Source organism: Rhipicephalus microplus, chromosome X, assembly GCF_043290135.1.
Source record: "Rhipicephalus microplus isolate Deutch F79 chromosome X, USDA_Rmic, whole genome shotgun sequence".
In the NCBI taxonomy this organism is placed as follows: domain Eukaryota; kingdom Metazoa; phylum Arthropoda; class Arachnida; order Ixodida; family Ixodidae; genus Rhipicephalus; species Rhipicephalus microplus.
In genome coordinates this window covers 324680198-324824376 of record NC_134710.1, presented here as the reverse complement: position 1 = coordinate 324824376, position 144179 = coordinate 324680198, and the positions used below count along the sequence as shown (strand labels likewise).

The window sequence follows — 144179 nt, the reverse complement described above, 5'->3', positions numbered from 1 at the left end:
TACGGGTATTGTAAGCTTGTCAACCCTTTTCTTGAAAAAAAAAGAATAATCTATGGTGTCAGGAATATATTAGATTGCTTACACTCTTCGTGTCTGTATCTACAACATTTCGTAAAGGGCCTTCATCACTTCCATAAATACGTCAAAACAAACAATGTAGCGAAAATTTTTCTTTAGAAAAACGTGGGTGATTATAACACAGTAATCGCTCGTTGCGTCCTTCCGCAATGGTCGTTAGCTGTTTATGATAGATTGAAGCATTCTGGATCATGTATACAGGCTCTGCTCGTTGCTCGAGACAAGAAATGACGCGAATATAATCCATCGCGTAATTATCGTTTATGCACAGCCACATAAAAAATAGATACTTTATTTTTGATACGGGGTATTGTTGGCCGTTATTTTTTCGGCATTCGTGAAAGATGTTCTGTGTGCCATGAAATCGCCTGCTTGTTACAGGACGTGAAGAATCTGTGAAATTTTATGCTCCTTATTATGGCGTATTCACACTAAACAGCGCATTCATGGGTTGAACAATACTTAAAACGTTTTGTAATAGCCGGAGAACGTGTTTTTTAAAGATAATTCAAATAAGCTTCCCACCGGTCACATCAGCAGTGGTTATTTATAACAGCTGGTCCGATAGATTCATACGACTATAATAATTCTCAATGGCAGCATAACAACAGTTCGCTGTTTCTTCGCGTAACTCTGTGAGCTCATCCTTGCTGAGAGAGAGATCGAGAGAAGAAATAAGCAGCGCTGCGCATGTGTGCTCCCTACCGGGCTGAAGAAGTTAGGCGCCTTTGTCTTCTAATCAGTAAGAGTCAGTTCAAGTTGAATGAAAACCAATTAGCCCGAATGATAACTCTTCGAAGTTTAATAAACCTCGGACCTTCCACATTTCCCCGGTCCGGTGGATCAAGTTGTACGGAAAGCTTATGGGCTGAGCTCCCGACCGTGCTCGAGTCCACTGCTTTATTCTTCGCCTTGTTGAAAGCTGCGGCCATCGCTTCAAGCTACCGCAAGCAAGGGGGATCAGGTTTACCGGAGACTAAAACAGAAACATTTCTTTAGCGCTTCCAGTATGAGAAGACTAAAACTCTAAAAAACTTCGTCACACTGATCGTCTCGCAGCATTTTCGACAGAGCAGTGGTGATGAGGGATGATATTCCTTTTCAAAGAAATAGAATGATTTTCCTGAATCAGAAAGTAGTTTGATCGGTTCATGAAGTGTTTGCTCGTTCACACCCGTACTTTTTATTGCGATGGCAATGATAAGGACTCTCTCGGTATATGTACACGTATATATATATATATATATATATATATATATATATATATATATATATATATATATATATATATATATATATATATATATATATATATATATATATATATATATATATATATATATATGAAAACGCAATAAAAATATTACAGAAAAAGACTCCGTCGTGCGGAATTCAACGTCCGACCTCTGAATTGTGAGTGCAAGGCGTTAGAGCCACGAAAGAGCACCGCTTATAACGTGCATACGGCAAGCTATTTATATCTACCGCTTACCGCTGGCGATGGCCATCTCGGGGAGGGGGGACTATTGTGTTTTTAGCATTACCAGCGAGATGGCGCAATGAGCGCGCGTCGCCAGATCGTCACAACGCGGCGGCTCGTGCTCTCATCTCTTGGTATCGCCGATGACTTCAGTTTCAAGCCAGGCAAAGCAGAATAAAAGCATCTCTGTGCGATTTATTGTTATAGGGCCCCTGCAGGGTGCTAGCCTGCTCTATAGTGCGACAACACAATGCGTGAAAGCGTCGCATAGATGGCCCGCACCGCAAACAGCCCACAAGGAAAATCTTCACAGCAGAATCGTAGAAAATATTTGATTATATAATTATTAATTATTGTGGTGAAAAAAAATTCACCTCATTTGTTGCTTTTCGTTTGTGCAGCGGACGTGACCACTTCCGCAAGAGGGGGAGGGGCTTAGGCCCCCTACGTTTTCTCATTGGGGAAGGAGGGGAGTTAAGGCCCCCTTGTCCCCCCCCCCCCAGCAGATACCCCTATAAAGGTATGTATACTTAAATACGTTTGTATGTGGATTTACAAGAATATGCCTCAATACTTTGGCGGTATAGCTCCTGTAGCTATACAATAGAAATTCGTGACCCGCAAAGTTAATTTGCAATCATATATTGCCAGACGGAGCACGCCATTTCAGTTGTTTTAGATGGCTTCATTTCATTAGTGTTATTATTTTTGTCGGCATTTACGGGCACCCATGTTTCGTAATATCAGCAAAATATAACTCTACTTTCGCTTAAATGTGTGTGGAGTATGTACAGTACGGTCCACTGTTAGAGAAAATACGTGAACTTATGGGTGGTGAGCCGTGCGGAATTTGTAAATGCGACTCATGTGCATAGCGTCGTAAGGGCGGCGCATTCGTCGACTTATTCTCAGCCTGGGTGCATGAAAGCGTCGGGAAGCAGTTCTGTATTTTGGCGGCGCAACTTATCTAGTTGTCACTCTGCCTGCCGCTTCGTCTAATTGCCAGCAAGCACAAAAAATTATGGTTTTACTTACTTCTGCAGTTTTTCTCAATGTGCTTTTTTTTTCATACTGCTGGTTGAAACTGACTGCTTTTGATAGCAGATAAGGCTATTGAATTTTGATACAGCGAACATTGCTAGCTCACTTTTGTGACCATGAAGCCTGGCCGCGGTGGTCTAGTGGCTAAGGTACTCGGCTGCTGACCCGCAGCTCGCAGGATCGAATCCCGGCTGTGGCGGCTACATTTCCGATGGAGGCGGAAATGTAGGCCCGTGTGCTCAGATTTGGGTGCATGTTAAAGAACCCCAGGTGCGTCGAAATTTCCGGAGCCCTCCACTACGGCGTCTCTCATAATCATATGGCGGTTTTAGGACGTTAAAACCCCTTTGAATATCGGCTTGTTAAATAAGCAAACGGCCGAGTTGATATAAGTTGACTTGCAGTGCGAAAACTGAAAAGGCGAAAGATCATGCGCTCGCAAGCGCACGTCGATTGCGTGGGCAGAGAAGTAGCAGACGACACGGGGCACGGAGTGACCTTGATAAAACAATGTGCACGCGCCGCATTTCCAGGTGTAGCCAGCAGTTAGCACTCAGAAGACCAGCGACCACGCGCTCGTGCGTTCTTTCTAATAGTGGATCGTACAGTACACGCTAGAGCAGTGGGTCGGGAACTTCTTGTAGACTGGTGAAACTGATGGTGGACTTACTGTCGTGACAAAACCACGGGGGGAGGGGGGGGGACGAGACGTGCTCGCTAAACAATATTAAAAGAAAGACTCAACAGGTGGTTGGAAATGCAGCGCCAATGCGGCTGGTGTAGCAGGCTTAGTTTTTAATTGAGGCATGTGAACAGCCGAGGCGATCTTGTTCAGAATGTTGCTGCTGTTCCTGGAGCATGATCTGGAACTGCGAACATATCGAGCTTTTCTGGACACATAACAGCAAGCGCCCCTAGTGGTACCGCCTCGTAGCCAGCGCGTTTTCAATGGAATCAGTGAGTTGTTCTCCACTAATTACTTGTACAGGGGGAGCGTTGAAAAACGCGGATAAAAGACCGCGTCTGGGAACCTAAACGAACGAGAAGGTCGCAATGATCATGTTGGCGTAAGCTTCCATTTTGTTCCGAGAGCAGTTAAAGATCATACAATAGGATTCTATGGAAACGCCAAAAAAAGTGGCCTGTTTTTCGAGACAAAAACGTTCACTACAGTAAAACTACTTGTTAAGAGGCGATATACGTAGTATATATTGCCGTTTACCATATACCGCAATATATACTACGTGTATCGCCTCCTTGGGGTAAACCAGAGTTTGTATTCAGGGGTAAGAAAGCTTGTCGAATAAGTTCGACGGGTCATGACATTATTAACTTGCAAATCCTGTTGCGTATTTACGTCGAGGAACCTTTTCCTCCACACATTTGTGGCACATACCCACAAGCCCCATGTGGCGGTATGCTAGTATACGACATAAGGGACTGACAGTTTGTTGACCCTGGAGTGGTGGGAACAGACATTTGTATTTTAAGCGCAATAGTGCCAAGAAAAACTGAAACGAGAGGACCTTACGAATGCAAAAGTTAAACATCGAGGTCCCAGCAGGAATTAAACCAAGCATTCTGCGTGGCAATCAAACACAGTACCACAGTGCCACTTTAGGTCTCGAAATGCCATAATGCTTTGATTGATTGATCGATATGTGGGACTTAGGTCCCAAAACCACCATATGATTATGGGAGACGCCGTAGTAGAGGGCCCCGGAAGTTTTGGCCACCTGGGGTTCTTCAACGTGCACCCAAATCTGAGCACACGGGCCTACAGCATTTTTGCCTCCATCGAAAATGCAGCCGCCGCAGCCGGGATTCGATCGCGCGACCTGCGGATCAGCAGTCGAGCTCCTTAGCCACTCGACCACGGCGGCGGGGCAACGCCATATTGCTGGCAAAATGGCAATTGTGGTTGCGTTGCTGGCCATTGAAAATTCTTTAGGCTAGCAGAAAATGCTTAACTCATTGAATTAGTTTAGAGGGGAGAAAACACGCGTCTGGCTCGAAACACCAGACTGAATTCAAAAAGTTGCAGTCTTTCGAATCAAAGCATTGACAGAATAGGCTGACTACAGGTAAAAATACGTATTTAATTGACCATACCGGAAACTAGGTTATTCGAAAAGAATGCTAGTAATTAAAAGAGCCAGCGTGTTCTTGTGTACATACTAATATTAGCAGTACATTAACCAAGCGTGAAATATTGTGCACTGTGCTAGGTTTATACCATTACCATCTCCTGGTATGAACTTAAACATGGCTCCACCCATTCATCGATGACTCTGAGGTATGTCTTCTCTCGCTTACTTCAACATGAGGTTGGGAAAATAAACGAGGGAGAGGCGTTCTCATCGCCGCTCTCCACGGCCTAAATTGCATTCCAATTTAACTTTTCTCAACCCTTGAAATCACTTTTGTCACCAGCAAAGAAGTCTATTCTACTATTATAATAGGTGCCTGCTATCGGCCGTCCGACTCAGTGTCATTCGTCGAATGTTTTTATGACGCTCTTCATCACGTAACGTGTGTTTACACTCATGCTAGCACTTTTAGGTCTGGTAATTTTTTAACTTTTGTGCAATTACTTGGTCAAATCTGTCGTTGACGACGATGAAACAGAACAATGAGAGTGATTTTTAAAGCACGTGAAAACATTTAGCTTATCTCAAAGTGCTACTTCCATCACTTGGCAGAGCACTCATTCATCGAACATTTGTGATCTCATACTTACGTCACATCCTGATAACATACCTCCTCTCATTTACCCTGATGGAAAAAGTGACGATGTAATCGTTTGCGGATCATTCCAGTGCAAACTTAAACGTCTCCCAAAAGTTAACAAAATGTTGAAACTTTATAAAAAAGGAAAATATAAAGTATGAGCAGAGAGCCTAATGAATTCTGGCATTCTTTATCAGTTGACTTCCCGTTATGTTCCATTGAAACCAGTATATCCCTTTCTAAAACAGCAATTCAGTGTCATATCAAAAAGCACATTCCCACAGTTTTCGTTAAAGAACGTAAAATGTCACCCTGGTTTAACCATGAGCAAAACAGGCTGAATAATAAAAAATAGGTATTTCAAGCAAGCAAAAACTTCTGACGACTCGCACGCATGGGCAAAATATCGCACTACAGCTAAATACAGGACGCTACTCTAGCCCAGAATAAACGCTATTTTTTTAAATTTCACACTGCCTAAATTTTTGCTTTATGCCCCAAAAGAGTTTTGTAAAATTATCAATTCGAAACAGTGTAATTTACCTGTATATTTCGAAGAAGACACTGGTAATGCCGTTCTCAATGTCGAAGGTCGCGAACACACTAAACTCAATATTTCGCACTGTTCTTACCAAAGAAGTTTATTATCGCCTTCCTCATTTTCCACTTTTAAATCACCGCATTATGCCTGATATCACATTTCCACCTGATGGTGTTTTCAAAATATTTGACTCACTAAAAGAAACTTCATCTCCTGGACCCGATGTTATCAACTGCAAAGTGTCATAACCATTGTTATTCTGCATCATATTTTCGACAGTCATTATCATGCAGCACCCGATCACATAATTGAAGGTTGGGTAAGATAGTTACAGTCCCTAAGAAATACCCCTCGAGCTACCAAGTGGTCTCTCTAACCAGCGTATGCTCAAAAATCACAAAAGATGTCATTTTTAACTATACTGTCAATTTTATAAATTCTGTGAACTTTTTCAATCCATGTGAACATAGTTTTCAAAACTTGTTTTCTGCGAAACCCAACCTGCACTATTTCTCCACGACATCCGTGTTACCCTTTATCAAAACATGCCCGTAAACGCCCCTTTTATTGATTTTGAAAAAGATTTCAACAACATGCCACAGAAACGCTTGCGAGGAAATCTTTTGCGCCTTGGCACATCCTCTTGCTTGCAGTTGGATGAAGGACTTCCTCACTAACCGAGAACAATTCGTTCATGCAAATAATTCATGAAGAACTGCCCTGTCTTATCCGGAGTGCCACAAGACACTGTATTGAGCCTTCTCCTTTTCCTCATCTACATCAACAACCTGCCCAGTAACCTTTCTTCAAACATACGCCTGTTCGCCGACGACTGCGTCATTTATCGCCCGATCATCAACGTCACCGATAACCTAGTGTTCCAGAACGACTTACTAAAATTAGTTAAATGGTGCACTGATTAGGGAATGCTCCTGAACACTAACAAAACATTCTTGGTTTCACCTAACAGACGCCATCACTACCCGGCATTGAAATATTCCCTTAATGGCAGCGTCATTTACGCAGAACCTATAGGGCCAAGTACCTAGGCATTACTCGCTGTGACGACCTCACTTGGGCTACTCACATAGTTATTATTACTAATGCGGCTATTTTAAGTGAAGTCTAACACACGCATCTCTCTCTGGTGAAATTATTGGCTTAAAAAACACTGATCCGACCCAAGTTCAACTATGCTTGTTCTCTCTGGGATCACTTAAACGTGTTCTAACCGTTCTAGTAGAATGAACACAAAACCGAGCTGTTAGATTTATTCTGTTTATTCTTACACCACTGACGTAACTAATAAAAAAAAAACAGGTCTGCTTAGTCTTCAGATGCGCCGAAAATTCCAAGGCTTTCACTCCTTCACAAGTTTTTTCATGTTTTGCGTAACTGTTCTCCCACCAATCCAGGTCATCGCATCTCAAAACGCATTAGACATGCTAAATTCGTATACTCTCCCCGTGCCCGCACCGCCTGACATCTGCAATCATTCGTTGTGAAGAATGTCATGGACTAAAGCAATCTTCCCTCAGGCATCGCCCTTCACGTCAACCATGCTCATTTCAAGAAATCCGTTGAGTAACCTTTTGGGAATAATATTCAAATTGTTTCTTTCTCCCACTCCTCATGTGAAGCCCTGTGTACAAGGTACTTGATGTATTTTATTTAAATAAATAAATAGCATAGAAAAAAGACAAAATGGAATAGAAAGAAAGGCAAAGAGAAACAGAAAGACAAACAGAGAGAGAGAGAGAGATAAATACACAAGAAGAAAGATAACCCACGTGAGAAATACCGAGTGAGAAAGAGAGAAAGAAAGGGAAAGATAAATAGGCAAAGACGCCCAGCTCCACCCTTCTTTCAGGCTTGGCACCATTAGTGCGTAAGTGCCTTAATTTTTTGCTTTTGAATGTTTGCGGAAATACGGGTAATACAATGCATACTGTCGCGAGAGGAAAAAAACGAACAGGGACTCGAAGCGACCGACTGTTTACTCGGCCACACAGCAGCCACTCACTTCCTCGCTCTTTTCTTCTGTCATTAACACATCGTAACATAGCCCTCCTCCACCCAAAAAAAAGAAAAAAAGAAAAAGAAGCATAACATGAATGCCGCGGCTCCAACAAACAATGAAAGGTAGCCAAAAGTGTTTGTGTCTTTTGAGAAGCACGAAGGTGAGGTGAAAAAAAAAACGACAAAAATGTACAATTGACTTGGAGGCAAGTGTCACATGACAAAGTTCGTGGCTTGCAGTCAACGCAAATAGTGAGGCTTCGTCCTGGAGACGTGAATCACACCCGAGGAGTGTGGTCTACGAGAACGGTGCGACGTGTCTGCTGGGGCAACTTCGTAGTCCACTTCCCCGAGGTGATGAAGAACTCGATAGGGTTCGAGGTACCGACATAAAAATTTCTCAGAGCGCCCACGTTGACGTATGGGAGTCCAAACCCAGACTAGGTCACCCGGTTTGTATGTTACTGCTCTGTGATGGGTGTTAAACCGCGAGCATCTTGATTTTGCCGAGATCAAATGCGAAAGCGCGAAAGCGACCGGGCGTCTTCGGCACGCTCAACAAATAAATCTGCATCCAGGGTAATCATGTCCGGCAGAGTTGGTTGCAGCATTGTGCAAGCATCATGATGACGTCGCGGCCTTAAACCAGACGAAAAGGAGCAAAGCCGGCTGTTTCCTGCAAAGCCATGTTGTTGGCAAATGTTATATACGGGAGCATTTCGTCCCAATTCTTGTGATCCTCGGCGACATACATAAAAGCGTATCTGCAGTCGTTGTGTTTAAGCGTTCTGTTAAGCCGTTAGCCTGCGGATAGAACGCAGTTGCTCTTCGGTGCGTCGTACCGCTGAGGCACTGGATCTCTCGGAGCAACTGTGCCGTAAGTGCAGTACCATGATCTGGGATGACGATAGCGGGAGAACCGTGGCGGACAACAATATTCTTGATAAAGAAGTTAGCCACATCGGAAGCAGTTGCTTGCTGGGTGGCTTGTGTTTCGCAGTATATAGTCATGTAGTCAGTGGCAACAACGATCCAGCGGTTTACAGCAATAGACTTCAGAAAAGGGCCGAGTAAATATATCCCGACTGTTTCGAAAGGTGCGTGAGGGGGTAGTACAGGCTAAAGCAGACCTGCTGGTTTCATCGGTCGATTTCCGCGGCGCTGGCAAGCTGTGCAAGTGCAAGTCTTGACGTACGGACAGTTTTTGTAAGTTTCCATTAGTAGTATTTGTTCTTGATCCTCGCCAGAGTACGCGCGAAGCTCTGACGATGCCCTGACGATGTCCTGGCTCGTCCTGGCAAGCACGTAAAATGCCATCGCGGAGAGCAGCAGGAAAGACAAGAAGGTAAACAGTTTTCGTTGATGAAAGCTGTGCTTGTAGAGGATACTTGGCCTTGACAGAAAGATGACAAGTCACTCGCAAACTGACGTGGGGGTTCAGGTGACGTCTCTCAAAGTATTCGATCAGTGGTTGTAGTTCTAAGTCTTCGCGTTGCTACTCAGCCACGTTTAATGATGCGAGAATAGCAAGGCAGCTTAAGTCTTCATCCTTGTCTTCTCAGCGATCTCGACGAGTGCGCGGGAAAGACAGTCATTGTCGGTGTGTTTCTGGCGGGACTTGTAAAATATCGTTATATCGAATTCCCGTCACCGAAAGCTTCATCTTGCGAGACGGCCGGAAGGATCTTTCAGATTCGTCAGCCAGCAGAGAAAGTGGTGGTCACTGACGACTCGGAAGGGGCGCCCCTACAAGTAGGACTTGAATTTCGTAATGACCCATGCAACCACCAGACATCCTTTTTCAGTCGTCGAGTAGTTCTCCGCAGATGACAACGTGCGGCTAGCGAAGGCGATGACGCGTTTCACGCCATCTTGATATTGCACGAGAAAAGCTCCGAGGCCAAGGTTACTCGCACCAGTGCGGACTTCTGTGTCTGCTTCAGTGTCGAAGTGGCCAAGGATCGGTGTCATTTCTAAGCGTTGTTGAAGGTCGCGGAAAGCGTCGGATTGTTTGAAACTCCAGACGAAGGCGACGTCCTCATTGGCGAGTTGTTGTAGAGGGTCGGTGATTTTCAAAAAATTCGGCACGAAGCGGCGGTAGTGAGCACAAAGGCCCAACAAGCGGCGTACATCATGCTCTGTCTTCGGTATTAAGAAAAAAGCAGCTGTTCGCCCCGACCGGAATCGAATCCCGGTCGCGTTGAACATTGCTGCTGCTGACAATATGGCCAATGAATTTGAGTTCCTCGCATCCAAAATAACACTTTTCTGGTTTCAGAGACAGGCCAGCGGTACAAATAGACAGATGAACCACCTCAAGCCGCTAAATATGCTGTTAAAAAGTCGTAGAAAAAACGACTACGTCGCCTAAATACACTAAATACGAGTGCCACCTTAGGTCACACAAAACTGAGTCCATCATTCGTTGGAATTTGGCTGGAGCGGAGCACATGCCAAAAGGGAGAAGTTCAAATTCATAGAGACCATCAGGTGTAATAAACGCTGTTTTTTCTCGGTTCTGTTCATCTACTCCAATCTGCCAATATCCGCTACGGAGATTCATGGAAGAGAAGCAAGGGACGTGTCGCGTAGTAGTGTACGTCGAATCGTAGTGAACCATCTTTCCTTTTAACCAGAAAAACTGGTGACGCCTAACGACTAGTCGATGGTTGAATTACGTCGTCGTCAAGCATTTCTTTCACTTGATTACGGATGGCATCCTGCTCCTTCTGCGACACGTGGTAAGCGTGTTGGCGCACGGAAACGACGTTGGGATCAGTGATAATCATATGCTTAATTAGAGGGGTCTTCCGGACTTTCCACGTTGTGGCTAAACAGTCACTAAAGTATGAGAAGAGACTGATGAGCCTTGCCCGCATGGGCCGTTATAGCTGGCGATGGACGTTGAGGCAACTAGTCACGTCGGTATCGCAACTGTTTTCAGTCGAGATCGTCGTAAGCAAAGGGAAGGCGTCCAAATTATTCAATACTTCAAGTGAGCTACCGTGGTTTGTTTTCACAAAATGCCTGTATTCGCCACTAAAGTTCGTAACTAAAAGCATAGTGTGGCCATTTCGGAGTTGAACGAGACTTCGAGCAATGGCGACTTACCGATCAAGCAATAACGTGAGGTTACCTTCAGCCCGCAATTGACTGTCCCTGCGGACATTCAACAGAATCCCCGCCATGGTGGTCTAGTGGCTAAGGTACTCGGCTGCTGACCCACAGAACGCGGGATCGAATCCCGGCTGCGGCGGCTGCATTTTCGATGCAGGCGAAAATGCTGTATACGCCCGTGTGCTCAGATAAGGGTGCATGTTGAAGAACCCCAGGTGGTCAAAATTTCCGGAGCCCTCCACTACGGCGTCTCTCATAATAACATGTGGTGGCTTCGGGACTTTGAACCCCACATATCATTATCATCACTCAACAAGGACGAAAATACTACTGCGAGGCGGCAACGTGACGTAATCATCGACTACGCGTAAGGCCATGCCGCGTTGTTCGTTCTCAATGTCTGAATCTGGAGAAACGCAGTTGGTGAAACTGATGAACAAATCACGCAGAATAATTATCGCTTTATGCTCCAGAAGAAAATCTATGCCCAAAATGACAGGCCTAGAACAGTTGGGCAGTACCTGGAATGATGCCACAAAAGCCGACGCACAAATCTCAAGCCTGGTGGTGCACCTTCCTATAAATGATACGACGTGTCCTCCAGTGGTGATTAGTTGAGGGCCATCCCACGTTGTCAGCATATTGTGGTCAATGAAGCACTCATCCCCGAGTAATCAGCTGCCGTGTCGACAATTTGCAGTAATCGAGTAACAGTCAACGGAAATGGCAATGGCAGTGGATGTTGTGTTGGTGGTTTCAGCAGAAGCCTTTAACGGTATCTCGTGAGGCAGAGGTGGAGGGTATTTGTCGGTTCGCATGACAGCGGCCTCACCTCCGAAGGTCACCGTTTTCAGTTTCCCCGGCATGGGCTTGTGCCACTGACAACAGGAGACCCAAAGGCTGGTCGGGTGTGGTGCGTTGATGCGGACGGACGGGGTGATGGCGACCATGACTGTCGTCGCGGCGGGGCCGTACCTTGATGACTATCTTCCAAGTAATCTGCAATTTCTGGCGGGCGCTCACCATCTATATAGCGTCGACAACGGGCATCTAGGTGATATCCGCTTAGGCTTATTCGTCGGTAGTAACAGTCGCGGTACATGTGTCCAACTTCGCCACATTGGTAGCACAAAGGGCGATTGTCGGATTCAGGCTAGATGGTGGACTTTTGCGGGCTAGGACCAAAATCGGCCTGCAAAGCCCGGTGATGGGCTGGAATTTGAAAATGTCTAGAGGCCCCAGCAAGTGGATGAACAAAATGTGCTGTCGATGGCGTAGAGATGCCAGAGCATCCGTGTAGAAAAGCGTGGGAGGTTTGGATTGTGATGGTGGTGAAGAATGAACGAACTGCCTGATTTCGTTCCAAACGACGTCCGTAAGAGCAGCGATACTCGGAGGGGACGCGAGGCTGTCGTGAGATTTTTTAAGTTCTTCGCGTACAACTTGCCGTATGAGTTTTGTGAGGACCTCCCTGCCATCACTTTTCGGTAAAAGAGAGCACGCAGCGGACATGAATATCTGACGCGCATACTGCGAGAACCGCTGCCGAAGCATGCGCTCCATAATTGTGGTCTCACGTATGAACTCCGACACCATCGTAGGAGGGTTCAATTCAATTCAATTCAATTCTTTCAATTTTTAACTACAAACTGTGAAACATACATAAATATCACGACTGGTTGGACCCATAGCCGAACGCTAGTTGGGGGTCCAAAAAAATAAATAGCTAAGGCTTCCATCTACAAAAAAGATATATCACACGCATACAGATAGTTATCGTGCATCCTTAATTTGCACGAGCGAAACAAAGGGAGAGCGAAAGTGTCGGTAAATGCACGATTGTTTTTAACAGTTCTAACTTACGAAAACACAAGTAAACAAAGCATATTGCTGCATTATTATGAAGGTCAAAATATACATGGCTAATACCGAAAACAAAAACCAAATCATTGGGTGACAATGGTATTTTTAAACGATTTCAGAAGTTTCTGGCAGACACATATGCATACACACACACACACACACACACACAAATGACATCATAATTGTTTTCATTGATAAACATTGTTCATTGTAAGTAAGTATTTCTTGAACACTAATGAAAACTTATTCGACTGTTTTATTTCTGCTGGTAGTTTATTCCAAATTTTGGCCCTGAAAACTGCAGCAACGTTGTCCGTAAGTATTCTTAGAGGAAGATTGAAATTTCCATATATTTGATTTCTGGTTACACGAGGGGATGTGCTAAATAAAGAAACATGAAAAGTCAGGTTGTTTTTGACAACATTGAAAACACACGTGGCAATTTTTAATTTGTGTACCTTATCATAAGGCAAAATATTCATTTTCATAAACAAAGGCATACTCGGCTCATTGTAGCAAGATTGGGTGATTATTCTCAGGACTCGTTTTTGTGAAGTTTGCGAACAGGTTCAAGAAACGTTTTATATGTCGTACCCTATGATTCATTGCAATATGAGATGTGGCTGTGAATGAGTGAAAATTATAAAGTACGCAGAGTATTGGTATCAAGATGATGACGTGCTTGTGAAAGTGCGTAGCATCCCGAGGAGAGCTTTGTACAAACTGCGTTTATTTGCTCTTGCCAGTGCAGATTTTTATCAAATATCACGCCAAGATATTTAAATGAGCTGGCTTCGTCAAGTTGAAATTCGTTTATTCGCAAATCTAGTGACATAGGAGGCGTGATATTGTTGCGTGGCCGAAACACTACATATTTAGTTTTTTTTGACGTTTATAGTAAGTTTGTTCTTCACGAACCATTCACTTGCTTTTTTTAACTCTTTGTTTACTTAGTTTGCAGATCTTGAATGTTGTCCGCTGTTATAACAATACAAGTGTCATCGGCGTACATAATAATTTCACTGGTGTCTAAAATTTGTGGAAGGTTATTAATATATAATAACAATAACAGTGGCCCTAGGACGGATCCGTGAGGGACTCCAGTGCGCATATATTTTGGTCATGATGTAATATCTTTTGTTCTAGCTACCTGCACTCGCTCATGAAGGTAGCTAGTGAGAAGATCTAATGGGCTACTGCGATAACTATAATGCTTTAGCTTATGTAAAAGTATGTTGTGATCAACCGTATCGAAGGCTTTTTTCAGGTCTAAAATAATGACACACACAAGTATGATACTTCGCAAAGATACATTAATTTTTTGAGTTAGCGTTAGCACTGCTGATGAAGTAGAGTGATTTGGGCGGAAACCATGTTGCTGCGGGCACATAGCCTGATATTTTTGAATGAATTTGTGGAACCGACTGATCAGAGTTTTTTCAAATATAAAAATAATGGTACTGAGCAAGATATTGGCCTGTAATTAGAAGTGTTACTGCGGTCTCCGTTTTTGTAGATGGGGACAACCTTAGCAATCTTCAGCTGAGATGGATATCTGGAGCAGCTGACGGAGTGATTGAATAAGTGGCATAATACTGCTCCTAATACATCTATATTTTCTTTGATCATACAAATAGGAATGGCGTCTTCTCCAGAAGCTTTAAAGGTAGTCATTTTATTATTTGCTGATATCCCATCTTCAGGCTCAATGTTATACATAACGAAAGAAAGTGTTGGGCAGAGGGCTCTGCGATATAGAAATTTTGCCCAAGTCATTAAATTTTTTGGCCAGTGATGGACCAATACCTGCGAAATATGCGTTGAAATTTTCTACAACGTCTTCATCAATGGTTTCGGGAAGCACAGTTTGCTTACGTTGTTTACCTATGATTTCGTTTATAATTTCCCACAGTTTTTTCGTGTTGCCAGCGGTCTGTCTAATTAGTTGCGTATAATAATGCCTTTTGCGCGATCGAATCATAGCGACAGACTTATTCCGCTGAGCTTTAAATTGCTGTAAGTATAAGGGATTGTCTTTGTTATGACGCCATTTGTCGTGCCACTATTTTTTGGCCTTGAGTGTTTGAAGTATCTTTTCAGTCATCTAAGGGCACATAGGTTTTTCATGGCGGCTTTTCTTTACCTTGCGATTACTCCTTTCTATAGCGTTTTGTAGGTATTTGATTAGGTTATCAGTTTCGATGTCTATGTCCTCATTGTCTATTTCGTTGTATTTAATGCCACGAATCTTTTGGCGTAATATCTTGTAATCTATTTCGGTTACGATGTTACTTTTTGTTTTCATGGTGCTCGTAAGGGAATCTAAAACAGCAAATATAGGTAGGTGACCAGAGATTGGCTGTAAGTAAACGCCTCCGGTGACCACCATGTCCAGATTTATCAGTGCGTGGTCGATTAAAGACGTCGATACCTCAGTTATACGCGTTGGTGTCGTAATTGAGTTATGGTAGTTGTAAGACTGCAACAAATAGCCACAATCACTTTCTGTCACGTTGTATGTGTTTATGTTCATGTCACCTACTATAATAACTGTTGTATTTTGGTGCCCCGACAAAACGCAGAAAATTGCTTCCAATTTATCAAGAAAGCCTGTGATACTACTGCTCGGAGAGCGATAAATTACACGAATAATGACGTCATACTCAAGGCGAATAAAAAGGGATTCAATGTCATTGCAACTATATGTGGCCGTTTCAATTGTGCGATAGGCTATGTTATCTTTAACGAACAAAGCAACGCCTCCCCCACGTGAACGTGAAACCCGCGCATTTGATTCTGTTCTGTAACCTGGAAAACAGAAAGTTTCACCATTTCGCAACCACGTCTCAGTTGTTGCAATGAAATTGAACGAATGCTCATGCTGCGACAGGAATGCAGAAAGTAAACCCCCGTTTTTATTAATACTCCGGATGTTGCAATGAAAAACTGTTGCTGTCTTTGCTCTACAGTGATTATCACCCTCTTTCATTGTATAAGCCATTATGAAGGAATGTGGTATAGGTTATCGAAAAAAATACTCATACTATTAGCGATAAATCTTCTTCGCCTGTTAGATGCACTACTCTCGAATTCTCGGATTTCCGTAGAAGTATTTTTCCGTCAGAGATCCATGCAAATTTTCATCCTTTTTCCCACTTCTGTTGGATTGCTTTTCCAAGGAGAATTTTTCTTTCAGGGCACAAGTGTTCATATATGTAGACTGGGTCGCTATTCTGGAAACCTAGCATGACAGTGTTCAGTTGTTTTTTTTAGCTTCCTTCAGCATTTTGTCCCGAACTGATCTAGATGTGAAGTTCACTACTACGTTTGGGGGCGTATTGCCCTTTGACGGGACGCGGTGAGCCACGTCGATGTCACCGTCAGAAAGTTGAACGCACAAGCAAGATGCGACTTTTTCAACTGTTTTGAGGACATCCTCATTTTCGGTCTTAGCTATACCTCTTAATTCGAAGTTGTTACGCCTGCTGTACTGATTCAGTTCTTCATTTTATTGATTTGTGGGGTTTAACGTCCCAAAACCACGCTATGATTATGAGAGACGCCGTAGTGGAAGACTCCGGAAATTTGGACCTCCTGGGGTTCTTTAACGTGCACCCAAATCTGAGCACACGGGCCTACAACATTTCCGCCTCCATCGGAAATGCAGCCGCCGCAGCCGAGATTCGATCCCGTGACCTGCAGGTCAGCAGCCGAGTACCTTAGCCACTAGACCATCACGGCGGGGCACTGATTCAGTTCAATAAGTTGCTTTTTTGTTTCCTGCAGCTCTTTGTTTAGTTTTAGATTCTCTTTCTTGCATTCAAGGCCCTGGATTTTTACTTCACCGAGCTCAAGTCGAAAGCTTTTTATTTCAGTTCGGTATTCTTCAAAGCTTTGGTTCATGTACCCGACAGATTGCCTGATGGAAGTGAGCTCAGCTTTCATTGAGTTATTCGTTGCATCCATCTTGTTCATCCCCGTTTTCAGTTCATTGATAGTTTCAAAGAAGTTAGAGGTTATCTCAATAAGTACCTTTGATATCTCTTTAATTGTAGTTGGTGCCTTTTCAGCTATGGCTTTAGAAATATCCAAAAGAGCGTCAGGTTTGCCAGAAGCCATTTCTGTGGTTATCTAGACACACTTGCGAAACTTCACAACAGAAATGAGCATATGCTACAGAACACACTATGGCACACTGTGGGTTGCGTACAAGGCCCGCGAAAAGCTGCTCCTTTACGACTCGCATTAACAAGCGCTCCTTCTTGTCTTCTTGCACGTAGGGGTCAGCCCGTCTAAACAATCGTGACATCTCTTCGACAAACATGGTGACGCTCTCGTTCGGCATTTGAAACGGCGAAGAAACTGCCTGTTTCACTCTCTCTTTACCATTTGGGGTTACTGGAGGCCTCGCTGAGCTGCCGATGGAATTCTCGCCAACTCGTCAATGAAGCTTCGTGGTTCTCGTACCACACTCTAGCCGCGTCTAAAAAAGGAGATATAGACGTTCTTCAACTTACGATGATTGCCCCAGTCATTGATGGCAGCGAACCAGTAGAAATGGTCAAGCTAGTTTTCCACATCCTCACCGGCATCGCCGTGGAATGAATTGGGTGTTCGAGGCGTGTTAATGACACAGGGTATTGCTAACGAATGGGTTATGCTCGGTTTGGGTTGCGGATGTGGCAAACATTGTCCTCACGGAACTTGCCAAAGGGCCGTACTGTGGTGGTAGTCCTTGAAGGTGGCGGCTGCTTCGATGGATATCAGCATACCTTGCTGCACTGGCGTTGGCTGCTTCTGGTTCAGGACTAGCAGGCATATGAGACGTCACGTTACCCAGCAGTTCCACCAGTCTGTCGCGAGAAGAAACGGCGAATAGGGACTGGAAGCGAACGACTGTTTAGGAATAAAGGAAGAAAGAGCCTGAAATCTGTGACACACACCCATGCTAGAGGATTGGCCGAAATCCGGGTAGTTCTGACGAAGTACTGTTAATTTATTAGCTCACGTCTATTAAACTAATGAGAGGAGTCAACGAAAAAATTAAATATGAAAAATTCACAATTACAGATAACGGATAGAGAAAACGAAACAGATAATTGCGGCAACAACAATAAACATGTTCTACATTCTGAATCTCATTGAAGCTTTAATAATATCTTGCAAGGCATCAGCAACCTTCCTGTCGCAGAATCCTAGAGAGAAAGCCCCCAAATAAAGTACATTTGGAGTGTTTAACTCCAATCTTACAAGGCGGAAGATGGCATCTCATGTAATTTTGCGCGATGTGGCGTATCTTTTACAATATATCAGATAATGGTCTGTTGTCTCAGGGATTCCACAAAACTACAATTAGGGGAAGCAGCCAGACCAGCTCGGTGTAAAAAAAATTAAGATAGGGAGTTTGAAATCTCAGCCAAGTGATGGCGACTTCAACTGCACGCATGTAACATATTTTACTATTGAAACGATGAATTAAATGTTGAAATTTTATTGTGTTTAATATAAACGGCAAAGTACACTCTAAGGCAAAAGAGTGTCGAAAGGGTGTGGGGTTTGTCCTTTTGGGGACTAATGGGACTGCCACAACCATTAATTCGTTTTAGGACTAACGGCACTGGGTCTAACAGTTAGTCCCCATAGGCTAGTTCAAGAGACTAATATTTAGTCCTGAGATTTACATCTTAGCGGGTGACTGTTAGTCCCCACAAATCACCTCAAAGGACTAACACTTAGTTCTCACATTTACACCTTTTTGAGCAACAATTAGTCCTCACATTTACACCTTACCGGCAACCATTAGTCCTCACATTAGAACCTTGCCGGACAAACGGTTGGTCCAGTCAAATACTCTATTTAGATGAAATTTTATCTCCAGTTAAAATATTGTTCTTTTTATTTACTCTCTGCGAGGCCTAATACTTTCTTTGCCTGTTTTTCTGCGCACTGAGCAACAAATTGTGCGGTAAAGAACACGCGAAGAATTATTTAGCTATTTGTGTGTCAGTGCTTTCGCAGTCACTGCAACAAATAAAGACAAAAGTGAGACATCGAAATCTTTTCTTTTTCTACATACACACAAAGTTTCTCCATTGTTTAAGTGAATGCATGGTGAAATGTACAAGTTCAGCCTCGTTGTTAGATCTTGTAAAGTCCTTGTGAAGCTCCTCCGACGAAAGCGATAGATGACAGGCATAGCAGACACCAGTGCACACAGCCTCCTGCATGTTGTGTGCTCACGTCTGTACAATAAGATTGTAAAAATAGTTAGTCCCACGTGACAGAAGATCAAGATGCACGCATATGACAGGTACGTGCAAGTTGATATGAAAACATACGTATAAAATAAGGCACGTAAATAACTTTACCTTCACATCTCGTACAGTCCTTCTGAAGCTGCTCTGACAAAAGCGATAGATGACAGGCATAGCATGCAGACGCCAGCCCATACAGCCACAGCCTTCTGCACGGTGTTCCCACGGCTGCACGTTGAGATTGTAAAAATAGTTAGTCACAAGTGACAGAGGATGAATATGTATACATATGATAATGCGTGCAAGGTGAAAAAAACATACGTGTAAAATATGACATGCAAATAATTTCACCATCAACAACATTGAACACATCGTCAAAGACGCACTTCGATACACATAGCGCAAGAGCTTAAGTGCGACGGCAGCAGCCATAACTTGGAGGCGCCGCGAACCACCGTGCCGCAAACAAGTCGGCGGGTTTAAAGCGAGCGACGTCGTACAGCTTGAGCAAGTGAACGCGACACCAAACACGGCATGGCAGGCGGAGGATCTGACTCTGCCGCCAGCGAACCTCGAGCTAGTTAGCAGTGACCGCCGAAGAAACCGATGGTAACGCGGCTCTTTTCCGCAAACTCGAGTGGGTGCGAGTGCAGCGAGCAAACGCGAGTCCACCGCCGTGGCCGCCGCCAACGTCCGGCGCCGAGCTGCTTGCGACCGATTGACGGGGTAGCCAACTGTGATGGAGACCAGTTTTCACAAAGTTTGACGTGCCGGCGCACTTACAGCGCGCAACATACTACAAACAGGCTCATTACGAGCAACCGCAACGTGTTTTGGGCGATTCTCAATACAGCGACGAGGTCTCCGCTCAATATTGTGAGCCCGGAGCTCATCACGGCGGTGAATACAGGTGAGCACTTGGTGAGCGAGCCTCCGGGCGGTCAATGGCAATGGGTGTGTTCCAGTTATAGTGAACTAGAATATGATAGTGGCGCGACCGCCTGGACTGCGGCGTCAGCTTACACGCGGATGCCGCCAGGTGGCGCCGCTGCTACTTTTCATGCCAGCTTCGGCTGCGTTGTCGCGCCGTCGCGGGCTCCTGCAAAGCTACACCTGAGGTTACTTGGAACTAAGGACAGAGACAGAACTTTATTAAGGTCCTGAGGAACACTACCTCAAGGGGGTAAAGCAGCGGGCCGCTCCCACGTCGAAACGGGTAAGCTGAGCCTCTCTGCCGCGTCGTGGGCCTTCTAGACAGCACAGAGTTGATGAGCAATTTCTGAGCTCCTAAGCGCAGAACTCCATTCCTCTTCAGTTATGTGGCGAGAATCGCGTGATGAGGGGCACTGCCAGAGTATGTGGTCTAACGTAGATATGGCGCCACAATCTGGGCATGTCGGATCAATGCTTTCAATAAACTGGCTGTGGGAACGAAGACTGGGGTACGACCTGGTTTGAAGCATGCAAAGGGTAGATGCCTGGGCCCTACAAAGTTGCATATGAGGAATGGGAAAAATCGTTCTGTCCAGCTGATAACGTTTGGTCACCTCACTGAAAGTGAGGAGAACATTCCTAAAGACCATTAGGTTGGAGTCTGAAGGTCCCGCAGGCTGCCCAGCATGGTGAGTAAGTTCGCGTGCTCGGGCGTGGGCAATCTCGTTTAGGTTTGCCATGGAGGCCAGATGTGATCCGAGGTGAGCCGGAAACCAAATTATGGCGTGTTCATAAATATCCCTATTACCTAAGATGTCAGCTACTTCAGCCGATAGAGATCCTGATGCAAATGCTCGCACTGCCGCTCGTGAGTCTGTATAGATGTGTTGCCGGGAGTCGTCAAGGAGAGCGAAAGCTATGGCTACCTGTTCAGCTTTAGAGATTGTGGTGTTCCTGATAGATGCGGAGTGAATAACACAAGCTGCGTGGTCAACTGCAACGACCGAGAAGTTGGCTGTTCGACTGTACTGCGCTGCGTCTACGAAGCATGCAGACTCCGGGTTTGCACGAACACTCTTGAGCAGTGCTTCACCCCTGGTTTTTCGCCTGTTCGCGTTGTGCTGCGGATGTACGTTGCGGGGGAACGGAGCGACCATAATGTTGGCCCCTTGCTTCTTAGCGAGAGACTGACTACGTTCCTTTTCTACCGCACTATACCCTAGGATTGTCAGGATGCTCCTTCCTGCAGCCGAGGACGAGAGCCTGGCCATCTGAGCCGTATGCTGTGCCTCGATGATCTCTTGTATCGTGTTGTGTATACCCAACTGCATGAGGCGTTCCGTACTGGTAGCTGTGAGCTTGTTTATGCTGTGTCCATTTGTGCCATTCGTCTTTATAGCCATTCCAAGTACTCTTATTACCTCTACCCTAGGGATGACATGACCAGAGCTGGTGCGAAGCGCTATATTGATATCTGGAAGGGAGACACAGCCTCGAGGCTTTACACCCTATCTTTTAAGTTTGTAAAGCAAAAGTTGCGACTCGTAGTCCAGTGCCACTAAGAAAAGCTTCGGTGTATTCTACAGCACGTTGGAGGGCCTCTTCTACTCTGCCCTCACTGCCACCCGTGCACAAGACAGTGATGTAATTGACGTAAAGGGTATGACATATGCTTTGTATTTGCCAGAGCCTCTTGGAAAGCTCACAGATAGCGATATTGAACAGAAGTGGTGAGACCACCGAACCCTGTGGCGTACCTATGGAGCCAAGAACGAAAGGTTCTAATTTCAGATCTCCTATCTGGCGTTTCTGCTTTTAAGGAAAGAGCTGATGAATGCGTGAAATCTATGCCCCAAGCGAAAACTAGAGATGGAGTTGAGAATATAAGTATTGAAGAGATTGTCAAAAGCTTTCTCTAAATCTAGTCCCAAGATTTCCCTGACATCTCTCGTTTGAACGTCGATAATCTGGTGTTTATTCAACTTCATGGCATCTTGGGTCGATAATGCCAGTCGGAAGCCAATCATGTTGTACGAAAACAAGCCATGGTCTTCAATGTGTTGAGTAACGCGGCTATTAATGACGTGTTCGGCCACCTTTCCTATGCAGGATGTAAGCGATATGGGTCTTAGATTACAAAGGTTCAGTGGACGTCCCGGTTTCGGAACAAAGATGACTGACCCCAGCTTCCACGATTCCGGGACAGTGCCCTGTTCCCATACCTTGTTAATCTCGTCCGTGAGTATTTTATGGAAGCATCGTCCAGATTACGCAGAATTGTATTTGAGATACCATCCGGGCCTATGGCGCTGATCGACTATTCAGTTTCATGAGAACCTCTCACACATCAGCCGTGCTGAAAGGTTCTTCCAAAGACTCCATGTGTGGGCCGTCGTAAGGGGGATAGTCGGCATCACACGAGAGATCAACTGGCAGACAACTTTTCGTGAGGCATTCGAAAGCATTTTGTTCTGAGTCTTGTTGTTTGGCCATACGGAGAATTTTGTCTATTGCACTCCTCTGGTTGGGTTTCGAGTTCGATTCTTTTAACAGGTGCTTCAGCAAGTTCCACCTGCCTCCTGTGCGCATCTGGTCATCGACCTAGTTGCAAACTTCATTCCATTGTTGTCTAGAGAGCGTCTGACAGTGTTCCTCGATCTGGTGATTCAGCTCAGCGATTTTTTTCCGCAGCCTGCGGTTCAGTTTCTGTCCCTTTCATCTGCGGAGAAGGGCGTTTTCAGCTTCGAGCAAATGCGCTAGACGGCTGTCCATTGTGTCAACCCTAAGATCAGTAACTATGGACTTGGTAGCCGCAGCTACACCCTCATTGAGCTGTGCCACCCAGTGATCAAAAGAATCTGGTGACTCCCGGTTTTTCCTTTTCTGCGCCCTGATTTAGCGGAAACGATCCCAATCCGTGAACTGAAATTCTCTTGGAGGTCTGCTTTGTATTTCCATCGAAGTGACGAGAATGTAATAATCACTGCCGAGACTTTCGTTGCGATTGTGCCAGGTTACCTGCCCCGAGTTTGCCACGAAGGCTGGGTCCGGGGTAGTGTCCCTGGAGCATGAATTTCCAATTCTGGTAGGGAATGAAGGATCCGTGAGTAGAGTTAGGTTGTAGTTTGAAGCAGCCTGCGAGAGATCTCTACCCTTAGCGTTAGTGTGGTGATATCCCCACTCCTGATGTGGGGCATTGAAATCGCCGGCAATAATGAGTGGGGCTTCAGCTGCCTTTCCTACTGCCCCGGATATTTGTGACGTGAAGTGCTGTCTCATGTCCCTAGGAGTACTGTAAATGTTCAGAATGAAGGGGCTGTTCCGAAGATTCCCGCTTGGTATCACCTCGACAAACAAGTGCCCAGTCTTACTATGGCTCATGGAAAGATCGTGAACTACGGTGGTAAACTTCATCAGAACAAGGGTGCAGATACCCCTTGTATCTTGCCCGAATAAGCAGTGGGACCTATAGCCCGATAGGGTAAATGAGTTCGTCAATGTTTCTTGAAGTAGGACAATCTACGGCTTGTTAGTATGAGACCGAATGAATTGCTGAAGGACCGGCTTCTTACGTAGGGATCCACAACAGTTCCACTGCCAAATTACGACGTTACTATTACTAGTCGGACCCGCCATGATTGCAACTTCAGTTGGATTTGCCTTGCGGCACATTACGTATAGGGGCCTGCTTTCCACCCTTTAGGGTGGCCCTAGCTTTAGAGATACCCGATGGAAATGAAGGACTTGCCGCTGTCGAACCTGATGACCCACTATTACTCTTGGATTCGAGTGTTGCAACCCTCATACTCAAAGTTGAGAACGCTTCGCTAAGGGAGTTGAGCGTGTTCCTCAATTTGGCCTGAAATTCTTTCATGTCGTTTTTAAACTCGTTGAAGTCAGATTTAAGATCTGCCAGCCCCTCATCTCGTAAAGGCTGGGACAGAGCTCTCTTCTTCGCGGGACGTTCGTCTGCAGGTGCCTCAGACGGCATCTCAATGGGCACGTCTGCTCTTCCCGATGGCGGAGGCGACTTCGAGGGCAACGACACGGTCGCCAATTTTAGATCAGCTACCTCTGCTTGAAGACGCTCAAAAGCGCTCCTTAGCAAAGCGTTTTCGAATTCAATTTGTGAAATCCTAGCCGCGCCATGCTCTGACAGTGGAGGTACTTCCCTCAATACCATGGATGGCGTTCCCTTGACACAGTCGGCCCAGCGATTTCCCCGGCGGGCAGCGTTTGTAGCTGAACAGCAAATGGGTCCTTGGATCGCGAGCATCCCCTGAATCTGGAGCGACCGCTCTTGGATGATGACCGTGGCGCTGGTTGTTCAGTGCGCCCTCTCGACGGCGATCTGCTGTGGCTCCGCACGTGCTTGGTGCCGGTCGGCGCCGGGGACGTGGCGCGTTTACGTTCACGTGTTTGTCGGCGAACTACATATGGTACTTGAAAGCGTTGTCGCTAGCCTGTCCACTGTAGGGTGAGGCCCTCCACGTAGGGCACACTCGGGGGTGCACACGTGATCCTTAGACGGCGACGCCTCACCGTAACTTCTGCAAATCACATCTTCTGGCGCCGGGCACATGTTGGCGCGTTGGCCTAGCCTTCCGCATGGATAGCACACATCGGTTGTCTTCGGTAAAGCGTGCACCGTAACATACTTTGCCCACACATGACGTAGTTAAGCACTTTCAAGCCGTCGAAGAGAACGATGACCATCGTGGTGTTTTTTATGCTCTTGACCTCTAGTGCTCTCGGAGTTTTTGGTTGAACAATCATGCTGCTCAGCTGCTCGTGATTGAAGTCTAGGTCAACGCCTCTGAGGACCTCCTTAGACGTGTTGTCTGGTGCGGCCAAGTCCGAGCTGACCTCATAGCTGGCCTCCCCGACTGTGATTGCTTGTGATTGCTCCCCGACGTGTCAGGTGACGGTGCTCAACGCGCCGAACTCACACACATACTCGCGCACACGCGCTGATTGACTCCCGCGCTGCACACGCTATCTAGAGAAGACGCCGCCGGCACGCACTCGCCTCGCGCACATGACATGAAGAGGCGCAGTGGCGCCACGAGAAATCCTAGCGGCTGTCCGTGTCTTTTTGGACCGCCGACACAGCAGCACGGCCTGCCGGTCACGCTACTAGATCGTATTCTAGTTCACTATAGTTCCAATACTCCCCGTAGACGGCTAAATAGACAGCTAAATGGATGGCAACCATCTTAAGTCCCATTCCAATTCTCACGTAGCCGGCAAAATAGACAGCTCCGAGAAGACTGCATCGTAGACAAATACTATGCAGGCTACTTTGCTGTCTAAACAAGATGCCGGCTCAGCGAATCGCTCATATAGATCGGATCTCGCCGGAATGGTCGTCTGCACATAAGCAGACGCTACTGCAGTAGCTCATTGTGAGGAACGTTATTTTTTTAGATTTCAATACGAAATAAGCCAGAAAATAGAACTGTTACGTTTGTTTATTTTGGCCTCTTTTTTTCGACGTGAGGTGGCGCCTCGTCGCGTAAAAGCTGCCAAGACGTGTTCCAATTCTCGGACAGCATGAGCTCAGTGCTGTCTTCTAAGCAGTCTGCGTAGACTCTCTACGTGATGTCTAGGAATCGGAACACAGCCAATGGCGGCCAATTTCCAGGCGGTCAAAAAGCACGGGCAAACTGCAGACACCCAATCCGTCCTTCGCATTGCATTTAGTGCGTGCGATACAAAACACGACCAAGCCCGTTGCCGGCAAGCGTGATCCGTATCGCACACGTGACAAGCACGGCAGAATAAAGAATGATCGCCTACTTGTGAAATAATGCAGCGCTGATTTCTGCCCTGAGTCAGACTGAAATATTGTATCCGACAGGCTTGCTGTTTTCTCGGCCGCAATGTTGGCCTTCATTCCCTACCGGTGGTGTCGTGAGTTGGTCGTGACCATCTTGACTACGCCAGAAATGTACAGCGTGGCGTGACGACGTGTCGAAACGTGCTCCAGATTTTATGGGTGCGGCGAAACGTAAAAGCAGCAGTGCAAGCTCATCGAAGCGTACACACATAGCATCGCGACGTGATTCCTAGATTGTCAAGCTCTCATAGCACGACGCAACTCGAACCGTTACCAGCAAAATAAGGGGGAATACTGAGCCAAGACAGAGGAGGTCAGGAGGATGGCTAGTGCCCTTGACAACGGTTTGCGCACGGCCCGCATCTCCCGCGCTGTTCATCCCTTTGGAGACTAAGTGGTTTGCACGTGGTACGCATCCCTCTGTGGTTACTCCTGAACGGTCTATCTGTTCATCGCGCGTGCCTATTGGGCTCCGTTACTCTTTTTTCGGGCTATAGAGTGAAATTCTTCTAACATCAATTTTCTACTAAATATAGCTCCTATAATGACTTTAGATGCTGGTTATATAGGAATAACCGGCCATTTGACGATGACTTAGCAAACGCATCCGCCATTTCATTGAGGAAGAGTTCCTTATGCCCTGGTACCCAAATTATTTTAATGAACTGTATATACGGTGGAACTAATGATTTGAAAGTACTCAGCACTTGGGAGTTCTCATTTGCAGTAAGAGAAGAACACACCGACAGCGAATCAGTTAAGATTATGGCCGAACTTGTTGATGCTGTTAATTTGCAGAGAGCTAAAATTTTCGCAAAACATTCTGCTGTAAAAGTTAGTACGAAATCTGAAATGCGTAGAGAAAATGACCAATCTAGGTTAGGAGCGAATATCCCAATTCCACATTTTCCTTCATTGTTCGAAGCATCCGTCACAATGATTGTCTTCATTGGGGAACGAACCAGATAATCACTCAGAACAGACATCTCCCTGTTTGTAAACAGTGGTAGTAGTTAGAAGATGAGAAAAGGCACCTAATTTCTGCAGCCCTGTCGGAAGCATGGCGCAGTGCCTATTTGTAAACAGTGTGACGCCAATGCAGGCATCCCGCCCACCATACCCTCTCTCGGAGCAAGTGCTGGTCGGCAAGAAAGTTTCCCAGGCGGCATCTCTTTGCATAGCAGAGCTGCGTGTCTGCATTTCTCGACAGAAATTTATGCATTGCTATGTTCTATAGTCATAGCGTTTTAAAGAAAGGGGTCACGGAAGAATTACTGCTCATAGTGTGGGAATGTGCTCGTCATAGTTGGATGGATAGAGAAACTTTATTTAGAGTAGTCAGAGACGCGACTAGCACGCAGTGGGCTTCACCCACGTTGATGGCAGGCATAAAAAAATCTGATCTTTTTCGAAAGTGAAAGTTTGAATGTACACGGTGACTGGCACTTTGAGATACATTTGCATGAGATGGATGGGAATTAACTTATTCAATTCCCATCGTGGGATGTGTCATGCAGTTTTAAACGAGGTACAGCATCGGCGGCAGCATCATGGTTTTGAGCTGCTGTGCGTGACGTGCGGATGATATTCTCACTCATTGCGCAAAAGTCAGATCGGAGATGACTAAAAAAATAAGCACTTCTTGCCATGCGTTAGGCTAAGGTTAACATATCCTCGTGAAAATTAAAGTGAAATTCTGCCGCTGCGTTTCTCAATAGCCCAGTAAAAATACATGTGATGCAAAACCCGACAACTTATTAATATGTAATATTATCTGGCACAGTTACCTTGCTGAATTTGACACCTATAACGAGTTCTCGTGCCTATGTTGCTCCTTTAGGCCTGATACACAAACTTCTGATGCGCATTGTCACTTCATAAAGATCAAGCCGCAAAAGTACAAACTAGATAAGAAATGGAAATCTCCGCTGTTTTCATTAACACGTATAAGGTATCCGATATTGCGAGTTATAGCCATGGTAAAGCGTATATACAGATTCGGCAAAGCTACAACACACTTATAGCTCATGCGTAGTCGTTTATATTACCCGTAGATCATGCACTTTTATTTTTCTGCATGCCGCGCATACGTTGAGATGTACCTACTCGCATATGATCACGTCAAATGCATTTTTACCTTGACTAAAATGTCAGATCGTAAAGTTTCATAGACAACCGGTTACTGCAACCGGCCCACAACGAATATCAGTGTTTTCGCAAACAGGACACAATGCATTATTCACACTCCACACACCACGCACAATATTCCTAGTATCACCGTCCGTAAAGGTGAACCAATATTATCAATTCTTTTAACGCACACTACGCGCCACAGTCAACAGTGCACATTTTCGAAGACGATGCTGCTGTTCCACGCACAGGCCGCCACCTGTGTTCACTACTCCGAGATAAACAGCCAGCCAGCGCGGCAAATATTTCATCACGCACTTTACGACACACCTAGATGTTGTCTGACACATACCACAGCTAATGTTGCCACTGTGAAATGAAGATTAAATTTTCAAAAAGAAAAAAAAAGTTGCCCCAAGCAACGAGCGACTGCACCCAACTCAGCCACCGGCAAGAGCGTTCTGCCATTCGTCGTTTTGCATGTGCACCGGTGACGTCATGCTGTGACGTACACTGGTAGAGGTCTATAGAATTTAAAATGCGGTCCGACAATAGTTTTGCTTGTTTTCGAAAGATTTCGTCAAACTGTATTTTGATAGAGCTGTTGCTATCACTGTTTGGAGATACGGCACTGATGTCGACAGCTAAGTTGTCAAGAAAGCTCTGTAAATGGAGAACTTGAGGCGTGTAAAGTGTCGGCAGGTGTGCTCCAAAAAACAACTCGGGCTGGAAGATAAAAACTTTATTACAACGCCTTACTGGAGATGCATAAAACTTTAAAAATGATTGTACCACCAACAATTTCAAACGCGAATCAAATGATTGGAATCTAGCTTCCAGATACAAGACTTTATTGGCTACAAAATTTAGGAAGACCTAAACACAGACGCAAGGCTTGCCTCTAAAGCATTGAGGGCCAGCGTATAATATGCATCCAAATTTAAGGACCGGCCGAACGTGCATGCAGTATATTGACAAAAGCGTTTGCCTTCGCATGCCAAATTGACAATGACTAATCTTGCGTAACAAACCAACCCCTCGAACACCCTTTGATGCTACGTATTCGATGTGTACCTTCCAAGACGTCGAGCGATCGTATAACACACCAATGTATTTTATTTGCTCTACAAGTGAGATATGCTATAGATGATAACTAAGCGAAGTATAAATGGGGTCTTTCGAAGGGAATGGCAGTGCGGAGAATTTTCAGAGATGCAGGTGTATTACGTGGAGCCACCCTTGCAGAGCTGATAGGCATGAATGTAGTACCTGGTATAGATTTTGAATATTGTCGGCCGCAGTGAAAAATGCTATGTCATCCGCATAAACATATGTGTGCACATCCTGATGTCGTGGTAAAGAACTCATTAGTATATTAAATAAAACGGTAGAAAGGACTGCCCCTTGCGGAACGCCTCTTGTTTGTGCGTACGTAGACGAAGAAATGCCACCGTGGGAACAAAAGAACGACATATTTCGCAAGAATTGCTCAATCCATGCCTTATTGTATTTTGGGAACTTCAAGTTGTGTAAGTGTATAATTAAAACTACATGCTTAACGCTGCCATACGTTTTCGCGATGTCCAACGTAACTAATGCGGCATATTTTCTTTCACACCGAGATAACTGAATGCGACTGTCAATATCTATATGTGCCTGCCATGTCGTGCACCCGGATATGAAGCCAATTTGAGACGGGTTTACAATATTTTTTTTCGTTTGTGAACTTTATTATACGAATGTTTAACATTCGTTGAATCAATTCCAAAAAACTTGAGGTTAGCGCAATGAGCCTAATGTTCTCCAGTTCATACCCTTTATCTGGATTTTTATTCAGTGGTATCACCTTAGCTATTTTGCAAGCCAAAGGGAGCCATGTCATTCTTATTGACTAGTTGAAAACATCTAATAAGATCTTTCGAGATTCTTGATTTAACAATTTCAACATGGCCGACGAGACTCCATCAGGGCCCGGAGCCACTGATGGAATGCTATCTAGTACCTCTGTTAATTCAGAACTGGAAATTTCAATGAAGTCTTTGTCACTTGGGGCATGCTTTGGCGGTGAGGATAACTGGGAAGAAAAGTGCTGCTCTAACCCTCTACCAATGATATATAAGGAATCTTTGCTTTCCTGTGGAGACAAAATAATAGACTGTTTACTCGGCCACAGCAGCCACGGACTTCCTCGCTTTCTTCTGCCACCAACACCGCGTGGCAATATGATGAATGCAGATATAAAAAGAGGTCTCCAAGTCGCGAGACTGTAAGTGAAACATCCTATAAGACCATACATAAGAGATGCAACTCTGTAGTAGACAGTGGTAGAGATAGAAAACGCAATACAAAATGTACAGATAAGTACGAAAACACAAAGGCCCCGCCGTGGTGGTCTAGTGGCTAAGGTACTCGAATGCTGACCCGCAGGTCGCGGGATCGAATCTGGGCTGTGGCGGCTGCATTTCCGATGGAGGCGGAAATGTTGTAAGCCCGTGTGCTCAGATTTGGGTGCACGTTAAAGAACCCCAGGTGGTCGAAATTTCCGGAGCCTTCCACTACGGCGTCTCTCATAATAATGTGGTGGTTTTGGAACGTTAAACCAAATAAATAAATAAATAAATAAATAAATAAATAAATAAATAAATAAATAAATAAATAAATAAAAATAAGTTATGTAAACTGTGCAGATTAGCACAAAAAAGCATACACTAAAGTACAGTAACGGATACTCCGAATAATATAAAGCATTAGAAAGTTAATAAGTGCGAGCGCAAGGTTTTTTGAACATTACGATGAATTATTTCTCAGTATCCAAAACCAAATAATTTCACAATGGTACGCACGAAAATTTTTGTGGTAAACTTGCCATAATTAGTCTTGCGTTTGGGTAACAAGAAGTTAGCTTTGCAAAATGAGTAATTGACACCTGAGGAAAATGACATGAATTTAATAAAGGAAGTTTAGAGTTTTTCAAGTTTTTAGGATGTTTCACATTGACACATTTCTAAATAAAAATACCGAGAAACTATTTGTTCAGCTTCTGTACAGATGGAATTTCATGTGAACAGAGTAAAGAAGATGCATTTGGCATGAAGCCACTGAACGTGATTATTCCCGATTCTTGGTTCTGAAGATGGTGGACGGCTGATAAATGAGTGGCATACACATTCCCTTATTCTTAAATGCAATAGGTTATGTTGCACTGAAAAAAAAAGCGTAGTAAAGTGACAACAATACTTTGAGACGAAAGAATAAAGGGCAAGCTTTTAGCAAGACTCGAATAGCATATACGGCTTTTTACGGCGTTCGCCTGATCGCTTTTTACGTTAACTAATGTTACTGGATGAAACATTTCACGTTGATCAAGCTCGACTCTGAAGAACGTCGTTCTAAAAGTAGCGTGAATTTGAGTGTCTTTTATGTAGACAGAACGATTCTTGGGTATGATGTGATTAGGTGACGAAAAAATGCAACGAGGTTTGACTTTTTAGCATTTACATCAAATTTATTCTTATGGAATCATTTAACAATATATATATTAAGTCTATATTTAGCTTAAAAAATAACATCGAGTCAGTCAACCTGCTTATATGTATAGTTAGTATAGTGGTATCGTCCTTATAGAATTTACAGGATGAATGTGCAATAATTTGAGGAACATTGTTATTCTAAATTAAGAATGAAAGCGGGCCAAATATAAGAAAGATGATCCCTGGGGAACACCGATGTTGATGGCCTTATGGTTGGAATAGGTACCGGACACACATACTAGATGTTCTCTATCAGGTAGATAACTGCGAACAAGTTCTTATGATACGCCATATACACCAGTTGACGCGAGTGAATGGAATACTTTTGAAAGGTCAAGAAAGACACCACTAACAAGAATGTGCCCCAAAATTACGACAATCACACACGAGCCAATACAAAGGGCAAGACCTCCGAATACTGCCAATTTTTGTGCAGCAACAGCCTATTGTTGACGATTATGACATAAGCACGTATTCTACTTTTGAAAAAAAAAATCACTTTTACTGAACTTCTTTCCCAGATTATTTCCCAGATTATTTGTAATGATCACCGAGGGTCCCGTTGCAGTTTTGTACTTTGGGACCCTCTTCTGTATTTTTCACTCCCTGTAACATCCTTTTATGACATGATAATAAACTGATTGATTGATTGATTTATTCTTTTTGTGGTTGCAATTCAAACTGCTCCACATCCCTTCCACGCCACTGCAAAGCTTGTAGTGTTTAACCCGGAATTTGACGTTCCTCTCTGTGAATTTATGCTTGGCAACCACTCCATCATGACTGATTACTCCCCCACCCTTCCCCCTGTTGACAGGCGGGCATCTAGCATATTCACATGGCCACTTCTACTTAAGAGCCAGGTCAGTCATCCTTTGTCTTTAGCGCTGTCTTATTAGCACATAAACAACGTTGGGCAATGTTTTCTGTTTTCGCGAAGATAAAGTAGCGGCGCGTATAGTGGGCGTAGGTTACTACTGATTTCATTTTTTAGTCGGCACAAGAATGTCACTAATGTCTACGCTGTTCTGTGATATTTATTGATATGGTGCTTCCCTGTTCAGGCTTTCTCAAAAAAAAAAAAAAAAAACGGCTGGCGCCACAGCCCAAAAATATTCGTGTGACTCCAGTCTTTAGAGCTTATACAGTAACGCATAGTGTTGAATAGCTTGCTCGGGCCTATTATGGTCCAGAATGTGATGTGGCCCAACCACGATTCAAGCCCAAAGCCCAGAGTATTTCTCTGCTTTTCGGGCCACTGCGGGCACAGTCACCTGTCTAGCTGTGCTTCCGAGCGTGCAGTGTTTCGACGAGCAAACGAGAGCTAACTATGTAACATGGGCTTGGTAGTTTAATATCTTTCACTTAGTAATTTTTACAAGAACATCGTGCCATATACGCTTTCCACGATCCGTGGCTTCAAAAGGTCCTTTCTTCTTTCATTGTATTCTTTTTTTGTATTCTGAAAGAAAAGAATGTCGCGCATTTACAAGATAAACGAAGCGGGTTACAGGAAGACATATATTATCAGTCTACAGTGCTTCGAACGCCGCCGTCATATGCGGCTGCATGCATTGTCACTGGGGTTAATTTGAGGCTTATAGCTGCGCCGTCGAGAGCGTTTCCATCGCCCTCATTGGACAGCTCGTGCCCATGGATCAACCAATCACGCAGTCCGATTCTGAATAATACCGCGAGGAATGAAACAGTACAGCTAAACCAGCGCGTACGGAGAAGCAGGTTGCGAGATGAGGAAGCAATGTTTTTCGAACAGAACGCTGCAATCCCTCTGGACACACACGCGCACACTCACGAGCACGCAGCCCCACGCGGCGACTCGCGTTTTGTTTATAGGCCGTGCGTTCCAAGCTTTCCCTCCACAAATAAGACGTCCGCGTGGCCGGCACCCAAGGCAACAACTCCACGGCGGCACGCGCTTGCGCACCACCGCGGTGATCAGCGAGCCAAGGCTGCATAGTCAAGCTACAGTGGGGAGAAAAAAAAAACGATAGAGGAAAAGAAAAAAAAAATAAGTGGAGTGCACGCGGCGCGCGCACAAAACACACGCCAACACCTTTTTGGCAGGCTCCCGACGTGGCCCGGGAAGGGGAGGCGGAAGATGGGTGGGAAAGCCTGCGCCCGGGCGTCATCCCTCTAAAAACGGACAGACGAACCCGAGGCCCCAAGTCGAAAAACTACGGCGCGCGCTGAGGCTAGCGCTCTCGAACCCTTTTTTTCCGAACAGCCGCCGACCGACGAAGCTAGACGCACTCACTCCGACGAAGGACGTTTCGGCACGAAACAGTGGTCACTCCTCTGACCACAAGATCTCTCTGCTTGCGGAAGCTTCGAACTTCTCAAAAAGAAGACGCGACTAGGCTCCCCCCTCGCGTCAGAGTTGGCCGCGTCAGCAGCGACGACGAGAAAAGAGCAGGCAGCAGCAGAACGACTGGCAACGCGTTCCTCTCTGAGCGAGACCATGGCGTTCCAGAGGCCATTCCTCATCATCCTGAAGCGTGAAGAGCCCGGCCAGCCCTGGGGATTCAGGGTCTCCGGTGGGGCAGACCTGGCTACGCCCCCCAGGGTGGACAAGGTAGGACGGCGGCATATATGGGCCGGCTCGCACGTTAGCCCTCGGCGCCGGTGGGTCCGCTGCTGGCCTGGCGCATATAGATATTAAAAAGGCCGACGCTTTCGTTGATAGAAAACTCTCGTTCTCCTTGTACCCGGCGCTTTGGGTATGACAGACACGTTGTACCGGAGAATCTGAACTGTATTTTTTTATTGGAAGCCTTTTGAAAACTGACATTTTTTCTTGTGTATTTGATTTAGGGTTCCCAGGGCAGATGCAAACTCATGGTCTGTAGAGTCCACGGCATGCCCGTGTTATGGACTCCATACGACGGGCAATGCTTTCGTGCTTGTCGAGCCGTGAATGTTACTTAAACATGCTTAGGGTGCTTGTGACAAATGGGAGCCGTGTATGTGAGGAACTTAACTTGCAAATGTGTAATGCTTTCCCGTTTGATTGATTGATAGATGTGTGGGGTTTTAACGTCTTAAAACCACCACATGATCATTAGAAACGCCGTAGTGGAGGGCTCCGGAAATTTCGACCACCTGGGGTTGTTTTAACGTGCACCCAAATGTGAGCACGCAGGCCCACAGCATTTAAGCCTCCATCGAAAATGCAGCCGCCGCAGCCGGGATTTATTCCTGCGATCTGCGGGTCAACAGCCGAGTACCTCAGCCACTAGACCACCGTGGCATGCTTTCTCGTTACTGGCTCAGAAAACGAGGTGTGTGCGTGTGTGTGTGTGTGCGTGGAGGGGGGGGTGCTTGTACAAGAAGGCACTTTTTGTGTCAAGGAAATGAAAATTTTTCCAAGTATTTCTTTTGCTTAGTCTTTTTGATTCTGAAAAGAAAACGTCCAACAGTGTGTGCGTAAAAATATTTCACTGAAAGGTAATCCGCGAGTATCAATCGTTTGCAGTTTGTTCTGCTATCTGTATAAAAATACGTCTTACGTTCCATACTTAGCACGGCTATCTAGACGCCTTTAACGTAGCGTTACGTAATTATTTTCACGGCAGTTAGTTGGTGCAAGTGTAAAAATAATATTTTAGGGTGTTATATCTGGGAGAAAACTTATGTAGACCGATTTCAAAACAAGTAAAAAAAAGAAACTGAAAAAGCCGGAAGCAGTTTGCTTTCACATTTTGTTCGGTGCCAGGGTTAATTTTACTTGCACTCTGCAACGGCACATATTGCATGGGTAGCCGAATCGTGGGTGAGACTCATGTTGCAAAAGCTCACACGGGCTTGTTTTGTCAGCCTCTATTTTGAGAGGAGTCACCTACGTGTTGACTTCGCCCCTTTAATTGGCAACATTGTGGCAAAGCCGCAAAGCTGAAAACGTCGATTAATCGAGTTTTACTTTGGGAAATACCAAGTAATTTAACGAAATTTTGTTCATCGACGTAAGGGCATGCGGAATAGTTGCGGGATGTACCAGGAAGGGTTTACTCGTGCAAACTCTTGCAATGATATATACAGCCGGCTTTTTTTTAGCCGTGTCGTTAACTTTTATTAAAGCCTTCAACACTTCATGTTTGCTTTCTCACTTTTTTTCTTGAAGAAAAAGCAATGCTCTGTTCACCAATGTAGTTAGATTTAGCGAAGAGCCGTACATTTTGTTGCGTGTACGCATTCTACCAGCTGGCAGCTGTGATAGCGAAGTAGCCGCACACCGCCCCTTATGAAATATTTAAGCGTAACTGTCGTCATTAAGGAGAAAAAAAAGATAATAAGCTACTGTCCTTCATGTCACATATTACCACGTCAAGGACACACTGATGCAGAGTCTACTACAGCGTTGGTGGAAGCTGACCATCGGCGTACTCGTCTATTAATAAATAAATTGTTTTTACTCGGTCCCTTTGACGAGGGTATATAGTTGGCAGTGTTGATAATTCATAACTAATAATATCGAAGTGCGTAACAACTGAAATACAGGACAAGGGAATGGGCAAAGAGGAGCGCCACTTTTTGCCCCTTTCCTTGTCTTGCATCTGAGTTTTCACGTGCTACGTTGTTAGTCGGTTCCTTTACTTTACTTTAAAATTTGTTTCTCGTGTATACTTAGGGGTGTTGTCTTGAAAGCTTGACAGTTCCTAAAGTCGATGAAAATGAAGATACGTAAACAATTAAACGCAAGGTTAATAAAAAAATCAAAGTAAAAACTGTAATTATGAAAGCAAACAATCCATATTTGTATTCGATAGCTGATAAACAGCGGTCGGCGTTGTAGAGCTCAAGCATGACAAGTGCTAATGTCTGAGGTAACAAGTTTTTGACAACGAACTTGGTAGAGTAAAGGATATAGTATTTTCTTTTTTTCTCAATGTCACGCTATTATTTGCAACAATGCGAAAAGAAAGATGGATCGATGGAAGGAGTGCAAGATGTGAAGAAACCAGCCATAAGTCTCAAAATCTTCAGAAGGTATGGACACACAAGGGAGGACAATTTCCTATAATGTATTGTTAGCACCACTCTCCGGCGTGGCGGTATAGTGGTTAAGGATGCTCGAGAGCAAGCATAAAGGTCGCAGCATCCAATGCCCGCCGGGGCGACCGCGTTCGCGATGAACGCAAAATCGCTAGAGGTACGTGCAGTTAGGTTTAAGTGTGAGTTTAGAAGCCCAAATCATAGAAATTACTGAAGCCTACTACTACAACGTCCCTCACAATACTTTTGTTGTTTTAACATAACACTTAAATAAATTTCATTTTTTCAGAACTACATGCTGGGCTAGTTGGTACATAACTCCTAGGAAAACTTTCAGATGCCTAAGCACCAGGGTAAGAAAGACGAAGCATTTTTCCTGTGCTTTGTCTTTCTTTTGATGGTGCTGAGACATCTAAAAATTTTCCTCAAGGACTATATTTTTTGCAGCAATGAATTCCATCGTTCATCGTGTGTCAGTTTCCAAGAAGCAGCCCTTCTACGTACGTCGTTGAGGCATTGCGGCCTCCGAAGGTGGGACTATAGTGTGACAGAACACCCGAAGGAATCACTCAACTTATGGAGTCTTACGCGTAAAAAACGAGGAAGTGATTACGCGACACGACATATAGTGGGGGACTTCGAATTAATTTTCACTACCTGAAGTTCCTTAGCTTGCACTTGAATTCGAGTTTGGAGATGCATTTATTTATTTATTTATTTATTTATTTATTTATTTATTTATTTATTCTCACAAGTAAACAGAACTGTAAGCTGAAGTAGTACTTGTGTCCTCGAGCTTCGCAGCATGACGCCTCAGCCGTTAAATAACCAGTGGGTATACTGCTGGCAAAAAGAGGACGGACTTCTTCGACGTGCATGCAGGGTTATGTATCGCACCTGTTGCATCCATCTCGCGAGAGGTACCTCGTGGCTAACTTCTTTTCCCAAATCAGCATCGAGCTCTCGAACGGAGTCTAAACTTAGTGGTCGGGTTCACAGCGCGTGTGCCGAGTGTCCAAAGGCGTCTGTAGATCGGGCAGCCCCACAGCAGAGCTATACACGGTCTTCCACGAAACAGGGAGTGCATTCATAGAAGTGTATAAATTATGAACTCTGCGAAAGCTATATCATGCTTGCCCAGTACTATCACTTCAACTAAGTTTCGGAACCTTGAGCCAAACTCCTCGGGTAATCCTTCAGTATATTTCAGTGAAGCGCGGTGAGTGATCCACTGCGACGCTTAATCCGGAAATGCCTTGTGCGCGTGCGCCATGGAGAACAGCGCACGCGTATACACACAAATTACGAGCGTGCCTTGCAGAGTGGATCGCACTGCTGTACAGCTGCATTTGAATTACGCAGTTTCCTTAGAAATACAGTTTTTTTGGAGCGTAAGAAAAGTTGCTGCATAATCTGAGATACTAGTTCGTAGTATCTTTGAATCATGCGATTTTATGTGTAAAAATGGCGGTATGTTTCAGGCATGCAGTAATGTAGGACTCCAAATTTCGGCCGCTTGCGTTCTTAAGCGTGGGCTTCAATTTCAGTTCATGGGCGTTTTTGCTTCTCGCCCCCTTCGAAATCCGGCCGAGGATCAAATCCATGTCACGGAGTTTATTTGCGCACCACCTGCTACCACAGCGGGCAGTAATTATTCTTGCCAATACGAATAGCATAATGACGACTCGGCAACACTCTTACGTACTGTGAAAAGGCGTCAAGCTTCTCAACGATGTCAAGGGAGAGGGGGGGGGAGGAGGGAGTAGGGGCTCCTTTAGCGTTTTCAGATTAGGGGGGGGGGGGGCACTCTTTGCAAATGCCTAACGCTCTTTGAGATTGGTCTTTCAAATATCTTTTTTAGTTGACGGAGAGTTAAGAATAGTGCCCTCTCCTCAGAGGTAAACTAGGAATCTGAAGCTTTTTCAAAGTACAATAATGAAAGCGACTTTTCGTTGTAAAGGCACTATTGTAAAATCACGTTGTAAAATCACGTTGTAAAATCACGTTGTAAAATCAGTGTTGTCTATAATATAAAATTCAACATCTAAAGAAATCTTAGGTTCGACTGAGAATCAAACGCACGACTTCTGCGTGGCAAGCAACTATTTTAGCACGAAGCCACGCCCACGCTCAGAATAGCTCTGGAAAGCAGCAGTACTTGAATATTATTGAGGAGTTTCATTAACAGATGAAATATTTCGTGGCCATTAAAAGTGTAGAATCAGCCCGCCGTGGTGGTCTAGTGGCTAAGGTACTCGGCTGCTGACTCGCTGGTCGCGGGATCAAATCCCGGCTGCGGCGGCTGCATTTTCGATGGAGGCGGTAATGTTGTAGGCCTGTGTGCTCAGATTCGGGTGCACGTTAAAGAACCTCAGGTGGTCGAAATTTCCGGAGCCCTCCACTACGGCGTCTCTCATAATCATATGGTGGTTTTGTGACGTTAAACCCCCCATATCAAAGCGTACAATCACAACAGACGCCAAACATGAGACTTGCGCTATACGAGGGGTTGAGTTAAAGACCCATCAGTTATAATGCACATCATCATCATGAGCCTGTCTACGCCCACTGCAGGGCAAAGGCCTCTCTCGTGATCCTCCAATCGTTCCTCCAAAGCACAACTGCGTAATAAATTACCAATATTGCCATTAGTATAAGTTCTTCTAGTATTGTTTCTATTGATGCTGGCAGACTTGTATGTGCCGCTGTTGAATGGAGGACGAAAATGAGCTCGCGGAAAAGACGATAAAGTCGTGTTGCCGATGGTCCGTCCAGCCTGACATCCTTGTATGCCGTTACTTACAGGTTTTTGTCGCGGTATATAATGTCACAGAATCAACAACAGCATCAGTAACGAGTGCAGCTGCGCAGATGCGCATTTTTGCCTTACGGACCTGTAGGCACATCGCCAACCTGCGAAAGAAAGAAGTATGTCGTATAGTGGGCACTTCGCAAATGTACTTGCAGTAGACATTTAGGATAGTTTGAAAGGGCCAAGTTACAGGCGCACATACATTTCTTTTCTTGCGGCATGGTTTGGGTTTTCATCGTGAAGCCGTGTGAGGCTAGCGATTGAAAAGGTGATGCGAACAGGGTCCAATTAGGCTATCGCGTTCTGCTCTTGAAGGCGAATCTCAAGCGTCCTTCAAGTTTTATTTCGAAGCATGATTTAAAACCTTCGAAGCATGAATTAAAACCAAACCAATATTCAAAAAAATTAAAATAAAATCGACGCAATGGCAAGATGTGGTCGCGTATATGCTTTTGCTGTATTTGCACCACTGTTCTTGACAAAACTGTATGCGTTGCGGAAAGCGCTTGTTTGCAATGCGTGGTATTTTTATGAAGACATTTTCGTTCAGCTCATGAATGTCATGTTTTGAATTTTATGATCCTGCAGCCCTTGGCGTGGTTTCGTTCACATGGCATGTTCAAAAACTGGTATGGTATGACATGATTGCTTGGCGAACACAAGCGACAGGCCCTAACAGTCATTAAATCATTAAATGCGTGTCATGTAACAACATGATTACATGCCACGCTCATGACGCACTCACGGCCGTTTTACTAGCGTCGCTTATAGCAAATTTGGCATTACAATACGTGAATGGATGACGAAAGTATGTGACTGATGCAAACAAGATAAACATGAGATGCGTGTCATGTAACAACATGACTACATGCTAGGCTCATGATGCGCTCGCGGCCGTTTCACGATGGCTTCACATGTACCGAACTCAGTATTACGCGACGCGAACGGACAACATAGCTAAATGACACATCCAAACTTGATGATCACGACATGCGTGTCATGTAACAATACGACTACATGCCACACTAATGATGCGCTCGTGGCCGTTTCGCTAGCTTCACATATGCCAAACTTGGTAATACGTGACGCGAATGGATGACGAATGTATGTGAGTGGTGCAAGAACAATAATCATGAGATACGTGCCATGTGAGAACATGACTACATGTCACAGTCAAGGCGCAAATACATTTCGACATGACGTGGTGCGCGTGCTCGCTGGCGTTCATTTCGTCGCGTCACGCTGGTGTTGCCCCGCCAGGCTCCGGTCCTGCCATATGCTCACAGTCGCGCGCCGCGCTGCCTTGCTTTGACGCATATGCGTTTCAGCGCGTCCCGCGTCGCCCCATCACGAAAAGAGGAAGACGCAGTGTTGTGTTGTCTGGGTAACGCATCGGTGCGAAATGCAGCATGTCGCATTTCGCGACGTTTACCGTGGGGCTGCGCCTGGCGTCAAAGAGACTGCTCACGTTTTGCTAACGAAGCGTCGCTGTGCCCACCCTGTGCGCGCGCGCATTGAAGTATATTGGACCCTTCATGATGTGTTCGCGGCCGTTTTGCTAGCTCCACATATACCAAATTTGGTGTTACTTGACGTCATTGGATAGCTAAATATATGACTGGTGCAAACATGATTATACTGACACGCGTTTCATGTAAGATCATGACAACATACCAAACTCATTGTGTGCTCGCTGCCGTTTCGCTATCTGCACATATACTAAATTTGGTATCACGTGATGTGAATAAATTACGAAGGTAAACGACACATACAAACAGGATAATCATGACACGGAAGTCACGTATGGCATGATTTACCTCCACCTCGTAACGTCATGCTGATTTTAAATTGACATATCAACATTTCTCATTCATGCTTCGCATATCAGCGATTCCCAATGTACGTGGGATATGCCAATTTTTTTCTTGTTTGCATGCGTGGCTGTTCTGTTCTGTTTTAACTGTTTTGCTGTGGAGAGGTTGAGGTGCCTATTGCCTCGGCTACTCCATATCACAAAGTTCTGTGGCGAAAAACAAAATAATAATACAGAACGGTACCCAAAAATTAACAATACGGAAAAGAAAAAAGAAACATAATAGCACACTGAAACCAGTTCAAATATCATGCCAATACACAGTTTTCTTAGCGCAGTTCACACAGTCATAAACTATTTACACGCACACCTTACTATTCTACTGTCAGTATACACATGACCACATTTTATATGTACCCATCTCTGGCTGTCTCATTTTCAGTGTGATCCCGAGCGTGCGCGGGGGCACGTGGCGGCATCCCGCGGTGGCTGCACTAACTGTGCGCCTCACGTTGCTCAAATCAGGCAATGGTCCTGGATTATCAGTAAATGGCCACATCAATCGGATTTATGGCATCATTTGTCGAGAGAAAAGAAAGTGATTTCTAGCTGATTTTGAGCATTATTTGAAAGTTCGAGTCCGTGAGCTGCGCTGAAATGTTTTGCTCACGTGTACTCAAGAGCCTCGACTATGTAGTGGCAGCGCTGTCTGGCCATGCTTGAAAAGTGTCGAAGGGTCCCTTTAAGCGCACGAAATATATTTAAGGTCTCTATCCGCAGTGTTATGAGGGACCGCCCTATATGTTTTGGACTCTGCTCAAATAGAGGGATGCTTCGTTCGCTTTAGATTATATGTAAGCTCAGTGCCTTTGACTTGCGCTTTCTTCTCATTTGTTCGATAGCTTAGTATCAAATTTATCATATTGTAAAACAGTCACCTTGAACGAAGCCTCCATTCCAATGTTTTCGCGTATAGGTATAGAAATACAAGTCGTGACACAGTACCGTTACGGGAATGAAGGTGACCGAAGGGGGGCTACTATGTGAAATTATTTACTCGGAAATTCGCCACAATTTTTTTATGGTTACAAGGTCTTGAGCAGTTACGTGTCTTACCCTTCATAAATAACCAAAGTAAAATTAAAGTAGGGATAAAAATATTATATCTATACTCCTACCGGAACAGTTCGAGGGACTGTTTTGGATGTACTCTGCTATTTCTGCTATTTCTGCTATTATATGAAATTTTTGCTATTTCTGCTATTTCTGCTAAATATTTTGATATCTGTATTTCCGGCACCCATGATGACATACTGCAGTGGTTGATTGGTATTATTGGCAGTGACTGCACTGTTCGGGCGTTCTTCGTTTGATGGGGCGAAAGATCAAAGGTGCGTGTAGGCGTTGTAGAAGAAGGTCAGACGTGGTGTGCATACCTTTGATAAATAAACAGGACACATAATCAGCTTCTGTACCACAGCGAAAGCACTGAAAAAAGTGCACTTAGGGTGGATAAAGGCAACATGCTTAGACGCCATCTCCAATTACCGTTGAGCATAAGCCACACCAGATACAAGCAAGAGGCGTGACCACACATAAGTTAAAAATTATGCAAATAGAAAAATAGCAATGATGCGAAAGCGCAGGCTTACATAGTCAACGAATGAAAAGGTTATGCCTATGTGGGTTCATGTCTTTTCACACATGAATAAAGCGCAACGAGCACCAAGCTTTCTTTGCATTACTTTAAATCATCCGGACTGCTACGCAGGTGGTCGACGGGGGTCTTGCGGCGCTGCAGGGAATGCACGAGGGCGACCTCATCATACAGGTGGGGAAGCACAACGTCCAGGATCTGACCGAGACCCGCATCAACTCGCTGCTCGCACAGCCTGCCAAGAGGCTCGAAGTCTTCATCGTCAGGTGAAAGCACGTAATCATTCGCTGTGGCCGTGCACCTAGGAAGTGTTCAGCGCCGCAGCTTATAACCGCGTATTAGTTCGGCGAGTTTTAACCCCTGCTGCTAGTGAGTTGCTATGGAGAAAACAAGCAGTAGAGAAGGAAATGCAGGAAGGTTAACCAGCCTAAGGCAGCTGGTTTTCTATGCTACAAATGGGGATATGACGGAAGAATTTGAAAGATGGAGATGAATTGGAGAGAAAGACAGCACAATCACGCAGTCAGTCACTTATAGGTGCTATAGGTTTCTATAATACAGATATATCCTAACATATACTACACTTCGAGCAAATTATTGGCGAAAAAAAAAGAAGGACAACAAGGAGCGGAAAACAACGCGCGTACGCTTTGTATCCGCTCCTTTTCGTACGGTTCGTTTTTTGTGCCTTTCATTTGCAAGTATGGTTCTTCAACTTGCCTAGTATTCAGTTCTTTTCTGCTACATTTTGATGGTAAGATTGCCAAAGGAGTGTCTGGCGCATTGAGGTAATTATTATTATTTGTTTTTTAGTTGTGGTAATGCTGCCGAAATTTTACAATCAGTGAAAGAAAAAGAGAACATAATGGCCGGATTAGATGTCGGGAATGTCTATTCCCCGTTGTCTTTTAAACTGAAAAATGGTCGGCTGTGGTTGTTTGTCAGCTAGAAGGAAGGTGCATCTATTACATCCAAGTACACCACAAGCATAGTTATACATTACAAACAATATGCCGGCAAGCATAATTTGTGAGCAGTTGTCATTCACTTACACCTAAAGCTAAAAGGAGTGCTGACACGATTTGAAGACATCGCAAAAGAGACTTTTTTTGTTTCCATGTTTACGCTCTTCACACAGCAGAGTCACACAACACGCATAAAATATTTCATTTCGATTTTAAAGTTTTCCATTGCTGAGCATCTGCAATCCAGCTCCCCTATAATGGACGTTATCCTGACTAACCAAGACCCTGCGTTTCTAGCTCTGCGTCGTTCATGCAGCATGAATCACAGAAATCACTATTAGGGTCAGCAAACGACGATTCAATTATGTTTGTTCACGTACACCACGAGCGGATGAGAGATTTGCCGTTAGTACGACGCCAGTTGCTGTCTCGCCATGACGTCACAATGCTATGACACGTCCCTGAGAAACCGCCCCCTCAGTATTGACACCGAAAATGTTTTTAAGGCAGCGGCTATAAAAAATATATTTGATGCATTCCTAGGCACAGCAATACTCGTTTTAAGTTTTTTTGACAGTAGTACTTTTATTTAGAGCAACAATCTGAAAATTTTTAGAATTCTTGTCAGTACACCTTTAAGGAGTGCCTAGTCCGCAATCCAACTCAACGGTTGTGGTAACCGATCTTCGTTCGCGCATAATATTCCCCCAGGGTTCGTATAGTGTGCGATGAAACGCCTATATCTACCCCTGGAAAGAGAAATTTAGTTTCTCACTTGTTTTGCCCTTTCTAATAAGCTAAGATGAGGCTTTCGTTATTTTTGGTGCTGAGGAGTCGACGAGTTGCTGGGAGAGGTGATAAGGAAGGTTTATAATCAGCAGGAAAATGGTTCTACATATGAAATCACAAAGACAGCCGCTATTCATGCGCCGTGTTAGTCGATAACGAGTCATCGTACGCACTATGGTATATTTCTCGCATCGTGGGGCAGGCAAACGGTGTTGCTTCTCTCCAGGCTCCTAGCAGGGCCAGTCGACTTACGTCCGCTGTGCCAAAACAGACCAAATTACGGGACGGCCAAAACAGAAAAGGGATTGCAGATATTGGGCTGCGATGTTACTGCGGAGCCTTCGCATCCCGACATTCTTTAGAACAGGGGTCTCCAACACGCGGCCCATGAATCCCGCCTCCCCATGATTGTCCTGGTGCCCCATTTTCTATGAAATTGTTTGATAGGTGTGTTTGTGAGCTACATAGGCATGAGAGGTCTGAAAATATTTTCGTGAGGCCCCTCACGTGGTCATCGTGGGTTCAAGTATATATAACCGTGAAACAAAAAGTATGATTCAGAATCAGCATCCAGATTTTGGTGATTGGTATCGGTGCCCCATATACGATATGTGCAAAAAGTTTTTGCCTCTTCTTTACGTGTCGCTCAACAACAACAACAACAACAACAACAAAATAAAACACATTCACCTTCCTTCCGCATGCTTCACATAACACCAATCCCCAAGGTAAGTGGGATTTGCCGAAGTTTTATTTAAATGGTAACGTTTGTTGAAAGCTTGTTCAAAATACCCCCCCCCCCTCCCTTTTTTTTTACCTTGCTCCGTGACACGGCCCTTGCGGAACCTGATTGCATGACTGCGGCGCGCTGGCTGAGATGAGTTTGAGACTTCTGCTCTGTAATTAAGCATGCTGTAGTGGCGCAGGCTGTAGTACTACCGGAAAATTTTTAGATACAAGTATCCTCAACTGCACTGCCAGTATCTCTGCTCCGCCAAGCTTTTTGCTGCAGTGAAGTGACGGAGGAGATGCATATATATGTCGGCTTGACATTCAAACTCGTCCGTCTCGTATCTGAAGGCTGGCCTCCGCTGCACTGCCACGACCAGCTATGACCTTTGGCTACAGGCTAACATATTCCACAAAACACTGCTTGAAGTTATCCCCGATACAGCACTTACCATCATACACACTAATCGCTATATGCCATAAGGGCAAGTCTGTATTACAATAATACTTAGAACAAAGCTGTGAAATGGAGCGTAGTTCTTTAGAAAGCCATCGAAGTCAATGTTTAAATTTAGTCACGCAAAAAACTACACCACGCTGCAGTAACCCAGCTTGATATATGTGCACAATTGAAGTGCCGAGTAAAGCTCGATTTTTGCGGAGATTCGTAGACAAACAAAAAATAGATTTTCTTCGCTACCCAATCCTACCCTCAAGTTTAGGTTATTTCGCGCAAAAAAGAAGAAAGAGAAAAAAAAGATAGAGTGGGAGAAAAATAAAAGATCAAAAGCGAGGGCAGCGCTCCTCTCGCCGGTTCTGCTTCCATTATTATTCTCATTTGGCGCCGAGTGACTCTAGCTTTATGGTCTACCCGAATGGATTGAACTAACTCGTTTATAAACAAGGGCTGTTTTTTTTTCCTTGCTGCGCACACTCTCTGCCCTCACAGAAGGCTATTCGCAACTCCAGAAAGCGGTCTGTGTGCTGGCAACACTGATCGACAAAACAAAGTTGACTGTGCTCATAACGGGGTCAACGTGGCACTTTTGCTTGGCACTGTGCTGAAGTTTCTTGATTGTGGTGTCGGATCACGTTGCTTCATTGAAGGCGAAAAGTAGCTGGCCACGGACCGCATCATTCTCATCGGCATAAAAGATTTCACTGGCGAAACAGCGGAAATAGTGGCGCTGTGCGCGCAAACGTCAAGCCTATTCAATGAACCACATCAGAGTTACTTCAAGTTGAAGAACTTGTATAGCGAGCCCGAGGTTGAAGAAGGCAACTGCTCATGTGTAGCGGGCCTCTTCGGAAGGAAGTAACACTTTTTCGCTGCGTCGTTACACTGCTACAGGCAAGACCATAGCAGTTCGCGAGGTAACTACGCTGCGACTCGTGCTGCCGATTTTATGTATCTTATTGCACCGTGAAAAGGTGAATATGCATACTGTTTACTTGATTATTGAACAGAGTTATGCCTGGGCCAGTGAATCTTGAGATGAGGCAAATGGTAGCTTCGATTGTGATAGGAGTGTTCCCTTCATTTCGTTCGTGATGAAGGTTATTAAGTTTCCAATGAATAAATTCGTGTGCTTCCGAACACTCGCTTGTTCCTGTTGGCTGTAGTTCAAAGCAGATACATGCAGGCACACTGAGTACGATATGAATGAATGGACATAATACATATACACACGAACATACATACACGAACGCTACACACTCGCAACCCTCGAGCACGCGTTTGTGTGCGAGTAATTGATTTATATGTGTGGTTTAACGTCCCAAAACCACCTTATGATTATGAAAGACGTCGTAGTGGAGGGCTCCGGAAATTTCGACCACCTGGGGTTCTTTAACGTGCACCCAAATCTAAGCACACGGGCCTACAACATTTCCGCCTCCATCGGAATTCGTGTGCGAGTAAGTACACATATTTCAAATCAGAATTGTTCGAGGGGAAGGATTACCGCAACCTAAATCAAGAATGGGTAGCACAAAGATTTCCACAGAAAACAAGCATATGCGAAAACTACAGTCATACATAACGCAACAAATTTCCTAAAGCACTTGTTTATATAAACAAAACTATATTGCGTGCTCAGAAAAGCCCGAACATTGATAAGAATGCACCGGCGCTAAATATATGTGTACTAACCGAAGAGAATTAAGTCATCATAAGCGAATCGATTAGAACAAACTACCGTGGGGCCCTTAACCATCTTTCCGATGCGAAAGTTTCTGATTTGCGCCGTTCGCCATCGCGCGTCGTCTGCATCCTTCGGGAAGGGACAGAGCAATTCGTTGCCATCTTTCCTCCGCGTTGCCTCGCATTGTGGCACGCTTCAATGGTCCTTGGACATCACTTTTCTCTTTTTAGGGCTCGTACGTGTGGCTTGGCGAAAATAAAGGAACTATGTGACCACATCTTCACGCGCGGAACGTTGTAACATATCTCCTTTCAAGGTTGACCCTTTTAGCGCCGTTTCCTGGCGCGGCCAATAAGTGGTGAGCGCTTAGTTGGAGCCACGAATAGAGGCGCGGAAGAATTTTGCATTGCTTGTCTGGCAAATTTTGTGCTAAGAAGACAAAGGAGGCCTACATATGGCGCTCAGTATTTTGCCTATATTCTGTGCGAACACCCATAAAGAGAACACTCAACATAAGTCACGCAACTTTACCTTTATATTCACTGCCCTTGGTAATTAGTCATGCCAGAAAGTGTACGCGTCTTCCCAATGTAGCGTGTGTTAGGCGAGCATAACTTTTCAAGCGCTAATGACAGCCGATTCACGCAGAGAAACCCCTAATTTTAAGCATTTACAAATGTCTTTAAAATAACAGCATTTGTCAATAATACGACTCGGCTGTCAATAACACATAATGAAAATTTTTGTTGGGCTAGTTGGTACATGCTTACTGAAATTAAAAAAAAAGATGCGTACAATCAAGGAAGAAAATTAGGAACTGAACATAAAGGGCGTCATTATTTTTCAACTATCGTATTAAAATCATTATTGTCCTTAATTTTCTTCGATCGTACACGTCTATATCTATTTGTGAATAACACATTGTGAATAACACTCGGCTGCACGTATTCGTTTTTTCGCTCGGTGACAGGGTTGCAATAGGGCAGCACGTGTTGCTTTCCACGACACTTCCAGGGGCTTCAAATGTGACTCCAACAGCGAAGAAAAAAGATTGTTTTCTTAGTTTCGCAAGAGTGAGGAATAACTATTTTACCGCTTTCAGATAAAAAGTAAGGCGCTTGAAGTTAAGTACTAACTCTTATGATGTTGTGTCTATAGCTTAGGAACAAAAGTCACAGCATATCCACGGAGTGACTGATGAAGAGTGGGGCGAAGCATCCGTCAGCCCGTCCGTGCTTCCGTCCGTCCATTTGTTCTTGCTTCCGTCTGTCCACGCGTCCACCCGTGTGTCCATCCATGCGTTCGTTCATCTGACCATGCGTCCGTCCATGAGTCCATCCATCTATTTGTCTGTCTGCCTGCCTGCCTGCCTGCCTGCCTGCCTGCCTGCCTGTCTGTCTGTCTGTCTGTCTGTCTGTCTGTCTGTCTGTCTGTCTGTCTGTCTGTCTGTCTGTCTGTCTGTCTGTCTGTCTGTCTGTCTGTCTGTCTGTCTGTCTGTCTGTCTGTCTGCCCGTCCGTTCGTGCGTCCATTCGTTCGTACGTCCGCGCGTCTATCCATTCGTCCGTTTGTTTGCTGTCTGTCCGTCCGTCCGTGCGCCCATATAGTGAACACCCCATGTACCGCCATCTCCCATCTCGCATCCCCTGTGGCACATACCCGTTCTAGAGCGGGTATGTGCCACTGGTGGTTACGTACTGATACATGCATACAAGGAATGGACAGACCCACGCCTTAAAGAACTTCGCCCCTGAAAAGTGTTGGAAATATTTGGCAGTCACAAAGAGGTAAGAGTTGAAAATGGGCGGACTGTTCACTAAAGCTTTTCTTCCCAGCCGAATCTACTAGGCTGTGTCATAGCACAAAACCGGAAGCTGTCCAGTACCTGTGTTTTTTAAACAGTGCAAAGGTGTATAGGTCTGGTGTCTGATCTACTTCCGACGTACGTGTGTGCTTTGATGCTAGCGTATATGTATATACGTGCACACCCCACACCGACTCTCGTCAGCCTCGGTGGAACAGTGGCTGCGGTGCTCAGCTGCTGACCCGAAGATCGTCGGTTCCATCCCGGTAGTGGCGGTCGCATTTCGATGGAGGCGGAATGGTAGAGGCCCGTGTACCGTGCATGTGAGTGCACGTTGAGGAACACCAAAACGCCCAAAACTGCCGAAGCCCTCTGCAACGGTGTCTTTCATAATCATATCGTTGTTTCGTGACGTGAAACCCCACATATTATTATATCTCACAGTTTCGCTGTATTATGTTGTGAGCAATTTTTTTTTGTTTCGGCAGGTCATGTTTAGGCATAATGTGGTTTACAACACCGCAAAAAAGGTTTGCCACACGTAAACAAAAATGCACACTTATAACCCCAGGAAGGAGGAAGGGGATAAAAAGAAGCTAGTCAGAGCGCAATTTTGGGGGGAAGTTGGTCAAATTTATACTGAAAACAGCGCAACAAGAGACACGAGATAGGAAGAAACACAGACAGGCGCTCAACTTACAAATGAAGTTGATATAAGAAACGAAGCAGAATGTAAAGAAAAACGACACATGAACAAAAGATTGCGAACGGATGTTCGCAAAAAACCTAAATGAGTAATCAGCCTACGTAACTTGCGGCGGACATGAGCGCGCGACAAATAGTGAACTATTTTTTTTCTGTCAAGGCAATGGACGCAATACTCACGCAGTTATTGCCAACTCTCCCGGTTTCTGCTGACTCAAACGTCTCACGCATCAATTGACAACCATATTACCCCATCACTCGGGTTCGCATTCAGGAGTGTCACACGTGCTGCAATTAGGGGCTAAGAGCCCGCTCTTTATTTGACGAACATTATTACCGTGCTCGCGCAACTGGTTGTTACACGCCTAACTGGCCGACTGCATTCAATAACAACCTAAGCGCAAATTTTAGTTCCGCCCAGACCCGTTGCAGTCCCTCGCATAGATGCCCCATACAAGTCCATTTTTTATTTAGTTCCGAAACGTCAAGCACCTGTCGCGTATCTCAGACAGGTGATCTGCTTATACAAACGCAATGTTTATGTCGCTAGTTTTCCGTCAATAAGTCTAGCTTTATTGCAAATTTCAGCAAGTATTCCGAGATACCGATGCTCACGAAAACGTTATGAAGTAGGGTAAAGGTGCTTTTTAATAGTTACAATGCCCATAATGTTTGTAACTAAGCAAAAAACTGGCGGAAACAAGGAAGGAGAGAAAACTGCGCTTGTTCGTCTTTTACTCTCTTTTCATGTTTCTGTGAGTTTTTTGCGCAGCTACAGACATTAGGGATCATTACTAACGAGCCCAACTCATCATTCTTCTAATAATAATATGCGTACGATTAGCAGTGAAAAAGCTACAACCAGTTACAACCAAAACTACCTTGCACGAACCATCGTGCACAGGTGAATGGCTTGCTTCAGTTTGGGGAGCGGAGCGTGTTTTTACTGTCAGGTTATAACGTGCTAGTGGCAGGAATTCCGCGGGGAAACAAACAGGTCATCGGTGTTGCTTGCAAAGCCGGGTTTCATATACCCATACAATATAACGGCGTTGAAAATGATAGCCAAGTGTATTCACGGTATACGTAAATTGATCGGCTTACACATTTAGATTGGGTCGTTGCCAGCTTGCGAGTATGGTTGAGGTATATTAGGACGCGCTGGCTTCGAGCGGGCCTTTACTTCGACTGAGCAGGTACAGCGCTGCAGTGCAATCTCGGGGAAGCAAAGCGCGGGATTCTCCGAGCAGTGCCCTCCTCTCCTCGTGCGCTTACGTGTCGTAGAAGCTAGACGACCACGGTGACGGGTGTCCCGGCGGCGTACTCCAAAGGGGCTCTGTGCGAGCCAGAATAACATTGCCGCACGGCGCATCAATCTCGCGCGTCGGGGTCGCCGACTCGGGTCGGAGAACGAGCGCACGGCGAGACGGCTCACTTGGCCCTATAAACCCCGGAGGCGCGCTTTGCATTTCGCCGCACTGTCATCAGGGCAAGCGGGGCTGATGCCGCGCGGGTCAAAGGCATGTCTGGCAGGCGTCTTCTGCATACACCCGGAACGCCGCGTTGCGTAAATGTAGGCGCTTGAGCCTGTCATCCTAGTAGTACCTTGGTGATTGATCGCCGCCGCGTGAGCGGCGTAATTATCGCTGAGCGATTGATGGATGTGACGAACTTATTTATTCTATAGGAAAAAGTTATCAGAGATATGTGCAGTAGTCTCGCATATGAGTGTGGGCGTGGTATCACTGGTGCAGTTACAGCCAAAGTAACCGTGCAAGATCCCGGGAGCTAATTTCTGATCCTCGGTGCCCCTGGGATTCGACTTAAGGATTACTTTACCCTGCTATCCTCGTGGTTAACTCATGGTGCAGCAGTCGCCTTGTAAAGTAGTCAGTCGGCGGTTACAATCTCAGACGAGAACAGTTTTTTCATCAACTCGCAAGGTTTCTTTCTCAGATATTTGTCCGGTATTTTCATTAATTTTTCTTGCTGCTGCAGTTGGGTATAGATGACAATTTTCCTCTTTCGTGAGCATGTTATTTTGATAACAAGAGAAACTCATTACGCGAAATATTTGCATGACACTTAGCTGTGGTTTAACTTCAAAGTCAATGAATTGATCCTATCTTACATTGGAGATATTTTAACTTTGCGTTCTATAACATTTCATGAGCGCCACAACAAAATGAGGATATAGTCGCATGACCACACAAATATTTTGCATTTTCAGTCGAGGCGAGAATGCCGTTGGCCTCTTTGCTCAAATTTAGGTGCACGTTAGAAAGCCCCGGGTCTTCGAAATTTCCAGAGCCCTCTACTACGGCGTCTTTCCTAATCATGTGGTGGTTTTGGGATGTTAAACCGCACATGTCAATCAATCATAGAAATATTTTCAGCTTCACGTGCAAAAAAGAAAAAAAAGCTTTTTGATGCTTTACTTTCTAAAAAATATTTTCACCGTGAATGTAACATTCGCTAACAAAAAATGTGATTCAGAAACAGTTCATCAATTGTCAGTAGTTGACTGTGATACAATGACATGAGGCTTATTTTATGTCTTTCGTGCACTGTTTTGCATTCCAAAGATTGATCGTTTGTGCGTAAAGGAGTAAGTGCAAGTAAAAAATAAGACAGGTAAAAAATAGAGAGAATATTCAATCGCTGAGTAAGGCTTCACGATATTTGAGCTGTCAGACCCAGACACTAATGGAGTCAATGATTTTTCTTGCTTTTCTGCCATAGTTTTGCACCTTGCTCTTTGTGTTAGTGGACGGAACTGTGGCGGTCCATAAAGTCAACATTTCTAAATATTTTGAGCGTGTGAGAGTTGTGATCGCGATAGTTTTGTCAAAACGCAATTTAAGGCGGGAACTAGTTGTGTTCTGCGAAAGTCCAAGTTTCGTTCACTTGTCAGCTTCCTCCAAACCGCTTCAGTTATATCTCTGGATATCCCGCATGGAGAGTGATGGGGGTGCAGTTGTCGTGTCTCTTTATTATTTTTCTTTTTTTTTGTTTTGAGGCTCAGAGTACGTTTATATAGAGAGATAAAGATGCAAGGCAATGCAGTGAGGTTAACCATAAGCACGTCATATGCTTTTAAAACTTAATAGGAGGAGCGACAGTTTGCAGCGGCAGGTATATATGATCTATACTCTATAGAACTTAGCAAGCACTTCACTAAATCATGACGTCTCAACATTGCAGTGAGCTTGTAAGCACAGGCGCACCACCCGCAGATGAGAACAAACTTTTTGTTACCGATGTTGACCGGTTAGTGAGAAACAATGAGTACACGAAAATACTTTCTCGATTCGAGTTGGGCTGGTGTGAAAAACCATGCAAATGGTGCTCTCTGTGAAAGTGGAGTAACGAAGGTTTTGAAAGTGGTGGAAGGATGACTGGAGGTTCAGCCCCGTCGTCAGACGCTGACCCCAGTTGACCAAACAATCTAGCACACAAATTTCCATGCTATATCCTGCGCCCTACTTTGAATGCACAGTTATGTTTCATGTACGTTTTTATTATATACGTGTGCCATACAACCATGACCAATATTAATGTCTAATATTTTCATTTTTAAAGCAATAATTCATACTAAAAAAGCCTCAAGGTACGACTATACAGCTTTCTCTGGAAACCTAAGAGTACCCAACCATATCATCGCATCCCAGAGCACTAACCACACACAGAACAGATATTAGGACTTCAATATCGACAATTGCATCAAGAAAGAAACTTATTCTCAATGAAAAGTAAATTGTGAGATCAACTCTGACTGCATCGTAAGCGGCCATGAACATGTGCGCTCTCACATGTACTATTCGCTTAGCTATTTTCTTGCATCACTTCTCGAAGCATAGCTAGCGCAATGCATCCCTAACTCATCTCCCCCCCCCCCCCCCTCTGTTTTTGTTGTGGCGGGGAGGAGACACAAGTGTATCCCCTGTTTGTTTTTTTTGGGGGGGGGGGAGCTGGGCGGGGGGCTGGATATTTTGGTGCAGTAGTATTGATGCTAAGAATAGTTTGTTCATAGTTTACTCGTGATAGCTATGACACGGCAGAAAGACGAAACCACCGGACACATTAAATATGCACCACGAACGCCAAAAGTGCGCCGTTTTCATGGTAAACTTGTCAGTATTCGGCACTCAATGTGTTCTTTTCGTGCGCCTTGTGGCTTTGGCTTTTTTCGCGCCATATAGCATTCTCGAGTTGGCCATCTCAAGTGGAAAGGTCTGCCCATGGAGCTGTTAAATTTCACCACAATCTGTAAGATCACCTTGTGGACCAAGTACGCAACACAAACGTTTTCGTTCATCTGATCTGGCTACAACGTGAGCTATTATCGTTTTGCTATTACAATATGATCGAATGACCGTTTCCGAGAAACCTTTCAGCACACGAAGGCCGGCCTCGAAGAAAAGATCGCTTTTCGAAACGTTCACTCCAGTGACAGCCCTCGATCAAGAATTTTTATCTTTTGTGAATTCGGGTAGTGTCGTTCAAACCAGCCTATTTTACTAGCAAAAACAATTACGTGCGCGAAATATAAACAAAACAATAAAATAAATGGCGACATTCAACTGCTACATACGAATATTGGGATACCGTAGAAGCGAACTAACGTAGGCACTTTGAGTAGATAGTACGCATGTCGAGGGATGAGAGCGTGGGTGACTATAATAAAAAAAAAATGGTTCTGTATGTCTACTTTGAAAATTACTGGGGGAATTTACAAGACTTGCGCACTGCTCCACTATTCATTAAACATTCCATACTCAGAATTGATCAATTATATCATTTTAAATTACTTCAGGTAATACAAAAGACTAAGCTATATGAAGAAAGTTGCACCGAAAGACCACACTACAGTATGCGAGAACAAAAGAAACGAGCTCCTAGAACAAGAACCAAGTATGGAAAACAAAGTATTGCTTACCAGGTACCTCAGGTTTTAAATACCCTTGCAGATCAATTGAACTTTAGGGCTAGTAGTGCGACTTTCAAGAAACAAATAAAGAACTTATTCATAACCACCGGTCTACACTATCGAAACTACGTAATGGAGTCTCATGCCTCTGCAAATGCTTAAATTGTTCATCAACTTCTATGTCAATTATACGAGTGTATACAGCGGAATTCATTGTATCCGCATGCATTTTGTGTCTGTTTTCGATGTTGTTTCATTGATATTGTTTAGTTGTGAATTATAACGAGAGTGACCTCTAATTCTTAAAATGTGTTATGTAAACTTCTTATGCTATTTATGTTTGAATTTTGTGTTTACAATTTCAGGTTGCTTGAAACCAATGTATTAAATATATATATTGTTTAAGCTTTGCACTGTCACGAACTGCGGAGGGACAAGGGCCTTTGTCAGGCTGTTCGCCTTTAGCCCTTTGCCCCTGCAGTGAGCTCTGTATCCGGCTTACTGTAAATAAAAATCCTACTACTACTACTACTACTACTACTACTTGTTCTTCCGTTCTCACATCTCCATAGTTGCGTCAACATACTTCCGAATAAACGTCTGCAGTTCCCTACTTTCAATACAGAACGCGCTATGATACCCCAGCTGCGCGTGCACTGTGGTCTTGATGTCTCAGTGCATCTAGATAGTGCAGAGGCTTGCTCTGGCAGCAGGCCTTCTGCAGTGTTCCCAGCAAGGGCCCTCCCACGGCGCGTGCGACAGGTCACCGCGAACAAGGCAGCTGAACTCATTCGTCACCGATGCTCTCAATCAGCAACGCCATGATCGGCTCGACGTGTGGCGCCCTGCCAGAGGTGCCATCAGCGCTCGTCTGGATATCCCCCGTTGCGCTGGCCGTTTCTGGACGCGACGCAACGTCCAGTCGCGCTTACACACACACATGCACGCATCTCGACACGTCACGCTTCCGTTCTCATTCTGGAAGCGTTTTTTTTTCTTCTCTTCCTCCTCCTCCTTTCGTCGCCGATGTCCAAAATGACGTGGCACGACAGTTCCAAGCCGCAAATTTGGGTTCCCAGTGAGAGTGAGGAGGGTGATCTCTAAAAAGTTGGCGGAATGCGCCTCGAGAGACGGCATGGGGCATCCTGCGGTGTCCTCGCGCTGACTCAGGCTGCGGAAAGCTTGCAAACGGGATCGGCGGCTGTGCGGGCACTGCGCGCACGTGCCAAAATTAGCCGCGCTCGCGCGCACCACACTCAGGAGGGTGATCGCTGGCGCGCTCGGAAGGTAGGGGGGGGGGGGGGAGCTGGTCCACAAGCACCCGCCGCCAGGGGCCAGGTGTCGAGAGTGGAACACGAGGACGCTAGAGACCCACTGGGACCCATCACCGCTTTCCAGAGAGAAGCCAGGGAGAGCGCGCATGTGAGTACACCGCTGCATGCCACCCACTTCCTCCCCCGCGCCTCCTTCGCGACCAGCCCGAAGCGCAGTGGCGAAAGTGTTTCGATATTGCACATTCACTTTTGAGATGGAAGCTTATTCGGTGCGTACCCACGGTGCCTCGACGCGAGGAGTGGACGTGCCGAGACACTTTCACTCATGCAAAGCACGCGTCCCTCAGTTCAGTGGCACAGTCCCTGTCAGCTGTCCCCGCACGGCAACCTCGCATGCCGCACACGCACGCGCGCAAGCAAAAGCTCGTCGCACTTGACTGATAATGGAACCTAACTTGGACTCATGCAGTTGCTTCGTCGTGGCTGGTCGTTTTGGTCAGTGCGCGAATGCGGCAGTGAGAAAATAAGAGTGCAAGCGCACTAAATTGCGCCCAGAAAGAAAACTAAAGCAGCAAAGGCTGCTTGATATAAGACATATGTAAATATGGTCAAACGTGCAGGCGCGCTCATGCGCAATCGCGCTGTGGTCGTAGACTTACTCCATTTCATACCTGTTCTTCCAAGGTATTTTAGAAGGTCCCAGCGCACTACGTGGTATTCGTCGCACGCAGGTCATCACTCGACCGCTGAATTGCACGCTACACACGTTTTTCTTAAAATCTCGTCATCCTCGGCAAACCAAAAGATACTGCTTCTGAAAAGAAGAATTTTTTTGTTGCAAACACTTTGCATCATATTCAAATTAAACAATAAACATATTTCAAGAGAGAAGAATAAGCATACGAAAGCGAGGTTGCTTAGATATATGTTCTGAAATCTATATGATATATGAGAAACATCCAAATTTCTTTATTATATATGTGTAATGATGTGCTCACGCAGTCAAGGGTATTTTCTGTATACCATTTGCTTTATAGACGTGCTATTTTTGACGCTGGCTTTTGCTTCCGTCCGCCATATCGCTTCGAGCCTTTGTTATTTCATTTTGTTATTACTGTTGAACGCGAAAGAACAGCGACAGCTGAAAATAAAATGCCTCAGCTGCTTTGCGGCATTCACAGTTTATGAACAGCTGAAATTCTTCTGGAAAAGTCAACGCCGTTGGCGTGCCACGGGATGATTTCCACCTATTCTAAAGTTTTAATTACATACTGCAGTACATATTGCGCTTACCATTGAGAAAACCTCCCCATCTGGCTTTTTTTTTTAAACCGTGAAGCAAATTGAACTGTTGGGAGCGAATGAGCAATCCCAAGAAATGAAACGTTAACAAAGAATGCAGTCTCATTCGGTTGTCGCAATTACCCAGGCAGTACAGCTATTTAAATTATTGTTTTTCAAGCAGTTTTAGTTAGTAGCCATACTGCATTACAACGCGCGGAGGGCAATAATTATATGAAAAATCATCAGTCGTATAGATTGTATGAATAGTTGTATATGTCACAATATCTAAATGTTTTCTGTGAGTGGAGGATGCTGCTGTTTGAGCCGAAGATAGCAAAACGCATTATTAATTTTTATTTATATGCGTATGAATGAATTAAATGTTCCCGATGTATCCAGTAGAACTAAACAAAAACATCTGACCAATAACGATGATTTACCTCCATGTCAAAAGAAACTATGTCAGCGTGAAAAGATTTTGCGACAGTGTCCAGACTGATTCAGACACCTAGAAGCTGAAGAAGAAAAAAAAAAAGGGGGGGGGGGAGGGGCACTGTTACGGAAATAGTATTAGAAGCAGTATACCAGTTTTTTATAGAAAAGCTCCACATGCCAAGACGCCAGATGTCCAACTTGATTTGGTGTAAACTTACTTGTGTCGTATATAATGCGTGACGAAATTAGGTTACTGAACTTGAGTGATATTAAAATGTGTTTTTGTATACGCTTGTAGCGGCTGTAATGATAGGAAGACAACAATCTTTTTTTTTTTTACAAAGCGAATACGGCTGTGGCATTCAGTTTTAAATTTTAGCGTGCATCGTGCTACAGCCCACTTCTCTGAGTATTTAAAAGTCACACAAAATTTGATCGTCAGCCTTACGTCATCAATCAGTGCCCGTGGAATACACGCATCTCGGCATCTTCATCATTTGGTGGGACTGGGTACGACAACGTGATTATGAAAGACTGTTTTTTCTGACTTTGGCAAGATACTTATCTTCGCAGCCAACCACCTTCGTTCATTTGAGAGTAACCCCACTCAACCTAGAAGCATGCATCACTTCAGTTATTTGTTTATCTTCTACATGTATGTTTTTAAACCAATTTCTTCCCCAATACTATGATATACAGGTAGCCAGCCGAAGGTTCAAGGAGAGCCTTCCATATTTTCCTTCCTAATGAATTTTCTTATGTCCATCCTACACCGATGTCATGGTGTCTTTGTCATGGTTTGCGTAAAATGTTTAACAAATTTGATCATTTCTATCAATATGTAAACGATTTTCTCGTATAAAACAAACATAGGTAATCCTTGTTGAAGGAGAGCCTGTGTCAACGAAATTCTACAAAAATGTTCGCTCCTTAGCTTTTACTCTTGACGATCACATTGGCATGAGCTCACCTTGAGAGTGCAGAATAATTATCAATTGCTTGTTGTTGGTCGTATCAACGTTTTAATTAGACTTAGTGCCAATAACTTGATTATCAAACGAGTCCCGCATTTGTCATAGTTTACATTAGCATGCTCCTCTGTAATAAAAAATTGACATCAAATAAACGAAGCATAGTGCTGTTGGCAGCAGAGTATACAATAAAGTCCGGCGTCGCAGTTTTACTTTCATTAAAGAACGAGGTTTGTCACCTGAAACAGATGTGCAGTCTGCTGAAGGGCAGAATATAAATTATTCTGCCCTTCATCTTGAACCATATTTGAGATACTGACAAAAGTAGCAGCCATAAAAGCAAAATTATTACAAGCAAAATTACGTGCTTCGAAGCAGATATGCGTTATTGTTCGTTAGAGGACCAATCATTCCACAGACCACCTTGATCTATGATATACAAGAAAACAGGCTAACAAGAAATGTTGGTTGCAAAATGCGGTACACGAGTTCTCGCTGCATGCGTCTCGTTAAATCTGAGTATATTTTTAGAAAAAAACAATGCGCACGCAACAGAAAATGACGTTTTAGATCATGACTAACCGGTAATGATAAAGCAAATAACATGATTTTGTTGGCTACGATCATATGCATTATGCTTAACATCGAAAGAAGGGGGCTATCACGTTCCTCATTGGTAACAAAATTTCCTCAGTGACTGGCGCTCAGTCGTTAGCCCTTGACGATAGTGATCGCAGTGATAAGCGATGGCCAATCGTGGATGGGCTTCACGAAAGAAAAACATTGTCAGTACTGACCACAACACTCCAGCAGTGAACGACAAAATGAAAATGCGTCTGCCAGTGACAGCAGCTTGTCGTTTTACTTATGTCGGCGGTATCGTCTATAGCGCGTGGTCATAGTATTCAGTATAGCTCTGTCATATTATAGGTACTTTATTTCGTTGACTCACAACTAAACAGATGCCGGAAGGTGCAACGGCGCCTGTACAAACTGTGCAAAGTCCATCACTCCGGTGGTGTCGGCTGCCTTGAGCCCTGGAAGCTCTGAATGGTTGGTGAAATGTGGTGGTCTTCACGCTCAGCTCTATATCGTGTCCACACTGAGTTGTCGCGTCTCTGTGAAGAGAGCGGAATTTCGTGCATCACACGTAGTTGTCGAGCGCTTTTGTGAAGCTGCCCGTGCCGCTGAGGTCGCCGGTGTTGCAGCAAACCCTCGTAGTACCACTGACCGACAAAGACGACATGCTATTGGTGACGAACACGTGGAGATCAGTATGATGTGATGCCCTTTTCAGTTTGTAGTGGATGTTTGCGCACAATCGTCACTTTCTCGCTAAGTTTTCATTGGCTGAGAGCGAGTGGCGTTTGTTTTTGTTGCAAGGAGCTAATACGAGCAGTGATTTACTTTTCGGTGGAATTGGCTGTGAACACAGCGGATTTCGCTCATTTTGGCCATTTTTTTCTTTGCAAATACGAGAACCAAAAACAGCTCTTTCGTGTTACGCGCAAAAAGTGTTCGCGTGACACTTGCGCAATCGCACGTATTGCGATACCCTGATTGCCACTATATGTATAGGATATTGTGGCACTCAGTCGTTCATCTATCGCGATAATTATGCGTGGTGATATATTGTTCCACAATCTGACGCGTGTTCATTAGCGCAAAATTGTCATTTATTATTATTCGTTAGTTAGGCTGCGTTAAAAACTCATAACCATTTCACAAAGCAGTTTGTTGTTTCACTCTCGCAAATAAATGAATTCGTTATTGCGTAACTTTTGTCCAATGATAAATTCTCGTAGAAATGCTCTTCTTAGGTATATAAGTAGTAACACCCATCACGCACATTAACTATTGCGTCGAAGCACCCGAACTTTTGTTTGCAGTGCTCGGAAAAGCATAAAACAGTGAAGAAGCGAAATATTAAACGGAAGTAATTGTTGACATTCAAGAATTCCGTGGATAAAAATGAATGTGTGTGATCTTTAGGAGCATTGCGGGTTCAAAACCCGGCTGCGGCAGCTGCATTTCCGATAGAGGCGGAAATGTCGTAGGCCCGTGTGCTCAGATTTGGGTACACGTTAAGAACCCCAGGTGGTCAAAATTCCCGGAGTCCTCCACTACGGCGTCTCTCATAATCATATGGTGGTTCTGGGACGTTAAACCCCACAAATCAATCAAATCTTTAGGAGCGTATGGGCCTGAGCTTGTTGCTACGGCTTTATGACTGCAGAACAGCGCCGAAAATAGCAGAAGAAAAAAAACAGCCTAGCGCCGTTTTTGTTGCGTCCTCGTTTTTCGTGCTTTTTAGCAGTAGTGAAGGTGATATTTGAGGTCGCGCGCGAGTTAATCTTTGTGACGCAAAGAAAATTTTAAGGTAGATAGCGTGGATACCAGTATCCCTACGCTGTTCATGCTCAGAAGAACCAAAGTGGCTGCGCGCGCACAGGGTACACCTCATTTCGATAATTGTATAGTATGGCGATGAAATACCACATTTAATCAGTAAATGTTGGCGCAACATGTTTGATATGATCAGTGATGGGCACTTTTTGATGTAGCCGTATTACTCGTACGGACACTTCTCCAGATGGCTTCAGTGGAGCTCCCCGATTCTTTGTTTCGTCCCACGTGGCCAGTTTGTCGGTAGGTACATAGTTTACAGGCCTATAGCGCCAACAATTTTTGTTATAACCGCCATTTTTTGCACCTTTAGCCATGCTTGCGCGCACAGATAGATTCCTAAGTCACGGGAAAACTTTTATTGAACATGCTCATCAATTGGTTGGTTGTTTGCTGCAAGATGTTATTTGGAAGTTATGGAAGAGAGAGAGAGAGAGAGAGAGAGCGACAGGGTTATTTGAAAACGTACAGGGCTAGTGTCGCGCCAGTAGCTGAACCGAGCTTTCGCATCACATTCCCAACATATGGAAGACAATGTTATAGTGCTACATATATATTATGGTCATATACACGTTCTGCGTTGCACGTGTGCCACTTGAGATATTACTGAACACACGCTGGGTCATTTCATTTCTCCAAAGAATGAAGCTATAGCTGTTACACGAACGCAGAGTAAGCCTCGTACAGGTTTCCGAAGAATGAAACACGCCGCTTCTGTCGGAAGAAGAAAAAGCAAAGCAGGACAGCTGGGCGGTGCAATACAACTCGAAGTCAATATTGACGCAACGCTGTGCTGGATGTGATATCAAGGCCACATGTTTGTTATTCTTTCAAGGTGAAAGAAAAAAAAAAGAACGGAAGGTTCCTTATTTTTGTGGACGCTTTGGCAACGAGCTTGAAAACATGCTGGCTGTCTTCTTAGTGCAGTGTTGATGACACAGAAGACGGAAGGACCTGGCCCGGCGCCGCCTAATGAACCCAAAATAGCAGGTGCCGGGCTGCACGGTTATTTCGGAAGGAATGTGACCATTTCTTTCTGGAAAGTCGGCGCTGCCAAATCTTCAAGCCGAGAAACGCGGTTATTACGCGTTTAGGAAACGAATTAGCGACACCAGTCGTGTCACACGTTAGCAAGCTGAAAAAAAAAAAAGAACTGTTGCACGTAATTCTATGCATAGCTATACCCGAAAGAAAGTATACGAGCGCGAATTTGTGTGCGAAGCTTAGTTACGAAACTCATTTTGCGCAGTTTTCAAATACAATAAAATGAAGTTTTGTTGTTTTACAATACGCTGTACAATAAGAATATGCAGAAGAAAGTCCCATTGTCTGCACTGTAATAGGACCTCCTATGAGATGTAAACATAAGTATTTGATTGGCAAGAACAGTGGCAAAAATAATAGATTACGGGGATACAAAAAATGAACAGCAGATACAAATAAATGACGATGCTAACATCCGCTATATGCAATCGCGAATGTTAACTGTAAACATATATTGCTTTCTATATAAATAGCATAACATATTAATGAAAAAAAAAACGACAACAAGAGACTGAAGAGAGAATCACGGGGTGAAGGAAACCAGTTAGGAATAAGAGTGAGTGTCGCATATAAGGAACTTTTCTCAATTCAGGGCGAAATTTATGCTTTTTTTATTTTTATTAGAAATGGCAATCTATTCTATAATAATATGGCTGCCAAGTAAACTGTCTGTTTGCCATATTTCGTTCGCACTTTGGGCAGAATGAAGTTGTTAAGCTGTGCGAAACAAGTTGGGTTTGTATTTAGTAAAAATTGTGAAGGAATCGATGATAATGACATTTGTTCATTAATTATTTGGAAAAGAAAAGTGGCGAGCATAAATTTTACAAATACGGCCACATCGAAAACTTCACTTTCTTGTAGCAACTGTTTAGCGTGGTTACAGCGGTGAGGCTGGGCCACGCGTTTCCCTGAACGCGCCAATGTCGATCTGCTGCTTGTCAGATATACAGAGCTTACTTCAACGTCAAGCCATATTCGAAAGCGAAGTGCACCATTCGATCTGTAGTTTATAGTGACAGTTGCCATATGACGTTCCGTGGATTGCTGTGGCTAGTGGTTGCGGAAGAACTATTTAGCACAGCGAAAATGCAGACAGAACGTTTACTTTTGTGGGCTTGTTCATAAGCTAGCGAATCTGATTGGCGCCAGAATATAACAAAATGCGCTGAAACAGCCAGCAGAGCCGCACTGTAGCCATGGCGCACACTTGTAAATACAGTAACTTTAGTCTCTCGATCGGCTACTGCTTGCTATAATGGTGCAAGCGCGAATGGAATACTATGAATGTTGAATGACTGCCTGACGTATGCACAGGTGTCAGCTATATACAGTTGCCAGTCTCGTAGAAGTGTGGCAGCTTGGGCTAGTTGGTATGGCATGACGATAGTTATAGCGCGAGAACAGAACGACGACACAGAGCTACGTGTCCTTCGTGTCCTTCTTGTCTCTGTGTCGTTGTTCTGTTCTCGCGCTATAACTATCGTCATGCCAGTCTCGCTTACGATAAGCGTATTAAGGCTTGATTTTTTGGCTATTCGCCCGTAGAACTTTCCAGTCGCATGCCATATTTTTTGCTTATTAACGTTTCTTCTGAAAATATGGTTATCTCTGTACTAGTTACATGCATTTAGAGCGCACCTGTTGATTACTTTGAGCGGTTTATCATTGAAGTCAAGCATGCGTTGGAGGAATCGACAAGCAACGTTATGCATGAACTTACAAATAACGCAAACATACAACCAGGCGAGTGGTGGAGACTATGCTAAATATTGAGTACCGTATTTACCAAATGCCAACACGTCCCATATTCCAATGCGCATTTGGCTTACATGACGCAAAAAACAAAAATACAGCTATGAGACAGTTGAAACGTCTGTACCCGAATCTAACGCACATGCAATTCAAAAATCTATCCCCCCCCCCCCCCCCCCAAGAAAAAAAAATAAGTGCGCGTTGGAATCGGGTAAATACGGAATATACTGCGTCCATAGTTGCACCTATTCTCCCTCTAAATATCATGTTAGTTTTTCAAGCTTGCCGCACGCATGGTGCAGTGCCAGCTGGCGTCACCCAGCACGTTATCCTTGAACGAACAGCTGACCAATGAGTAGGCTGCTGTGACAGCTCAGTGGTTAGAGCATCGAACGCGTTATTCGAGCTGACCAATGAGCCTTCGCTACGTGACGCCAGATGCCAAAAAAAGAGTGTTCCCCACTCGCCGTCAAGGCTACGAGCGGCGCTCACTAACACTCCTAAGGTATGCATGCACAAATGCCCGATGAGGTCCACGAAAAGACGACCGCCGCTTCGGATCGTTGGTGGAACATCAGGCGTGTTATCCGAAGGTCATAGGTTTGGTATCTGCCAGCGGCTAGTTCTATCCTCGTCCAATTTGCTTTTGACACATCTATAGGGAGGTTGCTACAATGTACTTAAAATAGTACAATAAACGCTCTCTATACCCTACCCATTTTCCTGCTGATTTTAATTAAGGTTGCGACAAACAAAGTAACTAGGTCGCAAATTTTTTTCTTTCGCTTAATTGAAGAATGATCGCTAACGGCCAAGTCTAGATTGGTATATCAATTAGAATTTATATGAAACATTCTTGCTGCCAAACAAGCTTCCTACATTTTCTGTTTGCACGAGGTATTTCTTTTGCGGTTGAGACTCCACCAAGCAGAAATTCACGAGCTATTCATTTCTCTTTTACGCCACCATTTTTTTTATAAATGATTACCATGTATTGCTGTGATGTGGCTCAAAGTGCTCGTATTTAAACTGATCCGCGTTTAGTTTCACACGGCGTTTACTTTTCAAATGTGTGGAACATAGGTCAGTTGTCGCGAAGCATTATCATGAACATTGTAAGTGAAATAGACGGGAAGAGAGTGAATGGAGACTCCGCGACCCTGAATGGTAGAACGTTCGTCATCGGGAGGACCACTATGGTCTGGTCTGAAGGCCTGCGCAGGCCATAGTTTGAGACCCCCTGCTGTATACAAGTGCACTGTATATAGGGAGCTACGCGGAGTCCTATTGACGTGGTTAGCTTGCATAAGGCCGGCAATAGTGTTGGAATACGTGGTATTATCTGCTATTTGATAGCAGAAGATAGGTGGTCGTACCGCGCAGTATACGTCCAATTATCAACAACGAATATGCGGTGCAGGTTATTCGAGCCAATGTGCCAGTCAGGAATGCTGAAAGTTGGCATGCTGTTTGGGCTCATTACGCTTCAGCTTATACCTTGCAGTGTCAGTGGAGCGCAGCTGCGACGCGCGGAAGCTTAGCCCGCGACCTCGGGTACCTCCGGCGCACAAGGCCGAATGAACCGTTGGTATCACAAACGAGTACTGCGGCTATATCAGATCGTCTACGCTTCGCTCTCTGTCATTTAACGTGCGGGCTTTGTTTTCACGTGGGGCAGGCACGCGGAGCCGTGTTAGCTCCACTGTAGATAAGAGCTGGCTGCTGTGGCTCTTTGGAGTGTGGATGAAAAAGACATCTTGTTCATGCGCGACGAGACTACCGGGATAAAGCTGGAATTTCGCCAGTAGCGAGTACACGTCTGTGTACCCTATACAGTTCCGCGCCAGGCCCGCGGGCCCTGTAGCGCACGCCCGCAGGTCCTTGGGCCGTGTGGAACGACGTCGTGCAGTGTATATCGGGCGCTCCCCGCGGGGGCGACGTGACTTGAGCGAGGTGGCCCAAAGTGGTCGCCTGGAACTGATTCGTGTGGCCTTCATTAGTCGCAAGCAATTACAAGGGACAACTTCACTTTGGGATGAGAGTTAATTGAGATCCTCCTGCATGTGTGGTCCAATTGATGTGTTTTTTTTTCTTTCATCCGCGTTCCTACGTCTCTGTTCTTGAGTGCTGTGGTTTTGCGGTTAAACAAATACGGCGGCGTGTCTCGCGATTACAGCACTGCACGTAAACTTAAAAAAGGACCGTAGTTGTCAGGTAGCATGGGGTAAGTACGTGTGTTGCATTGCGTTTAGGTGCGTACCTTTCTCTACTCTGTTACATGTTTCCCCTCTTTTATCATTTCGATTCTCCGTACTCTGCAAGCCCAATGCATAGTATCCTGTTAATATGTGTATGCGCAGCAAGTTTCCTCGTGTTCGCTTTTTCATGCTGCATTCAAATTTTCCGAAAGCATGGCCATCTAAAAAGTGGCTTCGATCGACTCCTCTTCAGGCACGTTAGCTCGCACATTGGTAAACAATTATCTAACGCTAGAAGTTTAGCATCGAAGCTGTTGAATGTACCCGTATTATGTACGGCCAACAAAAAAAAAAAGCACCCTCATCATCATCATCTATGGGTATGCCCCACAGGGTAGGTCCCAATACTCCTTACTTGTCCAATGAAACTAAAGAAGGCATCATAGATAATATTATAGAGAGAATACTGTAAGGGAACGGGAAAGTCAACAGCAGCTGCGAGGGCATCCCGAAGTGAACTGCTGTGCGCTGAGGATCAACGCAGAAGCAGCCTATAGAATCACGTAGCTAAAGCCTAGCAACAGCCTAGAAACAACCTGCATCATCTAGCTAAGCTCTGGAAAGAGATAAGCAACCAGATTAGTCTTCAGAATTGTCCTCGTTTGCTGTTTGAAGCCTTGCATGGTTTTGTGCAATCTTCGCCCCCCCCCCCCCCGCCACCCCTTTTTTCATAAAAGAATGTTGCAGCCAATAATAAAGCTGGGCATGCCATTAATGACGCCGGCTGACCGATGGTGACGAGCACTTACGAAGTGGAATCTTTGTGAATTTGACCGCTTATGTAATACGGGGATGCCATACGCAACTACGACCGTTTTGTGGTGTACTAGTTTAGATGCCAATTTCAATTCTGAGCACAACGGGACTACCAAGTCTAAATATCTTTTTTTTTCTTTTTCATCGTTCGAAGCAAACAAAAATTATATGCACGTAGTTTTGAGGGATATCGTGATAACCCTAAATAAAGTACGTCTATTCAATAAAAGGTGGAGGCCGAATACGGAAAAGTTCTCTTGCGTAAGTGCGTTCTTTCATTAGTCAGCCGGCTTCACTAATATGCACCGCATCGTCATTGGTTGAAGTATTCTTTTGAAATTTTTTTTTTAGTGTAAAGCCTTTTTATGAAATCGGGCTCATGTGGTGGGTCAAACAGCGAAGGAATTTGCAAATCTTCTTTTGCATAATTCATTTAATGGCTAGCTGGGTTCGTGATAATTTGTCCATCGTCAGTTTTCACTGAAATATTCCAAGTACATTCCTGCGTGAAACGTTTTTCTGAATAGGAGCCTGTGCCACACGAACTCTGGTCTTCAGTCTGTAAGACCATTATACGTAATACCCACTCCAGCGCTTGCTTCGACGGTGAACATTCACGGCTCGAATGTTCAAGGCCGAACGATTTTACTGCCGAGCGAAATTGACTGCGGACCGAATTATTTATATTGAATGAAGCCATCACACTAAAAACAAAAGGGACCAAGAAAGAGGACAGGACGTGCGCTACTAACAACTCATTGAGTTGTGAGTAGCCCTCGTCCTGTGTTTTTTTCGTTTCTGTGTTTTCAGGGCTGTGGCTTCGTTGAATGTGCCAGACCAACTAGTCCAAAAGTGTAGTTTTTCGTAATATTTACTTCACCACCGTATACGAAGAGGCAAAGCAATAGACTACCGTACTTCCGGCAATTGTGAAGTCAAAATACGTGCAAGAGAAAACAAAAAATACGAAAACGCGTGAGGACTAATGAGTTTAAACGTAGTTTCACCCTTTATTAACTATACGCTGTTGAAACAACTGTTGAAACAAAGCTTTCCACTTAGCTATACCATGTTTTTAATTTAGTGTTACGGCTTTTTCTTAACATTTGTAGGTACGTGAAAACCACCTTTGCTGATAGGTTATGTATCCAGGTGGGCACAAAGTGAAACAGTAATTATCGCTGTCAATCGATCGATTAAATAATATTAAATAATGAACTTGTTTGTGAATGTAGTGAGTGGGCATGTTTGTACTGAAAAAATATCGGCAGTCGCATTTCCAGAGAGACTAGGAATAATTATTCTAGCATGCCTGTGCTCCATGATATTCCGCTGCAAAGTTGAAGGAAGTTTGCATGATTACGCATGCGAGACTTTCCCCGATGTGCCGAGGCAGTTACGTTCAGCGTTTAAACTGGCAACTTGTCACAGGCATGCATAAGCAAAGTTGATAATGGTTAAATTTTTTTTACAACTGGCTGTCGATACAGCAAGTAATGAAAGCTCGTTACAGCAGGCAGAAACATTGCGCCACTCCTTACCGATTTGCATGCGTATATAATCATGCAAATAATTGATTGATTGATATGTGGGGTTTAACGTCCCAAAACCATTACATGATTGTGAGAGACGCCGTAGTGGATGGCTCCGGAAATATTGATAACCTGGGGTTCTTTAAAGTACACCCAAACCTGAGCACACGGGCCTACAGCATTTTCGTTTCCATCGATAATGGAGCCGCTGCAGACGGGATTCGATCTCGTGACCTGCGGGTCAGCAGCCGAGTAGCTTAGCCACTAGACTACCGCGCTAGAGCTTAATCTTAAAATGCACAATTAAACATTGCAGGAGGATATCTCCAAGCACAGACAAGTGCAACTGTGTAGCAATGTGACAAAGATGCCCGCTTGCTGCCGTCACTAAAAAGTTTATTACTCAATCTCAGTAATTCTTGGGCTGGCAGCGATGCGTACTTTCTCGTTACGTATACGTCCTACGCTTACGTACTTTCTAGTTATGAATTTTAAGAAAACCATAAAGTTTTGTTATGAACATCCTGTTTATTATGCGGCAATCGTATACTAGGCGTAGTATATTCAGCACTAGAAGTTTGTATTTTAAAAAGGCTAGCAACTTCTCGTTTTGCATTCTTGCATAAAGACACTAGTGCTAGTTGCTCTCAGGAATGAGAAGCTGGGATGTCAATAAAAAAGCCTCAGGAGTGTTGAAGGTTGCGCTGTGAGAGAGAGAAAGAGAATGAGGCTAATGTTGCAGGCTTCGCACGAGTCCTCGAAGTTCCCTGAGTACAAAAGTGTGTTTTAGAAGACCCTGAAAAACCTGGAATTATCCCCCTATAAAACTGCTTCAATGTTGGATTCAAGTAAAGAAGATCAAAAGAAATACATTTTTGTTTATTGGTAATTCAAGAGTGGGGGTCGTTTGGACCCAGGGTTAGCAGCATACCACCGTTGCCATCTGTTGCTGCGGCGCCAGGTTATGTCGTACCCGGACTCTATTCAGTAGCGTGACTGAGTCTGCAGGCTAGGGACGTGGGAAAACAATAAATGCATTAAAATATCCTTAACCACTTTTCTAAGCAATCAGCAAATGAAATCAGTATCCAGAGTTTATTTGACTGCTGCGAAAAATTTCTAGAATTCACCCGAACGATCGAAGTTACAGATATTTGTAGCACGCCTTACGCACTTTCTCTAATCTCTCGTCCCGAAGAGCACGCTGGACATTACACAAGGAGGGATGGCATGTAGGAAAGAAGTTACGTCAGAGCACGTCACGGCACTTAGGGCGCGTCATGAAATGTGATCACTCTCTTCTGTTGGGATTCCTGTGGGTGCTTTAGTGTTGCAAATATGTAACTTTAGCACACTATGGGCGGCGCCGACACCCTGTGGCAAGAAGCGTATCTGATTTATGTCAGCCATTTGCTAATAGCAGGCTACTGCTGTTCGGCGTCCACCAATGGGAACCAGCAGCTCCGAAGAGAGTGAGCACATGCTGGAGAGGGCATTTGCGAAAAATGCTAACTATGCCCTCCTCTGGTAAACTCTCCTTGCCGTGCACTACTGCAATATTTGACTGAGCGGTCCAAAGCAAAGACGGGGGAGAGCAGGCACGCACAAAGTCACACACCAAGCCCGAGGGGTAGTTCATGACCCTTTTAAGAAAGATACGTAAATACAATTATTAGGGTAACCCGAAAATTATGCAGCAATTATGCTAGTAGACAATGTTCGAAAAAAAAGGGAAAACGTTTGTGTGAAGTGCAGCCTTACAACTGTAGAAGTTTGGGCTAGTTGGTTTGGGTTCATGATGACCAATCTCACAAAGTGCGAAATGAGGTAATTTTAACACACCTTTCACAAAGCAGCTGTGGCTTGAGAGCATTCAAATATTCAAATACATTCGGCAGTTTTCAACCGACAAACAATCCTACATTTGCATACAGGACAAGGAACATGGCCCTTTCCATTAAGGAACTAGAGGTACACACCAAGGTGCCATGCTGTCTCCCTTATTATTCAATCTGACCATGGTGCACCTGCCGGCTCAGCTGGCTGATGTTCCCGGTGTACCGCATGCTTTGTATGCTGATGACATCACCATCTGGGCCACGCAGGGTGTACTCGGACATGCGTCTTGCTGCATGCGTACACCCTGCGTGGCCCAGATGGTGACATCACCATCTGGGCCACGCAGGGTGTACTCGGACATGCGTCTTGCTGCAGGTGAACCTGCAGCAAGACGCGAGCACAGTTGACCGCTATGCCCGCTAGTGTGGCCTTCAGAGCTCGCCATCCAAATCAGAATTTGTGCATATACGCCCCTCGCCCGAGTGCCCGACCAAAATTGAACTCTGACCGAAAACAGGTCCAATCCCTGAACAAAAAAAAATTCAGGGTACTGGGGCTCTTTATTGATAAAAACAGACGGTCAGACACCACATTGGCTAAACTCCGGAAGGTGGGTGACCAGGTGGGCTGCATGGTCAGTTGGGTCTCTAATAAACGCGTGGGGCTAGGGTGCAGAGATGCCTTGCGGCGGGCGCGTGCGTTTGTTACCAGTAGAATCTTATAGTCTACTGGTTGAAGATGTACTTGAAGACGAGGATGTACTTGAAGTCATTCTTTGCAAAATTGTAAAACGAGCCCTCGACCTCCCTGTGAACACCTCTAACCAGCGCCTTCTAAGCCTGTGCATGGTTTATACGTTTCGGGAGCTTCGAGAGGCCCACCTCACAAATCAGTACACTAGTCTTTCATATACCGTAGCGGGGCGGCGCCTATTAGCCCGCTTACACATACAACACATTCACATCATGGAACATCGCGTTCAAGTCTCATTAGAGTGGAGATGCGCTCTCCACATGCGTCCTCTTCCAAACAATAAGACAAAAGAAGACCACAATGGCCGGCACCTGGTGCTGGTGGAAGCCCTGACCCGCCATTATTGATCAAAAACCGGCGTGTTCTATACGTGGACACCTCCGGCCCTCACCCTGGGGGCTGATACACGGCCGCTGTCGTACACGAGAACCAAACAGTTAACGGGCTCACGTTTTGAGCGCAGGACATAATCCATGTGGAGGAAGTCGCCATTGCATTGGGCACTTGTCACCCCAGGTCACAAACAATAATCTCCGACTCTCGAGGGGCCTGTCGAAACACTGCGAACAGCTGTGTCGTGTACCTGGCCTACCGCTTATTGCAATGTTCAGGGAATCCCTGTACCCCGCCGTATAGTCTGAGCGCCGGGTCACATGGGACTCGAAGGGAATGAGGCAGCCGACGCCATCGCCGGCGTGCTCTCTCACCGGGCATTCCCACTCACCTCCCTCGATGAGGACGACCTTGAATTTGATCCGGTGTATTCTTTGTGTAAAATTGTGGACTATTACGAATTGGATCACAGCCTTTATCTACGCCCATGCAAAGGCCTAAGTAAAGCGGAGGAGCGCCTTTTACTCTGACTCTTCACGAACAATATGCTCTGCCCGGCAGCCCTCAAACATTTTGATCCCGCCTTTTCCGGCAGCTGCTCATACTGTGGCGAGAAGTCTTCGGACATCTACCACATGACGTGGGCCTGCACGTGCAACCCTGCTGTACCCCGTATACTTAACCCTACCCAGGAGAAGTGGCAGGTGACCCTGCTTGGCTGCTTTAACCTCCAGACCCAAAAGGCCTTGGTTTGACGAGCCCAGATAGCAGCCGACGCCAATCGGGTCCCGTACTCGGGATCCCCACCTACTCGTTGTGAGTGCTGTCCTCTTATGAGGCGGTCGCTGCATATCTCCTTTTTTGTTTTTAAATAAATATATTACCACCCAACATAGAAAAAAAATATAGGACACAGTAGACAAGAGTGCTGAAGAATGCTCCAGCGCTCTGTTTTCTATGATGTCCAATTATTTGCCTCTGTTCTCGCGCTGTGAAATTCACCATCACGGTAGTGAAAGACTGATGATACGTAGAAAAAAGAGAGAGAGTGAGAAACATTCACATTGTTGGGAGGAAAAGGGAGAGTATGTGGTAGGAGCAAGTATAGAAGACGACTACGACGAAGAGTCGAGAGAGCGCGTGACAGTGGCTGGCGTCCCTGAAATCGGGCAGTTTGTTTTTGTCAACAAACCCCCTTATAATACGTAGGAGGTGCTGGGTAGTCTTCTAAGCTAGGCCTACGAAGTCGCACCTTACCCCCAGTTCTAGCAATCCCGGAAGAACCCTCCACTCAAGGCACCTCTTCGGTTTCCACCAATACACATGTATGAGATAATTTGGAGGATTCGTACATCAAACAGAGCGAAATACCACAATGCCATCCTCACACCTTTCGGAAGTAGTGGTATTCTAGGACTGTACTCATGAAGTTTTTCACTTGTAACTGTTCATTTTAGGGGTGAAGCTTTCTGTAGCGGCACCCGTTCATGCCTCGTAGCCATTGTAGTAATGTGTAACAAGTATAACATTCTGACCTCCAAGGTGGTGCCAGTGAGAGATTTCTTCTGTGCGTTGTTGAACAATAAAAGATAGTGCTCAATGTACATGCCGTTGGCTGCTAAGGAGGAATGAGAGACAGGAGAATTCGGCTTTTAGTTAAGGCGCACGCTGCGGATTTCCTATTGTTCAACAACGCACAGAAGACAAGAAGGAATTGCTACGTTATACTCACTGGGCGTAACCTCCTAGGTTTTCGAAAGGTTTAGTGAGTGTTGGGCCGCAGTGCCATGAATACAGTGAACTAGTATATACCATGAACTCGAGGTGGTTAAAGGTGGGAAGTAGACGCGAAGCGCAAGCCGTAACAAAGTGTGCGTGTGCCACCTCTCGTTTAGTCCTTGGAATGTCCGCTGGATGGCAGTGCTTCTATATGAGGAATATATGAAGAAAAAATGCGAGATGGTGGTACTTGGAGTGTTGAATAGGTGGACGAACGGACACACAGACAGATGCATGGACGGACGCATGGATGGCTGCACGGACGTATGGGCGCATGGACGAACGCAGGAGCAGATGCATGGACGAAAGCAGGAACGGGTGCACAGATGAACATGCGGTCACTCGAACAGACGCATGCACGGACGGGTAGATGGACGCACGGGCGGCCACACAGACGCACGCATGGATGGACGGAAGCAAGAACGAATGGACGGACGGATGCTTCGCCCCACTATCAACCGTTCACTCCGTGGATATGCTACCATTTTTTTTATCGGCCCCTGGCCGATCGTCTTCGCTAGAGATATACATCACGAGTAATTGGTTTATATGCTCTTTTGAGCAGATTTAACGCAGCAGCCTTATTGTAGATACAATTTCCAATTCCCGGGAATCTACCGGTTACTCTGCAGATGCATTACTGTATTCGGTGAAGCGTCTGGAATAAAGACATACATTCTTCGCATACCCGATGGAGGCGGAAATGTTGTAGGCCCGTGTGCTCAGATTTGGGTGCACGTTAAAGAACCCCAGGTGGTCTAAATTTCCGGAGCCCTCCACTACGGCGTCTCTCATAATCATATAGTGGTTTTGGGACGTTAAACCCCACATATCAATCAACATTCTTCGCATACGGGCACCGAAAAGCTCGCACAGTTGTAACCACTGCAGCCTTGCAATAAGGGTCAGCCACGGTACACTGATTCTCATTCTTTGCGGGCTTGCCTGTACGCCGATATCTTTTCACGGGCAATATATATAGAAAAATCCGTATCAACACAAGCGGCAACTCTTGACCTGTCCAGTCGTTCTCGCGACTGTTTGCTGCCGCTGACTGGGCGAGAAACGCGATTAGTCCTATAACACTTGTCGTATTGAGCTGCCATACTATTGCGCATTTTTGGGAAAGTTTTGCTTGCTCAAGCATTCGAAACTAAGAAAAAAAAAACTGACTGAAATTGATGCACTTGTCAACTCTCAATCCTCGTGAGCTCTGTCTCGGACTACACTTGTGAGCTGTATATGGAACACGGGAGCGCGTGGCGAAATTGCAGTCTGGTGGGGAGCCGTCTGCTGTCGAGAGTATCGCCCTGAACCGCGCATTTGCCAGAGGAATGCTCCCGACAGCATACAGCTCGCCACTAGTCAGCAGTTTTAGCACGTGCTCTCGTGGTCCGTAAATCGTTGCTTAGTATACCATACACAAGAAGAAATCGCTTGCAAATCATAGTCAGCCGCATTGGCGTGAATGGTATCATGTCAATTTTTGAACAGCCGAATGAGCATATTGGCTAAATTTTACTGCCACAACCACGCTTTTTCTGTCACATATTCACCGGCTTCACTTTCTTTAAATGAAGGAAACATGTCATAAATTTTAATAGGCAGCGCATGATTGCTAGAGGAAAATGAGGTGCTTGAGGACTGTACGTCTACATGCCTCGGTTATTCAGAAATTTCATTAAAAAAAAATATGCATAAAGACCTTCAGTTGACATCGCGAAGCCTTTGATGTACGGTATTACATCTGATGTATATTCAAACGGCCTGGATGTGCCTGGTAGATTGTAGGCAAGTTATACTCATAAATGATCCTGTAGAAAAAGTTCTATCAGCCATTCATGTAAGAACAGCAAGCCAGGTGACGCAGGTGACGAGGTGCCTTCGCAACTACAAAGCCCGTTGTAAATATCTACATATTTATATGTGCGCCCTCATGAGCGCTATCTTCAGCCGATTTATAAATATTATGATTTGAAAAGGATGATCTGCGCTCTATGTAATTTTTACTTTTAAGCATATTCTTCACGTTCACAACGTTGAAAGTTGTTACACAAGGAGCGATTGTGCCCGCATTGCGCAAGGTACACATTTTCTTCTTTTTGGCGCAGCTGTGAAACGCACCGAGAAAGGGCGGTATAGTCGGTGGTGTAGTAGTGGACGCAAAGAAGGCTTCTTTATTGCTCACAACAACAACAAAAAAAGCAATGTGAAGAACATAAAAGGGACGAAGTTCGTACAGCGCCGTCATCTTCCAGTGTATGATATTATCAGTCTTTTTTTCTATATCCCAATATTTCATTTCTCCCCGAGATAACATTACCATCTTAAAATATTTGCCTGTGCAAATGAACATGCTACCGCTTGGCGTCTCAGCATCTTGCTCAGTGGGTTGCGTTATACTGCCTAATCACATGCAGCTGGTGGCGTCTTCTGAGCGCGGCGGCTATACAGCGCGCGTGCGCCGCATACCGGACCGCGCGCCGTCCACGCGACGGCCCCCTCTTGCCGGAGTGTTCTCTCTTCGTGAAGCTCGCTAGCCTCTTTTTTTTTTCAATTTCTTTCTTCGTCATCTAGTGAAAGCGCGGGGTTTGTCTGACGGTGCGAAAGCTCTTCAAAACACACATGTCCAAGAAGCGACAGCCGTATACTCCCCTTCCTCGGTTTCCGCCACCATAGTGCATTCTGTTGTACATGCGTTTCCGTTAGTCCGTGGAGCTGTCGACAGCTTTTAAATAGCTGCCTCGCTGAAGTGCGGCGACGCGGCCAGTGGCCGTCTTATAACGGAACGCCATTCATCATCTTCGAGTGGGCACACTCCCGGTGATGTTTTCTTGTTTATTCTGCAGGATGGGTGCTCTCACACGCGTCCTTTCGTAGAAAACTCAATCCGCGTGGTATACGCGGTGGCAGCAGCGCGCACTCATCGCCTACAGACTGTTTGGGAGCCGCTGCATCGGTTCAGCATCATCAGCGAAGGACCCGTAAATCTGGAGCGACGGCAGCAAACAGGGAGAACCTTGACTAAGGAAGGCCGCCTGTTACGCATTCTGGCAGCGGCTCAAGAAAAGCAATGCAAGAGAAGGGGGCTCCCGACTTGGCAGGCAATGGGCAGTGGTAGGTGATTTGAGCTGAAGCTTGCGCGGAATGCGTCCGCGGAACACGTGTCCCGCGTTGCGTATGGCAGTTGAAAACAAACAGTGCGTCCAGTGAGAACGAGAGAATTGTTGGGGAAGAAGATAGCGCGAACTCGGAGCTGTGTGTGCGTAGTAAAAGTGCGCGTCATAAACATTTCTACGGCTTGTGCTCGACGTTGAGATCATTGTGCGCGTACCATGGCAACACCATGACAACACGAAAGGAACAGACAGGTGTTAGTCACAAAAATTTAAAAAAAAAAACGTAACTGATCCCCCTAAATTAGAACAGGTAAACTACGAAAGTGAAACATGCGTTTACACATGTAGTTGACCTTTTATTGTGCGTTGTTTCAAGAACAGCAAGAAATTGCAAAGTGACCCTTAGAACTGAAAGCAGCTCGACACTCGCAGCGCACACCTAAAGCAGAAAGCAAGCATGAAATTAGCATACACAAGAGAAGTGCGGACTGATAACTGTCGCAGTGCGACATTTAAAGGGCGCTGTTTAAACAGAATGAAAGACGCCCGAAATGAGCACACAAGTATATACAGGACAAGCACGAATAACTGTCATAATTCATCTATCGTCGTGTGGCAGCAACGCACTTCTTACGTAAACGCGGCCGTGCTGCCTGCGAAGTGACCTTCGTTTTCTACCACATTACGAGTCTGATGAGCGCGCGCGCTGGAGAGACCACACTCCGCGGAGGCGGTGCTTCGTGGAGACGACGAACTTTAGAGAGTGCCCAACGCGAGACCGTCGCACCATTTTGCCACTGATAACGAAAATGCACTCAAGTTTTGAAGCTCACCCCACCGCGGGGGTCTAGTCGCTAAAGTACTCGGCTACTGACCCTCAGGTCGCGGGATTAAATCAAGGCTGCGGCGGCTGCATGTTCGATAGAGGAGAAAAACCTCTAGGTTCGTGTGCTCAGATTTCGGTGCACGTTAAAGAACCCTAGGTGGCCGAAATTTCCGCAGCCTTCACCTACGGCGTCTCTCATAAATATATATAGTAGTTTTGGGGCGTTAAACCCTACATATCGAATCACCATTGTATCGAAGTTATGAGGACTGCCAAACGAAGTATGGTTATATAAATGGCTTGCCATTTGCAGTAAAGCCACCGTGCACTCCGTGGTGTAGTGCTTAGCGCCGCGCGCTGATAAACGGAAGGTTCCTGTTCGATCCCTCAGAACAGATGCTTGCCTTTTGGTTTTTTCTTTGTAATCTCTTAGTAATATTTTGCAACGTCACTTCCATAACAGAAGTACGTTAGCGGGGCCGTTTCGGACCCCGGCATAAACACTTTTGTTTGAAAAATAAAAAAACGAAATAACAATGGCAAACATCACAGAGCATATGAGCACGAGTTCTATACGTTGTCGCTCTGTGGGTGTCACCTCAAGTTTCTGTGTTTGTGATACGAAGAACAGACATGATGAGTCGTAGACCGCAGCCTGTCAGCTGCGGATTCCTTCCAATAATACCACGAGCACTGCTGCTGGATGAAAAAGCACATGGTATGACCTTTCTTCATATCTTGTTCTTAAAGGGAAAATCACAGAAAAGTGAGCCCCGTAACTGTCTGCATCAGAATGCGACACCTCAACAGTTGCTCACAAGAAATAGGGGTAAGGCGGTATTAAAAGGATAGGATTAAAAGGTATATATAGAAAGAGGAAGGAGAGAGCGAGGCGCAGAGACAGCGAGCTACGAAAGTAAAAAGGAGATAGGAAAGATGGGCATGGTCGTAGGAGTTCTAGGACAGGACACCACTCGACAAGAGCTCTTGTCGGCGTCAGGAGATGGCGTATAGGGCGAGTCCAGTCGGCCAGAGCTACGCTGTCGTCGGAAATCGGCGTCAGGAGATGGCGTAGGGCGGCGACCCCAGTGGGGCAGAGCTGCGCTGTCGTCAGAGATTACGGGGGCATAACCAGTGTATATATATATATATATATATATATATATATATATATATATATATATATATATATATATATATATATATATATATATATATATATATATATATATATATATATATATATATATATATGTGTGTGTGTGTGTGTGTGTGTGTGTGTGATTTAACGAACAGTAATGCCAATGAATGTGTAGGGGATAGGGGACGTTAATAAAACCAATGTAATGTAAATAAGAAGAAAGAAAAGTGGGTAAAAAAATAACTTGCCATGAGCAGAAATCGAACTTACAACCTTCGAATAACGCGTTATTATGTACGTTACATTGCTTTTAATAACTTACCCTATACATTCCTTAGCATTATTGTCTGTTAGAGCTCATTAATATTGCAGGAAAACACGGAAAACGAGCCCTTAGGTATACACTTCTTTCCCTTTATATATATTGTTACGCACAACCTGTCCTCGACGATTCGACAGATCGTTCGCGAAGAACTTTTTCGCTATAGAGAACAGACACTCAGCAGTTGATCACCATTCTATAAACGACCAACATTCGGTATATGTGCCACGTGAGGCTGTGCCTGAGCCGCCGCCTTGCCGGACTCCCGCCTGCGCCGGTCGTAATGGCCCAAGATCAGTAATCTAACGCTTCAAGGCCAGCTACAGTGGGTTCCGTGCCCTACTACCGAGCCCCACCAACCTTCGGAGAAAAATCGGGAGAAGATGTCGACGCGTGGCTCGTCCAGTACAAGCCAGTCAGCAAGTCCAACGGCTGGGATGCCGCCGCTCAGCTCAGTAATGTGGTCTTCTGCCTTACGGATACTGCGCTTGTGTGGTACGATAACCACGAGGACACACTGACGACGTGGGACGTTTTTGTTGCGGAGCTGAAAGTGTGTTTCGGCGACTCGAGCCTCAAAAGGAAGCGGGCTGAGCAGACATTGTCTCAACGCGCGCAGCTACCAGGTGAGACATGTACCACGTACACATAGGACATGCTAAAGCTCTGCAAGGTGGTCAATGATCAGATGTCAGAAGAAGACAAAGTAGGGCATTTGCTGAAAGGCATAGTCGAAGATGTCTATAATTTTCTCATCGGAAAGGGCACCTGAGCTCGGTGTCGGACGTGCTTCGGCATTGCCGAACTTTCGAACAGCTGAAAATGCGCAGGATTGCTCTAATGTTTTGCCGGCTCACAAATGTTACAACGGTTGCCAGCATCGACACGAGCTCCTACCCAGCACCTCCACCAATCTGTTACGCACAAGGAGGACCAGGACGTATACGGCTGAAGGGGGCCGTTTATTTTGGTCACGAAGAGAAGCACAGGAGCGGCCAACAGGTTGATGATCACAGTGTCGTCCTCTTCTTTCTTCCTCCAGCTTCAGGCAGCCAGCCTGTTCACCCATATTTGTTTTTTCCCAGGCATACATAACTATATATATATATATATATATATATATATATATATATATATATATATATATATATATATATATATATGGCCGCTACTTGTCCACGCGTGTGCGCGCGATCACACTGAAAAGCCGCGCGTTCGAAGAAAAAAAAAGTGCTCAAGGTCATGTGGCACGGTAGATTATTTGCCCTGCCACCCTCCCTGTTTAGCTTCCAGCGCTTTCGTCGGGACGAGAAAAGAGAAAATGCAATTTCAGCATGCGACAAACCATTGTAACTCCACTCGCACTGGATGGATTCTTAAGATTTTTGCGGCGTTGAATTCGTGAGGCAATAAGCTCTTGTGAATTCATTCCATGATTACTTGAAAAAGCGTTTCAGGACTCCTTTAGGGCATTTTGTTCGACAGGTGTCACGACCAAAATGAGCCCATTCGGCGATGATAGCACCCGCTGGTCCAATCTACTCTGTGCGTGTTTGTGTGCGTGGGTATGTAACAAATTATATTAATAAATATGTGCTTAGCGGATGAAGGGTGCACTAGGGGCCGGATTTTGCTGTCACGTTTAACTCTTTAAGGCGAAGCTTAAGGGTACCCCAATTTATATTTTGCAAAGATGTAAAGAAGTAAAAACAATTTCAGTATCGGGCCTAAATTAAGAATAAATGAAATATTTTCTCGCATCTTGTTCCGATAATGTGTTCACTGTTGAATTAGTTACATTATGAGAACGTCGGGACGGAAAGAGACGATAACATTCAAAAGCACAGGAACGCAAGCAGTTGTGTTCGCATCTTGAGCATTTCATCGCTCTTTTCGTCTCACAGTTTTATTAGTATTCACTTCATAACTGCTCGCTAATTTCCAGCATTGAAGTTACAGTCACTGAAATTTAAAATAGGCTCAAGTTCACTGTTATGAGGTCACACACATTCAAATTATATTTCGTAACAGTTGCATCTGATACTGTATTGTATGACTACTCTAGACGTGTTTGGAGGAAGTAAAAAGTGTATCTTATTCTGTGTTAAAGGAACAGTGGCAACTGCAATTGCTGAGGTTACCTATTCTAAATGAAATGATTAAATCTGAAGCAACGTTTTCTGAAGCGACATACTCACAGTTACTATAATCAATTAGAAAGGTGTAGCTCTTCCAGATCAGTCAGTTGTGATCTTGTTGGATCCGAGTAAAATGTGCTCTTAATTCTTACTTCCGAGAAAACTGATCGATGTGCAAGGTTCCCTCTCGGGTAAGACAATACCGAAAATTTGCAAGGGCTTCAAGTACCCAAAAGCAAGGTCGGTAATTACCTGGTGGGCACACGCCAGACGAATATTAGAAGATTTTGCAGGTCGCACAAAGATGCATGCGCTCAATCGTAACTACCGCAAGCGCGTGGCGCATGCGATTTCATGGGCGCTCGCGAAAACTGTCCTCCCCGGTGGCGCCGCAGCGGTGGTCCCGGTAACTAGACCTGTCACGCCGGTTTGGAGCACGCGGCGGCCCGTACCCGTGTGCTCTTTCATTCAGCGGCCGTGCCACGAATAAGGAATGACAGTGCAACGAAGTCTGTGATTGAGGAATAGACGGCATTCAGACTAATTCGGGCTACTAATGCGTATACGCTGCCCACGGTTCCAACCGCCTATGCCTTCCTAATCTTGCTGTTTTTCACAACAAAGCAGGACAGCGGAATTAATTGTTGCGTATTCAGTATCGCGTGTAAAGTAATATGTGCTGGTCCCCATACTCTGCAGCGCAATAGTGGTACTAATGAAATTATGCACTTACTCCTCGTTTATTGCTCGTCGTTATGTAATAATCGCCAGATGCCGATAGAGTCACTTCTTGAGTGTGGATGTAGTTATGTTTATTTACTGAACTGGGGCAATTTCGAGTGAGTCCGCTGTTGTTGTATACGTGATTTAGCTAAAGATTGTAAAAAAAGATAACATTCAATTCATGAAGTTGTATTGCAACAACCACACAATGAGAGATGGGAAAAGCTGCTTTATGAATTTCTTGGCAGCCTATGAAGACGTGAAAGGAATTACGCTTATGGGAAGCCTTGACCAGAAATCTATTGATAAGCGAACGCCGATTGTACACGCCACCCCTATTCCCGAGCTTCAGCCGATGGAGGCCGTCTCCTTTTCAGGGAAGTCACTGACAAACTACAAAACAGAAAAAACACGGTGTCATTAACTACAATGAAGATAGCCCACTCCTTGTGGTTCTTCACGGCAATATGTATGCCCATTATATCGCATTTAGTAGTCGTGCGTGGGTCACGCTTGTGTATCAACAGCATCCGGTGTATACGCTCAAGAACGAACAGCTCGGAACGAGGACTCAGTGGTACGTCGTGCGTGAGGATTTAACGGTGCATGTTGTGTGTGTAAGGTCTATAATAATAAAAAAGAGGTAGGAGAGAAAGCAAAGGTGAGCCAGAGTCGGCCTTCAAAGCGAGTAATCATCCACGCAACAGAAGCGGAAGCTTTTTACAGCTATTGTATGTATATTGACCAAAAAAGAAAGACTGCCTTCTTTCCGCATTTCTTCACAAGAGAAAGTGTTGCCAGACACCTTCTTCGTGTCATTGTTTATAATTGTTTTAAGTTCCAAGTGTTCGTGTGAGGCGAGCGTCGGGTGGACCGTCACGAAAGAGCATGCCTGTTGTACGCAAATGGAGGAGCTGTCATGTCCTGCTGGGACAAAATTTCGTTGCAGTGCGTGGTGCGGATAAGCTTCAACCTACGCGTATATCTGGCTTAGTGAACTTGCACATATTAAACGTCAACTCAAGCATTAAGTGGTTTATTTTCACGCCTTGCATTAAACGGAATACGGAGATTTATGAAAGGGGCACCCGATCTTGGGGTGACGAAACCAGCCGCCGCTTTGGCGTTGCCGAGTTACCCCGCACCGCGCATGCACCTGACAGTGCTCTTTTTAAATGTGTGAAGAGACGGGCATGCTGCTGCCATCTAAATGACTCTTGTGCACTTATGCCGGTTTGGGGTGTCCCGGGCGTATCCTGCTCTTCGTAATGCCAGCATTGCGCACTCGATCCTGAAGGAGTACCACTCATGTCCTGCTGCACGCTTTCTTTCTTTCTTTCTTTCTTTCTTTCTTTCTTTCTTTCTTTCTTTCTTTCTTTCTTTCTTTCTTTCTTTCTTTCTTTCTTTCTTTCTTTCTTTCTTTCGTTCGTTCGTTCTTTCTTTCTTTATTTTTATTTCCTTCTTTCTCTCTCTTTTTCTCTCTCTCTCTCTTTGTTTTTTTCAGAACCATGCTCTCACAATAAATCTTGTTCGCGAGAAAATCACTGCTTATCATGGTGATGGACAAATTATTGACAAAAAAAAAGCACCCCGTGGACAACAGCATGCAACTCATACCACCGACGAGGTGGTGCGGGTAAAGGGAACACGCCTATTCAAACATCTCGATCGATGCTTCAGAAAGGATTGACCAGGGATCTTCAGGAATTATCGCCGGCAATCTCTGAGCATGGCCACGGGTCAACCACAATATTGAGCGTCTTATTATGAAATGTAGCTCACCTATCGCAAAGCACTCCCACGAAGGAAGTCTTCGCATGAAGGGGAGGGGGGAGTGAAAAAGCAACACGTTCGAACATACAAGTGTAGAAGCTTAGGGGCGTTGGTTTATGTTCATGAGGGCATAATCCTCAGCGCGCGAACACAATGTCCCAATTTTTCTGTTTTCGTGCTCGGTGAAATGCGCCATCAACATCTCATCATCTACCGGCCAGCGAAAGCGGATTGGGATGATACAAAAGCGATGCAGAGAAGGGACGCAAAGGTTTACGAAGGGATTTTCTCTCTGCTTGAACATTTGTATCATCCCTTTATCTATCATAACTGACTGTGATTGACTTTGTACACTGCACCGAGGAAAGTAGTATAAAGTTGTACGTTCAACCAAAGGACGATGGCATAGTGCCGTTCAAACTCGAGGGAGCGAGTGGGCAGTGGCGTCAGTGCTCAGTAGTCAATGGACGATTTCTTCCTTCAGCTTCGACCGTCAGTGGCCAACATCTGCGAGCAGCGTGCCTCTTTCATAAGGGAAAGGATAGAAGGCACAATGTAAATAGTATCGCGATGTTTACTAAGGCGTAGCTCTCTAGCGTTTCAGCAAACAAGTGGGGAACAAAGAAAAAAGAAAGAAAGACAGAAAGACAGAAAGCGTTTATTTCTTCTGCAACATTACAAAAAGGTGGCCAGAGCAAAAGGCACCAAGGCCTGACAGAGGCTCCTGCTCCGTTCGCAGGTCGGGCTGCAGCGAACAGACTATTCGCACAATATAAGTTACATGAAACATTGCCATCTTACAGCATAACGCAATAAAACAGCGAATTACATGATGCAATTACACAAAAATGCGCCCACCCTAGCAACATGAAGCCACGTAAATCGGAGCAGGGTTCAGTTGATGGCTGGCCTATACAAAGTCACTACCAAATCTTCGCGACAAGTCCTCGATGCTAGGATGATCCAGCGTAATCTCACGTCCTAGCGGTCGAGGCATGTTATTGCTTTCATTCTAAAAAAATGTACTCTGGGATAGCTTGACTGCTACTCTTGGCACCGTCGAGAAGTTTTGTCTGTCTCAGCAGGAACTCAAGCTGATGCCGCCATTTGATTTCATTACCACGAGTGTCGCTGCCAACTCCTGACGACGCCAACCTGACCCAGCTAGTCAGAAAAAAGAAACGTGTACTTAGTCTTTTTATAGTTTTCATGTAGAAGGAACATACTCAGTTTTTTGTTTGAGAGTATACCCTGGGGAAATAGGCCGCAGCTTGGCTGGCTTTCGCGGTGATAGAAAATAAGGTTTCGGTACTAAAAATGTAAAAAAAAAACACACACACACCAAAAATTTGAAATAATAAAGCCGGCTAATTAACACGATTCACCGGGAACTGCCGGATGTTCCACGTACAAAAACGACCATTCAATTTGCAGTAAGAGCGAGGCTTCGTAGCAGCATCCACACTCCTTCTCTTGTGCCCGCGAGTGCACCGCATTAATGTCTGCAAGCGTATACAGCATGGACGAAATCAGACTAAGCTTATTCACCACTTATCCTCTGTCAAATCCACTCTATAGGTCCACTCTGTAGGTCGCTATTTGTGAGAGAGCTGCAAAGCTCTCTGTCAGCATGTCTGTTTGCCCGAATACACTTTCGGAACACTAAAATTTGTGCAAGTTTCTCAGAAAAAATAAAATTACACTAAAGCGGTTCAAAAAAGCACATGCTAATCGAGCGTAAAGTCGGACATATTATTTGCCTTCGTGAATAATGCGTCTGATGGGCCATTGACAAACATAACTTATTCCTGCTAGAACTCAGTGTTGCCACTACGTTGAAGTGACTTTCTTAATGTGGCCGCAACGCTGTGTTAGCATTGCTTGCTACCAGGGTACAGATAAAACAATCAGCGAATTTTTCACCCTTATTCGCAGATATAAAACGACTATCTAGCTACTTCATTGGTCTAACAGAGTCTCTTGATGCAGTGCTTATTTCCGGATATTTTTTTGGCTCGGCACAGTGCAGTATTTACTTCAGGCGGCTATCTTTGATGTATACTACCGAATGAGAGGTACTGCATAGTTTGCGTCGTCTTGCAAGACAATATGCCATCCATATGAGCACGGTACAAGCTTTTTCTTGAAGCACAACTCACTACAAGATGAGATGCGTGTAAATGGCGTGGTCTTGCGAGACAACGTGTCATCAATATGAGCACGATACATTTCTTTCCTAAGACATAACCATGACAATGGCGGTCCTGGACAGGAACATGTAGGACTGTTGTGCTTGCTGGGCGGATATTTTCAGAGTGAATTCACAATACGTCTCCTTCGTAAGTGCACTTTGCATTGGTCGGTTAGTGTCATTATTGATATTCCGCTCGTCGTCATTGGCGGAAATATCCCTTTACGAAAAGCTTTAGGTTAACATGATGTTAGCTTAAGGCACTTTGTCCAAGAACTTGCAATGTCAGGGTAGCTTTGCTTTTGTTACTAGAATGTACACGCATATTGTATGCATGCTTTTTCTGGCGTCACTAAACACACAAAGGCCGTTCAAACTGCTGTTTTTATTAGTCTCGCCATTTACCATTGTGTTCTCGTGCCTTTCGTGTTTTTGTTTGTATTTTTCGGGAAGTAGATGACAGGATGTATGCCTTGTTTGACACTCTTGCGTTTTGGTTGTTATGCATTTCATCTTCCCTGCATTCATTGTTCAAGACTGTCACTATGCTGTCATCATCATCACCTTGGAGCATCATGGTGCAAATATCAAGAGACACGCCTTGGTATTTTGATTATTTCCTTCTTTCTCACATTGCGCTTACATTACTGAAAACCTCGCTATCAATTTAAATAGGCCATTTGCCATCAGTGCTCCGTATCGAAAGTTTCGCTTGTTGCAAGGGCTACACCAGTGCTCGCACCGAGGCCTTCCCTACTTACGATAGCAAGTATATGGAAGGCCGGTTGGTGCGGCATTGTTGGAATAGTGGAAATTCCGGAGTGCTCAAATGATCGACAAGAGGCGAGGCACACAAATGTGTGGCTCGACGCATTTCTTCTCTGTCGTCTGAGCGCTGGAATTCTCATTATTTAAGGTAAATGGCACGTGCAGCCGACTGTCTTTATTATATGAGTTGATGATATGAGGAGCGCAAGCCTAAATGAGACAATTTCCCTTAGTTTTATTCATAGGTGGGTACACGTACTTATGAGTCGACACATTCTGACTGAAACTGGCTCGTAAGTCTGAGTCCCGCTGACTGAAATTTTGCCGATTCTGAATCTGAAATATTCGGGTTAAGTGGAAGTTTGGCCAATCTGGGTACTTGTGAATGCAGCCGAGTTTTAAAGGGCCTTGAATTAACTCTCGTCGAAGTTGTGTCAAAATCATCTCACTATTAGCGCACTATGATTAACAAGTAGTATGCCGCAAATTCGTTTTATAATTCGTCAGGTACGAGCGCAGTTACATGGATCTGTCACGCACATCAAGTGCTTTCTCTCCAAAAGAACTAGTTTTTGGGCTAGTTGGTGCATACTTGGTGCAGAAGTTGGTGCATACTTGGTGCGTATTCCAAGATTGGGAAACGCGAAATAGCTCTACTTTGCTTAGAGTTGGCACTACGCAGATCGTGTGAGCATGTTATGCAAGCTAGCTTTATGCGTCGACTTCAAAGACTTTCCAAGGCCGGCTGCCCTCAGTCCGTAGTCAGTTCTGTGGTGGAATCCCTGCTGCAGAGCGTGAAAGGCATATTAGCTAATGCAAATGCGCGCTCGAAGAAGAGAGAGCGTGTTAAGCCTGAGGTGGTCCCGTATATACACCGTGTGAGCCATAACCTCAAGGAGGTGGCTTCCCGTTACGGCGTTCCGGTCGTTTTTTCAGCTCCCAACAAACTTGCTCAATTCTGCCCGCGTATCACATGCGATGAGCAAAGGGGCTGCCAGAAGCAGCACACAAGACTTTTTAGGCGCTGCGCACAAGGCGTGGTATATGGGACTCTCCTAGGCAGTGGCAAGTTCTATATCAGTCAAACGGGGCGTTGTATTAATGACAGACTGAGGGAGCATGCCAATAGTTTAGGAAAAAGTGAACATGTGCATCTTCCAGCGCACTGTAAAGCCTGCCGATGTGTGCCATTGTCTGAGAAAACGATGGTTCTTGGTAGGAGCAAAAAACAAACAGCTAGAGAGCTCTTGGAAGCCTATTTTATCAAAAAGAAAGGGCCCGATTGTATCAGTGATACATCTATTGTGCTGTGCTCAACAGAAATGCAGTTTTTAGATAACTTAGTGCCTTGATCATGACGCTGTGCGATGTTTGTTGGCTGTGCACGCATGCGCGGTTTTGTCTTCTTTCCTGTGCGTTTCCTAGATGGTCATTAAAAAGTTGGTAGTTGGCGCTGTTCTGTCTTCTCTCCTGCTCTTGCTGCTTCACGATATGTTTTTTGCGCCTCAGTCTTCTGCACCAACCATACTTTCTCTCTCTTCTCGTACCAGTGAGCGCGCTGAAAGCTACGCAGGGAGGGGGATAACAAGGCCGTGAGAAGATGTGTCCGTCCCTTTGTCATCGTGCATCATGCTTTGCTTTGCTTTGATTTCTTAGATGCATGGCACGTGCGCACTTTGAGGGATTGGCCAAGAATGCAACGTAGAGACTGTTAAATGTTATTTTAGCTAAGCTATGTAATTTGAAACCAAAAATAAAGAAATGAAATGGCAATGATTCGTAAAATATTCAATTCGACTACAATTAGTATGTTTTTGAGCCAGTATTACAGACTGTCGTAATAACCCGACGGGAATAATTTTGAAAATTCAAGCTTCAACTTAACAAAATGACGAAGAATTTTAAATACCAGATTAAAATGGTACACGTTGAGTATTTATAATGAAATTACACATGGCATCAAAGGCATCCTTGTGGCAGTATCCCAAGCCTGAGGCACCGAAGCTTAAAATATTTTCCACCGATAAGATCAAGCCTATTTTTGTATCATCTTGAGCACTTCTTTTTTTTTTCAAGGAGCGTGGGGCTTTGTGATCACGAGCACGTGCGCGAGCATGTGGCGGCATCTTGCGGTGGCCGCGGTAACCATGCAGCGAACAATATTCAAATCCAAGGGCCGTGGACATTTGGTACATGGAGCGGCAAATTGATTTTACGGCATAATTTGAAGAGATAAGAGGGAGTGATTTTTAGCCAACTCTAAGAATTGATTGTGCCATGCTGCGCTACAATTTTAGAACTGGAGTGTTCTCCGCAGCCTTGATATCGATCGACAGTGTTGTCTCACCTTGCTCAAGATGCGTTGCAGGGCACTGGGCAAAACTTTGGTGTGTCTGCGTCTGAATGAGTACCAAGCAAAACATGCACATATGTTGCATTTGTATGTTTAGTGAGCTTGAGTGAGTTCCACTTGGGGTGTCCAACCTCGGCTTTAACTGCATGCAAGGTGACCGGTTCAACGGGTTCCAACAGGTTCTCTTGACACCCATTTACTCGTTACCGCACCCACCTCTTCTTCCCTATTCTTCTCTTCAGTTCAACATTTTCCCGTTGATATAAAACCAGTGACAATGTTGTGAAGGCAGTTTTCAAGGCACAGTATTTCACGTGCGTAATGCAATTTTCGCGTTCAACCACAAGTACGCAAGGAGTGTGGATACCACAGAGAGAAAATCTCGTATGAAGCTGCACTACTCACCGTTGGTTATATGAGGCTCAGATTAGCGGTTACGCTTCGTTAGCACCAGGTAAACATGGAGCTGCAATTGTGCGGTATGAGAATTACAAATTTTCTCTGGTGTGTATTTTCGCAAGGCAGGCAACTGTTGCGAACTAGTGTTTTTTTATGGCGGTTCAGTGTAAAAAAATACTTTGCGCAAAATTTTTGTTGAAGGAAGAATTCCTACTCCGGCATGCTTAAGATATCAGCGGAAGCGCCGTGCTACAGGTAGTGCATGTTTACGAACAGAGAGGTGGGTAAAATATGTATTGTATTCTGGTGCTCCTCTTCGCCAAAACCCGCGCTGCAGCATCCGTTCTATAGGAAAAAAAAAAAACCCGTTGTTAAAATAAAAAAAATATAGCACAAGCTATCACCTGTCAAATTCGCCATGCGAGGAATCTTATATAAGGCGAAATTCTGTAGCGAGTTTTCGACCAGCATTTGCCGATGTGCCATGCGCCTTATGCGACATAAAGAAAGAAAAACAAAGAAAGAGGCAGCGTCTCGGAGCACCGGAGGCTCATGGTTGTGCAAACACTGTGGGGCATCCCCCGCTGAACGAGAGGGTACATCATTCATCTTTCACGAATCTGCCAGCAGCATTTCGCCCTCTCTCCTGAAGAGTGCGTTTGGGGCCGCACAGACAGACGCGGCGTGTAGGCAGCGCCACCCCCAAGGGGAGCGCGTTCCGGTCGCTGCGGCTATTTTGGACGCGGCGCAAAGATGCCTGCTGAGCATCGGGTTTCATAAACGGTGACTCAGGCACCTCTGCTTCGCTTTGTTTTTCGACGCCGCTTTCGTATAGCGGAAGTGAATTCACCTGTCGTACCCCTTTCCGCTCCATCCTGCCTGCATCTGCTATAAGGCAAATTAAGCTCTTTTTTTATGAGCTACGGGCCTCCGCCACTTTCCCTTGATGAATGCAAGGCGTTTCAAGTAAGAATACGAGCATCGGCTCCACGGAAATCTCGAGAGGAGAGAATGCAAACATACTGGCTTCGAGAGACGTCTTACTCACCTGGTTTTAACGCGGGGCTGAAATATCGGCACTCCGCTTCAATGTCAGCAAACAAACAAAAAAAAAAAACGAAACACAGCCGCCGCGAGCTGCGTTCATGCGGGAGCGTGGTTTCGCCATGCAAAATTAAGTCTGAATTGGCTATGCCGCATCGTGGAGTTTTTTATTACTCTTACTTTATTCTCTTTACTATTTCTCCTTACGGAAACCACATATCATCAACTTCTCTCACTTTTTTTCTTGCTTTTAAGAAAACTACACCTCATCGATTTCGTCACTTTCTCAAAAAGGGAAAAAGAAGTGCACCTGAATTCACGTTCACAAGCTCTGCCGGGTGTGATGCGTCGCTGGTCAAGTTTTCTCGCCAAAAGGCTGGCATGGCTGCCTGGACACGTATGACGGTTTTTCAGTCATCTACATGCTCTGCGTCATTATAACACTTATACTTGTTTAGGCGAAAAAAATATGATAAGCATTAAATTTTCGAAGTAGGTGAAAATGCTGTAGGCCTGCGTGCTCAGATTTGGGTGCACGTCAAGGAACCCTAAGTGGTCAAAATTTCCGAAGTCCTTCAACTACGGTGCCTCACATAATCGTATTGTGGTTTTGGAACGTTAAACTCCTCATATTATCATTAATATTATTATTACTTTATATATTATTATTATTATTATTATTATTATTATTATTATTATTATTATTATTATTATTATTATTATTATTATTATTATTATTATTATTATTATTATTATTATTATTATTATTATTATTATACGCATTAGCCGAAAACAGCGCCATCGTACTGCTTTATGACATGCACTGCATTGAGCGCATTGTCGTGATAACTTATGTGACACATATTACGTACCCACGTTTACGTCAGTTCTGACGGTTATATTGATTTTCAATACACGGAGCCATACCTGAAAGTTAAAGCGTATTGATGGCTTTCGCGTTCAGAGTTAACTGTGTGCTCTAATGTTGGTAGTGTAATGATCTTCTTGTGGCGTCGCTTGCACTTGCAGGAAAACTAAAAAGTGAGGTTCAGGAACACATTGCTTTTTGCTGGTGATAGTCTGGTAATAATCACCGCTTGCACAAAGCTTGCACAGAAGTTGTTCAGAGGGAACAGTCACACCTATATGACTTAAGGGTCAAGTCTTGAATTGCTATATAAGACTACTTGTACTGTTATACGTGTTTTGACGTAGCATAAAGTGGGTTGAAGTAGGTTTCCTTGATGTAACTGATGTTCACAGCAATTGTGATCCGCCTCTTCTTTTACATTGGCATAGGTTGATTGCTTTGAATTATGATTCCTAGAGGGATCTATATTAATGCTAGACATTCTGTGTCGCCTTAAAAGTGTACGTAGATTTGCTCTTTCAGAGCGATTGAAATGAATTTTGGAATTTTGGTGACATTTGCAGGCAATAAGCATGTGCAAGAATTGACTTTGCCACTTGTATACCTACGCTAAACAGGATTTACGAACAAGGTTTGGGAATGTGGTCTCACAATGTGTTTTTAAGGGGCCGGACAGACTATTTTTCACATATTTATGGAGGGTAATTTAGCTAAAAGCTTGACAAGCTACTACAGGTAGAGTGTGACTAAACATAAAATGCGCTTGCACGAATGAAAAAAAAAAAACACTGCTGTGGAGGAACGCGAATCATCAAAACAAATATATACAACACCCTGAGTTGTATTTTGTTTCTTCGGGCTTTGTCATATGTGGCAGGGCATTGCAAGATCAAATCCTATCGCATAGTTTTTTTTTCTACTTGCATGTCACTGAGAACTTCAGAAAAAATTATGGTAATGTTGTTGCGGTAAAACGTGCACAGCGCCTGTAGTCTAAGTTCTGTAAAAGAGTTGATTCGAAAACGATTCGTACAGCTTGCCATTAAAGGGGTCCTGTGAAGTTACTACAAGTAATCATAGAGTGAGCACACTATCGAATTATATTTCCTCGTAAGTATCCTGCTCTAAAAAAAATAGAAAGTTCACATCCAGTCACACTCGCTTATATCAAACTCGCGTAAAAGTTTGAATAGGTTTGATATATCAGATAATTTGGTATAAAACGTTTGTGGAAGTTACCATAATTCTGGCGCAAATTTGTCGCAAATTTTGCTGCACAGGTTAGCTTTACGGTACTGCTTGGCAATAGTGTAAAAAAGATACAGATTCAAAGCACTAAGCGGGAGTCTTTTGTTACGCTTTTATTTTTATTTTCCCACATTTTGTCGTTGTGGGTGTAGGTTATATGCAGCGACGCGTTATGAGCAAAGAAAAAAAGAAGAGGTATCGATGCAGTTAGAATCTCGACACCTTCATACGCAGCTGGGCGTACTCGTCGAGTTCGCCTTGGCCATAATGTCGTCCTTCTTTTTCCCCATTACACTCAGTGCGCTTCTAGCGATGCTTTACGCAGCGATGACGTCGGCTCTCAATTTCAACGATCGACTGCGTTTGTCGTCGCCAACCTTGCTGAGGAGGGCCGGTTCTCCCGTTGAGCGGTAGCTATGGCGTTAACAAAGGAAGCAAAGAGTCGCGGACACGCGAACAGTGACCGCGCACGACGAACGTGGCCATGAGGAACCACATGCACGTGATGACAAGCGGTAATTTCAACTTGTTCCGCGAGGCGCCCTCCTATCGCGTCGTTCACTCGGCCATGCAGGAAAGCGGTCATCGCCTGGACTAAACCAAATTCTGGTGAGGAAGAGTCAACTTCTTAAGGCGTTTAGTGCTACCCAGTGTTCGATATATGGAGTGTTTCGGCTATTTTAGCTCGATGTAGTCGAAGAATTTTCTGCGCATTTGAAGTTGAAGCATCGTCGTTTTCGATTTGGTTGATCTGATTTATCTGAGCTCAGTATAGACGGCTTTGGCTATATAAGCGGCGTTACAGGCAATTATCGCAGGGTTTATGCACTTTTTTTTCTTTCGTCCCCATAGGCACGCTGGCTGCCGCACTTTCTTTGGAAAGGGAGGGGGAGGTGTTAATGGCAGGGAAGCAACAAGAGTTTACATCACCGCGCGTCGCGGCCGTGGAAATGTTCTGTTTTATTTTTTGTTGAGACGAGTTGTCCGCAACGTTCTTTCAGCCCAGAGAAGCGAGACAGCGGCATGTGGTGGTCGCAGTACCTACATTACTATAGCGTACTGCCACCACTCCATAATACAAGACAGAACAAGAGGAAGGGAATTGATTGACGTGCGTATTTATTTTTTAGACAAAACGCAATGAGGTCGACAGGCAATGACGTGAAGTAGAGCACATTCAGACACTACTTGTTGATTTTAACGTAACTTTAGTAGCTATGTCAAACGTGGAAATGATTTAAAAGGGACGAAAAACCAACTCTCCATTGGTGCACGGTAATGGAAGCCACAACGTTTGAATTTGTGGTTGTGTGTAAGGCCCTGAAGAATCCCAAGTTTTTTTGTATGCTTTAAATAACTTCGATTTATTTCATAACTGCTACAGCGCAGCTAAAGTTGAATATAATATTCTCTATAATTTTCTCGGTTGGGTGGCGTCTATAATGCACGACGCAGCCAAATAAGTGACGCGCAACTGTCGTGCCTAAGTCTGGTTGAATGACGGGGGCATGCGGAATGCACCAGTTGTTTACTGCATCAACTAAAAAGAATGATTGTCGCTCAAGTTCAGTGATTCAGTGTTTCGAAGTGTTTTCAACAATTTCTTCGAGCTATGCCTGCCAAGACGTAAAGCTCGATATGCATCGATGCGTATTGACGACGATACGCATCGGTAATAACTCTCGTAGTGTGTGCAGTGACCAACCACAGGCGCGCAGAACAAGTGTATTACGTCGTGGTTGCTGCATCACATGAATAAAGGAGACCGCTGGTCGAGAGTTGCATGCAGTAGCTACCGCTTAGCATTTTCAGACGTTCCCACACTCCAGAAGCCTCGAGTGCATCATGCACATCAGCTTTTTTTTTTTTTCTGACTATGTAGAAGGGCTGCGGGACGCCTTCAATATAGTAATTGTGATGGATCTTCATAGGAGGAGCTCTCCAATAGTGTGTAAGCGTTGGGCTTGCATAAGTTTCAGCACCTGCGAATGCTGCGGTCTCGCATTGATGGCGCCGTGAGCACAAGACTGCGGTGACCATCAAATATCTTTATTTTGGCCATTGCGCACGCGTTGTTGTGTGTACTTCAATAAACTAGATTGTTGGGCTAGCTGGCTTGTGGGCGCAGTCTCAACTAGAATATATGGAGGAGATAAGGAGAAGAATAATAAAAAAAGACAGGAAGGTTAACCAGGACTGAGCCCAGTAGGCTTCCCCGCACTCGAGAAAGGGAAGGAAATTAAGAGAGGAGGACAGAAAAGTGACTGTGGTAGCCGACGTCAGAACAGTTCCGCACTTAACATCAGAGACGATGAATTCGTCCGGTGTCATAACTTTATAAATCGCCTATGTTTGCGCCAAACAACTTATTGAACTGTCTTGCACAAAGGAAATGCTTCAGAAAACCATCTGTGTAGCTCCAAGCGTCCGAATGCGTTTGCTTTTATGAGGGAGGACTGGGAGGTGGCCCTGCTCATTGTCAGGACCTCAAGGCCCAAAATGCCCTAGTTCAACAGATGCGGGCAGGGTTGACTGCCAATGGAGCTCTGGAATAGGTGTTCTATCTAGTACTGTGGGGGGAGCAAATCAACACGGCCCTAACCCAGTCACCTAACTTCTCTGTAACCATTTCATTGCTATTAAACGTTTTGACGACCCCCACACAAGCGCGATAATCTTAAGGGTGCTGCATTTCGTTTATGATCCATGCGCCTGTGTCGCAATAATTACAGCATTGGGTTTCTGTACACTGGGCCCCGAGTATAATTTCAGTCATCTCTTTTTCTTGCTTCGTCGGTGCACATTCATGCAAAAGATTAAATCCTTCATTTACCACCGTTCTTTTTTACATGTTATATCTTTCATGGATAACCATCAGAAAAGTGTTACCCCGCCACCTCCGTCACAATTATTGCCGTAGCTGTCAACTTGCTACGTAATCGCGCTAACAAATAACTTGGGATTTGTGAACATCATCAAAAACTTTCTTGGGCACAGTCTGGAACGTTGCGTTCAACCAGAACAATAACTTCTGACAAAGTAAAATAACCCTAACGCTGAAGCCCAAAAGAAAGGCAGGAGTCAGTGGTGGATGGAACCTTGGGATGAAAATTCGTAAACAAGGGCTGTGTGTTGGAGCAGACGCTAAGACAAGCCGCCTTGTCTTCTTCAAGACTGCAAATGCAAGCAGCTGCAGCTTCGAAAAAGACAAGTCCGCTTGTCAAAACGCCGTCTGCAGTGCAAACGCTGTTTACGAATTTTCTTCAAAGCCAAATAAATTTAGTAGGTCTACAAGCTTTTTCTTCTGCTACATGATTGTGTAATACTTGAAAAAAATATAGTCGGGTTTCCTGTGTCTTGGGAGTAATTTTGTATAAGTTTCTAGAAGCGGTAATTCAAAGCTCCGAAAACAGGCAGGCAACCAGGCTAAAAAACTGCTTCGGCTGCATCCGACTCAGAGATGCTTGCTTAAGATCGCACTCAATCATTTGAGTCATCCTCGACCAAGATAGAGCCGCCTTTGCTGTTTTCCTGCTCGGTTGGGGAGTATCACTGTCGGTGCGCTTCTTACTTGAGGTGAACCGGACCGAGTGCCTCTTATTGCGAGTAATGGGTACAAGCAAAGGCTGGTGCATTAGTGACACCAGTTGGGCGCAATCACACGCCTGCTGTACACGGCATGCCGGCCCCCGATGCACACGGGAGGCTCTTTTTCCGTCTCTTCTTCCCCCGGCACGGGCCTTGGTTCGTGCTGGGCTCCACGACGGAAAAGCGGCGAGAGATGAATTTGCCCCGGGCAACCCTGGCGGGGTTGGGAAAATATATTTTAGGACGCTGTTGTGAAGGCCTCTTTCCCCCTCCTTTCACGCTGCCCCGAGAACGAATGCTCTTCTTTCACCTTCCTGCGGTACCCTCTTCTTTTTTTTTTTGTTCCTCCAACTTTGGCTGGGTCAAAACTTGCTCGAAAAAAGAGGGAGAGAGAAACTGGGCAAGGAGAGAAGAGTTAGGCTTCCTTCACTCTCATCACCGCGCTCGAATCGCGCTGGAGCTCAGGGTTCAGACACGAAGAAGGCCACCAGGCAGGAAGAAAGCAACGAGCGCTCTTGGAAGGCAGCTCCACCCACAGGGTTGACACGCGGTTCCCCGTCCGTGCCGCAGCTCCTGACTCATCAGGTGACCATTACTGTCGGTTTCCTCACGTCGGTACACTGCTTTGTTGGTCACTGCCACGGTTTGCTTAACTTTTCTTTCACGCGATCTTTAGGTTGTTGTCGCCTCACCATTGAAGTATCGGTTTTCTGGGCTCCGAAAAGCACGTCAGGATGTTCGAGCTTCCGCCGTAAGTGTGGCCTTTCTTGTCATTTTGAGGGGTGGTGCTTGAGTGGGCTACCAGGGTGAAGGACGAAGTTCGTTCTTCTCTCGAATTGTTGCCTCAGATGCCAGAACCTGCGACTAAAGCCAAACACGTATTCGAGGTGTGTAGCTAATGACGTGGAGAGGAGGAACCTTGTATGCACCGTGTTGTGCCTCGCAAGGTGTGTTGTGGCATTGGAGAAGCAAAAGAGACCATTTTGTCACCCAGAAAAAAATGCGCATGGGCTGTCTCGTGCGATGCTTGTCCAACACAGTGGGTATGGTCCGGGCGTAGGGAGTCCGCCTCTCATACCAAAACGGGGGAGTTGAGACATCGTGTTTATCTTGTTTGCCCCTTTTGCTTACACGATGGGAGCAGAAAGAAACGCCCCTGTAAATCGGAATTTCGTCATTGGAGGTAGCACATATACACTAATACTACTGGTGCTCTTTTCTGGCATCTTGATTACATTTTTGTTGCGTTAACAACATTATTCGCCGCTTGCTATGCATGTCGAACTTTGTACTACAATAATGAGAAATTCTGTAGTTGGACAATAAGTAATGCTAATGTCACCAAGAAAATAGGTAAAGTGGGCATATTGAGTAGTATTCGCAAACACTGTTGCGCCCTCATTTCGCGGCGGAGATTACATTTGTCCAAAAGCTTGGCTATTACTGGTTATGTTACCAGTAATAGCGACGCTTTTGCTTTTTTCTTTGCTGTCTTTAGGGCGTGCAATTTAGTTACTGTGCGAGGATATTCAAACAGCACATTGCATCTGCTGACGCTGTGTATTATGTATGTTGCTCCTAAAAATTGGTATGCAGAAATGACCATTTCATTTGCTCACTACTCAACTATCTCAACTAACTCGTACGACCTTCCCGAGAAGCAGAGACAAGCCTTCTGCGTCAGTATACTTGCGGTAATGTCGACTGGAACCACTTTGCTGAAACCAGCCGTTCTTGATCACCTAACTAGCCAAAAAACTTCTGAATAGGGCTGAAGGACAGCAGAACGTACCTACTATTCAAGTTGTTGTCTCTCCAAACACGCACGCGCTCCTCCCTAAATGTCGGGCATATTTTGTAGCTAGTGATCATTCATGGACAGATGCTACGCTCACGAGAGCCTTCCTCACAGCTCCCTAGCTTTTTTACGAGATAAATAGGTGGTGCAGAGTGAGCGAGAAAGAGTTGGGCTGTCGGTTTAAAGACACACACGGAGAGAAACAGAACCAACACAAATGCATGCTTCGTCATCTCAGTTACGGTGGTATCATCGATGCATTCATGAATTTTGCGGTTCGGAGCTAGCCTGTACTAACCTGTATTAACTCTTAACATGAACTACCTGAGAAAAAAAATTGACTAAGAACAGTGAAGTAAAAGGTGAGACTGGTAACCTTATTTTGATAATTAAGTGCGATTTTTGTTCATTGACGCTTGCAGGCTCGGACACGACGCACGTAGCATGATTAATTTCATACCTTTTCATGTGTCAGCTCGTATTTGATGCTCTCTAAACCAAATTTGCTAGAGAAAGAAGGTTTCTAGCCACAAAAGGGGCCAAGGAAGGGACGTATATGTTCCGTCAACCCATCCACCAGAAGGCCATTCCCATTTGCACGTCTAGCGCGGAATGGTCCTCAGATGGAAATAGGCTTCGTTGATGTTTGACGTTGTCCAACTCAGAAGGCTTTGCGTACCGTGAAACAATAATTATTACTCTTGTGAAACCATACGCCATGTATCATAATTTTCTTCAGTTTATAGCTTGCAGCTGTCTGAGGTTCTAGCGTGTTGCAACAGTGTTTTTTTCTCGCTTTATTGCACCTTGCTTCGCCGCACGCTATGACGATCACTGAAGACATATTTTCTCTCCAGAATCATGCGGCCGTTGTTGCTGGCGTGATAATACCAAGGCTTGCAGTGAATGCCGCGACGGCTAAGAAAAAGAAATTGCAAACATGTAAATGGCAGCATGAAATATCATTAATAATATTATTATTAATATCAAATTTATTGTAACGTGACACAAAAACACACATATACAAATAACGATGTGGGAAATAGGTAGAGAATGGGCCGACAACCTTCTCTTCAGAAAGGACAGAACAGAGGAAGACACGGGGGGAGGGGTTGTAAGGATGTAGGAAATAGGAAATAACTACCCAGGCCACAAGGGCAAAAGTGGAGAAATGAAAGGGAAACGAGGGTGAAAGAAAGAACAGAACAGAGACACTTGAACAACAACACAGTTGAAGTACTCCCCAAACGGGGAGCTAGGTTAGTTTCCTGGAGGAAATTAAGCAGAGCAAGCGATCGTGTAGGGTCGTATATATTAGACTAACTATATACTGCATTTCTTGGGTCTTGTTGGGCACCGCGTAATGGATTTGGAGCAACATGGGATTTCTGCGTAATCTGTGTGTTCGACACCTTTGTGAATGGCTGGAGAGGAGTTGTAAGTTTTATATTGAAGCTGTTGTGAATGGCGTCATACTACTTAAATCATTGTGCATGCACTGCGCGCGCGCGATGCTGGGCGGTATCAAGGCTACAGCTTTCGAGTTGAATTTCTAACACACATTCGATGGTGGAATAGAGCAAAAGACGTGGCATAGAGCATGGACTAAAGGACATAAAATATGTCCAAAGCACAAGAAACACTGCAATAAACATCGTAGGGGTGCCCCACGACTTGGCGCTCAGCAGCAGAGGCGCTTATTTTGAGCCGTTTCACTTTAAAAGCCACACGTTGGAGGCGGCTCACAAAGCCCTTGATTTTTGGCACATGCAACCTGTCAGTTTAGAACACGCCGAAGGCTCGCACAGGCATCCTTGCCTCATGCGGCCCGTGCAACTGAAAAAAGCCTCATGGTAGGGTCGGGGGGAGGGGGGTGGATTCTTCATGGCCTGGAAAGTAGCCACGATGAAATTATGACCTCCACGAGATCAAGCAAGATTGTTATTGGTAGTCAAGCCGTTGGCCTCAACTGCAGAGGTGACACCAGAGAAATAACGCATGCATGCACTCAGGACGAGTGGTAATATCGCTGCAGATCAAAGCAATAAATGAAAACGGTGAGAGTGGTAAAGCTCTCGCTTCTGTGTTACGCTGTCAAAATACAGCCGATTATATAATTCTCTTATGAATTGCAGCAAACGTGCAAGAACACAAATGCAGAAGAAAGCATGGTCACTGTTTTCTAATTAAATAGACTCTTCATTGAAACTGGAACAGTTGGAGTAGAAATATTTTCATCAGCTTCTGGTGCAGTTAATACGTACTGCGATGTTTTTACCCTAAACACCTTGTAAAACAATATGCTTGTGGAACATAGAGCGAATCACGTCTGTTTTCTTCAAAGGACCTGGTGTGTTCTGGTACATATATAGTTTTAAATTGAGTAACAATATATATGGATGTCCAAAAATGCGTGGGTTGATGTTGTTTCGCATTTTACGGGAATGTAACTGCGAGTGCTGTACTACATCATCATAAACAGCATTTATTGACCTTGTAAAGGCTTTTTACAAGGCATCAGATAAAGTGGAGGGAGGGGGTACAAAATGAGAAAAAGGACATTTCATAAGACGAATGAAATACTTCGCTGTGTGTCCAGCTTGAACGATCTTGTCGCTCACAATACCTGATCGTGCGTGTGACTAACACAAAGTAAGTTGCAGGTGCTCTGCGGAACTCAGTGTGTACGGAACCGTTCTGCTATTTCTTTTGCTGGATTTCCTCGTCGAAATATACGATTTGCGCTGCAAGAAAGCTGGTCTATCGTAAGCGTTGCTTCATGTCGCACGCTTTGAGTATGCATATAGTTCCACCTTCCTTCCAGGCATGTCGTAGGTGTAGTAACCGAGTGCCAAAGAAAACAAAGAAGGCAGTTATGTCCCTGCCACACTTCGTAAATAAAGAAATAAAGCAGTAAGATTGACATTAACTTGCAGTAGTACTCATTACGCAACCTGATGAGATTTATTAAGTCCTGCATGCAGGACAGAACAGTCAGTACTCTTCTGGTCACCAGTGTTATAGTATGTAACGAGAGTACCACAGTCCATCTCCCGGTCATTTATCAAGCTAACCGGTTCGCCTAAGCCGACGATGCAACGCGATGCTGTTTTGCTTCCCATGTAGGTCATTGAGGTCTTCGTTGTAGCATGATGCGGTAGCGATAGAGCTACGGTGAAGTGCCTTAGCTTGTGGAGACAACGAATCTAGGAGCCTTTCATTTGCTAGCAGATCTTTTGAACTTTTAGGCAGGGACAAGTTAAATATATTTCTCATCTATTACCGTGTTCAGTACCCGTAGCTGACTCTTGTAGTACCTGTAACTTGCATTCGAAATTAATACCGACACGAATACCACGAAATAAAAAACTAATCGTCAATGCATGTATTCTGGATCATATATGTTGCATGAACGCAATGCACTTTAGAGAAATTCAAGACTTCATTTATCAATACCGTGAGAAAAACAGCATCGTAACAATATCACTCGAGCAGACGTAAATACGGACCCACTGTGGAGGCATCATTGATACATGATATGTCCACGTAAAAGGCTGCCCACTCAAATTTGTTTATTATTTATTTTGCAGAGAAGACTTTCTCCAGAAGCCGAGAAAGGTAAGCCATTATTTGATCTTGTTCCGTAAAACAGGCTTGTTGAAGAAACTGATTGCCTTTCCAACATGTCCGTACACACATCAAACCGAATGAAGGAAAGAAGTGGACATTTTAGGGCTCGTTTTTTTAGCACAATCATCATCATCATCTTGACTGCGCCCATGCAGCGCAAAGGCCCCTCCCATGATCCATCAATCAATCTGGTCTTGTGCTTTCTGCTTTCACTTTATACTTGCATACTTTTTCATCTCATCAGCCCACCTAACTTGTCTCCCCCTCGCATCTTTTTTAGGAATCCATTGCTTTTAATGACCAGCGGTTATCTTGCCTAGGTGCTACGTGCCCGGCCAGTTCTCAATAAACAGCACAATATTTCACTTAGTGCTCTTAGTATAAAAGACCTTAGGTTTGAGACAATAAGAGGCGTAAACACTAGGAAGGAAGGTTAAAACATACACTGTAAGAAAAAAAAAGATTATGAGTGAATCCTTTCGGGTAGCCCTGACTTGTCACGTATATGGCTCTCTATAAAGGAGACATGTTAACACTCTTATGAGTCATATGACTCTCCGAAAAGAATATAATGATTTCGAAATAGACTGGACACGCCTTCATAAAGAGAGTCACATATGCGGCAAGTCAGAACTCCTTAATAAAAAGTCAGAGGGCTCTTTTTTATACAGTGCATATATCACAGAGATGTCTGGTATGGTCGCGGGTGCACCTTGTAAAATTGGCCGAAACGGATAAATTAGAAAACTAGAGAGCACATAGTAAAGACATTCATCTCTATCCTCAGAGGCTACATCGACTGAAGGAGTAAATTTACTGCGGCGATCTGACAAAGAAGTCATACCGCCTGATAATCTGGTAAATGTTTCGGTTGGCTAGCCTGTTGATGAGGTTTAACGTCTTAATGTGACTCGGAATATGAGAGGCGCCGTAGTGAAAAGCTCAGAATATTTACGACAATTTGGTACTTGCAGTGACATCGTACAGCATACGGGGCGTTAGCATTTCGAATTTATTTAAATTTGACCTACGTGGCAAGGACCGAAGCTGCGACTTTCAGGACAGCAGCCAATTACCGTAACCGTTGAACCACCTGGTTAGGTGGACAACATAACTATTCAGTTCTTGAATAACAGAAGAGCAACTAAAGTATTCTATTCATACAAACACGAACAACTGACTTCACTTTTCGTTGCGCCAGAACCCGGAGGTATACATTTCTAACTTTTGTTGTAAGGCTGCGCGGAAGGCATACTAATATGTCTATCCGAGCCCATGAGTTAAGCTCCATAATTGAAGAAAAGTAATTATTGATGCACTTTAAACGCGGAACAACAATGCAACCTTGTTAATGTAACTTTTCTTTCTAGATGGACATGTGTTTTAGTTTTGGCAATTTCGAGCACGTGCCGTCATTTGTGAACAGCAATGTTATTTGCTAGTACACTTTCGCTCTTATCGCTTGTGTTCGCTACCTGTTTGCAGGGCGAGCCCTCGACAGTGAAGGCCGTTGTACACAACCAGTACAACTCGCCCCTGCAGCTCTACTCGCAGGAAAAAGTCGCCGAGACTTTGGCCTATCACGCCCAGGCCATCACCGCCGAGGACGGGTGAGCTCAACTTGCACCCCAAGCTGTTTAACACCGCATTCATGCAGGAGCACATAACGTTGTATATGTATGCCACACTGACTTTCGTGAAACAAGCATTTCAAACAAGTCAATATTGCGCCCTTATTCGTAGCGGGGAATGCCGTATATGTGTCATCACGTGTCCATCGAAAGTAAAAAACCGTAGCATCGTAACCTCAGCGGAGGCATAAGTGAAAGTCCAGGACAGTATTGCTGCATGAATTCTGACATTTTGTGGGACGATGCGCGTTAGTGCCTGACGAAAATGACGAAGGGTTGTCTCCACTCGGTGGCTGGTCAACCGGTCACGCCGCTGCTGCTAGTTTGAAATATATCTCGTCTACAGCCTCATTGATACGGCGTCTCTTCTCTTCCGTAACATATTTGGTGGAGGTGGAACGTTCCCCGTCCTCGCCACGAAGCTTCGCAGTATCCGCACCGTCGAAACACCTCCGGTGGCCTCAGTCATTCAAGCAGTCGTGCGGCAAGAAAATGCTAACCTCGTTTTTCCTTTCACCTGCTCCGTCTCCCGAGCTGACTACAGACCGATGCCAATGAATACATACATGAATTGTCCGAATACGCACGCGTTCATGCGTTACGAATATCACCCGTTCATTCACTCAGTAAAAGCGACAATTTCATAATCTAAAGAAAATTAGAAGTGATCGTGAAGGAATTCCACTTTTGATGCTAAGGGTTCGGAGGTTCTCTTTGTTGTTGAAAAAGTACTTTAAAGACAGGAGGTGGGAATAACCTTTGGAAAGGACCATGATGGTGTGAGGAGTTGGTCTGACCTGCACGATACCCTCACTTCACCAGGTCCTACGCCAGTCATTGAAAATGTTAACACACGTATTCATAACACATCTCATGCGCATCGTAAGTCAATTGAAGTTGTGCTTCAAGCAATTATTACGAATGTAGCTGCCAGTATGCATAACATATTCCTTTATGCTAGTGCCATATAGTGCACATATTCTTAATCAAGGCGTACATGGCAAGATCATGTAACATGATCACTGACCGTGTACAGTTTCCAGTAAAGTGCTGAAGCATAATTGTTGCAATGAGATACCTCTCGCAGACACAGTTATCTTGATGAAGAAATTTCAACAGTGCCGCTGGCTCTTAAATCTTTTGAAGTGATCACAAATATAAAAATCAAGTCTAACTGTTTAAGTATATTTAGCTTTCTACTGTGCCAGAAAGAGCCACATTTAGCTCGACAGGAATGATGCATTGTAAGCGAAAAACGTCATAAAAACGAAAGAGAGTTGGCAACGCTGCCTTGAAGTTTTATCACCGAATGAAAATGATGTCATAGATTCCAACAGCGCTTAATGATGCCTACATAACGCTTTTCCTTGGTAGGAGTAGACTGCGTTGTATTCCAAGTAGGCTAAATACTGATCTTAAAGGAATTCAGAACATTTAATTCGCGTACGCTGTGGCCGAAATGTAAAACAAAGTGCTACATTCATGGCGTTGCGCTGACGTAAGTACCAGCGATCAGGCTATGGCCTGAATGATACAAAATCTAACCTCTGCTTTTATTATCACCTTCATCAGCCTCCTACGATAAAATTAACGAAAATATGCCTTCTCAAGAACAATTTATCAGTCTTGACCAAACACTTCGTTCACTTCAGCGTCTCATTAAAGTGGTGCCTACGAAGCCAGTGCATACTGGAGGTAGCCGGGAAAGTAGGACGGCTATATTTGTACTAGCAAGAGGCGTCAAGCCCGACAAATTTGTCAGTGGGGCAAACTAGTTCAACGAGTTAACTATAGGTGGAGAGGAGAACATGTGGGAACAGACCAATGAGATGTGAAGCAGTATACATACTCGCGTAGCGTTAGTCTGCTCATAGCGGTATTCGAAAGACGGACACTCTTATAGAAGCTGAACAAAGAGCGAATGAACAAAGCGTCTTTAAATAACTTGGTGTGTCACGCCGAAAAGTAGGTGGGCGCACGACGACGGGGAACTTTTGACGCTCTTCCAGGCGTCAGGCATGGCAGTACAAGCGAGCGAGCGAGAAAATGTTCTCTACACTAATCCCATTGCTAAAAGACGTAACTGTTTTGCTTGGGGAGAAAGAATGATTTCTGGTATGTGCCCACGCAATTTAGAAGCGGCCGCGATCGAGGGAAACTGGAAATGAGTTCGACTTTGCAGTGAACAAAAAAGAAAATATACAATAACAAAGAATAATACGAGTGGAAGTTGGGAACCTGTGCCCACCTGGGAATTTATGTGAAGCTTAAAGGAGCGTCTTCATTGGCCAGCGTAAGGACACCCATTAATCAAGAAGGTGATCAGTGTGATAAGAAAATATTGCTATGGAGATGGCCAGTCGCATTGCATGAGGCAGTTACAAAATTTGATTTCTTGCAAAACAAGCTCTGTGGCGACATGAACCGAAAGTGAGAAGCAAATGGGGAATTGGAGGGAAGGTTGGCCAGATACCGCAGTTCCAATCTGCAACCATACTCTTAGGAAAACACTTACGTATTAATGTTGGACCACAGATATGAGCAATATTTTCTTTTTTGATCGACAACGTTCACATGTATGAACGCAGCCATCAGTTCGAGATGGCTGGGCATTCAGGAAGTTCTTCAAGTTCAACTTTCGCTGGGTGGCGGAATCGTGTGACAAACAGACAGACAGGAAGACAGACATACCAACATTTCTGCGTTCAAATATCCCAAGAAAGACTAACGTCCTAAAAAAGAACGGATTAAACCAAACTGCTGCGAGGCTATTTATGTACCGTGCTTCGAGATACTTATGCGCAGACACGCCGGTAACCCATGATGTCATTCCATGATGTCAGTTGGCGTGCTCATTCTTAGAGTCAGGTTTAGCTTTCATAAGCGAACGAGAAATTACGTCGAGGCAAAATGTTATTTATTCATATTGCTGTTAAGAAATCAGTACCACATGCAACAATACACTTGTACGTGTTTCAAGTTGGTTTTTCATTTTTATTACGATTCCAATAATAATTTACTTTAACTGGCCTAGGTAAAGCTCCACAACCTGTACGAGCATATATGGAATGACTTTGCTGTGTTTCACAGAAGCACTGACGAAACACTGGTGTCGTAAGGTTGCCATAATGGTCGCTCCCTACTGTATGATCGTTTTATTTATCTCATCAGGTTCAAAAAAAAAATTCTGCAATGCGAATTCGCGTTCAGAGTCTTTCGAAAGTCTACATTATACAATAACTGTTGCTTGAAAACATGCCCGCATTTTCAAGGCTGGTACGCCGGCATAGGTTACACCTGTTGTAGTCAAATAACGTCAAGAAGCGTAGCGGTGATGACGTGATAATAACAAGTGCTCATGTGCTTCCTTGCCAAGTGAGCCCGAATACTGTTGGGGTCATTTACGTCAGCTTGAGACACTATGATACCTGGCAAACTGAAGATGTTCATAGACGTCTTGACGTCTGGTGATCAAAGAAATTTACATTATACCCGGTAGGCAGTCTGTGATTGCATCGGTAAACTTCATTAGTTGTTGGGAAAACTCACTGAAGAAAGAAATCTCATTTAGAACGTGGCAGATTGGATTAAGTGCGATAAAGTTATTCATTGATTCTGCGGAAATATACGGGTGGGTGTAGAAAGCACGTACGTGCACAAAACAAAGACGGCTTCAAAAAGCGGAAAATAAGACATAAATCAGCCACCTGTCTTACCATTTTATGGGCAAGCCTGAAAGCAGTGGGAAAATGTTCACGCCAAAACAGGCCCCCTGTATATAAAATATTGAAAAGTAGCTTGGGGCATACGACGAGGTTAGTGATGAAAGCATTCAATATCAAAAACAAATGAAACAAGCAAACAAACTTCGTCTTATACCTTGAAAGCTCGATTTGCAATAATAAATAAATAAATAAATAAATAAATAAATAAATAATAAATAAACAAATAAAGTTTGTCAATGTAGGCTTTCGGTTGCAGATAGAGGTGTTGACCTATTAAGAAACAGAGAGCCAACAACAAACTTAACAAACTTTGACTAGGTAGGGAAATAAAGCTTTGTTTTTTAAGTCAGTCTTCAAAACGAAATAGCGATCTCACATCATCGTCCAACGCGACAAATTTCTTAATATGCTCGCCTTATTCGTGTTGCCATTGTGTCAAATAAATATGTTAATAAATTCAGGTGGTTCTCAGCGTTATTTATCCAACAGAAAGATTTCCAAGGTTAATTTGTTAGAACCCATGTATTGTGCTGTGCGTATAGTGTGCTTCACATATCGCATAGGGGGCGTTTTTTTCTTCAAGAAAGCTGGGTGTCATTTGCCATTGGCAACTGTACTAGTGACGTGAAGGTAGCATTGAAATTAGCCAAAAAAACTATTTTCAAAATGTTGTACCTCTAACGATTACAAACAAACAAAGTTGTTTAAGTGCACGAAGAATAAAATGAAACGTGTGCTGGAGATCTTAATAGCTCCTTGGTTGTGATGTGACTTGCAAACATTGGCTTTTCACTTCAGAAATTGGTTAACGCCTGTCACTTACATTGGGCCCATGCATTACATAATACCAAAACAAAAAAGTTGCAGCTCTTCCGAAGCATTTCTTTTGTAGGTTGGCTTAGTGATAAGTCGTAGTAGTTCTAGCACTTCGACAAGTTGCTAGGCGATTTCTTTGAGACATTTAGCTGTATCCATCAGCTTTTTATAGACGAGGCTTGTGGCAGGTATTTTGAGTACTTTGCTCGTACGCATTAGTACTGTCGACGAAGGTCTTTTGCCATTTTCGCAGCAATCGTGCATGCACCAATGGTGAGAGTATCGTAATTGGTGAAAAGTCAATACCAGTTATAACTTGAGCGGGTTTTGTTACAAGTTCAGAAAGGACCCACGGGTGCGATTAGAAACTATCATTGTAAACAAACGTCGAACGCTTGTCTAGATCTGAGGCTTTGTTCTTGCAGTGCGGCGAATATTCGTTCCTAAACTGTTTTCATTTCGCATTGTAGCTTACTCACGAATCTGTTACGTTGTGTGCAGGGTCAACAACATCCAACCCGTGGGGCTGCCCCAGAACCTCGTTCGCTCCGCTGTCCTACAGGCTCTGAGCGAAGACGACATTGGTAAGACCGCAATCTGTGCAGCGCGTGCGCCACTTGTTGTGATAGATAGGACGAGAATGAAAATCTAAGGTGCAGTGGACTCGTGACGTTCCATTAGGGGAAGAAACATCAATGTTTAAGAAGCCAACACGCAATGAAAGCTATAAAAATTTGTTACCGCTAAATTTTAAACCTTTTGATCGATTTTCTATAGTTTAACGCACTGGTTTGAATTTATTTAGGAATATGCCACGGCAGATGAGTGGTTGCGATGCTCAGAGGTTCACTTGAAGTTCGAGGCTTGCATACCGGCCGCAGTGGTCACATTTTGATAGGGGCGAAATTCTAGAGGCCCCCATGCTGTGTGATGTATGGGCATGCTAAAGAACGCCAGATGGTCAAAATTACCGGAGCGCTCCACTGCTGTGTGTGTCCCTCATAAGAATATCGTGGTTTTGGGACGTAAATCCACAAATAATAATAATAATAATAATAATAATAATAATAATAATAATAATAATAATAATAATAATAATAATAATAATAATAATAATAATAATAATAATAATAATAATAATAATAATAATAATAATAATCGATTGATTGATTGATTCAGTATACATATGGGATAGATCTACGACTGAAAAAGTCAAACGTGCGAGTATTTTCAACACAAATAGTCTGAGTGCAGCCTGGGAAAAAACTTTAAGAAGCAATTTGGAACAGCCTTTTTCCTTTGATTCGTCTTAGTTAGTCGGCAATAAATTAGAACAGCGGTCATCCACCTATTTAGACTCAACGCTTTACCCTATCTCGCCTGTTTTCAGAAGCGTACATATACAGGACTCCAGTTGACAGCTGTCGATGCACCACTTGCTTCACTGTCAGTTTGATGACCGATCAACCGAACTGCAAAACAACGGCATGTGAACATTAGGCACCACGCACGCAATAACAAACACCGTTATCACGGTTCTCCTTTTGCCGTTTCCGCCTGTTCCCACATTTTCTCCTATATATGACAGTCCGGTTCAAGAGTCATAAATCCCGGCCTATGATAAGATCTGTGGACACAGTTTGTGTCAATGTAGCTAGCACTGTCGTTAACTGCTACTTCAGATTTGTCGCGATACACAATTTCCGAAGTGCATTGCCGTTGCGGGGGTTGTATTTATTTATATCACAGACGCTGCAGAGTGCCCATAAATCTTGTCACCCCGTCATGTTGCACAACCAAACGCTACCACGGCCAATTTCGCGACTTGACAGCAGCTTATTTGATGTGTTACGTGCACTTCCGCAGTGGACTTGTAACGTTAGACCGTCCTACGGCAGCTAGCGATGGTGACGCGTGGCCGGCAGTTATTTCTGTTGGCTGGTAAGAACGAAGGTGAAGAGGAGCATGGAACTGAGGCGGCGTAGTGCGAAGAATGCGAGTGTGTTAATAAATTTTAGGGGCGGAAATCGAGACACAGGATGCCCGGCCACTGCGCAGAGCAAGAGCGAAGACTGCTAAATGAGAAAGCCCAGGACCCGTCCCGCCCTTGCCGCTTGCTTACACCGCTGCGCCGCAAAACGGCCGCCGTCTCTGCAGCGGAATGTCTCTGCGCCAAAATAAACCGGCTCTTGGGCCAAGCCCAAGCAGAGACGCCAGCAAGACGCGACGACGCACTGCGCTAAAACTAGCCCGGGTATGCAAGCTTGCCGCTCCACCGCCACCGCTGGGGGTTCCAGACCCAGTGCTTTCGATTGCTCTGGCGCCGCCTCTTTTTTTTTTTATCTCACCGGGAATTCGTTCGCTTTCACCGACCGTTTACTTTTCGCACGGCCTCATTTGCGGTCCCGAGTTCGACATGTGCGTTTGCCGCGCTGCTATTTGAAACTGGCCGCTCACGGCCACTGCCTTAAATGAACACTGTTTTGATAAAGAGGTTGGACACGACATCCTCCCATCAAATCTGATCGCTTTTCACCCTGGGCTCTTGACTCACGACGTTATGCCCCTAATAAAAACCTACGTGTACAGGCCATCGCCCAGTGCACACCAGAAATCACACGGGGAAAAAGCCTTTGACCACATCGAACACATGGCAATGCTTAACGTTCTTCCCTAGGTGGGGCTAGACAAGAAATCATTGAACATGGGTGAAGATGGTTTTAAAATAAGGTTTTCACATCTCATGCTTAGCGTATTAGACCAAACGCAAAAGTTTTGGCGAATAGAGGCACTACGTAAGGAGCAGTGCCCTCACCTATGCTATTTAATCGGCCAGTGGCTATATAAGGTTGCAATAAATTTGTAAAAATTTGAAAATATACACTTTGTGGTATACGTTTATGACTTAACATTGAGTGCCAAAAGCAAAGTAGGACAGATGGAGACCAGACTACAAGAAAGTGTCCATACTGTAGACATAAATGACATGAGCTTGAAGTTGACGGCACTTGAATCGGAGCTTTTGGTACTAAAAATCGCAGAAGAGGCGAAAAATCAGAAGGCTACATTCCAAAAGGTGAGCACAGAGTGAAAGTCCACATCCGTGGTGAAACACAATCAGGTAAAACGATAGAAGCAAGGTCTTAAGATGCTACATACAAGTGATTAAGCCAGACTGTAGAGCAAGACTGCATATTTTGAATACAACAGACGAAGTCAATATGCTACTGATGATAATCGCCAATAGACACGGAGGCCTGGCGGAGTACAACCCTTTAAGGCTCGTTTACGCTTTCACCTTCGGCCACTTCACCTATGGGGCGGGGCTACTCAAATGGATGCAGGCGGACCTTAACAACCGTAAGCGCTTGCGGTGCTTTTAACTGTAACGTAAACTTGAAGGTTTTTGGAAGTCTTACACCTTTGACGAGAATGGGAGTCCTGTTTTTCTCCGCTATCCCCACCCCAGCTATCGTAGTTGTGCTTTCCTCATTTGTTCGGTTTGGAGCAGAGGTTACGAAGCATATACACACATGCGCTCAGGAAAGCACTTGCAGCCTTGACAAAAAACGCCCGCTTGTCGGAACGTCGGCTCAGAACACTCCCAGTTAACGAATAGTTTATCACAAGCCTCTATCTTCCCCTCATTCTTGGCATTTTCTGTATTTATTATGACGGCTGTGCATTCCAAGGTCGTTAATTTATTCAACAAGTTAATATTTACTAAATTTTATAGAACGTATAAGAGTGCGATGTTTACTTCTTGTAGCTGCCCAGTAATTTGAAATCGCTATAAAAAATCCAGCTTTTAGTCGATACAGTGATATTTCTATTGGCTGGTGCACTTTAGTCATCGTCGCGAATTATCCCGTGAAACCACGTTTCTTATAGAAAAGGTGATAATGGTAAACTGTGATAAAAGAACTGATTCAACCTGTTTTTTGTGTGTTCATGTTGTGATACGTGCTCAATTGTTTATCATTTGAGCTGGTTCATCATGTGTCCACCGGCCAGAAGATACGCTGAGACCCAAGGGAATACCAAATAATCTTGTGTTTACTTTTTTTCACACTGGCCAAGGGCGTAGTTGTCAATGCATAACTCCAATTTAGCAGTAAAAAAATATTAGGCAGCATAATTATTGCGCCGGACACCATCTCATGACAGCTTGCATTTTCAAAATTTGACAAAACAGTCCCTAATTATAAAATAAAAAAGTTCGTTCTTTCTGGATTGAGAACATATTTAAACGCAGTTCCTTTCTTAAAATAGTTCTGATGGAAGACAATAGTTGCCGTTTAGAATATTTTCTGCAGAGTCGGCGAATATGACAGATGCATGATTATTTTATCCCCAGCTTACTTTGTAGTGTTATATTGATTATTTTATGCCTAACAGCCATTTCTCTTTTATGTGAATCTTCGGGAATTCTGTGCATGACTAAATTAAAATGCCAATTTTTCTGTTAAATGTTACTGAACATGTTAGACGTCACGCGCGCTTGCAGTAATTTTACGATATTCTGATGTCTGCGCTTTTTGTATTTTTCAGGTGGAAACCCATATCGAACCGCGAACGGGACAACTGCAGTGCAGAGGTAAGTTACTGCAAATATGTGTATCTGTCGTTATATTAAGCCGCCCTGCCGCGGTGGTCTAGTGGCTAATGTACTCGGCTACTGACCCGCAGGTCGCGGGTTCAAATCCCGGCTGCGGCGGCTGCATTTCCGATGGAGGCGCGAATGTTGTATACCCGTGTACTCAGATTTGGGTGCAAGTTAAAGAACCCCAGGGGGTCAAAATTGCCGGAGCCCTCCACTACGGCGTCTCTCATAATCATATGGTGGTTTTGGGACGTTAAACCCCACAAATCTAATCTAATCTATTTCAAGCCCTATGTTTTAGCGCAGCAAAAAGCAGCAGGCATCACTATAATATGCTGCGCACGCTATTATTTTAATACCAAGAAAATATCCTGTAAGTACATTTTGACACATTGTGACAAAGGTATTATAAGGGAAGAAGAAACTGAAGTTAGGAAGTCTTGCTGATTGAACAGTAATTTGGCGGTAAGCACCGTGAGACGTGCGCAACTACCGTAGACAATAAAACGACATTTTAACCACGAATGAGTAACGAGCTTGTGTTTTTCACACCGAAAGTAGCTTAAGTCTATGAAAGGCGTAAGCTCTTGCATCAATGAAGCAATCGTGGTTCTGAGCGGTTTGTGCAAGAAACGTGTTAATGTGATTGTTCACCTCAGTAACTTTTTATGATGAGTTTGTACTACGGAAAGAAAAAGAAGATTTGCCTTTAAATTGGTTAGATACACGTGTGAATAATCGCTATGGGTTTTATTGCATAACGGATTTATATGCACATGAAGGAGATGTTACCATATGTACGAGTAAGCACGAGTTTTGTTCTGAGTAATGTTTGTGCATTGGCCTCGAGAACAAGACAGAAGTGAACTCGGTTGTCACTCTATGCAGGACTACTGCTCCTCCAACACCTCCACCGAAACCGCGGCCTCCATCTTATAGCGGAGGACCGCCGCAACCAGAGAGGCCGTACTCTTCGTCCGGGCACCACGTGACATTCTCCAACCCGGGAACTCCCGGCACGCCACCTATCCAGCAGCATCACACCTACATACCACCTCCACCACCACTGCATACCTACCAGCAGCCTAGCTACCAACAGTTCAGCTACCAACAGCCAGCTTATGAACAGCAGCCAGTTTACCATCAACAACCAGCCAGCTATCCGGTGCAGCACGCGCGGCAGAGCAGCTACGAAGAGGTCGATCAGCGCCAGCAGCAGATTCGGGAAGCCGAGTTGAGGCAGCGTCAATACGAGGAAGAGCGGCTGCAGCAGGCGCAGTACGAAGAAGGGCGCTTCCGCCAGCCGCCACAGGACTTCCGGCGTGTCGAGTTTGAGGCCGAGCAGAGGAGGCTTCGCGAAGAAGAGGAGCGCCGCCGACGCGTGATTCAGGAGGAAGAGAACAAGAGGCGCCAGGAGGAGGTACTGCGCCAAAGGCGACTCGAGCAGGAGGAGCAGGAGCGCCAGCGGCGTCAGGAGCAGCAGGAGTACGAGCAGTACCAGCAGCACCAGCAGCAGTACCAGCGATACCTCGAGGAGCAGAAGCGTAGGGACGAGGAGCTGAGGCGGAGGAACTTGGAGCAGAATCAAGTACAGCAGCAAGAAGCCGCCCGCCGCCGGCAGCTCGAGGAGCAACAGCGAAGAGCGCAGCAGCAGCAGCAGCAGCAGCAACAACATCAGGTGCGCTTCCAGAACGCCCAGCGGGAACCGCTGAACGTGCAGCAAGCCCAGAAAGAGGCCCAAAGGCGCTTTCAGCCAAGTGCAGCTGTGGCCAGCTCGCCCCAGCACCAGGAGCAGGTGGGCTCTCAAGCTCAGCGCTGGGAGACTAGAATCTGGGAGGAACAGCAGGCCAGGATGCCCGGCACACCACTAGGATCGCCCACCGTCTCACGCCGGGCGCGCGACAACGTGTGGCCGCCAAAGGTGGGGGCTATGAACGCAAATGTTTAGTGTAGATAGGCCACCGTTCTCACCGAAAATCCAGGACCGTGCTGTCGAATCCCACTAAGCGCTGGTGTTTACGACCGTTTTGCACCTATAGCTCGTACAAGCATGCCGTCTGCACGCCGTAAGAATATATTTACGTGCTACACTAGGTACGCATATTAAATTTGAGGCTGGCGGCCTTGCAGATTGGTTGTACACCATGCTATACTGTTTAGAGTATTATCTCATTTCATTTAACGCATATATAAGTCATTTTGCACACCAAAAACAGCACAGTGTTCTTGAAATTGGGCCAAGACAAAGTCACGAAGGCTTTACAGTGCCGCATATTAGAAACAAGTTCAACCGCAAACCCTTTAGAACTTGCAATCAGCCGCAAACCAAACACAAGTAATTTGTTTTTGGTAATCTTGTGACTTTATATTACTCGCTACCGTGATGCAGTAACGATCAAAGGTTCTTAACATGACTCTGGCTCCATGATATTTGACTGCAATCACAGCTATGAGTCTGATGCCTTTTGTTTTTTTCTTTGTTTGAATAGCCATTTTCACAAGGGGCGCAGTCCATACTACTTATTTATTTCCTCAAGGTCTACCAATTGATATTTGTGATTTCCTGCAGTGCCTGCATTGTTTGTTCTGTGGAAGATATTGTGCTTGAGTGTATCCAGGTTTTAGTGTTTTTTTTACTCTGAAATATTCATGTTTGTAAATGGTACACATATATCGCTAAAAGTTACAGAGCGAGCTAAATTTATTTTTACCACTGTTAAGAGAGACATTGCTATGGTTCCACTTCACACCGACTCTTTTTTCTTATTTTCAGGAATCGAGCGTGCGATGGACTCCTAAGACGGGATTTTCTCCGCAACTGACACGTCAAAGTTAGTGAACACTTGATTATGTTTACAGTAAAAGTTACTTTGCAATACGCAAGTGTTTTTAGCCTCGGTACTTTGTAAAAGCGAGGGAAGCGTTGTTGGGCTTCTTGAGATACGCCACTTTGTGCGAATGCTTGTATCGAAGTGGAGACTGAGTGCTTTCTTGCGTGCGCATGTTAAGGTACAAACATGTAGGTTCTGTCGTCATCGTCCTCTTCTTTCAGTTCTCTTTGTCCACTGCAAGGCAGTGAACCGAGTGTTTGTCCTTGCTGGCCACTCTGCTATTAGTAATGAGCGTCTGTACTCCGCTGTGGCCGTGAGAAAGGTAGACATGTCGGGAAATGCCAGTGAACAGGGTTGTTTTGTGTAGGATGAAGTCCAGGTTACATTACACTTGGAGAAGCTTCATTCAGCCGTTTACATGGAGAAAAGATGGCTCGAAATTCGCAATCTTATCCTTACAGCTGTTCATCGCACCTATGGCACATTGTGTTTCTATCCGTAGGCTTTCACCTGTACTTCCTCTTCCCATACAAGATCTCTCACCTTGAAGGAACACTCTCATTCATGCTGATAAGGTCTCAAGAAAACATTCTATTAGTAAAATACACCAGAATCGCCCTCGTATAGTATAAAACAGTGCGGTAGCACCGTGAGTAGAATCTTATTTTCATGGCAACGCTTGCCGTTGAGCTCGTGGCTCATGCTGGCGTCTGCTAGCACTCGTGCAGAAACAGACGTAAGTGATATGCGCAATATGATCACCTATCGCTGCATATATTCTCTCCTTGCGCGCAGGTTCGCAGGGCGCCAAGCAGTTCGTGTGGCCACCGCCAAAGTCCGGCGTGGCCAATGGAGATGACGGCGGCTTCCCGTATCGGCCTCCGAGCCGCTCGGCCGTGAACGCGTGGCACCCGCCACAGTCGCCCACGTCGGGCTCGCGGACGCCGCCGTTCGCGCGCTCCCCGTCTCTGGGTCGCCGCACGCGCGACATCGCCTGGCCGCCGCCACAGCCCGAGGCGTCGCCCAAATTTGTGCCGCGGCCCGTGAGCCGCAGCGGCCTGCACCGGCCCGACGAGTTCATCCAGCAGAACGCCAGCTGTGGCGTGCCGCCCACTTACAGGCCACCGCCAAATTCCTCCCAGTACCTGTAGATCGCCTTTCCTCGGAGCCGCGTAGGGTTCCCCTACGTTCTCCCACCGTACAGGAGATGTGCGGGAACGCTACACAACACCTCCACGCCCTAACACTGCGTGCCGTCCCGTTGTTCCCTCCGTTTTCCCTTCGCGCACACACGCTTGCTCCTCAGACCACGGCCTCTTTCGCGTAATTTTTATGCTCACGCTAGTTGTCGAGCTAATTTTAATGAGCCATTTTAACAACACATATTTGTTCATTCGTCTTGGGTGATTACCAGTCAGAGACTCGCAGCATGGATTTTCCTTGCGTGTGTTCATGTCATAAACTTTGCGTCAGTGATTTAATTAAAGCTAACGGCGTATTGGGCTATATTAGAGCTGGAGGCCGTGGTCTGTGGAGCCGGTTAACACCCCGACGTGGTATGCTAGATAAATTATGGGGAGTGTTTAGGTACGTGGCATTCCTGGTGCATGTTCTTCGAACGTTCTTGGTTATCTTTTTTTTTTCCTTGAACTAAAGACAGCTTTCTTGACCGCCTGCTCGAAACTATAAGGCGTGGTAGCGAGAAACAGTTGATAAAAATACAAATAAATTACTAGCATGAAGTTTACACAAGTATTAATTGAAATGAAAGAAGAAAGCTGCCAGGTTGACGCATTTAGAATATGCTCAGCTGCAAATGTATGATCCATCCGTGAACAGGATAGTCAACAACATGCGGCCAGAACTTGCACCCGAGATGCAACTTTTTTTTGTTTTCGCGCGGCACACACACATTTGATAAACAGGCTGCAAAGAATTGGTGGTAATCTTTATCAGACCGAGAAACTAAAAGGGGAGATTGTTGCCGACGAGCTGAAGGAGATACATCATGGGCAGCTGCACCGCGGGACTTGTTACATTTTACAATGTCTTTTTTTTAGAGAGACTTTCTCGAGAAGTTCGAGTTTTTCACTACTTATTTAAGTTTGTCTGTGTTATGTAAAGCCCGTCCATTCGCGGATCGTACATGCGTTCTCCACCATTGCCCGGTAGGCCATTTGTTTTATTCTTAAGTGGAAACCAATTCACAGAGCACCGCTTACGCATGGCTGTTCGTGGAAAAAAAGAAATCATTTTTTTATAATTAACAATATACGAGATGAAAAGCTTTTACAAACTACACGCGCGTACACTTTAAAAGAAAAGCTGTGATAAGGTACCGAAGGGCAAAGTGTTTTCACATTTCGAGTGCCAATTACATTTTTTTGCCAAGGTGGCTTGATGAACTAACATCTATTGCCCTCCATCTTCTGTCTAGGATTATACAACGACGCAGCTGTTTTTACTCTGCACATATTCTGCCTCAACATTTACTAAAACAAACAAACGCATACTAACACTGACTCAGGAGCAGCGGGCCACAGATCACGCCTTTACCAAGCGGTGTGCTGTCCTTGTTAAAGGTAAATATCATTCGTTCCCCCTCCTAAATCGCAATAAAAAGACCGTTTGCCGAAAAGAGCGAATGGTTCTTGTTCTTTTTGTTAATTTTTTTTAAAGTAACGTATAGCAAGGTAACGTGGGACAAACTCTACTTAACGCACAAAAAACAATTAAAACTTCGCTGTTCTTTATATTTCATAGCAAACAGCTGTTCTTTAACGCCTTGTGATTTCTTGTGGCCCATGAATATCTTTGCAAGACTGATGTATGGGGTTATTGCGAGTGGTATAGTTTTATTTTTGTGAATATTTCAGTAAAGTACTTGTTAAAACTAATAGCCAAGTGTTATATAATGTGCGTGTTTGTGCTTCGCTTTCAAAAAATGAAGAGGTTGGTGCTTTGCATAGGGAAAGCTACACACAAGCAAATATGTAGGGCGAAAAAAAAAAGCAAAAGGGCAAGTGATTGCTGTGACGTCACGAATTGAGAGATATGGCCGAGGATTTGAGCGAGCTTCAGTGCGCAATATATATTTTTACTAACCAAGTATATATACGTCTATATTTGTACACACGTGTTGAGTTTTCTTCCATTATATTGCCCTTGGTATGAAAGCATACCATGCTATAGTGTGACTTCATATATATATATATATATATATATATATATATATATATATATATATATATATATATATATATATATATATATATATATATATATATATATATATATATATATATATATATATATATATATATATATATATATATATATATATATATATTTGTAGCCTTCTTACGTGTGAGCCACTTGCCTTATCACTTTGTATAACTTTTTCTTTCTTTGTATGCTGTAATTAGACATGTTCGGTGTAGTTCTCAACTAACCGGTGGATGGGGTTTCTAGTCAGTGAACATAGATTTAAATTTTAAAAGAAATTTAAATCTCGCTACCTAGGTATGCTCTCTGCGCACATGCATGTGCCCCTTGAGAGAGCCCCAGGAGCAGCTTTATAATTTTTAGTTCTGTCGCGATCTCTGTCTTTCTCTCCTCTTTCTTACTATACTTTCTCCTTTTCTTTCTCTTTCTCTCTCTTCCTCTCTTCCACAGTCGGGACGCCGAATGCGCATGTGATGCGTGACCTGCTACCTCTGTCAGGAAAAGAGAAGGAACATTATTAGGCTCTTGCAAAAATCTCGGTTCATAACGCCATAGCTTTAGGCAAGCACGCATTTTCTTTTTTTTTTCTGTTATCGCCTCTCTTTGGGTTCTGTTTTTTTACGTTTACGTTTGAATAAACGATGAAGAGATACTTCTTGTTGGTGACCCCCTTGTCCTGTGTGCTTTCTTCTGCTGACCTTCGAATGCCGTGGCGCATGCCTGGGAGGGCTTTAAGTTTTTTCCGGTGCTATGCCGCGGATTGGGAGAAGTGGCCCTCTTAAAAGAGTGCAGTGAGTTATTTTGAGATCATAATACATGAACCATCTTTTTTCGGTTTCTACGGGGAGCCTTTAGAGGTGACAAACGGACCGATTTGGTCAACCCTGGTGTCTTGAACGTGAGCACGAACCGCAAACTCAGAAGGAATTCCAGCATGCACACATTCTAATATATATATATATATATATATATATATATATATATATATATATATATATATATATATATATATATATATATATATATATATATATACGCGAAGAATTTACGCGACGTGACGGCTGTGTCATAAGATAAGAGTACACATTCAAATAAAATTGAGGAGACAGCGCTGCAGCTACAACGGATGTTTGAAGAACAGTAGCGCCAGTGTATGGTGCCTAACTACAATTGATATCAACTGTTGGAATATCAATGCATAACATCGATTGCCATGGTACGGCAAAAAATTCGGGTGCACCGTTGAGCCCAAGGACATCAATGTCGTCTACCGTGTCTCGGCGAAAAATGAATCCAACACTATAGGAAGATTTCGCTCTAGGACAAAAAAACCAAACTTTGCTTTCAAAGCACGGAAAGCACGAGTAACGACTGGCGTCATTGACTTTCGCAAAGAGAAGGATGAAACACTCAAAGCCGTGTTTGTCAACAATCACCTCACCCCGGAAATAATAGGATGTGTGCTCAGGCTTTGGAACTAAAAAAAGCGAAGAATTGGAAGCATCTATTTACCATTTCCGGCGTAATAAAGGCCAGAAAAGAAGATGAGAGCCGCGTCTTTCGTATACACGATACTGGCCATCTGTCTATAATTTAATATATAGTTACCTTTAAAATATCTTGAACAACCATGGATTTCTCTCTTTTTTCTTATCAGCTGACTAAAGCTTTTTCCATGTATACCCCCCCCCCCCTCTTCAGCTTTACCATTCGTTCACTTCAATGTCCGCAGCCTCAAAAAGCATCATGATGGCCTCGTGCACTTCCTATCAGGAATCGATCACACGTTTTCAGTCATATGCCTGTCTGAGACATGATTAGCAAATAACAACGATAATCTGTATGGCACTTCACAGGGTTGCAATTGTGATTCAACCCGCAGAGGCGGATGGTTCTGTAGTCTTTATTGATTCGTCGCTGTCATATAAGCGCCTTTATGACTTTTCCTTTACTAACTTAAACTGCGAATCCGTCTTGGCTTGAATTTAACCAAATGGCATTTTCACTGAACGGTAGAAACACTATCATTGCACCAATGTGCCGCTATCTCTCTTCCTATATTGCTAATTTTTCTCGCAACTTCAACTCCTCTTAAACCTTCTCGTTCCTGAAAACAAAAATGGGATCATATAGGGTGACATCAATATTAACGTACTTCAGCTTTACAGTCATTCATGCTTGGATTAGGTTCGCATTATTCAAAGTTTTGGCTTCTCATGATTATTCAAAGCTCCTACTATAGGTGTGATCCATCAGGTACAAATATACTGAGTGATCACATTCTGTCCAGTTTGACAACGAACGCTTTTGCGGTGGTGATAGACTCTCAATTTCGTGACCATTATTATGTTTTTTTAATGATTTTTTGGCTTGTCCCCGGCCAAAAATCATAAACAAGTCTTGGAAATGGTAATTAACAGAAAACATTTGTTTCCTTGATTAACCAACTAGATTTTTCTGATGTCACAGAAAATTAATTTTCTGAACATGCCTATCACTTATTTTCTGCTCTAATAACACACTGCATAACACAGAGCACATCGCATGTCCCTATTGCTCGGTGGTTTAAGGAGGAAGAAACCCATGGGTCACTAACGAACTATTGCACTCAATTTAAAAAAAAAATGCGTAGAAAGCTTGAACGGTTTAATACAACACTACAAATTTGCTACAAGAAATATTCGAATATGCTTGGTGCTATATTGCCTAACGGAACTGATACTAAACGAAACTGATAGCTAACTAAGGAGGTCCCGAAAAAAACTGGTTCCCATGTGCGATGGACCAAAGAAGTACTGCTTCCAGCACATGCGCTGAGCCAATTGACGTTTCCAATGTTTTTAAAGACCATTTTGCCAACACCAAAAACAATAAACGGAGACCTTCACTTTCCCACTTATCGCGCTCTCCGCAATCATTTTAGTTATATCCTACTTCTAGCGCTGAAGTTCAATCTGTCATATAATCGTTAAATTTGTCATATCATCTGTCATATCATCGTTAAAAACAACCAGGGCGGGTTTATATTCTATTCACTCTTCACGAGTTCCACTGTTAAAAGCCAAAGTTTCTCCTGTTTTTTTTAGCATCATCCACAAAATATTCATGAACGGCACATGTGTAACCTCTGTTAAAAACGACAAAATAACTACCGTTTTCAACAACAGTAATCCTAAAAATTTTAACAATTACCGTCTGATTTGCATTCTTCCATTTTTAGTAAAGTAATCGAAAATATTTTGTGCAGTTGCCTCACGTCATATACCTGCTTTTTCTTCATGAGTTTGGTTTCCGTCCAGGTTTCGCAACTACACTGGCGTTTATTAGTTTCCCGGACAAAATCAAATTTGTCATTGATGATGGCTCACTGTTTGGGGCAGTCTTTGTTGATGTTACTACATGTTTTGAAGCTATTAAAATTTTAATTTACTTTCACAAGCTTACTTCTTACGGCGTTACAGGTCCAGCATTGAGCCTTATAAATACTCACAAACGTTCCCTGTCTAATTTCACGTACTCATCCGCTGACATAAACCTCCAAAGAGTTACAGAATATAAGTATCTTGGCATTATATTCACAAGTAACCTATCCTGGTCGAAACACATCGAATATGTATGCACAAAGTCACTTAAGAAACTGGGTTATCTTCGACGCACACTCAGCCAAGCACCAAAAGACACCAAACTCCTGATGTATAAAACACTAATCCGACCGACACTCGACTACGCATGCTCCGTGTGGAACCCTTACCGAAAAGGCGAAATTACCAAAATTGAAGCCGTTCAAAAGAAAGCCATCTGATTCATCTGTCGCAGGTATGACTGCGCTTTTTCACCAACCACAGCCCTCGTATCTCTAGAGCTAACCACCTTAGCTGCCCGTCGTGAAATTGAATCACTAACCATTTTTCACCGCATCATTCACTGTTCATATCACTTGTCATCGAACCAATATGTCACATATGCAAGCCCCACTCAGACCAGAAGCAATCACTCCCTTAACGTTTCCCCGCACAGACACGTTCAAATATAGCTTTTTTCCGCGAACAATTGAGCGTTGGAATTTGTTGCCTGGCCACGTGCGCTCTCTTGACTTGCTTACATTTCCTTCTAAGATACAACTATTGCACACTACGTAAATATACCGCTTTGTTTCCTTTCCCCCTTTGTACGAGTGCACTTTTGTACTTAGATGTGTATATTAGGTCGATTTTATGTAACCCTTTACCATGCCGCTAAAACTGTACACTTCCTTCTATGTTGACTTTCGAATACCTGGTTTCGTCGTTACTATGTTTTCTTTCTTTCTTTTTACTTTTGTTTCATTATTGAACTTGTTCGATGCACGGTTTTGTGCGATGTACCCACTCCTGCTATAGCCCCAAGAGGGGCTGCAGTATGTTAAAATAAAAACAAAAAAATAAAAATAATTATTTAAAAAAAACAAGACGTAAGATGTCTGAATTGACGGTAGCGTTTCCACTCCTAAGACTACTAATAAAAAAGGGCCTCAAGGATCAATTCTACGCCCTCTGTTTTTCTGCTATTCATCGATGATTTACTCCTACTTCTTCGTCATACTGCATGACTGCTTCTTTTATGCGGATGATACAATCATATTTTCCTATCATGGAAGCGTCCTCGTAGTGTTACAAAAGCTAAACGTTGACTTAAACATGGCAGTGATTGGAGCAGTGGTAACTGCCTGTACACTAACCCCACTAAAATTACATTTCAAATATTTCGTTCCCTACTATTAGCAATGACACCCATGGTGCTACAGATAGAGGACAATGAAATACCAGTTTTTAATAGCGCCAGGTTTTGGGTGTGACATTAGATGAACGCCTAAAACAAAGTCTTCGCGTTCATCTCCTAATACCTAAATTTTATTTTGACATATGCGTAATTATAAATCATAATTATTTCAAAAGGCACATTATTTCCTTGCTATGTCCCTCTTACGTTCATAGTCATCTGTACTAGTACGTATCGCCTTGGGCTAATACTTACTTTTGTCACCTACATACTCTTCAACGCCTTCAAAACCAAGCTGTACGATTAATGGCATTCAGTAACGTTTTTCCACTCTCTAAGCCGCTATAAAAACCTAACTATTCTATCACTGACAGAAATACTTAAAGAAAAGCTATTTTTATTATTTTTCAGCTGAAGAAAAGTGACACCTTCATTCCAACTTACTCAAATGAATGTCTTCTAAACACTAGCAATACTATATAGGTTCTCTGCAAATGACAATCTACTTCCCGCCTCCCGCCCCTGTTCGAACAAATTACGGGAAACTAAAAACCCTCTTTTTAGGCACATCATTTTGGAAGTTAGTAACTTACGAAATTAAATGATTGTCATCTGTACATTCACTTCAAAGCCTCCAGAAGATATACTGTCTGAACAAACAATGTAGCAGTCAAACTAACTTACGAATGTCCCATTTTCTTTCTTCTTTTATTTAATTTCTATTTCTTCTTTCTTGTTCTTCTCTTATTTTTGTCATTGTGCATGCTTTATTAGCTATCATTAACGCTGAATGGTAGATTTTCCTTTCCTTCTTCACAAATTGAACTTGCTTTTGTTTCGTAGCTGCAATTTTTATAGCATTCGATATACATGCATTCTTCAATATACTACTACTGTGTTCACTTTGTTTTTATGACCCCAGCACCGTCAAGATTTTCTATGCATATTCGTGTTTTGTTTTTCAGCGTACACAAACCAGTGTACAGCCACGGCTTTATATTCTAAACTGTTTTTGTTGTTCTTTGTTGCTTTCAGTTTACATTCAATTCTTGCTTTCTATTTTCTTATATAGCACCTTTAAATTTCCTGCAACCTTTATTCATGTAGTCTTATTTCTCATGTTGTCCATGACATTTAACGTACACTTTAACTAGTGTAAACACCAGAGTACGCTGAGCACCGGCCTAAAAAAAAACTTTAGATGTAAGAGGGCTTTTTTTACAACACAAATGTACGCAGTATAGCGATAATGCACTTGATACGACCTAGTGACGAAGTTTACGTGTGGTTTGAGATGCATAGTGGCGCAAAAGTCAACGCGAAATATTCATTAGAAAGTGGCTATACATTGTAGCACCAATTTTGTTATGGTGGTGGTAAAACTTAATGCTGCAATGAAGAAGTCTTGAGGACACTCAAGAAGTCGAGATGTGTATAGGGCACCTCCAACGTTGGGAGAGTGAGCCCGAAGCTCTCTACCACCTCGCTAGCTCTCTGTGCAGTCTGAAGTTGGCCTTTCAGTGAAACACTTATGAAGTACATATCTATTTTGTTCCCCCTTATGTCTGAGTGAAGTATCCGACTTTGCGAGTGTTTATTTAGTTGTTGCTTCTTTTTATCTCTTCGTTGTTTAACAGCTATACTTTATAGACACTGTACAAGTGTATTATAAAAAGTGTATTATGTGCCTAACCATATGTAGCCATATTGTACTAAGGGGGTGAGGTCTCCTTTAAGCCACGTCTGTGGGGCTTTTTTTCCTCACCTACCTCCATTTACCACTGTGTTGCACACGTGTGCAAATGAAAAAAAAAAATGAAATCAAATCCTCTATTTTAGTTCTATTTTTTCCTTCTTGTTCTCCTTTTATTTTTGTCATTGTGCATGCTTGATTAGCTATCATTAACGCTAAATATTTGATGTTTTCTTTCTTTTTTCATGAAGTCAACTTGCTTTTGTTGCGTAACCGCAATTTTTATACCATTTGATATACATGCATTCTTTTATATACTACTGTTGTGTTATATCTTACTGTAATCACTTTGTTTTTATGAAACCAGCACCGTCAAGATTTTCTATGCATATTCGTGTTTTGTTTTTTAGCATATACAAACCATTGTACAGCCACGGCTTTATATTCTGAGCAATTTTGTTGTTGTTTGTTTTTTTCAGTTTACATTCAATTTTTTGCTTTCATTTTTCTTATGTGGCTCCTTTAACTTCTTGCAAATTTTATTCGTGTATTCTTATTTTTCATGTTGCCTATGGCATTTAACGTACACTCTAACTGGTGTAAACACCAGAGTACGCTGAGCACCGGCCTAAAAAAAGACTTTAGATGTAAGAGGGCTTTTTTTACAACACAAATGTACGCTGTATAGCGATAATGCACTTCATACGACGTAGTGACAAAGTTTACGTGTGCTTTAAAATGCATATTGGCACAAACATTTACGACAAAATATGCATTAGAAAGTGGCTATACAGTATTGCACCAATTTTCTTACGGTGCTGGTAAAACTTAATGCTGCAATGAAAGGGTCTTCAGGACACTTAAAACGTCGAGATGTGTAAAGTGCACCTCCAACGTTGGGACAGAGAGCCCGAAACTTTGCGCCACTTCGCTGGCTCCCTGGACTGTCCGAAGTTGGTATTTCAGTGAAACACTTATGTAGTACATATCTATTTTGTTCTCGCTTTTGTCTGAGTAATGTAATCGACTTTAATCGACTTTGCAAGTGTTTATTTAGTCGTTGCTTCTTTTAAACTATTCGTTGTATAACGGCTATACCTTATAGACAAGTATGTTATACAAAGTGTATTAAGTGTATTATGGGCCTTACCATAATACTATTGGGGTGAGGTCTCCCTTAAGCCACGTCTGAGGGGCGTTTTTTCCTACCCTACATTCATTTACCACTGTGTTGCACATGTGTGTAAATGGAAAAAATAAACGAAATGAAATCAAACCGTTTTTTCCACTGTTTCTTACTCTGCGCATAAGCGTCAATTGATGCTCAACCACATAGCATATTGTTCAAGTCTACACACTCACTACAATGTTCACACACGTTGTGCGTCGCAATCTAGGTCAATGTGCTTCATGCGCCAGGTGTTTGAGTTCGTTTAGAGCTAGCGTAACATTTAGAATGGTACGGAGTGCTTTAAGCTTTCTTCATCTCCACCACCAACTGGCCCTGTATCACTTTCATATAGTCACAAACCTTAACTGGAGGAGAAGAGACTATGGCTTACAGATGGTTCTCTGATTTCATGGGCGGCACCTTTTTCTTCTGCTGCAATGCTCTCCGGCAACCCTTTGTGATAGTCATGAACGAGGTTTTTGTTCATAAATTATTCTGGGGCATTAATTCATACTCGCACTGCTGAACATAAACCATTCGCAGTGGACAAAGAATAAACATTAAAGCTTACACATCTAGCAGCTACCACCATTGGGGAAGAAATGCTTTCTGTTCAGTGACATAAATCATGATTGGATAGGGGACGTTCAGGGGGTTATGACCCCTTGTATTAAAACAGAGTGAGACAACCTTGGCTAACGGACCCCTTTAATTTATTTTTTCGAAAGGACTGTGTGATTTCTGGACAGTTCAGAAAGGCGAGTTTCGTAAAATCAACTCGGGAATCTAAAAAAAAAAAAACATTCAATAATCAGAAATGAAGTAGAAAAATGAAAGCTGCTTCTCCTTTAAAAAGAGCTGTACCGCACGAGCTTTCGGAAAGGTTACGGGTCACTTCTGATGTGTCGAAAATGTTTAATATGTTGGGCAAATACAAAGCAAATAAAGAATTCCTGCTCACCTTCCTTTTAATTATCTCGACGATTTCTTGGAAACTATTCACAATGACGCATGAATGCGATTGCTCAACTGTCATTGTCTTAGCCTAAAGAAATTACCCGTGATTATGAACATGCTATACCAGAAAGTTTTAAGACGCTCTAACAGATATACATGGTGAAGACTGAAACTGAAGTTAAAGAAAAGCTCTGCGTTTATGTGCTGTCACAAAAAAATATTCTAGCATTTTTTTTCCTCATAAGAAAGGACACTGCTGCATTTTTGCAGCAAACGCTGCCGATCAGTTTTTTAGCCTCCTGAGAACACATGAGCCAAACATTACAGCTCAGCACAAAGTCTATAATTTACAGTTCTCAAAGAGGGCGAAAATACGCTTCATCTTCTCTCGACAAATGAAGCCCTAAGCCATGAAGTTACCGGCCACTGATTGCTTTGAGGATTGCGCGCTGCATAGTTATTGCGGCCGCCGCAAGATGTCGCCACATGCCCGCCAGCAATCTTACTGAAAGTAAGGCGCATTCTAAAAAAAAAGAAACACGTGAATAACATCATGACGTGCGTTGACGAAGCGATGTATAGCTTCTTGCCGCATTTTTCTAATCTGGAGTACAGCAACTCCCTGACGGACAACAAAATCCTGGGGCAATGGCCAACCCGGTCTGCATCACGAGCCACTCTGAGGGCGTTGTAGCTGTTTCTGGAAGGAAGCGGACTTAAAAACCAACTGTGACTGTTCGCGGACTACGTTGCTTCTTAGTGCTCGGACAGTGCTCCAGTCCCTACATTTTTTGTCCCTTTAGCGTCACAAACTCTTCTCTTTCTCTTTGATTCTTTTACAGCCCCTTTTCCCCTTCCCAAGCACAGGGTCAGCAAATCGGGGTCTTCTTCTGGTTATCTTCCCTGTCTTTCTTTTCTCTTTCTCTCTTCATATAATGCTCGATGGTACGTAAAGAGAGAGGAATTGCCTGAAATGCGTGGCGAACCCCTTATACTACGCTCCTATTAGACGTCTTCTAAAAACAGTTCTGTGGCACTCAGTTCATTAGGTAAATTCTTTTAACGAAGCCATTCTGTTATTTGGAAAAGAGTTGAAGGGCCTTTTGACCCATATGACAGATTAGCTAAACTATGCGTTGTCCTACCTATGAGCTATGCTTAGCAACTAACTGCGCCATGCAACGTCCGTGTACTATATTGACTGCTCCATACAGTTTTTCTTTCCTCGGGGCAAACGCTCCTACTTGTTTTTAAAATTTTATTTGAAAATAATATTTCACTTTATATGTTGAAATTGACGTACTTTTTAAAGCAAACTGCTGCTTTTGCAAAAAGTGTGACCCCCTTCCCCCTCAAGTAATTGTGGATTCGCGACACTACTTTTGTTAACAACGAATTTTTATAGTAACAGTTGTAGATAGTGATAAGGTAACTTCAGATTGAAGAATGAAACGGATGGCAAATCAGCACGATTAAATAAATGAACGGGAGAAAATAAACTGCGCCTTAAAGAAGAGGGTGCACATGCATGAACAAGCAAACATGGCACGATAATAGAAGACATCTTGAAAGCATGGGCCAATGACCAAATGAGAGGAAAGCTGCGCGAAATAAACCTTCATATCTGTAACTAGCAAACTTGTTGGAAAACCTTATCGCCAGATTGGTACTGATTTTCCAGCTACCGCTCTCTCATCGAAGCTGTAGTTTGATCATGTCGTGGAAAGCAGTACGTTATTTCAGGGCTTCAAAGAGGTCCTGCTAAACTTTTTCAGCACAGTTGGAAAAATTGGGGGACCCTTTAGCTTCGCCTTTAATAGTTGAACGCGATAGCGAAATCCGGCTCCTAGTGCGCCCTTCAATTGCTAAGCGCTTGCTTATTAATATGTTTGTTACATACACACGCGCACGCACGCATACACAGACGCACAAGTAGACTGTACCAGCGCGCGCGTGCGAATGGTACATACAGGTTTTTTGATCTAAAGCAAGAGCCGCATGGCCTCCAAGATACACGCCACGCGTCTGCTATCTCGAAGGCCATAAAGAGTCTGACAATGCCTCACAGATGGCAGCACATTATCTAGCGTTTGCTGCTTGCTTGATCAACGACTCTGGAAAGGAATGATATGTTTTCCGCTAGATGGACATAGTTGTTCATTTTAAGAGCTGTTTGCAAGTTCCTGTGTGTTTTAGCGGCGATGACTGCACTATCCCGGCCTTTTTCAACGTAGTTTGAGACCTCCTAAATGCGCCTACAAATCGACGATTGGGCTCGTTTCCGTCACGACATCTGTCGAACAAAATGCGTTAAAGGGGCCCTGAAACACTTTTTCAAGTAACCTTGAAATGAATTCACTAGAAGAGCTTATTGTCTTACGAATTCAACGCCACAAAAATTTTAAGATTCCGTCCAGTGTGAGTGGAGTTACAATATGGTTTGTTGGATGCCACAATTGCATTCTCTCTTCTTTCGTCCCAACGGAAGCGCTGGAAGCTAAGCAGGGAGAAGTCGCAGGGGCAAAGAAACTACATCACCTGTGCCTTGTGACCTTGAGCACCTTTTCTTCTTTTTTCTTCGAATGAGTGGCTTTTTCAGTGTGATCACGTGCGCACGCGTGGCCAAGTAGCGGCCTTCCGCGGCGATCTCTGTGACGAGCGTTTTCGCTCACGGACAATGTTTCGTTCACAACCAACGGGGCCGACGCCAACGGACGGAATTTCCGCGACACGAGATCTCCAACGCTATCACGTTAAAACGTTGCCGAGCGGCAGTCCATGCTCCTGAACACGTGAGCCAAATATTACAGCGCAACACGCGGCCGCATAACAATCATCAAAATAAGCTAGAAATTGTTCCTTTAACCTGCCAGTCGCGGGATCGAATCCCTGCCATGGCGGCCGCATTTAAGATGAAAGCGAAGAGAGAGAGAGAGAGAAAAGAGAAAAAAAGGAAAAGAGGTAAGTTAATCAAATGCTATAGAACCGGCATGCTACCCTGCACTAGAGTTGGGGAATAGTGTGTTGAAAGGAAAGATATGTATACAACAATAAATAAGACAAAACACGGACGCACACGCACACAAAATTGATCCACTCTGAGTCTTTCACACAGACCAGTAGTTCGCAAGATGCCCAGTAGCGCTCGTATGGCCTTCTTCTGCGAAAATAAGTCTCGACAATGGCGCAGTCTATATTTTCCTCTGACAGAGGCTGGTTATCTAACTTGTTGAATATATTTAAAGGGGTGGCCTTTGTGTGCTGTATTGTGGGCAGGCCCAAGTGCTTTGATATCGGTGCACGTTATAAGAACCCCAGGTGGTTAAAATTTCCGGAGCCCTCCACTACGGCGTCTTTCATATTCATATGATGGTTTTGGGACATCGAAACCAACAATTATTATTATGAACTCGTTCGTTCTTCATTATACAAATCACGCCATAAACCCAAATGACCGCAATACAATCCCAATCTGCGCTGCCTTTGCCTTATTTAAGCATCGTGAGCCGCATAGTTGATGCGGCCACGCGGGATGCCGACTAGAGCCCTCGCGCAATCGGAATAACACTGAAGGCTCGTTCATACCGAAGTTTGGGCGGCCAAATCGATAAGGCGGAAGACCGGAAAGTGGGAAAAACATTCTCTCCAGGCGGCGAAAGTAGGTGGAAAACGAGGCGGCGGGTACGATCACTATCGTTGCAACTTTTGGCCGCCAGCGGAGGCTCGCCACTTCGCCGCAGCAAGTCAAAATGCAGCGTGGCAGTGGCGCTGGTGTACCTTTGGGGGAAACATTGGCACATAATTGGGACACGCGTGCAAAAGTGCGAGATGCCCGACTCCTCTGCCACGCGGCCAGTCAAAGGAGGCATGCAGTCTGAACAGGTGCACACACTGGCCACCTCATGGCTTCGAAAAGCCCGCTTGACCGCTTGAGGAGGAGCGTGGGAACTAGCTTTGAAAATAAGCAGCACTTTAGAAGAAAAAAAAAGAGAGGTGATGAAGGTCATGACGCACGCTGACGAAGAGTCGCATCATCTTGCCCCCTTGTCATCCCCATTCATGCATAGCTTTAAGTGAGGTCACTGGTACAAAAGGAGAGAGAGGAGTGGGTGAGGACATCCTTGTAACTGCACTTCGTACTTCACGTATTCTAACAAAATTGGGGTGATTGTTTGCCGAGGCAATGCGCTATTTTAGAGAAGGCATTCGACAATTACTTGGAAAAGTGTTGCAGAGCAAGGTGGCCACCTCACCAGACACAAAGACAACAAGCCTGATGAGTAGATCACTCGATATACCATATGAATTTTCCGACAGGGTTGCTACAGCGACCATGTCTAGAAATCATAAAAATCCTACATGGCGCGAGAACAGTCAAAATGTAAATTAGAAAGCCGTGCGCTAAACTATTTTCGCGAGAGCCACGCTTCGAGATAAAGAGAGGGAAAGGTGACATGGACTTATACCTACGTCAAACTAGGTACAAGTTCACGAGAAGGATGCTCTTGGCGATGATAGATGGTAGAACAACGAACGTCTCGACCAGTGGCCTTGTTTTATTCATTGGAGTTGCCGGTTGGAAGAAGAAAAGGCCACGTGCTGAAACGTTTGCTTCAGCAGAATCCCCTGAATATTCATCTCGTGTCAAGACCAGAGGCACTTGTTGAAACGCCCTCGACTGGTCATGTAACGTTACTGCCATAACATGTCGTCAAGCCCGTGCTTCGCTCTGCCAAACTTGCGGCATTTATTTTTTTCGTGGCGATCAATTATGTGCTATCGTTTTATCATTGATTATGCATAATAATGGTTAGGAATTACAAATTTCATCAGTGATTACGATGCTTTGCATTGAAATATTTGAAAGCAGTGTTTAAGAGTTTTGATAGTCTCATATACGAGGCAAGGAACATGAGAGACATACACAAATGTCTCAGCTGCGATGCGAACGCCAGGTATCTTCGGCAATGGCACTTTTATGGTGGAGGGAACCTCTGGATTACAGTGTCGGGGTCGCTGAGCCTCTGCTAAGAATGTGCATTGCTGGCGTAACCCAGCGAGGAATCGATGGGCTCAAAGGAGTATTAATGACAGTGGTAGAACAGAGAAGAGAAAAGGCGAGAGGGGGAGTAGAGACCAGCGAAGCGCAACACTGCATTAAAGGACATATGTCCACGGCGATGCGCACAGGTGACTAAGACCAACCAGCTACATTAACATTCTGCAAGCGTAGACGGCCGAGGGCGTTAGGCACTCGTCTTCGGAGTGCAAGACCCTATAAGTGCGAAACCCATTCGCCGCTAAGAAACTTCATTCCGTTTTATAGGCTTATTTCTTTACAGTTCTTCGGCCTTAGCATATTTATTCAAATATAGGCCCCCTTTTTACGGGAATGTCATCTATAATTGCCTTTTGATATATATACTCGTGATCAAATGAAGCAGAAGCACAGAGCTAACAAAGTTCAACTGTCATGCCCATCGTTATTTAGGTAGGACCAATGGCGCTGGTACATTATATATTTCCATTGGTGGCAAATTTACACACCCCGCAAATAAAAAGGAGATTAGCACTAGCAACAACTCTAAAAATGTTCCCATCAGCCGGAATGCTGAAAACAACACTTCCGACTCAATCACTGTAGCTCTTCACGCCGGCACACTCAGCCAAAATATTTTGTCAATGTACAAAAACTTTGAAATGGAAACGGTGTCTTATGCACACAACCATTATAACTGTATGCGATCCTGTTATCATCGAGAGCTGAGAAAATGAAGATATGAAATGTTATGCTTTAAATTGCGAAGTATTTCTTAGTGAACTTCGGCGACTTTGAGCGTATCTATCTATCTATCTATCTATCTATCTATCTATCTATCTATCTATCTATCTATCTATCTATCTATCTATCTATCTATCTATCTATCTATCTATCTATCTATCTATCTATCTATCTATCTATCTATCTATCTATCTATCTATCTATCTATCTATCTATCTATCTATCTATCTATCCATCTATCTATCTATCTATCTATCTATCTATCTATCCTTCTATCTATCTATCTATCTATCCTTCTATCTATCTATCTATCTATCTATCTATCTATCTAGCTATCTATCTATCTATCTATCTATCTATCCGCCTACGACTCTTAGCTTTCCTAGCCGTTTCGGTAATGACATCTATACCAAAATTGGTATGGGTGAACATGACTGTATGACGAGCAAAAGTGAGTAATCATAACATGAAAATTATGGTATGTATGCTATGAATGCCATGATTTACATTTCATGCTCTTTTTGCTCTTGCAATGGTTTCAATCACATATTGCGAAAATGTCATTCTATGACATGAATTTGTGGCGAGCATAGGTGACATACCCTTACGTTGAAATCATGGCATGGATGCCATGTAAAACATGACTACATGCTAGGCTCATGACGCGCTCGAGGTCGTTTCGCTAGCTTCATATATACCAAATTTGGTATTACTAGACATGCATAGACAATGAACACAAATGCCATGTGCAAATATGATAATCATGACATGGAAGTTATGTTTGCTGCAAAAGGCCAGTTATTCTCTCTTCCAGCTATCTGAATTTATTCATGGGTTGCTTTCGAACACCTTGGGATTCCGTTCGACACCGACTCGAGCCTTTCTCAGTGGCCATTCGGCCGCAATCACCAGTCATTTCTTAGGCCGCCGGCTGCCGGTTCCAACATGGCTGGCTCATACCCGCTCGGGTATGTCTGAGCCACAGGCCGTTTCTGTACAGCCTCCGATGGCAGGCGGTCACGCTGATCTGGGGCATTAGCCTCGATCGGATAGTTCAGCGTTTTCGCCGTATGTGCCAGTTGCTTCCGTTGCGGCAATCCCTGACATTCTTCCTGACATTCAATTGCCTGCTGCAGCGAGTATGGCGCAAAATGTAAGGCTGCCTGCCGTAAGTGATCCAATGGCTCAAGCTTCTTTCCACCGCGTGATCGCACATCAGAAAAGATCCATGATATTTTATTCGATGCCTCATGTAAGGTAACTAATGCTCGATAGGTCTCAGATCATTGGTTTGCTCCGACAAATCGCACAGGAGTGTGCTGATATCAGAGTACTTGCTGAAAACAAGGCGGCCGAATCGACAACCTTCGTCACCAGTTGGCCCTGTCGAGACATTCCGCCTCTCGCAGTGCGGCACTCTCAGCTTCTCAGGCTGCCGTGGAGCACGGCGCGTCCTACCGCGGTCCTGTCCTTTTGGCCAGATACTTGTTCACACCCTGTACTGCCATCGCACTCGTCAGAAATTGCTCACCAACCCACAACGCACACCACCAGGCGAGAGCATGAACATATTAGGTTTCTAACACTCCTCATTTTGTATGCCAATCCTGCCAGTGAGGTCCGGAAGATTATAAAGTCAAACATTGACCCCATAAAGGAAAACATCGGTGAACTGACTATCAGAAAGACACGTCATGGATTAACAATAATAACAAACGATCTTAACTCTAATACTAGGTTAAATAATGCACTTGAATATAACGCAATCACAAGCATGACATTATTAGTCCGCATGCCCCAAAAGCGAAAACGTCGTGTCAAACCTACCAGTGTAGACTTCAATATTCCAGCCGTCAACATCATCTCTCAGCTAAACATGCGCAACCCGAACATACATTTTGACCCGACCACATGCGGAGTGGCGGTATCGTACAAGGAGCGATCGGGCAACTTCACGCATGTGCTCGAAGTGGATCCTTCCACCTGTCGCTCACTGCTTGCTCGGGAACAAGTTCTTCTCGGTTGAACTGCATGGAGCGTGAGCGAGGACTTTCATGTGCCATTGTGCACATAATTTGCGACATACGGCTATACAAGAAAGTCTTGTCCTGTCAAAGTGGTGTGCACGAAGAGCACGGGGGAACTTTTTGGCTAAGCATGCACTCTTAGAATGAACGACCCAGGAAGTGTTTGCAACAAATGCCAAAAGGTCGCAAGACCTAGTTCTCATCCAATTGGACAGGAAATGTGTCCTTTTTTATGAGAACGTGTCACCCGCATGAGGGTCAGAACAGACTATGGAGTAGTCTAAGAGGCATGTACATCAAAAAGGGACGCAGCGGCCTCTATAACGTGCAGTGTTAATCACGGTTTCTTACATTAGTGCAGGCATCCTTTTCGACTCATTTCTATGGACCACATGGAGGTCGCTGATTTTACCGCTATTCTTCAATTCATGGCATATTCATATACAAAATTACACCAGAAGGCACAGGCTCAGAATTATTTACACATCTCACAACAATACACGGTATTTCTTTCCTCACGATATTCTAATTGCGCGGTTCACACTGCAATACATAAAAAAAGGCTCCTTAGAGCATTTCGCATTTTCGTTTCAGGGAAGGCGTTCCGCTTCTCATTTAAAAAGTATCAAAACTATCATGGCTCACAGCAATAACTTTAAATTCCTGCAGGCTAATATCATACAAGTGATGCCACAAAATTATTGATAGAATGCATGACGCAAGAACATCGCGATTTTGCCTTCGTGTGTGATCCGCCCACCGGCGCAGGCACTGTTCAAGGCATACCGCAGACCATAACAAAGTTTCACGCACCAAACAATGCTCGCGTCATGCTTCTTGTACACAACACTATTTGACTTATTCCCATTGCACGTAACACGTTTGGTTGTTGCAGTAAAATGTGGAAGCCGTGACCAAACATTAATACTTATAGCTGTGTATGTCCTCCCACAAAGACGCATTGATCCAGTTCTGGATGAGTTACAATGTGTAGTTTCAATAATAACATGTTGTAATATCATCGTAGCCGGAGATTTCAATTCTAAGCATAGAATGTGTGGGCCGGCTATAGGGGATGTTCGCGGCTCTCAAGTAGTGCAATTCGTAACGGCGAATGACTTAGTCCTTATGAACAACCCCACCTCCCCTCCAACTTTCATAACTCCGTATGCAAATTCATAGATAGATTTAACTATGGTTTCACATGACCTCATTCACGATGCTTACCATTGCAAGGTTTTCCAAATTTCTACCCTCTCAGACCACAACTACATTGAATTATTGTTCTCGCAAGCACATACCAGCAGTGCTAAGCGATTAACTAATCTAAAAAAAGCAAACCTTTTTAACGAATCGAAGGACGATACTTGGTTCACAAAGATACTCGGCTGCAACATTGGGTCACCAGAAGCCTTAAACACGGTTATAGATAAGTTTTAGGCCATATACTCCGCTTTAAGCCAACGTTACTCACGACGCATAACATCGCGTAGTAAATTAGGTTCTGGTTGGTGGACACTAGAATTGACTATCGGACGCAATCGTGTTCGGGCGATGCGACGACGATATCAGCGAACAGCCGACCCCCTCCTATGAGACATGTATCGCAAATGGCACGTCGACGCATTCTCCACCTAAAAGGATAAAATCAGGAAAGCAAAATCATCGTTCGATAAAGACATTTGTGACTTTCTTACTAAGAAATGTTTATATGGTAATGTTTTCAAAACAGCATTTCAAAAACACCACCAAGTAACTTTTCTTCATCCTCTAGATTTACCCAATGGAACTTGCACATCTTCAGTAATGGAGTCCGCCCGGCTCCTACTCGATACTATGGTAGAAGTGGACAGCTGTTCTGAAGACAACATGCACAACACTATCACGCGTGACATTGTGGCTGGTCCTTACCGGTGGCACACTTCTGACTCTCCTTTTACATTGTCTGAGATTGAGTGTGCGATGAAACATGCCAATTCACACTTTGCTCCTGGACACGACGGATTAACCTACCCGTTCATTAAAAGATTATTTGAATACCATCCCAGATTTTTCTATTTTATATTCAATACCGCTTTAAGAATCGGACTCTTCCCGCAAGCTTGGAGAAGAGGAAAAGTAATATTCAGACTGAAGCCAGGGCGTCCACTCAGTTCGCCTAAGGCATATAGAGCAATAGTAATGAACTCCGTCTTCAGTAAAGTATTTGAAAGACTCCTAAATGCTCGTATGTATTATTTCCTGTACAATATTGATCTGATTCACAATGGTCAATACAATTTTACGCATAATAAAAGTGCTACTTTAGCACTGTACACACTCGAAAGCAAATTAACTGCGTAAGGGGCATCCAAACTTCGTACTATACTCATATCTCTTGATTTTGTAGGAGCATTCGATAGCGTTTGGCATACTGCAGTCTTAAACTTTTTACGCAAGCACAGGTGTTCAGAAAACTTGTACAGCCTACTCAAATCCTTTTATCGAAACGCACTGTAACAATTTCAACCAACGTCGCACAAGAGACAGTTCGTACAACCATTGGCAGCCCACAGGGATCCCCTATCAGTCCGCTACTGTGGACACAGCTTACTCAACGTCCCCGTGCCACCCGGTGTACACATACAGGTGTACGTGGACGATACCATTATTGTCATCACAGATACATCAAGACCCCGGTTACAAGCAAAGGCTGAGCATGCCCTGGCTTTAGTATCCGGGTGAGCACAAGAACGAAAAGTTACGGTAAGCACCGAGAAGCCCTTCTTCGTGTTCTTTAACAATGGACAAATGGGTACATCCAAACGCCGCCCATCTATCCGTATGGATGATGTTTTCTCAAACACAATAAAACAATTAGGATTATGGGCGTATTATTTGACCCGTCTTTAAATTTTCATGCCCACATTGATTACATTAAAAGAAAAGCAGAAGTGTCCACATCCAGCCTCCTAGCATTTGTTAAATCGCACCGTTCGCTAAACAGTACACTCATAAAATGACTCTACTGTCAAGTGATACTACCCCCTCTTACATATGCATCTCCAGTACCGTGGCCTATGTTTCCATCGAAATTCATTTAGGTGCCAGTTTTATCAGTTCGGCAAACTGTATCAATTTTTTTAACAGGTGCATTTCACACCACACGTACGTCATCCCTACAGATTCTCGCTAAGGCGCCTCCGTTACCATTAGAGTTGGACAGACTATCTGCAGAATTTTGCTCATTCATACTCCGGAAGGTGACTTACTATGGCGTAAAAACATTCAAACCGCCTGACGTACTATATCCATGCAATCCGTAGGCTCATCACCCCAGTTAAAAATATAAAGTAAAAAATATAAATTTATTTTCACTAAACTCTCACCACCACAAGAAGCGGTTATTTTCAAAACAAAATCCATTCCGCATATATTGACGGCTCATACACGTCATACGCGGCGGGAGTGGCATATATTGCTTTGACAAAAGATCAAAAAATCATAACTGTCAGGAAATTTCAGATCAGAAACGTTTATGACACGGAATTAGTTGCGTTACAAAAAAGCTCTCCATTTCGTTTTTACAAATAATTTTAACACGCCAGCCCACAGTTACACATACTGTCTATCGCTTCTAATGAAACTTCCAAGTCTTACTGATAATGTTGAAAGAATTAGGACCATTAAGCTGCTTCTTAACTATATAATCGCGTCAGGCAAAATTATAAAACTGTATCATATACCTGGTCATATGGGAATTTTGGGAAAGGAACTAGCTGACGCAGCAGCTGCATCAGGAGAGAGATCAGGCTTCGTGCGTTACGCCAAAATATCAATTCGGTCAATACAAACTCAGTTTCAGAAAATCTTGAATTCATATTGGCACACCCATTGGCAGACTGAGGGACCTGAGAGCACATTATTTCAATGGATCACAAGTCTGTACAAATTTCCTCAATGGTTCTCCCCTCCTAAAAGCCTAACGCACTTATTGTGTGGTCACGGACACTTCCAGTATTACCTTCATCGATTTAATATAACTGCTTTGGACCGGTGTATGTGTGGTGCACCTCGCTTGAGCGAACAACACTACTTTAAAGAATGCCCAAACACGCAACACATTGTGACCCATTTACGGGTGTACAACAGTGATACAACAGTACCCGTGAATTATTATGAGCTATTGATCAATAAATAATCTCGTGCGTATCTAATTCAGTAAGTGAGTGTGATGCGCAACTCTGTTTTGTGACATCCGCATGACACGCATTAGCTACCAACACTTTATCCGGGCATCGCTTCCTACTCCGAATCACGTCCCTTACTATCGTAGTCTATCATAACTTTTGCGCGAATGCTCTCGATTATAGTCGCAGCTGTGCCAACAAGGGTGCGGAAAAGCCTCTGCGACTGATAACGATAGCATCACTGCTCCATTTGCCCTAAGTACACGAACCAAAGCATCCGCAACGCTTGTACAAGTACCTATCCCTGTCCCCCCTTCCCCCCCCTTTTTTTTTTGAAAAGCTTGTCACTATTTCAAATGGCACCTTGTCTAAGTTTGCAGCGGCAAACAGGCTGCTCAAGGTTTCCTGTTGCATCGCTGGTTGGAACGACAGCCCGACGTGCCTGGCTACACGGCTCCTGGTGACGAAATGTTCTCCGACATCAGTGAGGCCACTGCTACCATCCTCGTTAACGTTTAGCCTATCCTCAAGACTACTGGCTCGCATCGCACTTCGTCATTTGGTTTGGACTTTCCGCAGTCAAATACAACGCATTTTAAACACACACACACACACACACACACACACACACACACACACACACACACACACACACACACACACACACACACGCACACGCACACGCACACGCACACACACACACACACACACACACACACGCACGCACGCACGCACGCACGCACACACACACACACACACACACACACACACACACACACGCGCACGCACGCACGCACGCACGCGCACGCACGCACGCACGCACGCGCACGCACACGCACACGCGCACACACACACACACACACACACACACACACACACACACCACGATGCAACATGGCTTTGGGCATGTCAAGACAAATTATGTCGTTCTTTCTGCTGCCAAGTGCTCCTGATAAAAAAATGAATTTCTTATCTGACATTTACCTGAGCCCCTTGCAGTCTATGCGGCGGTGGCATTTCCGATGGAGGCAGAAATGCTGTAGGCCCGTGTGCTCAGATTTTGGTGTACGTTAAAGAACCCCAGGTTGTCGAAATTTCTGGAGCCCTCCACTACGGCATCTCTCCTATTCATATGGTGGTTTTGGGACGTTAAACCCCACAGAACAAATCTCTCGTAGGCTAGATTACATTTAGGCTTTCCCATTCCACCTGGATAATATTTTGATTAGATATTGTGCTAGCCACAATAATATTCGTGTTTGCAAGATAAAATCCACCAAACTACAAGACATCAGATTGTCTACGTACTTGCCCATATAAAATCGTCATTGCTTGCTGTCGTTGGGCCAGATAAGCCTTGACATCTTCTCCGCCTATGAGGCCGATATGACCACGACACGACAAAATAGCTCGCTGGATTTCGTGCCGACCAGTTGTGCCCCCGCGATCTCCGACGACAGCGCAGCTCTGGTCGACTGGCTCGCCCTACGCCACCTCCTGACGCCAACAAGAGCTCTCGCCGAGTGCTTCCCTGTCCTCGGACTCATGCAACCATGTCCATATTTCCTAACTTCTCCTTACTTCCGTATGTCCCTGTCCCTGCACCTCGCTCTCTCCTTCCGCTCCCTGTATCTCTATACCTTTTATTCCTATCCTTTTAATCTCTCCTTCCCCCACCCCTCGTGAGCTACTGTTGAGGTGTCCTCCCCCTGAGAGACAGTTAAGAGCTCACTTTTCTCTTCTGTTTTTTCATTTAACATCCCCCCCCTCCCAACACGACAACAGGGTGGTCTGCATCTCGCGGCATGCCAGAAAAATGCGAGAACTCGTGGTTTCGGGACGTTGAACCCAACATATCAATCAATACATTTTTTCTCAAGGGAAGCCTCCAGAGATGTGTTTAGCTTCAGCATAACAATTGAATATGTAGATTTGCGCACAACACAAGGAGCTGATAGCGACCATGAATGCCAGTGAAGTGATTGCACACGGAAGGGGCCATTTTGGCGCGTCATTCTCGTCAACAAAGCGGATGAGGAAATTTGATCTTGAAACCTTCTTTTGAATAAGGTAAGCGCTCTCCAATCGAAAAATGTTCAATGAAATTGATACCAGACTTTTTTGTTCACTTTTTCAAAACGAGGTTTTTAAGAAACTTGCTTTCTTACCTATCTCTTTTTTTTGTATGCTCCCTTAAGGTAAACGATATTCCGAAGGAATGTTGCAAAGGTTTTTTCTATTGTTGACAGTATATTCAAGTTTCATTTTGAAATATAAAGCGCGCGCACTTTTTTTGGGATGAGTGGCAGTTTTTTCACATGTGTTTTTTTCTGAAAACACCATAAAGAAAGCTTGATATATTTCGCAGTGACATGTACAAAAGCCAACGGGACAAATTTTGTTAAGACATTTATATAGATCATGTTAATTGTGCCCGTGAAATCCGAAAATACGTGTTTAAGCAAAAACACACCGCCACAACCATATATATATGTATGTATATATATATATATATATATATATATATATATATATATACTACATGCTGCGATAGCTTTACATAAATGCGGAAATAAAGTTTTGGTTTCCCTTCAATCTTAATGGAAACACATTACATATGTGAAGAAGAAGATGTGCCTGCAGCGAGCAGCATCGCCAACGCCTGGCTCTCTCGGCTCGTGCTTCGGTTCGTTGCTGTGCCGATCGCTGGACGGTTCTTGACGCTGTCTCGTCGCTGTCTTTAACGGCTAATAAACCTCCTCACATTTGGTGGAGGTGCTGTTAATCCCCGTTGCTACACCCTGGAGCTGCGAAGCCGCACGCTACCACCTGTCATGACTGCCAACGCCACTACATCGACGCCTTCGCTCCAGTTCAACTGCCCTGGCCATCCTAAACTACGGGAGCCGAAGGTCTTCAGCGGTGCGGATGAGACCGACGTCGAAGACTGGCTCGAGCACTACGAACTGGTGAGCGCCAACAATAAGTGGGATGAAGCCGACAAGCTGGGCCACGTGATATTTTATCTCACTGGCGTCGCCGAATTGTGGTTTAATAACCACTAACACAACATCCCCACATGGAGCGTCTTCAAGACGTCATGTGCTGAAGTGTTCGGTCGGCCGGCTGTCCGCAAGCAGAGGGCAGAACAGCGCTTGCGCGTCCGCTCTCAGCAGACTGGCGAGACCTTTACCAGTTATATTGAGGACGTCGTCGACCTTTGTCGACGTGTGAATGACACCATGCCCGAATCTGACAAGGTCAAAAACATACTGAAGGGCATCGACGACGGCGCATTTCAAATGCTTTTGGCAAGGAATCCAAGCACAGTTTCTGAAGTCGTCAGCTTGTGTCAGAGCTACGACGAGTTGAAAAAGCAACGCACTCTGACTAGGCAGCCTCAGCCTGGTGGTGAGTCGCTGTCCAGCTTCGACTCCATGCCCGACAATTCACCATTGCTTCAGCAAATCCGAGTCTTCGTCCGTGAGGAAGTCGCCCGCCAACTTTCCCTAGTGCCCTTTACTCACGAGACCACTACCCGTCTACCTGCCCCGCTTCGCACTGCTATATCGGAAGAGGTTGCACAAGCTGTTCCTCTTGCGCACTACGAGCCACCTCTATCAAGCCGTGGTCACTGCCCGGGTGTCGCACAGCCGGTAGGCGCTCCTGTCGCCTATCCGCCAGCCGTTCAGCCTGTGGCCGCGCCCCTAACCTATGCAACGCAGCCTGTGGCTCCGCCTGTCGCCTTTTCGCAAGGGATGCAGCCCGTAGCCGCGCCGCTTACATATGCAGACGCTGTACGTAGGCTCCCGCAACCACCTTACACCACGCGCTCACAGCCCGCACACCCGGCTGCTTATACTGCACCTTGGGCGGCAGCACCAGTCGCCAATCCCTGGAGGACGCCCGATAACCGACCGATTTGCTACGCTTGCTTCACTCCCGGACACGTTGCTCGCTACTGCCGCCGTCGACCTCAGACGTTCGGCAACTATGCCCGGTCGTCGCATCCCGGCAGCCAACCCTTCGTCCAATACGGGCCGGTCTCGCCACCTCGCTATGCGCCTACTGACCACCTTGACTTCCAGCCGCAACGCGCACCCTCTCCTCGTCGGCGATCGCCCTCCCCCATGCGTCGCCGGCCCGGACCCTCCGACCAGGAAAACTAAGCAACGTAGTTCAAGAGGCAAGAACTGCGCCGTTTTCGAACTGTCTAAGCCCTCGCTCCTCTCCTGCTAACGTGGTCGCAGTAACTGTTGAAGGTTATTGTACTTTCGCACTTGTGGACACTGGCGCCGCTGTTTCTGTTATTGCCGCTAATCTCTGCCGTTTATTACGCAAAGTAACGACGCCGCTTTCGGGACTGTCGCTTCACACCGCAAGCGCACAGCAAGTAACGCCTCTCGCAGCCTGCACTGCAAGAGTCTCCATCGAAGGCATTCTTTACATCGTGGAGTTTATTGTTCTTCCTGTCTGTTCGCATGACGTCATCCTCGGGTGGGACTTCCTATCCCGCCATAATGCCGTCATTGACTGCGCACGCGCCGAAGTTGAGTTTTCGCCCTTGTGTGATGTCCCATTACTGGACGCTCCTCATCAGCCGCCGAAGTTGCTCGTTCATGAAGATACCGATATTCCGCCTGGAAATTTCGCCCTTGTTCCCGTTTCATGCAACGCCTACACTGACGCTACAGTTCTTTTTATGCCTTCCGATATCTTCAAATGTCGTCGAGCTTTGCCGCTGCCTTTCGGAACAATTGACCTTGCCGCCGGAAGAAGCAACATGTTCGTAAGCAATCTGCTTTCCACACCTGTCACATTGCTTGCGGGGGAATGTCTCGGCCGCGTGCAGGATCTCGACCCTTCGTTTTTGTTTGAGGTCCCGGACGACTACTGCGACCACCCAAAAGCACTGTCGGCAGTCGGGGAGTCGTCCAATGATACGTTTTCCAGCGCCATCGCCGACACTCTCACTCCCACCGAACATGCCGACCTGCTGGATCTTCTCCATGAGTTCAGGAGTTCGTTCGATGTGTCGCAACCTCAACTGGGCCGCACATCACAAGTCAAACATCATGTTGACACCGGCCTACACCAGCCACTGCGTCAAAGACCATACCGTGTCTCCGCTAAAGAGCGCCGCGTCATCAACAATCAAGTCGAAGATATGCTTCGTAGAGACGTCATTCGACCATCTCACAGTCCCTGGGCGTCTCCCGTCGTCCTGGTGCGTAAGAAAGACGGATCTATCCGATTTTGCGTGGACTATCGTCGTTTGAATAAGATAACCCGCAAGGACGTCTATCCTTTGCCGCGCATTGATGACGCCATCGACACCCTTCACGGAGCGGAATTTTTCTCGTCGCTAGATTTGCGGTCTGGCTACTGGCAGGTCCCAATGGCAGAAGCCGATCACCAAAAAACGGCATTTATTACACCAGACGGACTATATGAATTTAACGTCATGCCCTTTGGGCTTTGTAACGCGCCTGCCACGTTTGAACGTCTTATGAATAATACGCTACGTGG

At 44.5% G+C, this 144179-nt stretch overlaps 1 protein-coding gene and 1 long non-coding RNA gene across 3 annotated transcripts; both read left to right on the top strand.

The window, feature by feature from the left end:
- The first annotated feature begins 33759 nt into the window (after positions 1 to 33759).
- On the top strand, positions 33760 to 116531 carry LOC119161277 (uncharacterized). 2 transcript variants are annotated; one of them, XM_037413666.2, is made up of 9 exons: positions 33760 to 34148; positions 42962 to 43113; positions 101223 to 101250; positions 102748 to 102872; positions 107936 to 108018; positions 111986 to 112031; positions 112926 to 113958; positions 114811 to 114868; positions 115664 to 116531. In XM_037413666.2, the coding sequence occupies exons 1-9, from the start codon at positions 34035 to 34037 to the stop codon at positions 116017 to 116019; spliced, it is 1995 nt and encodes a 664-aa protein (XP_037269563.2). In that variant the 5' UTR covers positions 33760 to 34034; the 3' UTR covers positions 116020 to 116531. The 2 variants fall into 2 exon arrangements, with proteins under 2 accessions (XP_037269563.2, XP_075735717.1); XM_075879602.1 differs by lacking the exons at positions 33760 to 34148; positions 42962 to 43113 and adding exons at positions 96274 to 96419; positions 96511 to 96585.
- Positions 116532 to 116773: 242 nt separating this feature from the next.
- LOC142776262 (uncharacterized) lies at positions 116774 to 118759 on the top strand. Its single transcript, XR_012887404.1, has 2 exons — positions 116774 to 117450; positions 118544 to 118759. It is a non-coding gene; the product is annotated as an uncharacterized LOC142776262 (long non-coding RNA).
- The last annotated feature ends 25420 nt before the right edge of the window (positions 118760 to 144179 follow it).

Bases quoted from the DNA above. Each gene is read 5' to 3' on its own strand.
- LOC119161277 (XM_037413666.2), top strand. From the start codon at position 34,035: ATGGCGTTCCAGAGGCCATTCCTCATCATCCTGAAGCGTGAAGAGCCC. The intron at 102,873-107,935 runs GTGAGCTCAACT...CGTTGTGTGCAG, and splicing joins GCCATCACCGCCGAGGACGG to GGTCAACAACATCCAACCCG. The intron at 112,032-112,925 runs GTAAGTTACTGC...CACTCTATGCAG, and splicing joins GGGACAACTGCAGTGCAGAG to GACTACTGCTCCTCCAACAC.